At 39.5% G+C, this 104,047-nt stretch overlaps 10 protein-coding genes across 15 annotated transcripts in view; 7 read left to right on the forward strand and 3 right to left on the reverse strand.

Moving 5' to 3' along the window:
• gnb1b (guanine nucleotide binding protein (G protein), beta polypeptide 1b) overlaps positions 1 to 6,361 on the forward strand; it is a 15,549-nt gene extending 9,188 nt beyond the window's left edge. For both annotated transcript variants that reach the window (XM_083938983.1, XM_083938982.1), the window contains exons 6-11: positions 1,489 to 1,651; positions 1,751 to 1,817; positions 1,934 to 2,135; positions 2,224 to 2,440; positions 2,563 to 2,678; positions 4,709 to 6,361. In XM_083938983.1, coding sequence (XP_083795109.1) covers positions 1,489 to 1,651; positions 1,751 to 1,817; positions 1,934 to 2,135; positions 2,224 to 2,440; positions 2,563 to 2,669 — 756 coding nt within the window. In that variant the 3' untranslated portion in view covers positions 2,670 to 2,678; positions 4,709 to 6,361. The remainder of the gene's footprint in view (positions 1 to 1,488; positions 1,652 to 1,750; positions 1,818 to 1,933; positions 2,136 to 2,223; positions 2,441 to 2,562; positions 2,679 to 4,708) is intronic.
• Positions 6,362 to 9,200: 2,839 nt separating this feature from the next.
• On the forward strand, positions 9,201 to 14,324 carry tardbpb (TAR DNA binding protein b). 4 transcript variants are annotated; one of them, XM_083938393.1, is made up of 6 exons: positions 9,201 to 9,878; positions 10,639 to 10,802; positions 10,890 to 11,039; positions 11,143 to 11,313; positions 11,402 to 12,469; positions 13,119 to 14,324. In XM_083938393.1, exons 1-5 carry the CDS (start codon positions 9,638 to 9,640, stop codon positions 11,891 to 11,893), a joined length of 1,218 nt encoding a protein of 405 aa, XP_083794519.1. In that variant the 5' UTR covers positions 9,201 to 9,637; the 3' UTR covers positions 11,894 to 12,469; positions 13,119 to 14,324. The 4 variants fall into 4 exon arrangements, with proteins under 4 accessions (XP_083794519.1, XP_083794520.1, XP_083794521.1 ...); XM_083938394.1 differs by having other exon boundaries at positions 11,146 to 11,313; XM_083938395.1 differs by having other exon boundaries at positions 10,890 to 11,030.
• A 2,293-nt stretch (positions 14,325 to 16,617) lies between these two features.
• rbp7b (retinol binding protein 7b, cellular) lies at positions 16,618 to 17,860 on the reverse strand. Its single transcript, XM_083939490.1, has 4 exons — positions 17,736 to 17,860; positions 17,086 to 17,264; positions 16,838 to 16,939; positions 16,618 to 16,735 (listed from the first exon to the last, which is right to left on the reverse strand). The coding sequence occupies exons 1-4, from the start codon at positions 17,806 to 17,808 to the stop codon at positions 16,682 to 16,684; spliced, it is 408 nt and encodes a 135-aa protein (XP_083795616.1). The 5' UTR covers positions 17,809 to 17,860; the 3' UTR covers positions 16,618 to 16,681.
• Positions 17,861 to 21,496: 3,636 nt separating this feature from the next.
• On the reverse strand, positions 21,497 to 24,313 carry h6pd (hexose-6-phosphate dehydrogenase (glucose 1-dehydrogenase); the record flags this gene model as incomplete). The annotated part of the gene is made up of 4 exons (XM_083938803.1): positions 21,497 to 22,982; positions 23,092 to 23,361; positions 23,460 to 23,577; positions 23,672 to 24,313. The coding sequence occupies 4 exons, from the start codon at positions 24,311 to 24,313 to the stop codon at positions 21,637 to 21,639; spliced, it is 2,376 nt and encodes a 791-aa protein (XP_083794929.1). The 3' UTR covers positions 21,497 to 21,636.
• A 20,308-nt stretch (positions 24,314 to 44,621) lies between these two features.
• LOC310966069 (ephrin type-A receptor 2-like) lies at positions 44,622 to 58,936 on the forward strand. The gene is made up of 17 exons (XM_083939868.1): positions 44,622 to 44,747; positions 45,726 to 45,793; positions 47,262 to 47,898; positions 51,960 to 52,115; positions 52,217 to 52,549; positions 53,566 to 53,693; positions 53,779 to 53,956; positions 54,072 to 54,174; positions 54,451 to 54,503; positions 54,592 to 54,717; positions 54,827 to 55,012; positions 55,118 to 55,179; positions 56,007 to 56,216; positions 56,396 to 56,545; positions 56,804 to 56,997; positions 57,444 to 57,599; positions 58,153 to 58,936. The coding sequence occupies exons 1-17, from the start codon at positions 44,672 to 44,674 to the stop codon at positions 58,259 to 58,261; spliced, it is 2,925 nt and encodes a 974-aa protein (XP_083795994.1). The 5' UTR covers positions 44,622 to 44,671; the 3' UTR covers positions 58,262 to 58,936.
• Positions 58,937 to 60,664: 1,728 nt separating this feature from the next.
• LOC310965270 (heat shock protein beta-7-like) lies at positions 60,665 to 62,756 on the forward strand. The gene is made up of 3 exons (XM_083938773.1): positions 60,665 to 60,800; positions 60,953 to 61,086; positions 61,496 to 62,756. The coding sequence occupies exons 1-3, from the start codon at positions 60,722 to 60,724 to the stop codon at positions 61,628 to 61,630; spliced, it is 348 nt and encodes a 115-aa protein (XP_083794899.1). The 5' UTR covers positions 60,665 to 60,721; the 3' UTR covers positions 61,631 to 62,756.
• A 756-nt stretch (positions 62,757 to 63,512) lies between these two features.
• cplane2 (ciliogenesis and planar polarity effector 2) lies at positions 63,513 to 67,296 on the forward strand. Its single transcript, XM_083939232.1, has 5 exons — positions 63,513 to 63,797; positions 64,712 to 64,864; positions 66,119 to 66,243; positions 66,378 to 66,517; positions 66,625 to 67,296. Exons 1-5 carry the CDS (start codon positions 63,683 to 63,685, stop codon positions 66,845 to 66,847), a joined length of 756 nt encoding a protein of 251 aa, XP_083795358.1. The 5' UTR covers positions 63,513 to 63,682; the 3' UTR covers positions 66,848 to 67,296.
• A 5,188-nt stretch (positions 67,297 to 72,484) lies between these two features.
• Positions 72,485 to 85,991, reverse strand: LOC310965570 (protein DDI1 homolog 2-like). Of its 2 annotated transcripts, XM_083939242.1 has the most exons (11): positions 85,876 to 85,991; positions 85,543 to 85,721; positions 81,002 to 81,131; positions 80,043 to 80,333; positions 79,748 to 79,874; positions 79,526 to 79,653; positions 79,232 to 79,360; positions 78,445 to 78,548; positions 78,094 to 78,286; positions 76,210 to 76,258; positions 75,726 to 75,826 (listed from the first exon to the last, which is right to left on the reverse strand). In XM_083939242.1, exons 2-10 carry the CDS (start codon positions 85,678 to 85,680, stop codon positions 76,248 to 76,250), a joined length of 1,251 nt encoding a protein of 416 aa, XP_083795368.1. In that variant the 5' UTR covers positions 85,681 to 85,721; positions 85,876 to 85,991; the 3' UTR covers positions 75,726 to 75,826; positions 76,210 to 76,247. The 2 variants fall into 2 exon arrangements, with proteins under 2 accessions (XP_083795367.1, XP_083795368.1); XM_083939241.1 differs by lacking the exon at positions 76,210 to 76,258 and having other exon boundaries at positions 72,485 to 75,826.
• A 6,893-nt stretch (positions 85,992 to 92,884) lies between these two features.
• On the forward strand, positions 92,885 to 94,640 carry LOC310965702 (uncharacterized protein). The gene is made up of 4 exons (XM_083939437.1): positions 92,885 to 92,990; positions 93,106 to 93,198; positions 94,238 to 94,289; positions 94,455 to 94,640. The coding sequence occupies exons 1-4, from the start codon at positions 92,903 to 92,905 to the stop codon at positions 94,570 to 94,572; spliced, it is 351 nt and encodes a 116-aa protein (XP_083795563.1). The 5' UTR covers positions 92,885 to 92,902; the 3' UTR covers positions 94,573 to 94,640.
• Positions 94,641 to 100,022: 5,382 nt separating this feature from the next.
• Positions 100,023 to 102,959, forward strand: LOC310965800 (tumor necrosis factor receptor superfamily member 5-like; the record flags this gene model as incomplete). The annotated part of the gene is made up of 6 exons (XM_083939553.1): positions 100,023 to 100,146; positions 100,691 to 100,816; positions 100,964 to 101,095; positions 101,574 to 101,669; positions 101,747 to 101,884; positions 102,808 to 102,959. 6 exons carry the CDS (start codon positions 100,023 to 100,025, stop codon positions 102,957 to 102,959), a joined length of 768 nt encoding a protein of 255 aa, XP_083795679.1.
• Between the last annotated feature and the right edge of the window lie 1,088 nt (positions 102,960 to 104,047).

Genomic DNA, 104,047 nt, shown 5'->3' on the forward strand with positions numbered 1-104,047 from the left:
GAGTTTCAGGTCAGCTGAAAGAGAGAGAGAGTCATTTGTGGCGTTGGCCTTGGGGCCGGTGTGCAGTTAGTGGGATGGGTGGAGGTGGTGCACATTTTGCGTACCTAATAGGCAATTTGGCCCTCCTCACTACAGACAGAAAAATTAAAATAGAGAATTATGTTCTGTCAAGTTCTAGTATATAGAAGAATCTTTTCTGGTGACACTGAAAAAAAACATTGAGCCTGATACATTGAGTGATAAGTCCAACTGGGAATTAAAAGATTAAAGGGACGTTCTTCCAATGTATCTCTAGAACTACTGAGAAGATTGCAGGCCAGATTGAGGTCAAATTGTATATGGGATACTTCAATGCTTATAGCGGCTCGCAAATGGAAACACTACTGGTTTCAGCCTTTGTTAATTTAAGAGCCCTGATTGCGCTCTCTGTGATTGCAGCTTATTGATTGGTCTATACGATTATGTTTCCATCCACATGGAAATAGTGCATGACTATCCAGGATGCTGAACATTCTGCGCTCTTCCAGTCGCTCTTGTTACTTTGGTTGTGGGTGCTTCACTTGCTGACTTGGCATGGATGTTACTCTGACTTTGGGCTGGGTGCCAAAGAGCAGTGGGTGTTTTATAATAAAAATAACAAGTCAGACTAGTACCCACAGGTAATGACACTGGTTGTGGGTATTATACATTAATGTATTATATTTTCATCCTGACATGTTAAATAATGAAAGTTTTTTTTTTAAACGGTTGTCTCTAAAAAGTATGAAATCTGACCTTTTTAGTTGCCGACTTGTAAAACTAAAGACTTAGGGCGCACTCACACTGTCCTTCCGCACCGGACCAAAACAGGTTTTGCGGGTAAAGCCTAGTGCGTTTGACCAGTGTGAGTGCAACCGCTTCGCACCTAGCTGCGGCCAGGTGGCCGTCAACAGCCCGTTTGAGAAAGGTGGGCTTTTGTAGAGCGCATTTGCACATGTACGAGCACGAGCGTGCGCACGTGCACGAGCATGACGCCTACGGCGGCTCTCACGTCATTTATCTGCGCCTGTTCAGACAAAAGACGGACCATGCGCGGACATTTAACAACAACAACAATGGCGGTGAAAGGTTCACGTTGGTGTGATGCGGAGGTGGAGTGTTTACTGCAGATTTGGTGAGATGAAAATATTCAAAAACAGTCGGACAAGACGCACAAAAACTCCGAGGTCTATGGAAAGATTTGTAAACAAAGCGACGCATCGTGATGACGTCATCAATGCGTGTGACGTGTTATGGCGTGATGACGTATGGACAGGCAAGGAGCATTTGCGCGAGGCCCAGGCAGTGTGAGTACAGGGGAGGGAGGGGGGGACAAGTACCCTAAAGCCCGGTGCGGAAGGACAGTGTGAGTGCGCCCTTAGCTGTAAAAATACTGACTTTTCTGTAAAATGGACTTTTAAGTAAATTAACGTGGGTGTGTGTGTGTGTGTGTTGTCACTTTTGTTGTAGGTTCATGCCATCCCACTTCGATCTTCCTGGGTCATGACTTGCGCATATGCACCTTCAGGAAATTATGTGGCCTGTGGTGGCTTAGACAACATCTGCTCAATTTACAACCTGAAAACACGCGAGGGGAATGTACGTGTGAGCCGTGAGCTCGCCGGACATACAGGTATATGATCTACTCTCCTGGTTAGTTTTCTACTGCTTGTTCTGTATCTGACATGAAATTCCATATACATAACACATTGATTTTTTTGTTTTTTATCAGGATACCTGTCCTGTTGTCGCTTTCTTGATGACAACCAGATTGTTACAAGCTCGGGAGATACCACTTGGTAAGTAAAAGGATCGCCTACATTGAGTTCCTGAACGGTGTTACCCAGTCAACATTTTTGTGCAAAAACTAGGACGTCGGAGAAATGGCAAATCAATCATGTTTTTTTTGTTATAGTGCACTTTGGGACATTGAGACAGGCCAGCAGACAACCACATTTGCTGGACACACAGGTGATGTCATGAGCCTGTCATTGGCCCCTGACACACGGTTATTCGTCTCTGGTGCTTGTGATGCCTCTGCTAAACTCTGGGATGTTCGAGAGGGCATGTGCAGTCAGACGTTCACTGGCCATGAGTCTGACATCAATGCCATCTGTGTAAGTTCTTTTCTTTTCTTTAAGTTGAAATTGCACTTTGGGATGTGTTTCCTCTGTTGTGCATTAATGTTTTTTTCCTCCTTTTTAGTTCTTCCCCAATGGCAATGCCTTTGCCACAGGCTCCGATGATGCCACCTGCAGGCTCTTTGATCTGCGTGCTGATCAGGAATTAATGATCTACTCACATGACAATATCATATGTGGCATCACCTCCGTTGCATTCTCAAAGAGTGGCCGTCTTCTTCTGGCCGGATACGATGACTTCAACTGTAATGTGTGGGACACACTAAAAGCTGACCGTGCTGGTAAGTAGTTGAAGCATGAGCTCATGTTACAAAAATGGGTCAATAATCAGACAAAGTGATGAAATGTACTTGCTTCCTGTTTTAGTATTGTAGACTAAATGAGAACCGTTGTTCTTGTGTAGGTGTGTTGGCTGGACATGACAACCGCGTTAGCTGCCTGGGAGTTACTGACGATGGCATGGCAGTTGCAACGGGATCCTGGGACAGTTTTCTGAAGATCTGGAATTGAAGCATGAAGGTTCTATTTTATTTTTTTTTACTAATATTAGTGATTCACAATTTCTTACATTTGTACGTAAGGTTGTTCTATTACTCGTAAAGTGCTATACCTAAACCTATAGTATATTTGTTGAAGCCTTATCTTCTGCTTGGCTCTTGCACTACTTTTATCCCCTAACGGGTTTAAAAGTGTTGTAGGTCCAATTAAATATCTTTGTTTCTTTTGCTGGGTTTCACATTTGAGACACTGTAAGTAAATCTGTGTCATCGGGTTTTGAAATTAAAAAGCCATTGAATTTCTAGCACTGAATATGTATACATTAAAATTATGTATCTGGAGGATTTGACTGTGAATTTAACTCTTTATTTTTCAATGTTCACAAATTCAAAATTAAAGAATTCAAAGAAAAAATATTCAACGTTTAAAAATTAAACATTAAAAATTTAAATTCCAAATTTAGATGCAAAATAGAATGTATACAATTAATGTAAAAAATAAATCAAAAGGCCAAATTCAATGCATAAAATTCAGTGTTCACATCTGGGGAACCAAGGAAGACCAACTGATTCTAGATACTAGATCAGGTGTATGTGGTCAGGCAAGGAGAGCTGTGACAGTGTTATGTTGGGTTTCTCTAACAGCAGCAGCTGTGCTCAGCCTCTCTCGTCAGACTCACAAACATCTTACCGATGATTCTCATATCTACTGTGGTGGATAAGACTGTATAAGCGGAACTGCATTATGTAGTTATCAAGGGGGATTTCAAAAAGCTGCGGATATATTGACCACTGTATTACAGCTCCCTATGATTCTACACAACATGGGGCTGTAATTCAGTGGTTAATATATCCGTAGCTTTTGGGAAACCCCCTTGATAAATGCGTTCGTTTTTTTTCCAAGATGAAATCAAGGTTACCAGTTGTTTCAGATCAACCCAATACAAACTGTTACCTGGATACTGACGTATTTAATTAATACGTGACTGGCAGTGATCGCGGTGTGAGCTCAGGTGGCTCGTGATGTAGAGCAGCGGACTGAAGTTTGTGTTTTGCTCTGATAAGATCAAATCCAGCTGGACACAATCTAACAGACATCATATTTTCTGAAGTTTATTTTTCAAAGGTGGCGGTAATGTAGTGCGCACTTTTACAATAATATTGCCACAGTAGATATGAGATGCAGTTTGAAAATCATCGGTAACTTAGAGAAATACATCATAGTAGGGGTAGGGGTAACCGGACCAGAGAAGTAGATCTGCTCCAGAGCTGCTACGGGGGTAGACTTCAGTTTAAGATGGCAGTGTGTTTTCCTCCTCTGCCAGCATGAGAAGGACATTAAGGGTTACAGCGACAGTAATGTCATATAATAACAAGCCAAGTTAGCTCCCCAAGCTAATGCATGCTAACTAATGGCGATTGAAAATGCGCAACAACATTTTTTCATGACATTAGATATCGTCTGATGATTTGAATCTTTGATTTTCAAGGGGCGGCGTTCTCTTTTTAACTTGATCAACAAAGCATGATTGACCCTGATTTTTCACTGTCTCTAGCATCTTTTAAAGCTTAATTTTATTTCAATGCACGACATACTTTACAGATGAATAAACCCAACCTGTGGAGCTGCATATATTACAGTGGCCAATTAGTGCATCTCAAATACGCAATTTCAATATCAGAAGTTTTAGAAAAAGAAAGTGAAGCTTTGTTGCAGTTGTGACGTTTCTGCCATAAAAAAATGGTAGAAATAAATAATCCACAATGAAAACAGCCGGTTTGTGATTTGTAACATGACTTAAGGTCTTAATGTATTATTTTTTCATTGCACTACATTCTTTCACCAAAGAATGCATTTCTTAGACTCGGCAGGCTCCCACTTATGCCAAAAACTGTAGGCTTGTTTTCCAACTAGTTGCAGATGTACTTATATTAAACACAAGCAGCCTGCTGCATTCTCATGTTGTTAGATAGCTTTGCCCATTAGGTCTTAAAATGAATGATCAAATTGGATGAGTTAAATTCTAAATAAAATGTGTCTTTGATTCCCAGATGTTCTTTTAACTCCAAAGTTGACTGGAAGACCATTACAACTTCAGAATGTTCACAGCATCTTCTTCAACACTGTTTAAACTGACTTAGACACCACAAAAACGAAGGGAAACCAATGCCTTTCCTACACAAAGAAGAGCACAATTGTTTATCACCTAGTTAAGAAAGGATCTCCTGTGGTATCAAATCAGAAACTTGTGCATTCCTTCTTGGACCATTTTATGTTACCTTGAAAGAGAAAACAACACTATCATCCCATGCAAATGTGTGCGTCTTGAAAGCAAATGTTGGAGTGTGATTGTACAAATTATTTAACTTTTTTTTTTTTTTTAAAGAATTTTATTCTGATGGTTTGTTATTCTTGATGGCTTTCTTTTTTGTCATATTTCTTTAGTTGTTTTAGATATGTTTGAATTACAGCTTGTCTTTCTAATCCAGTTAAATCATATAAGACAGATGAGAGAAAAACATGCAGCAAGTAATGCAAGTAAAAGCTTGGATCATATTACACGAGCAGCTTTCAAAATGTCCACGATGTGTTTATATACTAGCTGTTTTCGTTTCATCACAGCCTTTTGCACATGAAGAAGCTTTGCCTCTCAACTAATACTATGTTAACTAACCAAGCACATGCTATAAGTTATGAATGCTCATTCCAGTACAAAAGGAGTTATTACGAGTAACTTATCCAGTTAACCCCCTTAATTCTTGTACATGCCTTTGACTTTGGGTGGGAAGGGGTGGGGTAGCAAGGTAGGTGCTGAGATAACTGGGGCATGGCTGGATTTTATTATATGGATGGGGGGATTGTGTTTAGTATTCACTTTGAGTGAAACACCTCACCTGACTAAATAAGACACTTCCTTTGCTTGGGACTGCAGTTGCAACTCTGTGAATGAAATGTACAAATCAATGTCTGAAAATAATGGTCTGATGTTTTAAGTTAAGACATTTAATTTTGTCTGCCATGAGTTAATTTAGATGTGCATGCTGTAGACTTGCTTTCAATGGTGCAAAATCTAGATTTCTTTTTTGTTTAGTTTCTGAAAAGGAGAGTAATCTATTGATTGAACTTAATAGAAGCCAATTTTTTTTGGCTTAAATTCTGCATACATCAATGTACTAATACTGGTAACGCTATGCACCAGAGCGAGCAAGAATGGGGAAAGACTTAATATTGACTGCGTACTTAGTGTAAATTATGCTTACCAGTTCTATTGATGCCATTTTTTTGTAATAATTATAACAATCATTGTGAGAATTCTATCCAGACAAGTTATTTTTCTCTCCTTCAAATCTTCACACTCAATGGAACAAAAATGTCCTCACATACTGTCCATACTCAAACTTTTGTATATTTTTTTTTCTTGGTCTTAAATTGAAAATCAGAGCATCTGAATGACAACATTTCACTGTATACAGAAGCACTTTTGTTAAAGTTGTGACATATTTTCACTTTTCTTTTTTTCTGCGATGATGTACAATAAATGTGATGTATTCGTGTGTGGCCACAAGTGAAAATGCAATTCAACTGAGATGGATTCCCTTTTCTCTTTCTATTAATATTATAGAGCTCTGCACCCTTATGTACCTTTTCACTTTTTGTATTTCATTTCAGTCTGTTGGTGTTACACGGTGAGCTGGATGCAAGATAGATACTGTACTAAATTGTACTGTTATTGATTGAAAAATGTAATAAAAAGCTGTTTGAGATCTCTTTTTGTTGACTTGAATTTTAAAGCTGCATTGAGTGTTTAGACATTATCATATGTATATTTGTGTGTAACGTTTCTCTCACAGTAATTGTATAGATATAGTTTTTTCCACTGTTGTTCAGGGAGGACAAGCAGCACAAGACCAAATTTAGAGTGGAAAAACGGGTAATTTTTAAGTTTGCAGTTAGTGTTGTTTATTTTAGATTATAAAAACCGCTCGTTGAGCTTCTTAGTTTTTAAGACCAAGAAATACTTTTGGTCACGTCAGTAGATTTTGTCCTTGTCCACCCACAAAAACAAACAAACATAACTACAGCTACAATTTTGTGAATTAAGGATTTATAGTTTTCTTGGTGTTGCTCATTGTCAGACAAACCAGGAGTACTAAATACTATAGTTTTAGACTATAGCATACATTTTTTGAACTCAAAATGTTTTCTTTCCGTATCAAACTAACCCACGGCGCGGATTCAACAATGCAATTCATGTTAACTTTATTGCTAGGAAGTAATCGGATTACCTACCAGGAATTTGACCTGGTGATTTGTGTTAAGCAGAGAGAAAAAGAAAACTCTAAATTTAGAGCTACACAGAAATTGGGAATGAAATCGTATAAATTTCATGTAAATCAGATGATGACTGTCACATAAGCTTTACTTGCTGTTATTATTATAGGTTATCAAACGTGTACTAAGCCCCTTTTCTGAAGAAAAAAACGGGGACACAATCCCCGTTTATACAATGATATGTGTTATTCAAGGTTACAAAGAAACACTTGATGAGAATGGATTCCCTTGTTTAACTGTACTACATGTACTAAATTTTCAATAAAAAAAGGACTGTTGGTTCTCTGCACCTACAGTCAGCACGTGGAGCCTCCTGCCGGCAGCTCTCCAACTTCCGGACGATCCTCAACGCCGTCTTCCCGTTTCCGGATCCGGCAGCGAGGGGATATTTCCTGGCCCTTTGAGCAGAAGCCTGTGTGAAAAAGTAATTCATGGCCGCTCTCCTTTCTCGTATCCACCACAGCGCGCTCTACGCGCACCCTGTAGGCGCGCGGCCGCAACGCGACGCACGCTCCCGCTGCGCTCTTCTTCGTGGGTTGCTGAGTTCTCGTGGCAGCAGCAGCTCGCTGAACTGCGCTCTGATGTTGTTCTCAATCTTTCTGTCTGGTTAAATACAGTCTATGGGTTAAATCTGAGGTTAAATCACCACCGCAATGCAACTGCTCTGAAAAAAGGAAAGGTTGTCACAGAAAACCGCCTGTTCACCAGAGAACGGACAGAGAAGTTTTTGTTTCTGTCTCTGTGAAGCCTGAGTTTACTCTGCAGCCATATCGGTGTGTAAAGAGGATAAATTGAGAAGACATTTTCAAAAAAATCATGCTACTCTGCATTTATGTTACGTTCATTTGTGTCAGTCCAGTTTTTTATTAATAAACTCATGTTTTATATGTGCTTGTCAGCCTGGTAAAGTATCTAGTTACTGAAGTAATCAGATAAATGTAGTAAAAAGAGTAGTAGTAGTAGTAGAGTAAAAAGCAGAATATTTCCACTGATTTGTAGTGAGCAGAAGTATAAAGTAACATGGAAATTAAATACTCAAGTAAAGGAGAAGAGCCTCAAACTTGTTCTTTAGTCCAATAATTGAGTGAAACCCTCTGGTTAACAGGTTTGTTCATTTAACAAGGATTGTTTTTTGACAAGCTTGTTGCACTTTGAGGTCATGACTACTGTTTACATTGATAAAATAAAGACAATATATGTACTCCTATGTCGCTGCATTGTTTTACAATGTAATGCTCATATTTTCTGGCCCCTCATTTTGGTTCATTTTCGTTAACCGGTCCCAATTCCAAATTAATTGAATAACCCTGATGTAAAGTGTCCAAAAGTATAGTTTAGTCTGTCAAAAAAAGTCTAAATTTATTATTTCCAAAAAATGCTTAACTCAGTCATAGGTCATTGTCTCTAAAACAGACATGGCATAGTTTGTTGGGAAAAGTCATATAGAGAGCCCAAGAAATAAGCCCATGAAAAGTCATCGTATAGTACATCGAAAAAGTCGAAGAATGTCACAATTTAATGTCCAAAGAAGGCTGACACAGAATCAGAAATACTTTAATAACCACAGGGGAAATAAACATTGTTACAAAACTCCAGATATACAAACAACATATATCAAAACAACAGAATATAGATATATACACACCTATATTTATGTCAGTCATAGAATCGACATAGATACAGTGCTCGGGCCCTAAAAATAGTATACAATATATTATTTTAAAATTATAAATAAAATATAAATAACATAAAAAAAGGTGATGAGATAGATATTAGAAAGTTTAGAGTTTTAGGAAAATAATTCGGATTAAAAACTTGTGATGGAGACATTAACGTGAATGTGAGTTGAATAGATCTGCGTTTCAAAGCGTGGGGCTCGCAGACCCGCCATCTTTCCATCTCTGCCAACGGAAGCCGCTGTAACCTGGCCTACCCATGGATGGATTAAGAGAACCTACCATACTCCCTCAGGGGGGGAGCACACAATACAAATGATCAACAATAGACTCATTCGGGTTTTACTACACCCTGCACAAACAACGATCACACACAATAACAGAAGTGTGTTGGTTTTACATGTTTATACTGACGAATGATTTGGTTACTGTTTATAATAAACGACACACTACATAAATCAACACCCCATAAAATGAACCCGTCCAGTCTAACGACGTAGTTCCCTTTGGTTTGGATAGAGACAGTTTGGTGGGCCGTGTGCACGGTGGTTGATCCTGCGCCTCGTGGAGAAAGAAGATATTTCCCTGCTGTGCTTTCTTATTGTACATTTGAGACAGGCGTTTAGTGGAAGTTGGATGAGTGGTCTTGGACAGCCATTTTTGTGTAACTCTATTTGTCGAAAGTATTCAGATTTGGACCGTACGCAGTTTTTTTTGTAATTACGCGGCACAGTTGAACGGTCGTCGTCCCAGTGTTGACGACGCAGATCCCCGTCACTACGAACAAAGGAACGGGCCGATTCACGCTCGTTAGCGCAACCAACGCGGTGTATTTTACATGAAATAGTTAAAACATAGTACTTTAACCAACGTCTTCATCTTAGATATAACTCACAAAGTAGCTTGATTCATTCATTCGTATTAGCAGCACCGAGCTAACTGCTAACTTCAGCATTGTTTTGAATAGCAAAAATGGCTGAAGTGTACATAAGAGTGGCGGAGGAGGAAAACGAGGAGCCCATGGAGATACCGTCCGAGGACGACGGCACCGTGTTGCTCTCGACCGTGGCGGCCCAGTTTCCAGGGGCGTGCGGCCTGCGCTTCAGGAGCCCCGTGTCCCAGTGCATGCGGGGAGTGCGTCTCGTGGAAGGGGTCCTACACGCGCCAGAAAACGGCTGGGGCAACGTCGTATATGTGGTGAACTATCCAAAAGGTAGATATGAACACTTTTTTGCATTCATTTATCAATTTAACGTTACGTAACCGCTTTATCCGAACAGGTGTGTAACTGTATTTATAATTCATGATGTAGCTTCAGCTTCACACTGAAAATAGACGACAATGACGCGACCTGTTATTTGTTCACGCCCTCAAAAGTGCGCTTGGCGACACGACCATTCACAAAATCGAGCACACCAACACAGACGCTTTGTTTTATGCATAGTTGCAAATGTATTTTATGCACATCTTATCAGCAACCCTGCAGATTTTGATCTTTCTTCTTTATGTAGGTTGCGTGTTATGTTGGACCTGAGGTGTTGATTTAACTTGTTTGGTAATTTTAGTGGCTAGTAGTGTTAATGAACGGTATTGAATTGTACATGTACAGATGTTTGTAATGTAAGTCTGCTACTGTAATAGATAGGAATGTGATGGTCAAAATATTAGAAAACACCAGAGTATAGCGCATGCCATACAAATGAAAAATACCTTAAATTTAAGCCTTTTCCCTTCAAAAAGTTAGGATTCATTTTAAAAAGTAGGGTTTGTTTGGAGGTGTATTACCATGTTATACTAGGTGTACTTAATAAACTATGTGCAGTTTGCAATTCAAATATATGAAATAATGGAAAATATTGGTCATATATTTGCTCTTGGTAATTATTTACAAAGTCTGAATAGTGTTGGATCGGGAAGTCATATGTCACGACCGTCCAGTTAAACGACAATAAATTCCTCTGTTTTCATTAAAGACAATAAAAGGAAAATGGAGGAAATTGACGCCTCCTCTGCAGTGAAAATGAAGAGAGGGGACATGAAGACATCTGACCTGATCGTACTAGGTCTTCCTTGGAAAACATCTGAGCAGGACCTGAAAGACTACTTTAGCACATTTGGAGAAGTCATCATGGTTCAGGTATAACATTTGTTACATAAATACAGGTCACTGGGTTGTTGGTGGTGACTATTGATCTTCATGGTTCAATGTTTGTTTTTCGCTCAGGTAAAACGAGATGCCAAGACTGGAAACTCTAAAGGCTTCGGCTTTGTGAGGTTCACAGAGTATGAGTCTCAAGAAAAAGTGGTCTCCCAGCGCCATATGATTGACGGAAGATGGTGTGACTGCAAGCTCCCTAACTCGAAGGTGAATCTGGTAATGTCCATGCAGATACCCACACGCTATGTCAATAAAAAAACGTAGCTCTCTCTTAACTTTATAACTTGTGGTATTTTAAATATTTCACTTTTGTTCCCAGCAGGGTCCAGATGAGCCACTGAGGAGCAGGAAAGTGTTTGTAGGTCGTTGCACTGAAGACATGACCACTGATGACCTACGGCAGTTCTTTATGCAGTATGGAGAAGTCACAGATGTCTTCATCCCCAAGCCGTTCCGTGCTTTTGCCTTTGTCACATTTGCTGATGATCAGGTATGCTGTTTGATGTGTTGAACGTACTTCCTGTTGTAATTGTACCACTGCCCAGATGACGTGATTCATGTCTTTCCCCCCCTCACAGGTTGCCCAGGGTCTCTGTGGAGAGGACCTAATAATCAAAGGCGTCAGTGTACACATCTCAAATGCTGAGCCCAAACATGGCAATAGGCAGTTTGATCGTGCGACACGGTTTGGAAATGGTTTTGGCGCTCAAGCATTTGGTAGCAGTCGTAGTGGGTTAGGGAGCAGCACTAACAGTAGTCTGGCTAATTTCGGTTCCTTCAGTCTGAACCCTGCAATGATGGCTGCTGCTCAGGCTGCTCTGCAGAGTAGTTGGGGAATGATGGGTATGTTGGCTAGCCAGCAGCAGACATCCACTTCAGGCAGCACCTCCAGCGGAACAAGCTCTAGTAGGGACCAGAGTCAGTCTTTCAGTACAGGCAACAGCAACTATGGCACCAGCTCAGCCAGTCTCGGCTGGGGAACAGGGTCAAACTCTACAACCAGTGGTAGTGGGTTTAGCTCAGGTTTTGGGTCTAGTATGGAGTCAAAGTCATCTGGGTGGGGTATGTAAGTTAAGTGTTTGTATGGTAAGTATTGTGACAGAGATGATTCTTTTCAAAATGTATTTCTGGTGTTGATGCGTATCTGAAAACTTAACACTTATGTGGAAGATGTTTTGTACATTTGGAAAAAACTGCTAAAGATTTAATTTAGAAAGTGTTGAAGTGAGTTGTTTACCAGGATGTCTGACTAAAGTGCTATTTTCGATGTCTCATTTGTTTGTATCCATTTCAACTGGATTCTCTAATGCATGTATTGTGAAATGTGTTATAACCAATTTGAAAAATGCATGAATGTTTGTGGTTCACCATTATCTGGCTTTGTCATCAACTTTTAAAAGGCAATCTTGCATTGGGAAGAATCTGGTTGAAACCTAAATGTTTTTAAGTGCAACTTTATTTGCAGTTAAGTTCTGTAGAAAAGCCTTCATTGAAATCTCTTCTGCAGTTCACCTCTCTTCCATTTTCCTGTGAGGAAGCTCCTCTTTGGCAGCATTCTTGGGGTGATATCGGTATCATTCTCCCTCTTCCACCTGTAAATGCTATGCCATCAAAGAACGGCTTCACTCCGCATGTTCTAAGAGACGGTGGGTGTTTTCACTTTTATATGGAAAGAACTGCGCAACTGACATTTTAGGAACTGATGAGTGCGATTGAGGATGGCTTGTGGCGAAGAGTGAAGCGATGAGTGAGCGAACGGAGAGACGCGTGATACGGACTGGTTGTGCAGTGAAAGAGCCCAATATGACTGCTTTTTGAATGTGTGAGTGGAAGCTACAGATGCTACGAACGCCTCCCCTAACATGGACATTCTTTAAGTAGTACTTCAAGATTTTTTTTTTTTTCTTAAATCTTTGCAAGTTTTTCCTTACTCTTAAGTATGTCTAAGTGCAGAAATATCAACCTGTAGTGGAATGTTGTGATGAATATTTGTATTGCTTATATTATCTGATTTGAATGCTGTATGGTGTGTGCTTTCCTGTTATTGAACTGATCTGTAAGTGTGTACTTGATGCGGATGACACCTGCTGAAGACTCTGGGGGACGCGAGTGATAGTGTGAGAACGTGGAGTGGTGTGTCCAATGAATCCCAGTAGCTCTTTTGTTGTTTGTGAGGTGTTTAAACATGTCAAATGAAGGGAGTTCTCTAATAAAGGTCATTTGAATAGATGCTTAGTTGATATTACTTGGGTCAATTTGTCCAATAAAAAAATCTAATCCGATTCACATATCTAGGGACCTTGGGCTCTGCTGGTCGAGGTCTCCGTTTGAACCCTGACTGAAGTCTGTTCTGAAGGACGAAGACGGAAGTTCCAACACTTTCAGTGTGTGGCCTTCTCAGACATGACATGGGGTAGTACCTGTCTTTTTGATGCTTTTAAATCGCTTGTCAGAGTGAATGATCTTTTTGATTATCCACAGCTACTTTTAAGGATGAAGGGAAGTTCTGGAGGGCCTCATTGTCTTCATTTTAACCTCAAATAGATGAGCTCAGCAATGTGGCATCACCACTCCGAATTGTACTTTCTGTCCTTAATGTTGTTTAAGTAATAAGACAACTAATGGCATGTTGCTGACCATTGGACTTTTTTTTAGATGTCCCTTGTACACACAGCGGCCATTTTATTAGGTACACCTGTGCAATTTATTGCATATCATTACAATAGATCTGCCATAAATTCTTACTTGAAGTTTAAAATGTTACATTTTTGCTGACAGTAGGAAATGTAAGTATATTTAACACTGAGGTCATGTACTGGACTACATTATATTGAGATGTTTTAATTTCCCCCCTCCCTCTTTACATACACGAGGGGGGCACAATCACCCGAATATACTGCAGACCCGTACGACACTATCACTGACTATGGAGGTCATAAATTGTGACATTACCAACAAAATTATAGTCCTAAAAGTAGACTTTATGGCAGGTGTATTGGATTGCATTGGATCATAAAAGTGTGCCTAATAAAGTGGTCACTGTACATAGTAGATGTTTGCCTGAACAGTACAAAAAACATATTTAGATAATTCGTGTTAGTTTGGAGAAACACCTATGATTTAGCCAAGTTTTTTTTATTCAGTGTCAGAAAAAAAAAAGTACTTTGAACCAGTTTACATACATGAACATCATCAAACTAACATCTCTTGCTGTAGAAAGCTTGAAAGTTGAAATGCATATTCCCCATAAAATACTGACTATGGCACCTTTAATGACACTTAGCGACATGTATTAGTCAGCCTTCATGTTTATTTGAATGTTGAGCCCAGTTCAGAAACTAGGCCCGCTTGTGTTTTGTCCATAATCTATGGTGTCCTCAATGTATTTTCTCTTCCCAGTATTCTTCTTTTTCAGTTTCCTCTGCTCCCGCTTCAGTTCTTTCCTTTTATTTTGTATGTAGATGTACTGAAATACAGTTAATAAAGGCAAATTAAACATTACGTGTGCTGTCTGCTGTAGAGTATATACCCCTACACAGTTCCAGTATACTGCATTATTAGCATGAGATGTTTGAGTGGTATAACTACCTGCTTTTGATTTTAATGTGGCTCATAAGTTACTTGATGCATGACCAAGTGCTTTATAATTCCCTTCTGAGAATACAGATGAAGTACTGCGCGGGTTAGAAGCCTGACTTCTTCTGCAGTCACGGTGCTTCTTCTAGCATGCCTGAAAAGTTGAGAATGTAAATCAGATGTATCACGAAAAAACTTACTAGCTCTACCAAAAGACATTACATGGTTAATTCAGCTTTTTAATATGGTAATAAATTAACGATTCTCACTTGGCCAAGGCCTCCAGGTCTCTGGTAAATAATGTATCTGAAAAAAAGGGTAACCACCAGCAACATTCTGTGTTAAAAGTTTTCTTTGCATACATTTAAAGAAAAGTCACCCCCTTTTCACCATATTGCTGTAAACATTTGGAACATATTTGAAAAAAATACAGACCACAGGCTGTTTTAGCCTAAGACCTATCACACAGACAAGAAGAGTGGCCAGGAGACAGAGGAGAGTGTTATGTGCGGTGACGGGGGAATGAATGCCAGCTGCCTGAACGTATCTGCAGAAGATAGCCAGGGATGGATAGGGGAATGCAAATAGATTTATGCCCTGAGGGGACGTGTGAAGTGGATAGTAAGCTGTGGTCAGATGCAGAAGACATAGTTGAGTGGCAGTGCTCTACACTAGAGATCAAGTTAGAGAACAAAGTATTAATGCTTGATTTATTCTGCAATATGGTCATTTTTTTTTGTTGTTTTTGGATCTGTAAACTGTTTAGTGAGATGTGATTGTGGCCCCTACAGGGCTCCAGTCAGAGAGCCCCGGTCAGAGAGTCATTAGTGGATTTAAGGCTTTTACTCCCAGATAATAATAATAAACACAAGCAGTACAGAGGATAAGCTTGTCAGTGCACTTATAGTTTCTGAAATAAAACACAAAAACAGATGCATGAATATGAGTTATTTCTTATATCCAGCATTATATAAGCATTTAAGGACTGTAACTTAAACCTGCACCTTCTCTTCGTCAGTATTAAACACAAAAGGTAATAATGTCCCCTCTTATAATGTTTTAAAAATCACATTGAACCACGTTACCTGAACATTAATAGATTAATACAATGGTAGGGGAAACACTGGAAATGAGGGAAGACAGGGCTGACCCTCCTGGACTACTTACAGTCCATGGTTGAACGTTACAGCACCACCGTGTGCTCCGGAGGAAGTATTACAATGTACACACGTTTACGTTTCACTTATTATTATTTAACAAGATAAACTCGCACAATTGACCCTTTCACGTGAAACATTTTGCCTAACCAAGTGCATATAATAATCATCAATGTGATTATGACCTTTTTACAAAACTTTTTAAAATATCTGCTGTGAAAAATGTCTATTACTGAAACCACGTCACTCACTCATATGTATCCAATCTGTTAACCCGGTTTGAATAACTCTGTAAAGCGCCCCTGTGCTGATGGACAGCGATGCGCTGGCTGTGATGAAAATACTCATCTGAAGCATCGTTACAGTGCAAAAAGCTTAGAGTAATCAATTAACCTATACTTTAGTGTAAATAGTTACAAGGACTTAAAGTAAATCCTACAAGTCACTTTTTTAAGTCTGTGTTGTTTACCACACTCATCAAACACTTGCACCCAGAATGAACACATGAAAACCCCTGAAACCAAATGGATCACTTAGAAATCAGATCCTAAACACCATTAATATATTAAAGTTTGATCGTTGGTGCTCAACAGAGAGACGTGAGGGAGGGCTTGTAATTGCGACATATACAGTATTTTGGTTGTGGCACAATACAGTAACTATGCTAATGTCATTTTCAGTTAAAGTATGTATATTTTTGAGAATAAACGTGTTTATTTCCCCATTGTATTTGTGCTCAGTCTATATTTACAGCGTAATCCAAATGTCAAAGGCTTTTGATCATAATATTTTATACACATTAGTGAATAGTTGGCATGTGGAAAGAGTTATGTATTTGTTTTTTTGTGTGTAAAGACATGATCCAAAAGTACAATTTTAGAATAATGTATATCCTTTTGAATGAAGTGTTTGAGATGTAAGGCATTTTGTGTATGTTTTTAGTTTTTGACAAAGAGGTTTCTAGTTTCAGGGATTGTGTTTAAGCAATATATAAAAAAAACTTAAATCACACACTTTGCACCCCAATGACATGTTTTTATTAAGCATCGAAGCTACACTGTGTGGCTCATTTCATGGAACTACTGTGAATGCAGTTCTCTGAAGTTTGACATGGTTTAAAAACGATTACAGAGTCCGTTTATATATTTGCTTGCAGACTTGATCCTCACAAGTAAGTTCCTGATGAGAGGAAACATAAATTAGTGAAAAAAATCAAACAAACAAAAAATCAGTATCACTAATTTGACTGTCGGGGGAAACCAGAATAAAACGCAGTCGTACCAGATGAAGCTCGTCTCCCTGAATCCAGTGAGTCCACCCTCGGTTCTTCTTTACTCCTTTCTGAACGCACACCAACTTATCATCTGCCCAGTTCACCACAGTCTGGTAGAGGACAAAAAAAGAATAAAAATACATATAAATATGGTTTTGTGATAAAAGTACAGTCACAGAATATTTTGCAGTAGTGATGATCACACAATTGAATAAAACTTTGTGACTACAATTTCACATTTGACTAAAGTGTGTACCTGGCATGACCTGTTGTCCATCCCTTTGGTCACTTCGTTGACTTCCTCCCCAATTTTGAATGAAGTCTCGTAGTTTCTGAAAGTCGTGAATGTCCTGATTGTGAAACAGTCTCCGTCTTGCTTAATCACTTTCTGGGGCTTCAACATCGAGGCAATCTTGCGTGTTGCAAAATCAACGCCTGCATGTCCAAATGAGAGGAAACTTTTATGAATTCATGTTACGAGTTTATTCTGCTACCACCACAACTGTCATGCTCTGAACATTAACTTTCACTCGATATATAACAATCTCTAGGTCATTGCCACGGATAAATGCAGACAGAGGGATTGATTTGTTGTCTGGCTCAATCTAATTTACATATAATTTACATAAATGATAATACAGAATACATTTTATTTGTTGGCGCCTTTCAAGATACCCAAGGACACCTTAAAATAAACATTAATAAGAACATAAATAAAAGCAACACAACAAATTATCAATAGTGAAATCAAGTATAAAGTAAAATCAAGGTGTTCAACTAGTTAAAAACATTTTAGTCAATAAAATCAAGGTAGATATGGTGAAAGTCTGGTCTCCTAATCTAAACAGGTGTGTTTATAGGCTACACATTTCAGTGTGCGGCCTATAAAGACCTGGTGATACTTACCAAGTGCGACCATGTATCCCTCAAAATTGACATTGCTGACAATGTCCCACGTCCCGCTCAAGTCAACAGGCATCTTTGGATGTTTGTGTTTGTGTGACTCTCTGGAAAACTCACCAGCACCAGTATCAGGAGCAAACAGGTGAAAAGTTAATGGGTGGGATGTTTCATTGTGAGTCAATATGGGGCAGGGGTGATGTGTTGCAGGCTGCAGCTATTTTGGACACATACAAAGGAGAAGCACAGGAGGGCGGAACAGGACTTTTTACACACAATATGAGGAAATTATTCTGTTCCTGTTGAGAGGAAAGCCTCTGCACAGGGATTACATTTTTACGAGTATGCTGTGCCGTTAATGCTGATCTCGAAACCTGCTAAAATACAACCTAATCTTTAAGCTTACGTGTATGAGCAGATGTTAGGCTTTCATGGAATACAATATGCAGCAGAAGTCTCTGTGCATGTGCAGCATGAAACACAATCCTTCCTCCTGCTCACACTGGGGAGCTGTTGGCAGTTCTTCAGCCGAACATGTCCCGTATAGTCTGCCTGAGTGTGTAACATCCAGGATGTTTCTCTACATGCTAGTATTCATGGCGTATCGCAGCAGCAGATGGATACCGAGGAATCAGAGGTTTAAATTGTAAGTGTCATGTTTCTGTGTTGATCAGATAGAAGGAAAAAAACCCTGTATGTTAATTCAAACATTCTAATTTTTTTTCTTACTACTGATGTTTTATTCCGTTGGTAGTCAAATAGTGAATGCAGTGTTTGTGGCACTTGTCCTGGTCCCTCAGTTCTACGTCATGGGAAGGTAAATATAGGGCACAGGGGACAGTTCATGGGTCAATTGTACAAGAGGAAAAGTGCCGTTTAACACAAGTTTCCTTTGTTTAAAGGCCAAAATCCTCAAGATACTGCCGGCAACCTCTTCTGAACAACCTGTCAGCATCAATCGCCTTGTCCTTCATAGCTTCAGGTAAATCCCATAATATCAGACGCATTTCAAAAACACAAGCAAAAAAATATTAAAGGTTTCATATAAGGCAAATTTTCAGGTTCATATTTGTATTTTGGGTTTCTACTAGAACATGTTTATATGCTTTAATGTTCAAAAAACACACTATTTTTCTCATACTGTCTGTCTGAATGTACCTTATTATAAATGCTCTGTTTTAGAGCCTGTCTCTTTAAGACCACTTCCTGAAAAAGCCCAGTGTGCTCTGATTGGTCAACGTTTCCGGGTCTTCCGCATTTGCACTCTCGGCGCCTCTGTATCAGCACTTTCTACACATATACTGTATAGTAGAGCAGTGAAATTACCAAAGTATGGAAGTCCTGGCGGCTCGTTTAAAATCTGTTTCTGAATACGGGCTGTGTGCATTTCTCTGTGGATTGAGCGTTTTGATAATCTCAGTATTTATATAGCACCTGCTTCAAAATAAAAAAAGACATGCTATCTCACTTTTTGATATGGGACCTCTAATAAAGACACAACTTCATCTCTTTCAATAGGTTTTTCAGTGATATTCACATTGATAGACCCAGTTCCTCAGAGCATGTGGGCCTCCTATCATGTGTTTGGGCTGCTGACATGTGGACAGGGACTATGCACCGCCATCCTGACTCTGACAGCAGCACAATGTGTAAGAAAAAGACTGTTATGATTAAGTTCCAGAGAGAAACTGCAACATCAAAAGGATTTATACATGTATATCCACAGGCCAAAACCACTCCTGAGCTGTACTACATATCCCTTATTCTAACGGTTGCTTCTATTTTCAGCACAGGTGACGTACATCTCTTATAAATTATACCGCCACCATTCATACACTGAATTTCCAGTTCAAAGGAATAACACCTGCTTGTGTCTGTTCAGGTTTCTTCATGGTGAGAGGAGGTCTCTGGTTAACTAAAAGGAAGCTTGTGACAGACCCAAGCAGAAACAATGAGCAGCCAAGCCGTCCAGCTGTCCCACGTTGACACCTGATACTCCACAAATTAAGATTTCATGTGGTTTCCATGCCACAGGCAGCTGGTAACTGTAAACCATGGGAAAGTGACTTAATCCTTCTCACGTTTTAACACTCACTAAGGGAAACATCACAAAGCAGGAGTTTGTCTCGGTTTGCTTTTTATTGGTTGATGGACATTTGTTTCCAACATGTTTCACAATCAATCATACAAGGCTTATAAAGATGTACTTTATACAAAAGATTCGGTTCTACAATGAGAACTATGGAAGCCCTGAGAGGCGAGTGACAATCCTTTTTTTTTTCTGGTGATCAATTTTCTGAGATTTATCTAAATGGTTTATTCTCCTGTGTTTATGACTTAATAATAGCTGAATTTGTTTTTTTTTATAACTTCTAAAAATGATCTTGACCAAAAACAAAACAAATCACCTGCCAAAGTTTTTTTAACCTGTTTTCACAGATGCAAAAAAAGGTATATATATATATTTTTTCACCAGTTCATTGGTTCAGACAAAACAACTTAGATTAGACTGGAAAATGGATCTCTCCTTAAAGAAAATCTCACTTGCCTCTCAGGGCCTCCGTAGAACAGTATTGAGTGATATTTATCTTTTTGGGAAAAGTAAAGCTACATTAAACAGATTATGAGAACAGAAAAATGCTTTATATTCCAATTTAAACTTTCACACTTTATGACGCAAACTGTAAAACAATTGGAAAATGATGGTAATGAAAAACTCTTAATAATTCAATATTACATCATGTGGTGCCAGTGTGATGCATCTAAGGGATCACCTTACAGTGTACGGAAATAATATTTTGTAGATGTAGTGACTATACATCACAGACACTTTTTTAGTCTCTTTTCAACTTTTCCTTCACAGATCCATTCTGTTGTTTGAGATGCAGGACACTGTCTCCTCTCTTCATTTGAAACACTAATGCTTGGATGGGTCAAACAGACACAATAACATAACTGATGAGTCTCAGTTTCACTTTAATTTAAAGAAGGTATATGAATCAACCAACTGACTGAAATGGGTAAGGAATGTGCTTTTCTTATTTGTGATCCACCAATTTGTTTGAATTACCAGAAACATTTCAATAATAAATGTTATGTTTCTAGAGAGATGGAAGGTGGATTAATGCAGGCAAGCCTGTGGGACGATCCGCTGCCGGTTTAAAGGAGAAACAACTCTGTAACCCTATTCTGTATTTGTAACTTAATACAGATGGCGAGGTGGAATAAAAGTAGCAGCATTCCTGCCATGAACAGGCTGTGAGAAAGGTGGTCACTGCCACTCAACAATAGAAAACAAGTGTAAAATCACACAATAAACAGCAAAACTGCAAATTCACAAAACCACCTGAGTTCATAAACGCACCCTGGATTATAAATTAAAAAAAACTTTGTTCTTTTTAATTGTTTTTTGGCACCATATGTAATTCACACACACACACACACACACACACACACACACACACACACACACACACACACACACACACACACACACACACACACACACACACACACACACACACACACACACACACACACACACACACACACACACACACACACACACACACACACACACACACACACACACACACACACACACACACACACACACACACACACACACACACTTGAACTTTCAATAAAAAAGGGAACCTATCAGTCGTTTTTAACCCATTAACTACAAATGGCAAATACACAACTTTCCTGCCAGAAACCTGATGGCATAGTTTTAAAACAAATGCAGCAGTGATGTTAGGTACATTGGTTTGTGGTTAATAAGGGAAAGAAATATGTAAACCCACTGGTCCTTTAACTGCTGGCTCATACTTTCTTTTCCTCAACATAGCTATCAAATTAAAGCAGCTCTAAAACATTTGGTAGATAAAGGTTAGGAATGTAATTCCTATCCTAAAAGTGCATCATAGTCAATATACCAAACAAGTCTGCCGTCAGCAGGCTTCACCCCTGTGACAGGCCACTTGTCTGGGTTGTCCTTCACTCGACTCAGCTGGGTGATCAGTTCATGCTTGCCTTTGCCCATCACTAAAAGAGCAACCGTGTGAGCTCGGTTAATAGCACTGAAAGTGAGGCTCATGCGTTGGTGAGGCTTGACGGGGCTCTCGGTGAGGGTCACCAGACTCTCCCCAAGTTCCTCTACTTTACTACCAGGGAACAGCGAAGCTGTGTGGCTGTCATAGCCGACTCCCAGCAGCACAAAGTGGAAGCTGGAGCCATTAACCAACTTTCTGACCTCTTTCTCATACAGCAGCGCTCCACCGTCCTCCTCCACACATAGACGCTGGTTGATGTGCACTGGCATGGGGTGGATGTTGTAATAGGGTATCCTCACATGTTGTAGTAGATGGTAATGCAGGCTGTAGAAGTTGGACTCCAGTTCGGTCAGCGGCACGCAGCGCTCGTCCACCATCCACACATGGGTGTTTCTCCAGGGGAAGGAGAAATGGTGCAGGACCAACCTGTGGAACAGAGCGAGGGGGGTGGATCCGCCAGAGACTGCAAGGTGGAAAACACCGCCCTCACGCACTGCTGCATCCGCTGATTCCTGAATGTCCGCAGCTAGCCTCTCCACCAGCTCCTCAGCCCAGCCCGACATCATATCAGCACTACGAAATTTGCCTTGCATCACTTGGAAACCATTTGCCGACGAGCCACTCATCGGATCAGGGCTGATTATCACCACCTCACTGATGTAGCAAATTTCTTTCCCTTTCATGCGGACGTCCAGCAGGTCTTCGTTGTCAGTGCCCCCGGGGTAGATGCGGGGAAAAGAGCTCACTAAACTACTGAGTAGTGGTGTCCATAAACCCCAGGAGGCGAGTAGGTTTTCAGTACTAATGAAACTATTCTTACGTCCAGCAAAAATGTGAGAAATAAGTTCTGAATAAGCTTCCCTCTGCTCTGTTGGAGTTTGCACATAATAATCTGAAATAGGCAAACCTAGAATATTGACATCTCTATGCTCCATCACTTCCTTCCACTGACTGTCCATTAAAACTGGCTTGAATAAATTCTTACTCACAAGAATTGCTGGATATTGAAGGCTGCCATGCCCAAAGTAGAAAATTATCTGTTTGGGCTTGCAGTGAACACTGTTGTGGTTCTGAAGACAAAAGACGTCATTCTTGAAAAGTATGCGGGCATATCCCACCCGTTCATCTAACATCTTCCCTGAGATCAAAAGAATTGGCACACCTTCATACTGGGCCTCGTCGATGTGTGCCAATACAGCTGAAAGACAAACAGCACCACTTATTAACATAACTATAATTGTTGTATAGCAAGGCTTTCACAACAGTAAAGAGTACATAAAATCCTGGTCAGAAAGAAAAGCGGTCACCTGCAAATGTTGGCGTGAGACTGGCGTGATCTTTTGTCTTATTCATCTCCCGCTGTACTTCTGTTTTGTACGCTTGGTACTGGCCGACCACAGCTTGATTCTTTCCTAAAGGCAGCAGGGAACTGAAGATCTGCAGCTTGTTTTGGAGGACTTCCTCACTGCTGCTCAGATTCACGGGAAGCCTCATGGTCAACAGGGTCATGACCTCGGTCAGGTGGTTCTGCAGCACATCTCTGATGACCCCGTATTGATCATAGAAGGGAATACGACCTTGAGGACACATTATTATAAAACGTTAAGGTTTAATTCTCACATATAACGGTTAACACAGCACTTTTAATTACAACAGTATTAATGCACCGCAACACCTTTAACATCGAGGGTCTCTTTCATTACGATCTCCACTCTCTCGATGTGGTGCCTGTTCCAGATGGGATCCAGGAACTTCTTGTTCTCTTTTCTGAATGGAAGTATCTTTGCAACCACCTTTTCACAAAAGCAGAAAAACAACACCATGAAACCAAACATCTCAATTACAGAGTCAGAGGTGAAAGGCACACACTGTGTAGGATTTTCTTACCTGCTTCCCCAGGTAATGGTCAATTCTGTACATTTCTTCATCCTTTAAGGAGCTCCCGAGCTGAGATGCAAGTACCTGAGCACTCCTGAAGTCATGTCCAAAAGGTTTCTCTAGCACCACCCTCAGCCACGCCCCGCTGGTCGGCCTGCAACTATTATGTATCTTATCAGCAATATCTGCATATGCAAAGGCTGGTACTGAGAGGTAGAATAGCCTCCCTGCCTCTGTTATTCCCTCTTGTTGAAGCTCTTGCTCGATGTGCTTGGCCAGATCCTGGTAGTCCTCTAGGGTCTTCAGCTGCCGATACTGTGCGAGCCGCAGGAACTGCTCTTTCAGCAGAGCACAGCGCTCCTGCGAGACATCCTTTGAGCAGGACACCGCCTTTAGGATCTCAAAGAGGACCGGTGTGGCTGTGTCGGCAGGGGACAGACCTCCGCCATAGAAGGAAAAGGTGTTTCCACAACTGACCTGGTTAACGTACAGCTCAAAGAAGCCCTGCCACAGGTACTTCTTTGCTAGGTCACCCGTGCCTCCTACTATTACCACAGAAACATGCCCTGGTCTCTGTGCCTCCGTTCTCTCCTCGCCATTTCCTCCCTGGGCACACAGAGTGACCAGAAGCAGGAGCACAGTCACAAACATGCTCTGGTCCTGACAGTGCACACTCCTGTAAGAACACAGCAATGAGAGATATTACATATAGACAATTGTCTAGTCCATTACCACTGAGCAGTTAAGACGTCATATCAAAGCTATATATGACTGAAACTAAGCATGAAAAATGTTTGTACTCTGTAGGTTTGCAAATAAAGATTATTTTGCAATATTGAATAATATTTTTTAATACTTTATTACTTGTTTACACATTTATTTAATTATCATTTCCCAGAGCCCAATGTGCTGTTTTCAAATTACTATCGCATATGAAGACTGAAAGCTGCGAACCATCACAATTAAAAAGAGAGAAATAGAACAATGACCGAAACAATCCATTACAATATTGTTTCTGTTCAATATTCTGTGTTTTTCAGCTTTAAATGTTTGCGATAAAAAGCAAGTTAAACATGAAAGTTAATGTGTCCCCAAAACTGAATGAAAGTAAACAAAAAGTATTTGAACTTTGCCTTTCAGTATAAATGCCACATGGCGAAAAAAAACAACTAAAACTGAAAAATAAAGTCCCTTTCACAGTTTTATCAATGCACACATGCAACAGATATTGCTGTTTTTCTTTTGCAATGTCAAACATCCATAAACATAACAACTCAACTTAAAAGTCACATTTAAACATCTATGAGCGAAAAGAGATAAATAACTGGAACTTACACAAAACTCCAAAGACAAAATAGATAAGCAGCAAATTACTTAGCAGTCGTGTTTCTCCAGCTGCTTTTAAAGTCTCTTGAGAGCTGGTGATGTGGTGATGAGTGTAATGAGTAGCGGATACTGGTGGAGCAGGGCGTGTAGACTTTGCACTTTGCTCAGGGGCATTGAGTTACAGCTGTTGACAGAGTGCTGGGAAAGTACAAACTTATTTAAAAAATAAATAAATTGTAACAACCTAATATAATTGATTTAGCGAGATAGGACAGGCTGAAGGCAAAGCAAAATCTTCATTCAGATACTGTGGGGTGGGGAGGGGGGGGGGGGGGGACTTGGTTAGGGAGGGGAATAAGTGGAAAAAAGTCTGTTCAATAAAACACAGAACACACTCACTACACACAGTTGACTGTGCGCCAAAGACTATGTGTGCTCCGTACAGAACTGCCAAATGCAAGCATGTGAGGGATTTGACTATCAATGCAATGGTTTATCTCTAAACTGTCTCTGTGAACTGAACACTTTATCAACTATACAGTTTTTAAAAGACAAGTGAAAAGAGTGAAATGCAGATCATCCTTAAGCCTGTTCCACTGAAAAACAACTGACCAGACGTGACCATCAACAGCAGCAACACTGCTTGATGTTTAACGTGTGTAGGAGGGATGCTGCAACTTACACATTACTTTTTTCAAATAATTTGGATCGACATGTCGCCCAGCCTAACCTTGAAGCAGTAAAATATCTAAAACTTTTAATGTCTAGTAAATTACTAAAAGACGGTGGTTCTTTCAGATCCATCCATTATGTCACGTTTGCATTCTTCCTGTATGTTGACTTATTATTTTTCTTTGCTCTTTTGTAAACTTTATTGAAACACTTTCACCTCTCAACTTCCAGTCCGTCCTCTATATGTTACCCTCTTAAATCCGCATGTTAACATCTAGCCCGGGAATACCTCCACAGACACGCATATTGTAATACCTAGCAAAAAGGCTAGTAGTGGTGCTTTCATTAGTGGGTCATATGATCAATCACCATGTTTTAACTCAATCTTTGAGAGTACAACTTTATGCAGATGAGAGAACAGAATAATGCTTTATATTTCCATCTGTAACTTTCACACACACCAAAACAACTGCTAAATTATTTATTAATCAAAATAATTCATTTTAGACTATTAAATAGATGAAATCTTAATTTAAAGAATCTTTAAAAAAAAAAATCAACACTGTTTTAAGCAAGCAACTAGTACAGAGAGGCCGGTTTTAAAGCAACATCAAGTCAGTGTTCAGAAAGTAAAAGGCACTCGTTCTGATCTTTTATTGTAGGCATCAGGGTGCCAGTTTCAAAGATTTGCAGCCTAAACTATCTGGACCTACTCTCCAAAAACAAAAAACATTGGATGTATGTGCACAAAATGTCTTCTTGCCCTTAACTAGCAAAGCACCAGGCTATTAGGTGTAAACTGGCTTTGAACCACAACTTTTCATGTATTTTTTCCACTGGTTTCCATATTCAATTCAATGGATATCTGGTTTATATATTCTGATGAGGACATGAGAACCATCCACACACTGCTAAGTAACAGAAAGACTAACAGGAGTCAGAGGAAAAACCTCATCAGGGCAGTTACTGAACCCTGTTCTACTCACCACAAAAGACAAAAAAAGACACATTTCAAATCATCAGTGTCTTGATGTAGATGATACGTCTTCATTACTGCCTTCACTGACATTTGTTATATGAAAAGGGTTAGGTTTGTGTTAGCAAAAACAGGCAGCTGAGAGGCATTATAGAGCTTAAAGCCGAGGCCTATATGTTATAAACCTGATTAATGACAGAACATTTCATCACCCCCCCTTATCTCTAGGGAGACTGAAAACTGTACACATTAAACAGAACACCCACAGTATGAGGCTCATTTTAAGACCGAGTGCAACATCTGGAAGCCCTGCGTTCCACAATCATGTTTACACAGTAGCAACGCAAACAGCAAAGGCCACCTCAGACTGGTTCAACAACAGCTGAATTTCAGGTCTGATTTACTTTTCATGGATTACTGCAGTCACAATATTTCTTCTTTCTTAAAATTTGCCAAATCCTATATAAAGGTTAACAACATCCTAAAACATACAAATGGGGCCAGCTGGATGATTATATATCTGAAAAACGTTCTCTCTCTTTTTCTCTATAGACTTCTAGGCAATTACTTTTGATGCTTATTTCCCTGCTGGAATCAATAAAGGGGCATATCATCTGAAAAGACACTTAACTCATTCAGCTTCTGATTTCATCCCTCTTCCCCAGAGGTTTGTAACATTTAAATCCAACTCATGACTCCTACATTCTGCTTTCATTTGACATATGCATAGAGTCTTCCCACACACCGCATATGTACATGCCCCAAATTGAGTTATCTATCCCTCACGCACTCTTGTATTCACTGGCTTTCATTCTCATATTCTCATTATATATGCTGCCTTTGGGGTCCATTTTTTAAGATACATAGATTTTTATCTTTCTCTTCTTATTAGAATCATCACACATCTTTTACTGAAGATCAAAAACAATATTAATATCAACATCGAGTTTAAATGAAAATAAGACTGAGTGTGAATTTAAAACACTTTTTAAAGGATTCAAAAACTACTCTGCTATGATTGATATTTTGTTTAACATGCTTTTCCCACATAGAAAGTAAAAAAAAAGGCACTAGAAGCACATCTACTCTTTCTCCCTCAATGAGGGATTTTGCATCTTGCCTCGCCGCGTCCAACGCTGCTCATGCTCTTACGCCGACCACACTCGCAGTATGTTGAGACACTTCAGTAACTATGTTCTAACTTCTACTCCAGGTAGATGAGCCGGCCACAGGTGAAAGAGTAGCGCACAATGGTTCATCATCACTCATCGGCCTAAACGTTTGAGCCGGCTTCAGACAGGAGGCGGAGCTGGAGGTTTCAAGTTTCTTTGCCGATCTTGTTGGCGAATAGTTTTTTAAACATTAGACACAATTAATTTATATATTATCGCAGAAATATTCAATTCAATTCTATTTTTAGTGCCAAATCATAACAAAAGTTATCTCAAGACACTTCACAAACTGAGTAGTTCGAGACCAAATTCAGACTTAATTATGATTTACAGAGATCCAACAATTCCTCTATGAGCAGCAGCAAGTTGCAATATCTTACAATATAGCAATAATAGTCTCTTGGAAACTGTGTGGGAAACTACAGAACTACTGTCAAAACTACATTTACAGAAAAGGAATGGGCCAACAGGCTACGTAATATAAAGTGCATGTATCATAGTGTTCGCACTAGGTTAATTTAATTTAAGATTATTAACGGAATATTAACTTTAAAATGATCTATCAAATATTGGATAACGCGATAATATAATAAACCAATAAATAAATAGACGGCTGGTACCTTGATTAAATCCGATTAAATGCCCGACAGCGCAATGTGCAAGTGCATGGCGCAGCGTATCACGTTTTAAGTAGGATATCTTGCTTGTTTTGTTTAAAAGTAACTGTCATAAATAAATATGGCATGTTTTACATAATGTAAATGTATTTTATTTCTTATTTTGAACAAGGAATGCATATTTCGTAATTTTAAGTTTTAACTTTATGTTTGCATTTACCGTTGGGCCAACACGATAAGAATAATATGCATTATAAAATGTTAATTACACAACAGAAGACACTTCATGATCCCTGCATTAGATGGGGGAAAGAAATAAAAAGAGTATAAATCAGTATCGATAACGGTAATCGGCTAAATGAGATATAAAACATCGGCATACTGGATATCTGCAAAAAATCCAATATTGTGCCTCCGTAATTGGATGCCCTCTAGACTGTGTAAGGTTAAGCTTAAAAGTGATCCTGCGTGCTGGAAGTGTCCTGACGACGGCATGTTAACTCATGTCTTATGGTACTGTCCCAAGGTACAGGACTTTAGGCCATCAGTTCATGACTGTATCCAGAAGATTGTTGGTCAGGAAGTTCCCTTTTCCCATTTGTTTATTCCTGTTGGGGAATCTGTCCACCCTGAATGACACAATTTCCTCTTCACATACTGAATGGATCAATCGTGCTATGAAGGAGGCCGTTTGGTCGTCAGTCACGGACTGGCATAATCTGCTTGCTAGCGTGGCAGCGTATGATTGAGTATCCTTCTCATTGCTGGGCAGGAAATATGACTTTACTACATTAATGGCCCTTGAAAAAAACAGGGCTTAATTCCCTTACATGTAAACTCTGGTCCCAATAATGACGTAGCCTCTTATTTATTTTTGTCATTTATATAGTCTTTACTTGTATTGTAAATGTTCCTTTTTTGTCTGTTTGTATGCCTATGTCCATTTAATCCCCAAATTCTTATTGTTGGTTAATCATCAATGTTATGGTGGAGAAGCATGTGAATGCCAGTGTGAACTTGCATGTCCCAGAACTCTGAAGCCGCCAACTCCACCGAGTTAGGATGGTTCTTGATGGGAAAAATCGATTAAAAATTGTAAATTGGGCGTGATGTGAAAAAAATCAGAGATTTATATTTAGGCCATATCACCCATACAGTCCCACCCATGTACCATGTACAATGAGGACTTGTTTAATGACTGAGCAGGTTTGTTCATGGCTGAAAGACGCCCTGCAGGGATATGGCTGCACGTTGTTAGAAACTTTGTGGCCACATTTGTCACGGCAGTCAATAACATCAGTCTTCTACCAGGGATGTTCAAACTATTCACCCACCATCATAAGAAACTGGTGAGCCTATGCAACTGTCTTGCTTTAGTCGTTGGCCTTCGGTTTACCTATTACTTATGACTGTGAACTTGTGACTCTGGGATAATGCAGCTGGGGATATCTATCAACTGGGGGGGGGGGGGGTTTATTATCTACTTATATCCAGTCGGTGTTAGAGTACATTTTTAGTTCACAAGTTGTGACTCTATTCCATCCACCAAACAAAAACGGCAACTTCAGATTTTTCTCACAAAAAAAAGCAAGGAAGTCCTCCATTTCATTCAACTATGAAAAACTCTTTCCACCAAATTACAAAAAAAAACTATCCGATCTGCAAAAAGATGTATGTGAAGGCTTGATTACAGATGGTGAGCTTTTTTCTGCAGTAACGTCCTTTAACCCTGGGAAAACACCTGGGATGGATGGAATACCCACTGAGGTGTATCAAATCTGTTTTGATTTGCTTAAAAAAACATTACTTTCTTGTTTTAATGTTTCATATAATGTTGGGTATCTATCAGATTCTCAGAAAGAAGGTTTTCTGTTACTCAAACAGGAACCCAGTGGATAGTTTAAGGATCCTGTGAACCTTGAGAATTGGAGACCAATCACATTACAGTGTTATGATACTAAGATACTTGAAAAATGTATCGCTCATAGAATGAAGAGTGTACAATATTATTCAAAGAGATCAGACAGAATTTATGCAAGGTCGTCACATTGGTAATAACCTTAGACAGCTGCTGGAGATTATTGAAAATTATGAGTTGAATAATACAAATGGGCTGATTTTCATTGCTGATTTGAAAAAAGCCTTTGATATACTCTGGTTAGATTTAATTTTTCAAAACATGGGTTTTTTTTTCACTTTTGGTGAATCCTTAACTAATTGGTTTAAAGTCTTATATAATGAAACCAGTTGTAGAATTGTGAATATTAGTTATATTTCTAAATCTGTGCCCTTATCAAGAGGAGTTATGACACTAGTTTTCTACTAAATCCAAAAACCTTCCTGTTTTCACATTTTTCACATTATTCTGGTTTGAAGCCAAATTATGACAAATGTAAAATTCTTAGGATTGGGGGTCTAAAAGGGACAAATTACAAAATACCATGTAAGTTACCTATTATCTGGACTCATGGACCAGTCGATGTTTAAGGTATTGTGATTGCAAACAACTTAGAAGACCTCTGCACAGTAAATTACAATAATAAGTTGATAAAGATGGATATGATTTTACAAACAAGGCGGGGGAAAACATGGGAGAATTTCACTAATTTATTCTCTGGTTGTACCACAATCTATTTAGCTTTTTATGTCCCTTCCAACTCCTGTACACTCATTCTTTAAGACATATGAAAAACATTTTTGGATTTTATTTGGAACAATAAACCAGAAAAAAAATAAAAGAGGAGTTCTTTATAATAACCATGAAGAAGGTGGTTTAAAGCTTTTAAACCTGGAGGCTTTATGTTTCTCTTTGAAAGCTTCCTTTGTTCAAAAAATGTATTTAAATCAGGACTGGTTTTCAAGTAAAATATTAGAAAGCCGCCACCCAATACTCCAAAAAAGACTATACCCTTTTTTACAGAGTCAACCTTTAAAGCATATAAAATGGTTTAATAATCTCACTGAAAATGTTTCCATGTTTCTAAAGGAAGAAATTCAGTTTCATCCTCCAGGGATGAAATCTTGCAGCAAATAATATGGTTAAATTCTAATATCGTAATTGAAGGAAAACCCATATTTTGGAAGAATATATTTGATCATGGGGTTTGGTTTCTAAATGTTATGAAGGGACACATATGAATCATAAATATTTTACTGAAATGTACGGTGAAATTTGTCCCCCTCACTCATATAATCAACTGGAAAAACAGTATCAACTGTGGAAGGTCTAAGTTGTTCTAAACACAAGGTGGTCAAAGGGCATGACGTTAAATAAAAGAATTACAAACTTGTATTTAAGTTTAACATCTGTTCAAATTATCCCATATGGTACCTTTAAAATGGGAGGATACTTTTGACTGCCATGGATACACATTTTTAAATTAGTATATAAAACAACTATTGACACTTTTTAAGGTCCTTCCAATTAAAAATACTTTATATTTTTTTATATAAAAAACGTGAAAAATGTTAAAGATTTGAGGAACCACTGATTCTGATGACTGTCGTTTTTGTTCGGCTGAATCTGAGTCAACTGTGTAAGATGTGTAATTCATTGAGAATAACTGGATTTAATTTCTGTAATACTTGGTGATGTTACAGAGACAAATAATTTCATTATTCTGTTATGAAAAATATTTATTTTTAAAGCTGATGGTGTGGATTCATTAAATATCAACAAATTCAAAAGATTTATTAAACATTACTTTGTTTTATAAGGATTTATTGTAAATACAACTGAAGATATTAAAAAACATTCAGAGAGGTGGAAAGGGTTTGTTGAGGTTGGGGGTTTGTGAGGCGTCGTGAAGAAGGATCAGTGGGAAGTTGTCTTATAGTTTTAGATGGAGATTGTTGTTTTGTTTGTGTCCCTTCTTTTGTCCCCATCGTTTGTTTTTGGAGAGCATTCAGTTTGTCATTATGATCTTTATTGCTAGTTTTTATTCATTTTTTATTGTCTTAATTATGCATTCTTTTTTTTCTCCTTTTGTCCAAGAAGTGGACGTTTCTTTGGTAGTATTATTTGTAGATCTGAACAAACCTCATTGTTCTTTGCACGAAGAAACTTGAATTTGGCCAGTATCGAGGTAGTCACCAGCATCGCAGCAGTAACTGAAGGTTTTTCTGATCCTGACGTCAGGGCAGTCCAAGATCAGACCCCTTGCTACATGCAGTTTAAAATATTCGGGTTAAGGGCATACTCCGGTCTCTTAAATGTCATGTAAACACCGTACTCCGGGTAAAATCTGAGTTTTCATACCCTGCTTCACAGACCTAGATAACTCCTTCAGTACCCTGAGAATTCCTGCATGTAAACAGCGTTCCTGGATAAAGATAGGATTACTCATCTGCGCATGCTCCGTCTGTTATAACGCCCCCTCCCCACTCCGTGGTTTCTGAACTGGAAATAGAATAAATCAGGAAGCAGAAGAGCAGAAACTACATAAAAAAACAACAACAACACAAGCTTTACCTTCGCCATGGCAAATTATATCACTACCAAGAAGGCCCATTTCTGTCCTAATTCTGTCCAAAAGTCGACGTTTTCTCCCCGCTTTCCAAGTTGTTGTGATTGTGACAAAGGTGAATCAGAAAAAAGGCGTATTCTGACCAGTTGTATGTTTGTGGAGCGCCCCCTACTGTTACTCCTTCATTTCCCCCCGCTGATGTAAATGGGGGGAACTTCAATAATCTGATCATTCCCTTAACCTGGAAGGACCATTTTTGCAGTTGCTGTTGCAGTTGAAGCACTTTTCCCTAAATGATGACACTCACCGTCACTCAATTACAGTCATGCTTATGCATTTTAGCCAATGAGATGAAAGCACATGTCATTTCTGTCTCGATCCGCCTTCCTTGTATAAGAATCTGATCTTTGCTGTTTCAGCCTCAGAATTTACTTCACGCACTACTGTGTGTTGACGACTCTTCTTTCTAACGAGTAATCAAACTCTTTCATTATCAGACTAAGGGCGCACTCACACTGTCCATCCGTACCATGCCCAAACAGGTTCCAAGGGTAAAGTCTAGTTCGTTTGACCAGTGTGAGTCAACCGTATCGCGCCTATTTGCGGCACGCTCGCCGGCAACGGCCCGTTTGGGAGAGGTGGGCTTTTGTAAAGCACGTTTGCTTGCATGCGCACGTGTACGAGCGCGAGGCCTACGGTGGTTCTGACGTCATTTTATGTGTGCCTGTTGAACTGAAGATATCTGTAATTCAATTATTTCTAGTCAAAAAGAACACACTGTGACATTCCTACAAATCACGTTACTTTTTCCATTCATGTGTATTTGGCTTTCAATTCTAGATATTCTCCACAATTTCATTTTAGATATCTAGAATGAACACTCTGGATATCTGTAATGCAATTCTTACTAGGAAAAACTCTCATTTCAGATATTTGAATCCAATTGTTACTGATCATGATTTTCATTTCAGATATCCCAAATGAAAAGAAAAATTCCAGATATCCATGATGTCATTTTGACTATCCTAAATACATTTTGACTAGTAAAAATATAATTACGGGTATGTACAACTGCAATTTTCAAGTAAGAATTGCATTACAGATATCCAGCATGTTCATTCTACATTTCTAAAATGTAATTGTGGAGAGTATCTAGACTTAAAAGTCATCTGTACTAGTATAAGAATGCGGTTGTGGATATCTGATATAACAGTTGTAGATAGGAAGAATGTCATAGTTCATTCATCATTAATTATCATTCAGATAAGTAAGATTTCCATGTTGACTAGGAGAAATTATATAAAACGTAATTACAGAAAGGAATGTGATTTGATTGAATGTTAAAACCAATTGCCATATAGTGACTGGAGTAAACATTAACCAGGAAACAAAGATACACTTGAAGGGCTTCTCAAAACAACATTAGCGACAGGAATGGACGTAGTGTAGTGACGTCACAAACTTGACCAACCGCTCTCGGCTCGTGAGCGTACGTTAGAACACTGTAGTTAGCGCACGTGACGTAAGTAACGTTAATGCTTTAATCTCACCGAATCGACAGACTGTACGTTCACGTTATATGGTGGGCTCGTTGTTGTTTACTATTCATGTCCCCGTAACGTCGGCCGCTTACTTAAACTCCGACAGATGGACGTGTCCACCTGCTAACTGTTAAACTTCACTTCCGCTAAACACACAATGCTTCAATCCTTGACCTCGTGGCAGCGGATGCAATATCGCCAAAACTGTTCAAGAGGCTGCAAATTAGGAAAGGCAGCTGACAGACTACGTTAAAAAAGTTAATTGGATACCAACCTGCCCCGTGGTGGCATAAACGACTCGGTACACCGTCGGTAAACGCTTCCTGCATCAGTCACGTGACACGGTCCTGCTGCTGATGGAGGCTATGGATTTACATTTTCTAAGAGTAAGATCTGCAATATGCACCAGTCTTAGCAAATACCGTATTCATAATAAGGTAAAATAAGTGTTCTTTAAGACATTACATCGAGTTTTCACCAGCAAAGAAGGGTTGCAAAGTTTCAAACATTTCACTTTTGCAAAGTTTCAAACTTTTTTCTTTTTCTACATCAGCTGCAGAAACTTGACTCCCACCCACAAGAATGCATTAGCCTACCTACCAGTGTGGGTCTGAGCTTTGACTGGACCGTGTACAAGGTTATCAGAGGAGGGAATTCCTCTATTATAAATTGTGCAATAATCAGTTTAGTTAAATTAAAGGTTGAATAAGGAGAACACCGCCATCTAGTGTCTCAAGATCGTAGTCGCAACAACAAAATATAATCCCAGCAGTCGGGTTGCCAGGTTGGTCAGACCCAGCCCAATAGCCTGCAGGAGACCGGAGTCTGTTTGAGTCTGTTTGAACCCATAACTTCTGGAAAATCACACCATAAAAACAAGTATCAGAGGAGTTTTAATGACAGTTACTGTTACAGATCAAGGAGAAATTTAGCCATAATCTCGTTGACCTCCTTTCTCTCAGTCCATTGAGTGAATGCTCGGCCTATATTGACTCTGGTTTTTGCCCGTCTCCGGTCACTCAGCTGCAGGATTTGCAAACTCCATTTCACCAGCCTACAGTAGCTGCACCAAACAACCGACAACCCTGGAAACCTGCAATGCTCAACGCTATTGGCTGCTACAATGTAAACAGAACGTGACAGAAAGTCTGTGTCAAACCAGTGAAAACAAATTTAAATATTAATTCAGGCTAAATGTTTTATGGAAAAGCAATACTTTCATCCTGTACCCCTCAAAACACCCTGTGGGTGTATTACTTTTTTTTTTTTAATATAGCTTTTAATGAAGATTTTACATATTCAACCTTTAATGATTGTACAAGGTGAAATATATTGGCTAAGTAAAGACATGGGGATAATTATCTGTGTTTCTGGCCTATGGTTGCTATGGAGATCAAGCCAATTTGACTATTACCTTATATGACACAGGTGAAAGCCCCGACTACAGATCAGAACCAGCACAACTTGCATCAATTGTTACGCTATCTATTAAATCTGTTACCTATTAAATGATTTCAGGTGTCGGAGGTTGGTCCTTCAACTCACTGGTTCCCAACCTGTGGGTCCCAACTCCCACTAGGGGTCACCAAAGCTTCACCGGGGGTCACAAAGTCTTCTCAGTTTTAAGGGGTGCAAGACAACTTTTAAAAGACAATAAACCAAATATAACTTTCTTAAACTCAAGAGTATAAGATTATTAAACATTTCTGTAATTGTTTGCTAAGTGCAATATTTCACAGGTCACCTCTAGCACATTTAAATTTACTCATGATGAATAACTTATCAGCTTCTACAAAGTTCTTACGGCAGCTGCAGTCGTGTCCCTGGCTGTTCTCTGTCACTTGGGGGCAGCTGTAGACTGCAGTGTTTTGTCCACACAAGAGGGACCTCTGCCAGTGTCTGTGTGGTATTGCTGCTTTCTACTTTTCAGTCTTAAGCTCATCAATTAAAAGCCATCGGCTCTAAATGCTCCATCTCACACCAAAAAATAACAGCTGGCCTACAGGACGTCAACAAGCCAGATACAGACTGCCTCCAATTTTAAAAACAGGAATAAAAATATCAGAATACAAACTGCTGAGTTTGAGTGGATAAACATCAGCTCCTGTTTGCTCTACATTGTCCAGTTGCCTCGTGTCACCAGCCTCTGAAGCCAGACCTACCTCAAACAAAGCAGGTGCCCTTTTGGCCAAATAGTGATCCGATTGTTGTTGACCACACTGCTAGTCGCCCTGTCCGGTCCTCCCTTTGCCGGCTCGGAACAGTTGTGGTCGGTACAGCACAGGCCTTGACTCCGCAGCTCCATGGCCCCATCTAAAACACACAAAGGAAGTTAGCAGCTGAAAGTAGACAGTTTAACCTTTTAGAAACATTCTTAAAACGTACTCTCTTGTTCTTTCCCAGCTGGTTTTGTATTGTTTGGAAGTTTACATTTTATAAGAGAAGTGTGAGCATTTAGCGACACAGTTTGTTATGAAACAGGTGAAACAACCATTTAGTATTTGTCTTCCTCAGCTGCTGTTTCCATGTCAAGAATTAACTTTCAATCTCAATTTTTAAGCCAAGAAGTCCGTTAAGGGCTCAGAAAACCACTACAATTCTAATAACAGGTGGTCAAATTTGGAATTGGAAGATGGTGTGAAACAATGGAAAGCCACAAAATGCTACTTGATGGACCTGGGAGTCGTTTTTGTCAACTGCTGTTTCCAATCTTAGAAATTAACTTTTCATCTCAACAACGTGTTTTAGTTTCTAACGTGGGCTACACACACACACACACACACGCACACACACACACACACACACACACACACACACACACACACACACACACACACACACACACACAAACACAAAACACACCACTACCTTACAAACAGCTGTAATGCCCTAATGTAATGTAGAGCCCTCCCAAGTTGGTCGGCCACTGTGAAATGTAAACAGTAAACAGGATGGAGCATCCTGTGTGTGTGTGTGTGTGTGTGGGGTTGTGTGTGTGCGTGCATGTGTATCAGACTGTATGTGTGTATGTGGCAGGGAGGGGAGGGGTTGGCTGCTGAAGAGAGAATGAGCCCATGCAGAGCGTGCTAGCCCAGCTGTCACTGCTATAACTTCAGACTTGAGAGACCACAGGACGCAAGCTGGAGGGCCACGGTGTGTGTTTAAGTGTGGTGTGTGTGTGTGTGTATGTGTGTGTGTGTGAGTGTGTGTGTGTGTGTGTGTTGTCGTCCCACACACCCCCCAGGCATTCCCCACAGCCCCTGGCTTCCTTCCTCCCCTTTGTTAAGGCCTGCGAGGCAGACTTTGTCAAGCTGAGCACACAAACGAATGCATATGAATGTGTGCTGTCATCTTTATTAGGCCCCTTTGCCAACACCCAATACATTTAACACGGGTCTTTACTGAAGGAGATTTCACTTTCAGTCTTGTCCTTGCCCCCCCTACTCTTTTACTTGCCAGACGAGAAGGATTATAGTGACCTCAGTCTGGGATAAATCTGAATACACAACCTGTTACACAATGAGAATATAATGAGCAATGAACAAAGGCTGTTTTTTATGGTTGTTTATGGGTGGTTGTTTGATATGTGACTGGTAATTAGTGGTGGTTTTATTTGATCAAAGGTGAGACAGTTGGATTCCAACTAAAATATCTGTCTATACCCGCAGCGTTCATTGCTCTTTGATGAGGTCGGTGCCAATGCGATGACTGATCAGGGCGAAGCCCCAAATAGACTTATCCCATGCATGTATGACTAATGCTCCTTTTTTTTAAACTGCGTTCTCACATTTCTTCTCTTCATAAGACAAAAACATGTTGAAGCGTGTTCTCTCTTTTGTTTCTGAACACTACACTGCACACGCACAACACAGCCTGCATAGACAACAGACGCCCACCCCAAATTCCAGTGAAGAGAGGTGGTGTTTTTCAGAGGTGGCATGTGGAGCTTTTAAAATGAGATGACTGGGGACATGCAGGGGAAAAAAACAATGCTCAGGCTTTTCAGTCCAGACAACACAGCACAGAATGAAGAAGCTTCCACAACATCCATCCTGTTTGTTAGGAACAATGAAAGGATGGTAGTTTGGGATTGGTGTAATTATAAGAGTGCACATTTGTTGGCAGATACTTCACAATACGTGGTTGTGTGGTTTCATTTGGTTTCGACAAATAATTTTATGTACCTGTGTTGAACTTGCAGAGATTAGTGACTTCAAATCCTTCTTTCTGTTGTAGTTTATTTGTGTAAAGCTTATCAGTACATGGTTTCAAAACAAGTACAGTAGTGAATTGAACAATGTTGGGGTTGTTGAGCTGAGATATCTTGTGTTTTTGTCGTCACGTCTGATTGCTTTTGTCTTGTGTGATTTTACGTTATCTGAAGGATTACACACTCCTTTGTGGGGTGAGAAGTTCTACCTCATAGGCTCGTAGAAAAAAACCCAACTTTAAACTCCCCCAGGATTATCTACAGAATGCAATGTGTTATTTAGTCTTGTTCCAGGCGTGTGAATCAGGACCCACATGTTCGTGTGGTTCAAACACGGCCTGATTATCAGGCTGAAGTCACTAGCACTGCTTTCCTTAACAAGGATATATGTTTGTCACGGAAAAGCAGAAAGCTTTCCTTAACAAAATGAGTATGCCAGAGGAAACAACTTTTTACAACTTTGGCTGTATTGAAAATGCATCAAATGATCATACATGTATTGTATACTGAGACAAATGAATACCTAATTTCAACAATAAAATCAAATATAGATAAGAATTAACCAGCACACAATGTACACAGGCACTGTTAGCAGTGGTGAAACATAACTGTACATTTACACAAATACTAAAGGTACTTTTAAATATCGCTTGTATTATACTTTTATTTAACAGATACATGCACTAGTTACTTTTTAAACTAAAATTGTTCAAAACATGTGAAAGAGTTAAAATGAGCTCCACTACAACATTAAAATACTGCCTACATGTTAAAGCATCAATAATAATGAGCCCATAATAAAGGAATGAAACCCGACGGTCTATTAAATGAGTACTTTTACTTACTTTTAAGTTTTTTTGAAAATACCTCTGGACTTTTAGGCTACTTGAGTGAAATTTTAAATGTGCATTCACTTGTAATGGGGTGTTTCTAGTGGTTCTTGTGTGGGATTGATATTTAACTTAAGTAAATAAGCTGAGTAATTCTTCCCCTGGTTAGGCAGTCATCAAAATGTAGTGACAATGGCGTGAATCAATCATTTCTTAACAAGGGTTTTGGGGGGCTCTCACAGAGATGGTGGAATGGACGAAAACAGTAGGTGCATTTCATGTTGGCAGTACACAAAAACTCCCCGGTGCTTTCAATAGTGTTCCACCTCTATGTTTGCTGATACCATGAGGAGTGTGAGGAAAGCCGGGGGTGTGAGGGGAGCAGAGTCTGAATGACATGGCGTTGCTGCTTTGGCTTGCTATTCACTGACCCGCAAAATGCAGACCCAGCCCCCAGTGTGAAGTACTTTTGTGTTGTCATCACCCTCAGAAGCTCGGGACAAGGGGAGGGGGGGACTCAGCGCTGATGTGAGGCCGCAGCCTGCTCTTCAGCAGCACGCATGCACTGTTAGGTGAATAAAAAGAAGCCTGTATTGTAATGAAAGCATTTGCATACTTGTGTGTGTTAGAGAGGGTGTTAACCTTTGACACTTTCGAGAACTGGTTGACAACAGAAACCACTTCTCAGAGTCGAAGCATTAACACACTCGAAAATAACACCTCAGCGTACCTCACTGTGTATCAAAACCAATGAAGAGAGGAGAGAAAGGACCGGTTTAGTGCTTGAGATGGAAGTTTTCTTCAAGTGGCAGTTCACACTCAAAACAAAGTGTGTTGTAGCATTTGGATGTGACGGATATCTGGATCTCAATGGTGTCAAGGCTTTGTGGGATTGCAAAGCAGATCACATTTTTTTTCTCCACAGAAGGGACTGGATTTTGGTTGCTGAAAATAACTTATATTTGAGCAATAAAAAACAAGTATTGGTGGAAGCTTGAGTTGACAAACAGTAGAGGAAAACAGAATTCAAACTGCTTGAGTTATTGTTCAAATGTAACCAATCTTATCATTTAGAGAAAAAGGTTCATCCTAAAAATCTAAACACACAAATGTCACTATGAGAACAGATCTTTAATTGTCATGCACAATTGAATAAGAAGGCGTCTTCTTCTAGGTTCTTCTTTTCCCCTTCTGCTGGAATTATACTTATCATGTTAAACCACAATTTATGTTTGTACGCAATTTAAGTAATTGTCATTAGAAGGTCAGAGAGCCATAATTCAGCCCACACGTAACTTGTTAATCTATTATTTCACCAACATCTTTCACTCTGTCTGTTGTCTGATTAATGTCCGTGTATGGTAACGTTGGACAAGACAATGTTCGCCTCTTCAGTTGATTTTTTGGGGGGGTCTGTGTTTGGCTCTGAAATCGAGGGGCTCTTCTTTCCAAGTACACGTTCTACAGAGAAGACTTGACTCTGAAATTCCTCCAGATAAGAGTTGCTAGGTGATGCTATTGTCAGATTTTCTTTGTGGTCACATATTTATACCCAAATTGTAAAGTTCTTTATGAGGAGCGTCTCATTAGTAGTCATATATTCATACCAGACCACCCCCTCCCACTTGACCCCTCCTTTACCAGTCGTGGGAAAGACAAGTTCTGGACGAGATGTGGCACATTCAGGCAATTACTTGGAAGACGGTGAAAAAAGGTCGTCCAGCTTAAACACGCTTTCATTTTGAAAGGCTAGTAAAGCCCAAACATATTTGTGCTGTATCACTGGCACTTATTGTTTGAAACATTTGCGACCAGAACTGAAGATTCAAGAAAAACATCCAAGAAAGTTTCTTAATGTATATTTAAAATGCAAATGTACACCTCCATGCTATGGTTCAGCTCGGTGCTTGATCTTTAATCAAATTTGCATGCCCGTGTGCAAAGAAACTATACTTAAATTTAAACTGAAACACATTTAGACTATTTTGGTCAAAAATGATTAGAGCTCATTTTTAAGAATGAACCGGTGTTCAGTGTATTCACCCATATGCGCCTTACAGCCAAGTCCATGAGAACACAGAATACTAATACACGGACGTACAAGTACAACAAAAGCACAATACCCAAGACATCAGATATTAACATCTGAATTCACCTTGAGAAAAGTACCACGTTTAGAACTATTGCTCTAGTAAATACATACATATATACTCAAGTACTGTAGCCTATTGAAGCACAGTTGAACCTAGATTTTACTTCACTATATTATTAATTATATAATAAGAAAACAGCTACTCAGCAGAGTAAATTATGTAGAAAACAGATGATCAACTAAAAAATGATGAATTTATTTAGATCAAACTACCCAATTCAATGTAAAATACTTTAAATGAGCTCAACCTCGGCAGCTGCAACAATGTATATGTAGCCTAATAAAAAGCCATATATGGACTATAAAAGAGAGAAATTATAACTTTTAATAAATAAAGCACTGGCTGGTAACCCTTAAGTACATTTGGATTTGAGTAGCCTATTTGTGGTTGTACAAGGTGGTAAGGAGAATTACATTTTTCCCTAGACAGTTTGGGTTAATGTCCAATCCTCGTTAGTAAAGTGGGCTTCTGTTCTGATTATTTCTGTGTCAGTCAGGCTGCCCTGAAAACTCCCTGGAGCCACAATTCCCTTGACTTCAGTCTGACTCTGCAGACTTAAATGATGACACTCACCGTCACTCAATTACAGTCATGTTTATGCATTTTAGCCAATGAGATGAAAGCACATGTCATTTCTGTCTCGATCCACCTTCCTAGTATAAGTACTTAGTCTTTGCTGTTTCAGCCTCAGAATTGACTCCACGCACTACTATGTGTTGACAACTCTTCTGTTTCTCCTCGGTCCAGTAATTAAACTCATTCAGTCTCAGACATACAGGACTCTGGCACTTTGTTTTCTTTTCTGGCATCATAATAAATTCCTCCCTAACACAAGGGATCTAAGTACTCCTCCTATCACTGATTATCATAACAAAACTTTACTTTATCTAAGTACATGGTGTTGATACTACTGTACATGTACTGTGATAGCCTACTTAAACACTGGTTTACATTGGGGTATTTTGTTACTTTAATCAAAGTAATTAGGCTAATAGCGGTGTATACTTTTTCCATCACTGCTTGACACAATTGTTTACACAATTCATAGGCCTTTATATTTTGTATTTCTTTCTTTTTTTGTTAACAAACCTGAGCTGGATTTTAAAATAGGCTACACTATACAATACATGATAGTATAGTGTTGTTTTTATATGGATTTATTAATAAAACAAACATTGATTTATAAAGTAAACATTTTAATATCAATCAATACCAGTTTAGGAAAGACTACATTTACTCAAGTACTGTACTTAAGTACAATTTTGAGTTACTTGTACTTTACTTGAGTAATTACCTTTTAATCTGCTTTTCACTTCTACTCGACACCATTTCAGAGGAAATATTACACTTTTCACTTCACTATATTATTTGGTAACTTCAGTTATTAGTTACTTTACAGATTAAGATTAGTAATACAAAATATTATCAACAAATGGGATAAGATATATTGTTATAGCTCGAGCTACACAGCTGTATTTAAAATTAATAAAATTAGCCCCACTTTTATCAGCTGCAACATTACAGTGATATTAACATTAATCCAATAATTATAAACTCATATTCTAATATTCTTAAATGCGGCATTCTGCATAATGAGTACACTTTTTTACTTAAAGCACATTTTAATGTTAATACTTTTGTATTTTTACTTAAGAAACATTTTGAATGCAGGACTTTTACTTGTTAACGGAGTACAGTGAGGTATTCCTACTTTTACTTAAAGGTTGAATATGGAGAATAAGCAGAACACCGCCATCTAGTGTCTCAAGATCGTAGTCGCAACAACAAAATATAATCTCAGCAGTCGGGTTGCCAGGTTGGTCAGACCGGCCCAGTAGCCTACAGGAGACCGGAGTCTGTTTGAGCCTGTCTGAACCCGTCCCCTCTGGAAAATCACACCATAAAAACAAGTATTGCAGAGGAGTTTGACTGACAGTCACCGTTAGCCGTTACAGCTAAGTAAATATGAAAGTTAGCTTAATAATCAAGAAGAAACGCAGCCATTTCAGCGTTCGTTTTAATGCCGTTGCACTCCTTTATCTCAGTCCATGGAGTGAATGCTCGGCCTATATTGACTCTGGTTTTTCCCATCTCCGGTCACTCAGCTGCTGGATTAGCAAACTCCATTTCACCAGTGCCAGCCTACAGAAGCTGCACCAAACAACAAACAACCCTGGAAACCTGCAATGCTCAACACTATTGGTTGCTACATTGTAAACAGAACTTCATTGTCAAATCTGTTAACAATTTTTTCAAATATTAATTCAGACTGAATATATTTTTAAAAAAGCAATACTTTCATTCTGTACTCCTCAAAATGCCCCATGGGTGGTGTTTATTATTATTATTATTATTATTAATATTATTATTATTATTAAATATAGCTTTTAATGAACACTCTACATATTCAACCTTTAATACTTTTGTACTTTTACTTACGTAAGATAAGATAAGATATTTCTTTAGTAGTCCCACAAAGGGGAAATTTCTTGTTCACAGCAGCAAAGTGGATAGCACACATAGAGGAAGCATCGATCAGAAACAATAAATTGTAGAAAAAATATAGAAAGAAAATAAAACATTTTGAATACAGGACTTTTACTTAGTATTTCCAGAGTGTGGTATTACAACTTTTACTCAAGTACAAGCTCTGAGTACTTCTTCCATCACTGATCAATACAGTGCGTTTACATGCACATGATTAACCTGAAAATGCCCTAAACCCGTTTATACGCAGGTTATTAAACTGCATGTGAACGCACTGAATGACAGTGCAGTTTATGAAGCCTTCATCCTTTTCATCAATGAAACAGGTGCGGTCCAACAGTTATGGCCCCGCCCCCTTCATACCATATTTGGAAGACTTCAACATTCCAGAGCGTGCGGGGCGGGGCTATGACGCCACCTGTTTCTCAATGGGCCTGCGGGCTCGTGCTCACTCAGCCGGTGAGAGTGAAGTATTTGGAGAAGTGGAGTCAGTGGGACAGACGGAGGAACAGAGAGCAGCGAGGCTTTGGGATTTAAAACCACGAAGTCGTGTGTAGTAATGGAGCTCCGTCGGGTGAACTTGTTCTGGTTTTTATCCATTGGTCATGTTTTCTCCAGCCTCCAGTCGAAAGAACGTAAGTGTTACATGCCTACTTTACAAGCGTTGTGTTAAAAGAAATAAGTGTAGCCGATCTGAACCGCAAAGTGAGTCAGGAGGCTGGAATTTCATAGTCTGCTGTTACTTTTTGTTTTAAAAGTTAAAATAGGTAACTTTTTGTTCGGTTAAATCGCAACATATTCACATTCTAGTGTGGTCAATGCTTCTTTTGAAAATACCCCTTTACTATTTAAGCCGTGTCTTAACTATTTAGATTAATTTAAATGATTTAATACTATGAAAAATATCGTTATTTATCATTAAATATAAGAGTATTTTAAAGTGAAGTAGCCTGCTTAATTATGTTTGTGATTATTTTATGTTGATTTCATTTTATATCGAAATGTCATTTTATGTGTTTCTTTCTAATGTTTCTTTCTAATGTTCTACGTAAAGCACTGTGAATTACCTTGTTGTTGAAAGGTGCTATGTAGAAATAAACTCGCCTTATTTGTTTTTACTGGTCTTTGTCAGTTTAAGGTTAAAGGGCACCTGTTAGATGCCTTAACATGTCAGCCTTTTTGTTTCACTTGTGGCGCATATTCATGTCGACTTCTCTCGTCATGGCGATTTAGTTGCCCACGCCTTTCTCAGACATTATTAGTCCTGTATCCTGGACCTGGAGGACACGGTCAATGAAGTTCTGAATCAGACCGACATGCTTGATTAGCCCGTCAAAGCATGGCATGTGCCCCCCATAAAGCTGTTGGCCCCAGAGATCAAGGCAGAGAATTTAACTGTACAGTCAAAGTCATTGTGATGATTTAACAGCCTTATAAACAAATAAAATACCTAGGCTATACTGTTTTTCGCTAGAGGTTTTATAGGGCTGTAAAACATTTAGCATTTATCTTCTTTAAAAGCTAAACGTTTTAGGATATATTGATGCATGGCTGTCATCTGTTGCCTCTGCGCCTGTTGTAACTGTGGTGTTTTCTTCTGTTTGTCTCTGCAGAAGTGTTGCTGGATATGAGAGCTTCAGGATCAGAGCTGGGGTGGTTGACGTTGCCATTTGAGAACGGGGTGAGTATTTATACCCCAACAGGCCTTTAAGACTTCAGTTTCGAGACTTGTAACTATCTTTCTCTGAGTAGGACAACAAATTAAAACCATTCAGCTGAAGATTAGTCGATGTGAGAGTCTGTTTCAGCTCATTGGTCCACTAAAAAAGCTCTGAGCGGCAGCTCGATGAGGTTTGGCAGAGCCCAGCTAGTGTTGTCTTAACGTTACCCTTTCATAAAGAACTTGTGAATGCCTTTAAAATGTCAAGCCGTAACCTGCATTTAAATCTACAGTACAGATGTGCATTTTACACAGTCACAGGATATTGTTTCCATCATCACAAAACAACATTTTAAGATGTCCATGTGATTCCTCTCTGAACTGAGAGATAACAGCAGCGAGAAGATCTGTACGGTTGTGGGAAGACATAAGTAAAAGAGAGAGAAAGGCTGGTCCGTGTGTGGAGAATCATCTCTCTATGTATAGTTCAGTGGCTTTCCATCTAAAAAAAGCTACAGGACATGGCCACTTCCACTGTGTGGGCTGCATGTCTTCTTGCGCTCTCAAAGATCTAAGGGCTGTTGCTTTATCAGATGGGATTTCCCTTATCCATTAAATTTGCTTTGTTCTAAACCAACTTTATCTCACTTGTATTTAAGTGTAAGTTTATTTAAATGTGTACTGACTATTTTCAATGTGTGGTCTTGGTTTCAGCAAAGCTATTTTCTAAATGCAGTGTAACCTGCCTGAATAAACAATCGGAGTCGAATAGTAATTACAAGTATTTGAATTGCAGTATTTAATGTGGCAAAAATATAGAGGAGCTAATATGCGTAACAAGAAAATCACAGATTTACGATTCCTCATAGAGTGCTGCTCCAATCTAATGATACCAATGTAACCTTTTCGCAATGCTGGAAACATGTAATTTCTGTGCCTCTCTGTTCTAACAACAGGTAAAGTTATAGTCACTGGTTTATTCCCTGGAAAACACCAGTACTGCTAACGTATGAGGTGATACATTTTAATGTTGAATGGAGGCTTTTAATCAATCTGCCCGTCATTGCTTCCCTCTCTTAAAAAGTCTTAATTGCTGCCACTTTTTCTACCACTGTGCTTGTAAAGCTCATTAACTGCCATAAATGTTAGTTGGTAGCCTACAGTAGTATTTGCTGGTGCGTCTCACACACATGCACCCTCGTGTGTTAGTGGAAAACCACACACGTTGTGAGCGCGTCACATGTCCAGGCCAATAATCTTAATGTGTGGAAAAAAAGCTGCAGCTCACTTCTGCACTTTATGAGCTTCTCAGTCAGCATGAAAGACGAGGTGTCTCATCAGTAAAACTGGTTCTTAGCAAGAACAAAGCCTCTGAACCCTGCACTTATTCCCTGAAAATGTTTTTTTCTCCTTTCATTATTGTAGCTTGGTAAAGGTGACTTTTGCTCCTTAAACTAATCCCTCTCCTCTCTCTTTATCTATTCTACAGTGGGAGATAGTCCAGACGGTGGTGAATGGCTCACTTTTCTATACATACAGTGTTTGTAGCATAGACTCTACTGAACAAGACAACTGGTTACGCACAACCTTCATCCAGCGGCGCCCGGGAACCACACGGGTCTCTGTGGAGCTCCGTTTTATTGTGCGAGACTGCAACACTTTTGATGGCGCTTCTGTGGCATGCAAAGAAACCTTCAACCTTTTCATCTCAGAGGCTGACGCCGACGTAGGAACCAACTTCCGTAAAGGCCAGTTCCGCAAAGTGGCCACCATAGCTCCTGACGAGGTCACACGGGGCCGCGTACTGAAGGTCAACACAGAGACGAGGACCATGGGGCCTCTGTCTAGAAAGGGCTTCTACCTGGCTTTTCAGGACATGGGTGCATGTGTGGCGCTGCTGTCTGTCAGAGTTTACTACAAGACATGCCCATCCACAGTGCAGAGCTTGGCAGCCTTCCCGGAGACGGTGGCGGACGCTCTGAAGGAGGTGGAGGGAGCCTGTGTGGAGAACGCTGTCAGTCAGGCCACCCCTCGCATCTACTGCACAGCTGAGGGCGAATGGGTGGTTCCTGTGGGTCAGTGCCAGTGTCTCGCCGGCTACGAAACCACCGGGGACTCCTGCCAAGGTAAGCACTACAAAAATATGCCACGCACTCAACTGAGACATGTTTTTGTTGCCTTAGGAGTTGTTGTAAATGAAACTCCAACAACTTTGGCAAGGTGAGAGGAATGAGCGCATGAGGAATGTTAATTGTGTCTGGTTTGTTTGGAAATCTATCCCAGAAGCACTCTGTCTCTGTCATATCTGCGTTGAAGTGATGGTAGGATAGAACGGGGGAAAGGGAGGAAACAGGGAAGATGTCTCAACTTGTTTGTTTTGTTTTGTTTTTACGGCAACCACAGATTGCTTCATGTGATCTAGATAATATCCAGTGAGGTCATTTCAACAGTCTCCCGACGGTGCCTCATCTCTCTACCTGTTGGCCAATAGTGTATTGTTCCCACTACCTTTTTCTCAGGACTCAGGAATGGGGCTGGGCTGAGGTTTTATGGATCAGTCCATGAATGGAGGTGATAATATACAGTACAAGAAGCTGTGTCCCAATTCCATACTACATACTTATTTTAGGTGGAATTGATAGAAAACACATATACTATACTAAAGATTTGTATCAGTTTGTGTACTAATTGATTGATGATTGATTCATTTGTGAATGTGATGTTGAAGGACACAATTCACTGCTCAGTAGAAGTTGATGAGCTAATTAAAGCTGGAAAAGATTGAAAACTAAACATATTACATCATTGGAAAAACATTTTGCGTTGAGATTTCAAGCTGGCGCACCCTTTCAAAATAGAAAAGTACATTTATGTCTTGTATACAAAAGGCACAAGCCATGTATTACACATACATACTGTAAAGTATTGGTATGTAGTATGACATAGGTAAACAGTTCCTCTTTAAAAGGACATGAAGGTAAACTTTTTACCCATTCAAATATTTATAAACAGGTAGTTTAAAAAACCCACATATTTTATTATGATTTTAAACTAATAGTGATTTGAGAACATATTTTTGAATGTTTGTACTTTGTCTATTCATAAGAGTGACACCGGGGGTAAGTTTAAGTAGGCAAAAACTTTGTAGTATGTACTTCCCTGTGAGTTAATGTATGAAAAAAAAAAAAAGTAAAAGACATAACTGTGGTGTTCATACTGTATGTGCTCCTACTGTTTGTGTGGAATTTGTCTTTTGGCTCTCGGGTGTGGTGTGTTGAGCTGTCTGGAGGAAACGTGGGAGGAGAGAGGGCACAGAAAGAGGAGGAAGGAGGGAGGAAGGGCACAGTACGCTGCAGGGATCTCTGAAAGGAATTCTTTTACCCTCACGTCACCTACACAGCACTGATTGACTAAAGGAAGAGGCCGTGTGAATGTGTCAGAATAACTACCTGAGTGGTGCGTCTTCTGCTCACAAGTATTTGTTTTTTTCCAGTTGCCAGGGTGACAGAAGCCACAGATTACAGGGATGGGGCCCGGCACGCCTATCAGAGGCTAGACTGAGTCAGGCTGCGGTTTATGACTCCTGATGGTCCGAGTCACCTTGGCTGGCAGAGCTTGGTTTCTTTGTGGAGTCATTTCCTATAAGACAGCAGGTCCTTCTTACCACAATTACTTGATCGACAGGAAATGAATAAATAACTACTTTGAGAGCTGATCAATCGTATAAGTCACTATTTCTACCAAAAATTTAAAAAATGAATTGGTTCTAGCTTTTTAATTGTTGTACTTTTCAGTTTTCACTCTAGACTCTAGATTGTTGTCTGTCAGACTGTAACAAAAATAATTAATTTAAAGATTAAAGGACTTTGGGCTTCAGGAAATTGTGACATTATATATATATATATATATATATATATATATATATATATATATATATATATATATATATATACATATATATATATATCAAACGACTAATCAACTATTTGCCAGAAGTAATGGAAGTTATTGTTAGTTGCAGCCCTACACACCATTGGTAGATAAGTACTGTGCTTGAAACGGTGAATCTTGTACTAGGGTTGTAAAAAATTAAGACAGAATAAAGGGAGGAAGGCGTGGAGGAAGTCACGACAGAGGAATGTTTCAGTCTTGGAGGTTTCTGACCACAGGTGGAGTCTGAGCCGAGCACCTGAAATGGAAGTTGGCAGACATAGAGAGGAAAGTCTGGAGGATGACCGGTGTATAAGGAAGCAGGAAACATGTTTTATTGCATAAGTTAAAACACAATTATAATGATGTAGTTTGTTCCAACTCCCCATTTTCCAATTTGACGAGAGAAAGTGATGTCCTCTGAGGCTCATGGTCTGCATGTGCATTCCACTAAAGAGCACAACTGTTGTGGGAAAAGGAAGTAAAGCGCCATAAGGAGGAATGCTGACTGACACACATAAGAAGGTTGTCCTTGGTGTGCGTCGGAGGGTGGGGAGTCAGTCGACAGTTGGTGCATGAGAGTGGTTAGTTAGGTGTGGAGTGTAATTTAGTCAAGAGGATTAGTAGAGCAACAGGACAGCTGTTAGCCAATGACATGCCCCGCTTTGCCTCCCTTTGCTCTTTCATCCGGTTGTTAACACACGCAACGAGCTCCCTAATCCGTGTTCCCACTCATTAGAACAATGCCTCGACACAAAGAGCATAAAACAGATTCAATTAACAGATGCACCGGTGCGGAACATAAGTCCTTTTCACATGTGCGGTGTAGTCAAAAAGGAGTGCGGGACAATTACAAGCACAGTTTCCATCAAGAAGGGGGAAAAAGTTAATTTGGATGAGATGAAAATATTTCAACCCTTCTTTGCAGATTAACAAAATGATGCTAAAACTTTAATTCAAAGTAATTATGTGAGAATCCATCACTGCCAAAGTTCGTATTCACAATGTTTGTATTGAAACATCGCACACATGCCGCCATTTGCGAGCTGTATAATGAGTAAAGCAACATATTTATGGCCCCACTCTGTCCAATCTCAGAGACAATAGATGAATGGGGCTGGACTTTCTCTGGTACGTGACAGAGGTCCTGCTGCGGCAGCTCAAGATGAAATAAGCTGGCCCCCTTTTCTTATGCCAAAAGACCTCAGCTACACCCCCACTGCCGCCGAGTGACTCCCCAGAGAGAACTTCTGTTGGTGCTCCAGACCTTTACCCCCTTCCCCCATCCATCCATCCATCTATTCATCTTTTATCCCTCCTCCTCAACCTGCTCCTTCTCCTCCACTATGGCGATACTTGGAGTGCAAAGGTCCTTCTGCCTGAATGGTGAAGTAACACGACCACGTCTTCAATTCAGGGTTCACTCGACCTCTTCTCACGGCCACCGGCACAGGGGCCAGATGAAAGGCCCCTCCCTAGACAGACGGCAGAAAGAAAGCAGAAGAGAGGAGATCTTGCACAAGATCCGTTCTTTTACTGTGCTGGAGCCCTTTTTTAAAAAGTATGTGGGTCTGTTTCCATAAACACGCTGAAACTCACACTTTGTCTCCAGCAGCTTTTCCTCTTTCCTGATTCTCTCGTCCTCTAACTATTCAACCTTGGATGCTGTGATTTGCGTCTGGTGTCCGGGGGGGTTTGCTTAAGGAAGGAAGGAAGAATGAGAGGAAACATCGGCCTCAGACTGAATTGCAGCTCTTGCGCTCTAGTTTCTGTCCACTCTGCACGTTCATTAACCTCCTGTCCCCTGGAAGGCTGATTATCCTCTGTAATGTCCATCACAACTCCCCACTAGTGTCCAAGGCACCATTTCCTTTGGCAAAAACAGGAATATTATGTGCCAGAGAATATGAGCTGAGAGTTCACAGGGGAAAGGCAGATCAGATCACCTGATGGATTTAATGCTCGGCTGTCATCCGGTTGACACTGGCAGCGTGACCTGAGATTAGGCCTTCAGGCGAAAAAGGCGAGTGGAGGCAGGCCGTCAGGGAAATCCCTTTTCATTCCTCTGGATACAAAGCCTCGGTGATTACAGGTTACTCACAACAAAAGCTTCCTGTCGGGGTAGAACAGGCTGGTATTACAGGGACAGCTTCATTGTTTGCGTTTAGATCAGTCATTCCTTCCTGTGTTTGTCTGTTTCACAGTTACTTCAAATGTCAACCTTAAACTAACACACACCTTCTTTCTCTTACAACAGCTTGCAAACCAGGCTACTTCAAGCCATCTGTATCCAGCGAGTTATGTCAGGTTTGTCCTGATAACACCAAGCCCTCAACAGCTGGAGCCACTGAATGTCAATGTGAAGAAGGTTTCTTCCGCTCTACTTCAGACCCTCCTAAGTCCCCCTGCTCCGGTAAAACCACACTCACTGTTGTATTACTGATAAAGACTGTTCGTCACAGGTACATCAGAATATCAGGCTAACCATTCTGTGTCATGTACTTCCTCCCAAAGCTCCACCCAGTGCCCCTCAAGACCTGACCTCCATCACACTCTCAGCAGAGGGCAGGCTGCAGCTGTCCTGGAGCACACCGCTGGTGACCGGAGGTCGCAGTGACCTCACCTACAGTGTGGTGTGCGAGCACTGCGATGGGGCCTTGTGTGTCCCTTGTGGTGAGAAGATCCATTTCGAGCCAGGTCCTACAGACCTGCAGGACACCACGGTCATCGCTAGTGACCTGGACTCTCATCTGAACTACACGTTCACTGTGGAGGCTCACAGTGGCGTGTCCCAGTTTGGTACAGACAGGCCCATCGCAAGCATCACCACTGCTCTGGACTATACAGGTTAGCGTGATCCCATGGAAAGCTTTTTGTTTTGGCTTTAAACTAAATTGATCTTGTGTTCTGCTCAAAGTGGCTTCACTTTCTCATGTTTCGGGTCCCACTGACCCCACTTACCCCATAATAATCGTAATTGTGCACCTCAAGCACAAAAAGTGTTGAAGTGGTAATCCTTCATTAAGCCTCAAATTGAATGGGTTTATTTGGTAAAATAGAGACCATAAAACTTTGTCATGGACCTTTTTAATGGAATTCCATTGCTAGGCAACAGCCTTGGTCCTTAACTTAACCTTAACTTAACTTCCTGTCAGTTGATGTCATTCACATTCACTGCAACAGGAAATAAACTGGGACACATGAACAGTTTATAGAATGTTTATGTTTACAACTGTGAAATGCTCTTTTACGGCACCATCACTTTAATATAATCTGGTATTTTATTTTTTATTTTTTTTAGTACATGGCTTTGTTGAGTACTTGATTCTGATTGGTCAGTTACAGCATTTTGTGTTCTCTAATTTTTTAATAACAGACTGTTGGATGCAGTTCTGATCTCAGACTCTGGAGGGTCATTTTTAAATCAATATTTTGTGTGAAAGTATTTATTTCCTTAGTAAGTAGCTGTGTGATAAGCGGGATAATGTAGAGCAAATGGGCCATTACTGCGAGATAAAACCTGCATCTCCCTGTCAGGGTTAATTTAGCAGTAATGACCCCTTACATTATCCCTTACCAGTTTTTCTGCAGTGCGCTTCTGAAACCTCTCACGATGTAAACATTATGTTTATAAGCAGTTCTCATGAAACTCTGTTTTCTCCAGGACCCCAAAGAGACATTTTTCATGTTATATGGTATTTTTCTGTAAAAAAAACTTTGCACAAAAATAAGGGTTTACTATACAAAGAAGAATCCAGTCTGACCCACTGAATCCCAAAGGCTTTCATTTCCAAATAGCCTATCCAAAGACTATGATTAGTCACTAACCATTATTTTGCTTTCTGTCTCTCACCGACCGTTAGATCCCCCCAAGGTGACGCTGATCCATCTGGATGATCGCGGCCCCACCAGTCTGTCTCTGTCCTGGACTCTGTCTCGCAGGCCCCCAGCCCACATCAATCACCGTTATGAGCTTATGTACCGCAGAAAAGTAAGACGCTTTGTTCTCTTTTGTCTCCCTCATTCAAAGTTGAGGCTGTAAATGTATTCTAACACGGCCACTTTCCTCTTCGAAGGATGATGAGGGTGAGCGTGATGTGACCACCTACACAGTCCTGATTCTGGAGAAAAGCTCAGTTCAGATCAATGACCTCACCCCAGACACTACGTACATGTTCAGGGTCCAGGCGCTGAGTCCTGAGGGGAATCCCGGCAGCTACAGTGTGGAGCACGAGTTCCTTACTTCACCATTAGGTACTGCTCAGCAGTCTTAAAATCTACAGAAGATGAAGCTAGTTTCTCAAACGTCACTCAGTATGAACTTTTATTGCGCACACAGTTGATAAATGTCTCTCTGTAATTTACACAGCTGAGTCTCAGATCCAGAACAACTCCACCATGGTGATGGGAGCTGTAGTCGGGGTAGCGGTTATTCTGCTCGTTGTGGTGGCCGTCCTGCTGCTGCGTAAACGGTTGGTAACAACATGCTTCATATCCACATCCAACGCCTGTGTCATTCAGATAAATGTTATCTACAGACAAACTGCAAACTGTGTGATTATGTGCCACAAGCTTGAGTAAATTAAAGATATTCTGGTATGACAGCTCAGGGAGGGTTTATTGGTAATAGCTGGTGCTGCTATTGAATACAGCCTTGGTCTTTTTCAGCAGAGACTGACCTGCAATTACTAAAAAGCCAGTCTGTGTTTTGTTTAGTCTTGTAGTGACTCTTCATGTTTTCCTCTCAGGAGAATGAACTCCCGGGGCAGAGGAGGACCTGAAGATCCCTACTTCTCCACAGGTTAGAAACCCTGTAGTAAAGATAGTAATCATCGCTCATCAAGTTAATATTTAGCCTAATAAACTTAGTCATTCTTTCCTCTCCTTAGATCAGCTCAAGCCTCTGAAGACTTACGTTGATCCACACATGTATGAAGACCCTAACATCGCCATCCAGAAGTTTGTCACAGAAATTGACTCCAGTAGCATTAGCAAACAAAAAGTAATCGGTGTTGGTAAGTGTTTAATTTTTTATATATAAATATATGTACATGTGTCTATCTTCAAATCTCAAATCCAAATCTCCGAGTGCAGCTTCTAACGTTTCCTTTTGCTACCGATCAGGAGAGTTCGGGGAAGTGTTTTGGGGCATGATGAAGACTCCTGGGCGAGGTGAGGTGGCTGTCGCAATCAAGACCCTCAAGCCAGGTTACTCAGAGAAACAGAGACTGGACTTCTTGAGCGAGGCCAGCATCATGGGTCAGTTCTCGCACCCGAATATCATCCGTCTGGAGGGAGTTGTCACGAAATGTGAGTTGATAACCTCAGAAGCCAAACAATCGTTCCCAACTCATTTGTATCAACTGTTTGTACACTTTTCTTTCACTAAACGAACAAATAACTTTTCATTTTCAGTCAAGCATGTCATGATAGTGACAGAATACATGGAGAACGGAGCTCTGGACACATATCTGAAGGTAGGTGTATGCATTACAGTTAATATTTCATTCTTTAATATTTTTTTATATTCAGCCAGCTATTTTGAGTTTTACTATCTTGTTCTTTTTGCGTCATATTGCAAAGGGACTTATTATGTTTCTATATATATTTCTTTATATCGGATTATATTAAAATGCTGGTATTCACTCTAACTCACGGCAAGCACGTTTTCCTTTAATCAGGGTTCATATAGGTCATGGAAATCCTTGCAAACACTTGAATTTTAGTTTGGTGTTTTCAGGGTGTGAAAAGTGCTTGGATTTTGATGAAATGCTTAAAATGTTATGTTATATGAGATGGCTTATATGATATAACACAGAGAAAAGAAGATCTCCATATTTTAGAGACTGAAAACATTTTCTGACATTTTTGCATGAAAAATTAATTTTGATCATTAACAGAATATCAAAATAGTTGGTGATTATAGTTGTTGATCCATTTGTTTTCATGTGTGGTCCTTCTTTAAAAAGCTGTCTCAAACCATCATGTTGGTTGTTTATAGGACAATAACATCTAATTTAATGCCATCAACAAGTGCAATAATAAGTATACTGAATACTGAGTATTGTACTGTATTCAAATATGTAGTTTACCACAGCTGTGAGGTGCTGGAAAACGATCAAAATGCACCTTGAAATGCTTGAAAAGTGCTTGAATTTGACTTTGGAAAAGGAGTGGGAACCCACCCTGTTAATATAGTACATACAGTTGAAAGAAAAAGAAAACAAAGAAAAGTTTGACTGAAACTTATGACACGATAAAAATATTTTAAGTAAAGTTATTTGATGTATTATTTTCCCATTAGGACCGTGATGGAGAGATTCCATCGTATCAGCTCGGGGAGATGCTTCGTGGAATAGCTGCTGGCATGAAATACCTCTCTGACATGAACTACGTCCACCGTGACCTAGCAGCAAGAAATGTTCTGGTTAACAGCCACCTGGAGTGTAAAGTGTCTGATTTTGGGTTGTCACGAGTGCTGGAGGATGATGCAGAGGGCACCTACACAACAAGAGTGAGTCTAAAAGCTACATTTTACAGCCTAAAAGCATAGCATGTTTTTTTTTTCCATTAACAACTGCCAGACTGTTTTTACTCTCAAGTGTCCAATTCAAAGTGTTGGTCTTTCAGCGCCTCGTGTTTCCACTGCCTTCACCCATTAAATATGATTTGTTAATGTTTCTCTTCTGTCAGGGAGGTAAAATCCCAATCCGCTGGACGGCCCCGGAGGCCATCGCTTACAGGAAATTCACTTCAGCCAGCGACGTGTGGAGCTTCGGCATTGTCATGTGGGAAGTCATGGCATTTGGAGAACGACCCTACTGGGACATGAGCAACCATGAGGTATGTTTCATCGTCTTTCCAACTCTTACAGTTGAGATGAAGGATTGTTTTGGCCTGTGTGTAGGTCAAACTTTAATGTGAATAACCACTGAGAGTCTACGCTGCATAGGTGGTGATAGAAAGCTGAGTAGTTTCCCACCATTCTTTCAAATGAACTGTTAATGTCAACATACGAACACAGCACTTCTGTTTGACTGACTGTCACTACGCTCGTGAATATTTACTTCAGATCTAAGCGCCGCCTTCACTCTTCCTCAGGTCATGAAGGCCATCAACGAGGCCTTCAGGCTTCCCGCTCCGATGGACTGCCCATCCGCTATCTACCAACTCATGCTCCAGTGTTGGCAGCATGAACGCTCAAAACGACCTCGCTTCTCAGATATCGTTAACATTTTGGACAAACTGCTCCGAAGCCCAGAGTCGTTGAAACCCATTGCTGACTTTGATCCACGGTATGAACATTATTTTTTTTAAGTAATCCTCTCAGCAGGGTACAATGAAATCTGTGGAGAATTACACAACTTAAACTTTGTATTTATAAACGCTTGTTGCTTGTTAAAGGCCCCATATTGTAGAAAGTGAGATTGCCATGTCTTTTTTATTATAAAGCAGCTCAGTGTGCTATTATAAATATTGTGAAAGTATCAAAAAGCATGTAAACGTGTTCTAAAAGAAACACAAAAGTATTAACCTTGAAAATTAGAATAATATGGGACCTTTTAATAAGCAGGCGAGAATTATATTAATTCCAAGTTCTGTCTCACACTTTTTCTTTTTACTAGAATAACAAATTATCGAAACATTCTTGAAACTGTCTGCAATTTGTTGACAGTAAAACTGGTTCCTTGTTGTTGAAACATCATCACGTGATGCACTCATTAAACGTTGTCCCTCGCAGAGTGTCCATCCGCTTGCCCAGCACCAGCGGCTGTGACGGCACCATGTTCAGGTCGGTGCCTGAGTGGCTGGAGTCCATCAAAATGAACCAGTACAACGACAGCTTCTCTCGCGCTGGGATCACAACCATGGAGCAGGTGCTCGCCTTGAGGCATGAGTAAGTGCACACATGGCACGGGTGCAGCTCCGGTTAATCTGGCACCAGGCCACATTTTTTTAAGCAACACAGAGAAAGTATTGAGCTCTCAGCTTGAACATTTGTTAGCCAGTTTGCAAATGCAGAAATACTTCGCCTCTGCCCATGTCATTCCTCTCATTCCTGACTGCCGTGACTTTCACAGCAGTGGCCGTTTTTTTTCTGATGAACCCCCACAGCCCTGTCTGATGAACAAGCTATCTCAAGTGAATCCACTACTGTTAGCACACTATTTAGATTTTTTATTCATTACTTTAAGTGGAACAGTAATTTAACTTCAAAGAACATGGGATTCATTAGTCTACCACTGCCTCCATTGGTTATCTATCTATATATCTCTATCTCTATCTCTATCTCTATCCTTTTGAGCAGTCTATTTCAACCATTTATGCATTGCTTTAAGGTCCAATATATAGATATTATTTTCCAATCAAAATATACTTTCTATTTTTTCTAAGTCCATCTTGTTTTTAGCACGCACTCAAAAGCGGTCTCATGTATCTTGTCCTTGCAGAGACATCAGGAATATTGGAGTGCGGTTGCCCGGTCACATGAAGAGGATAGCATACAGCATCCTGGGTCTGAAAGATGAGACCAGCTCCCTCAGCGTGTTTTCAGTGTGATCTAAGCATTCCTCTAAATCAAAGTGCACTGACCGACCATACCATTTCACTCGCGGACGAGGAGGACTGAAGTGGGGGTGTCAAACTGAGCTACACTGCAGGGGGCTTTTTTTTGGTGGCCCGACTGAAGAGGACCCTCCAAGCCACTCAGAAAGGACTGAGATCAAAAACACTTATGTACTTTATATTAACAGAAGACGAATAATTTATCCGTATGTAAAAATGTTTTATATGTTGAACATAAACAAGTTATAAAAGTAAGTACAAAATGTGAGACAATGTGAGTGTGCTTGGTTTGTATTTACTGAATGACTGAAATATTTAATGCTCTTCATGTTTAAGGTTGTTTTCTTCCAAGAACTCCCTTTATCCTTTCTGGATCCTTAAAACTTGTTTTTCTACATTTGTTATGATCAATGAGACTTTCTTTTAAATTTGGAATGATTATTCCTCTCAGGGCAAAGAATCACACATTCTTATGTTTTGTAGTTGGTCTCTGTATCACATGATGCTTTTTCCTCGTGTCTTTTGTTTGTTTACATCATCACTTAATGCAACTGTCTATTTTTATTTAATATTTATTTTATTTTGTATTTATGTAATTTGTTACAAGATAAATTACTCTGATCTGGCTTATATTTGTCAGGCAGTGTATTTTTGTTTAAATAAAATCAGTGTTTACTTGTGACACTTGTACTTTCTTTTACTCAGTAGTCAACGTGGATTAGTTTTAATTGGTCCAAACTGATATATGTCGACAGCTGTGAGATTGTCGTGAATTTTGGAACAGACATTTAAGGTCCACAAAGGATGAACCAAACTTTTTCTCTAGTAGTATAATGTATTGCAAACTATTCTATGGATTGAAATTTGGTACAAACACTGGTGATCCACTGACTCTTCATCTAGCAACATCAATAGATTAAAAAGAACAATTCATGGACAAATACCTTAAAGGTCCCACATTGTAGAAAGTGAGATTTCCATGTGTTTTAGCATAAATCAGGTTGAGCTACTATATAAATACTGTAAAAGTATCAAAATGCTCAGTCCACAGAGAAATACACACAGACGTATTCAGAAACTGCCTTTAAACGAGCCGCCAGGACTTCTGCACAGTTGTGATGTCACAACTATACTATATACAGGTACAAAGTGCTGCCACAGTGCCGTTACAGTCATTCCCCGTCTGCAATGATGGTGCAGAAAGTGCAGATGCAGAAGATCTTGAAACTCTGACCAATCAGAGCAGACTGGGCTTTCCACTGGAGGGGGTCTCAGACAGGTTTAAATTCAGACAATACGAGAAAAACAAAAGTGTCATTTGAACAGCAAACCTGTTCTAGTAGAAACGAGAGCTATAAAAATGACTCACTCAGCTGTACTTTTTACTGATAAGCAACTATTAGCATGCCATCAAACTAGGATGGTAACAATGAAAAAAACATAGCTGATGTTCAAGCTGCACAGAAATGACAGCCAGGGCAATACATCTAACAAATACTTCCTGGCTTTCTAACTCTTCTAACTCACTTTATTTGCTCACTCAAGTGACCCAATATGAGGGTATTTCTGCTCACACCATCCTCACACAAATAAACTACGCAATACTGCCACTTATAGCTCTTAACAAGACTTTGCTAACATACTTATACGTGACTTACTCTTTTAACTCTTCTCATAAAGCTAAAGGCCTTTCTTCCAACACAGCACCCTCTGGTCAGTCAGTGCGTTTAGTTGACCGCCAGATTTGGGACCTCAACTTTTATCTGTTGAGGTTTTGGTTTTCTTTACGATAAAACACTCCAGCCTCACAGAACTAGTTTTGGTAGCGCGTGTCATCCAGACGGGAGTTGATCAACCTCGATGACTCTGCCAAGGTGGAGCAGAATGTCACACTTACACGCAACTGGGCTCCATCATAACGTCGTCACTCACTCAGACATGTTGAGTTCTCACCTCTGTAAGGTCTTCACCGGACATTCATTAGTACAATATCATTTTTTTGTGACAAATCCTACTGATACAGCCTTAAAAATGACATTATAAACTTTATCAAAAAGCTAGTTTATTTCATCATACTTTAATTATAAGGTGTGAATGACATTCATTCAACATCGCACCTGATAATTATAGCTTATTCCATCACACTGAAACAGCTCCACGCCCTTTCTCACACAGACACAAAGACTCAAATGCTCCGGGGCGCGGCTAGAAGTTTGGGCCCTTCGACAACAGTCATGTCACATTGAATATCTCCAATCTGTGTCATGATCCAGTACACACACGCACGCACGCACGCACACACGCACGCATGCACGCACGCACGCACGCACGCACACACACACACACACCTATAAAAGACTTGTATATATAGTGACACTTTGATCGGACACAGGGCAGATTATAATGACCTCTCTTGGATCCATGCAGTAGAAACAATCCACTTCCACAGCCTGTATGGAGAAAGGTCGAGGTATTTTCTCTGAAGATTCAGGAGCAGTACATCCGCATACCTGGAGAGACAGAAAATTTACAGGTTAGATATAGATATTTGTTTTCCCCTTCTTATGTAGCATCTTTATACGTTTTTTTTCTCTTAAATCGGTGAATGTTAGAAACCTGATGACTGGTATTTCAGCTTGTGTCAGAGTCACCAAGATTTACAAGCTGAAAAAATGACTTTTTCAGGCCACTCACATCCTACGGGGAAGATCCAGGTCATTGGAGACATTTTCCAGTTCACAGTCGATGTGAGTGAATTTTCTCCAGAGGATGTTATCATCACATCTTCCAACAACCTGATAGAGGTTCATGCGGAGAAGGTGAGCCATGCATTCAGACAGCCTGCTTTAGTAAATGGTACAGTATCTATGTAATAGTAACCACACGAAAAAGTATAGAGAGGCTTGTGGTTTATTTGCTAAACACGGGTTCAGAGGAATACAGTATTAGGTCATTTGATATAAGTGTTATTATTATTAATATCAACAGAGTACTCTAATGATAGTAATGGTTTGAATCTGAGAGATTACTGGAGCTGGATTACAGAACATCTCAACGAGTCTTATAGTAAGGACCTAAAATGTGTGTTATTATACTGTAATTTAGTTGGTTCAACTCATACTTGTGAGATCTCTTTACATAGTTTGATCCCCACCCTGCTTAAAATGTAAAGAAAGAAATGTGTAAAATATATTTTGTATTCTCACACTTTCTGTTTTTGTCCTGCAGCTGGGAGACGATGGCACAGTCACAAACACTTTTTCCCATCAATGTAAACTGCCATCGTGTGTTGACCCCATATCTGTGACCATGACGATGGAGAGCAGCGGGGCCCTGACTGTCAGGGCTCACAGGGTGTTATAACGGCTCACATCTCCCCCTGCTTTAACGTTTCTACGCTGGAGGTTAGCGACCTCTGGTGGTAAAAAGGCCCTCCCAGTGTACTTTGGAAAAGAGTTCTTAAGATGAGGCGAAACATGAACCTGTAAATGATCCTTTATGTAAATGTACACAACTTTTGTTAACAGATTAACTGAAATGTTGTCAGCACTCTTCTTCAACTCTACGAGTCCTAATATCTAAACGGCTTTGTTAAATGCAGGCTGTTTTTCTCCCAAAACAACAGTTTAGTGCTAGAAATCAAGTAGATTCAAATATTTGTATTAACATTTGAACATATGAAAACATAATGTTTGGTTTCCAACTGGAGGACAAAAAAACTTAAATTTAGGAATAATACTTTAATTATTTTAAATTGCCCTTTGGGGACGAATAAAGTGCTTTGAATTGGATTGCACTGAATTTATGGCTAAATATTTGATACAGATTTAAAAAAAAAAAAAGATGATCAAATGTGTAAAATTAGAACAGCCGTGTACGTTGTGACTGTTTGTTTGTCTTTGAAGACTAGCTACTACTACTAGCTGTTGTTAATTCCTGATTGAGCACTTGTGTTTTTTATTTCATTATCCATTTTTGTCTTATAATAGGCTTTTTGTTTGTTATTGATATCGCATGCCAAGTTGTTTATGTTGTTAAAACTAATTAAAAAATTTGCCAGAAAGAGATGTAATGTAAGACCTTTTGGAGCACATGAAGGCAAAAATAAGATTTCCATATTTGCAAGACTGTAAACAATGTTTTCTGACATTTTTGCATGCAAACTACTTTTGACGATTAACAGATTATCATAATAATGGTGATTATATTTCTGTTGGTCGGCTAATAATTGCAGCCCTAATGGCAAGTCAATTTACAAACATGAAATGATGGCTTCCTGTAATTTGTCAGCCATCTGTAGAAAGCTTTATCAAAACATAATTTTGGTTGTTTATAGCACAATAACATCTAATTTAATGTGAGCAGTTGCAACAATAGATATATGTATGTATGTTTACCACAGCTGTGAGGTGCTGGATAAGCATGAAAATGCATCTTGAATATTATGTATTCTCAACATCTTCACCTTAATCACATTTTCATTTGTAAAACCTGCTACAAAACAATTAAAATGAACCTTAAACCTATTTCATGCATGGATATTTGTGTGTCTGAATCAAGTGATTAATTCTAAGACCATAAATACGAGTGCAGCATGTGTCATCTGTCTCTTTTATCTCCCTTTGGACCTTAACTTTCTAGCTTTACATGTGATGGTGATCTAATCATTTAATTAGACATGGTTAAAACATATAGCTGCCTGATCAGCTTAGTCCCCAGGCAGCCCTGTCTTTCTGGAGCTGCTTTTATAAGTTCAATAAATGTTCCTTTTTTTAAAAAAACATTTGTTATCACCATTGTGTCATTTTTATGATGTAAATTGAAGGAGCAAAAGTAGTATCAGCTCTAAATATCAGCAGAGGAAAATTGGCAGTTGGTATCGGTCATCGACTAAATCTGATGAAAAAAAATCAGTATCGGCATCGGCCATAAAAAAATCCATATCGGTCGATCCTTACTTTTGTACCATTTATGCAATGTGTGAACATAATTGTCGCCATGTGTATTTTTGTACACTTTCATAAAGTTTTTAAAAAGTATGTACTTTTTTTTATAATGTAGTTAAGTTAAAGTTTAAATAGATATAAAAACCTAAGTTTTCACTTGTACTTCGTTACTTTACACCACTGATGAAAAAACGTGTAAATTACGTCAGAAGTTCCCACCCATGGAGACGTGACGTCAGGGAGCGGTTGTCAAGGGGCGTTTAGTTGACGGAAGTCTTTTTTATCGAGTGGCTGCACTTTGAGACTGAAAACGGCTCTTTCCCGACTACATTTCTTATTAGTAAAGCTCCTTATTGTGAGAAATGACTACCTACAGTATTTTTGATACCAACACTCGGTTCTACAGTCTGAGTTTTTGACGAGAAACCGACATTAGCAGTGTGATGCTAACTTTAGCTGCGATAGCAACATGGCACGGGTTCCTCCTTCCTCTGGATCAGTCGTAGCAGCTGACTGGCATCGATGTAAAGACAGCAAAGACTATTTCAGCAAGATCCTGCACAAGAAGAGACGAAAACACTTCGGTAAGACAAGTAAACATTAACATTTTGGTTGAATCCCAATGGTTTTCCTGTTAGAAGCAGCGTGTAATGCATCATGTGTAACCGGACTTTGATTAGTTATACAACAAAAGTGTTTCAGGAGGTCTTAAGAAAGTCTTCACTCTCACTTCACGTTTATTCTCAACCATCGTGTGAGCTGTCAGTGGGAAACATGGTCTCACAAAGTGTCTGATAGATACACGTGTATTTATCTTTATCTTTATTATTTGACAGGGACAGTGCATATTAATAAATATTTCTGTAAATATGGCAGATTTACCCCGAAGGCTAGTTTTCATCTGAAGTCCCTGACCAGATGCTCCCTAAGGAGCAAATACGAGAGAAATGCACTCTAATATTTACTATAATAAACATACATTATCACTACCAAAAATATAATAATACATATATTGTGTATATATAATAAATATCCATTATCACTACCAAAAAGGTGTCCATAAAGTAAACATCCCTGGTTATTGTTTGTGGAGCAGCTGCACTGTTTTCAATATTTAAAAGCAAATATTGTGTCATAAGTTATGTTTGAGTTGGTTAATTTGTGTGTAAATAATAATTTGCGATGATCTAGAGTGTTTCAGCTCTGGGTGAGCAGATGTGGGACATTACTATGAATACAATAATATAGACTTGAAATCATTCAGGGTTTCTTAAATAATTGCTTGGAAGCTTCTTCTTGCTGTTATGTAGAATATAAAGAACCCCAATTCAGAATATTAAGACCTATATGTGACCCAGTTATCTTTGACCAGTGCACCATTTTCACAACTAGGTCAGTGTAATAACAATGTTGCTGTAAAATAGTACAATTGTGGAAAGTATGAATATCAAACGGGACACAAAAGTAAACACTGAGATGATTGAAACTTGTGTTACAGGCCTTTTGGAGTCTCCAGTGATGCCCCCAAACGTAGCTGTGGACACAGTTCACTATAAGATCTTCATCTCTGGAAAGAGCGGAGTCGGGAAAACTGCTCTTGCTGCTCGTCTTGCAGGCCTGAATATTCCTAACATGCACTATGAGACAACAGGTAGGTCCACAGTCAGTGTGAGTCAGTTCCTCACAGGGGTGGAAAGTAACTAAGTACACTAACCTAAGTACTGTTACTGAAATACAATTAGAAAGTACTTCATTTTATGCTACTTTAAACTTTCCACTACATCTCAGAGGGAATATTGTGCTTTTTACTCCACTAAATGTATTTGATATATTCAGTTACTTATCTATTCAGATTATTAATAAATCAAATACATCAACTCATACATTATACAATATAGATTAAACTACCCAGCAGTATATAAAGTTAATAAAATGAACTCCACTTTTGCCAGCTGCAACATCAAAGAGATAGTGTGGCTATTTTGAAGTAAGGTTTAACAAGGTCAGTATTGACCTTTTCAACTGAATTCCATTGCTAGGCAACAGCCTTGGTCCTTGTGTCCTTCCTGTCAGCTGATGCCATCCACATTCACTGCAACAGGATTTTAACTGGGACAGATTTAGAAAATTTATGTTTACATTTTTTTGGTCCGTATTACCTGCAGTAGATGACGGTTAGCACGGCGCCAGCTTGGAAAAGCAGACAGGAGTACTGACACAGAAGCTAAGCTGTATTGCTACACATACAGTATTTTAGTCACCTAAAAAGGCACTCCTAAAAAATCTAGTATTTCAGATTAAATGAACGTTATATTTAGAATATTTTCACCACTTTACCTTACTGTCAGATGGCTCTCTCCTCCAGTTTCCACAGAAGTTTCCCTTCTCTCTCTTTTGGCTGTTCAGTCTCCTTCTGCAAAAGTTATTCTTCCGTATACACTGGCTAATGAAGGAATTGGCTTTTCTCCACAATAAATGGCATTTTGTCGTTGCTATCATAATAATTTTTATTTTATTGTATTTGTTTATTCCACTTATGAGTAGGAATAGTGCCAAATGAAAGGGCTGTCTGAAAGCAAACTGATATTTTCAGGTGTGCCCTTTCTAAGGTGACTAAAGTACATTTTGCTTTCTGTCGGTATAAACTAAATCAATGTAAAATCCAATTATAAATTTAATTAAGAAATGGGCCATTCTGTATACAGAGTGCTTTGAGTTTTGGTACTTTAAGTTCATTTTTATACTAATACTTTTGCACATATACTTAACTGTAACTGTGTTTATTCACTGTGGTATTTTTATTTAAGTAAAGATCTGAGTAATTCTTCCACTACTGGTTATTTATACAATTAAGGGTTAATCAGGTCACACAATTATTCATTCAGTTTATCGTCTGTTGTTCAAGGTATCGAGACGACGGTGGTGTATTGGCCGGTGAAACTGAGAGAAAGTGGCAGAGTGCTTTTCTTCCGTCTGCAGCTGTGGGACTGTGGAGAGAACGCCTTGCGCAGATTTGACCATTTGCTGCCAGTATGTTTATAAAACATAAAGTGTTTTTACACAACACATTGTGTTGAATTATGAACTAATTTGAAACAGAAAAACTACGCTCACATTATTCTAGATCAAAAACAAGTAAGAGATCACTGTTCCCTGTCTCTCAGGCCTGTAAGGAGCAGGTGGACGCCGTCCTTTTCCTCTTCTCCTTCACTGATAGGACATCTTTTGATGATCTGTCAAATCAAATTGCTAAATGGACTGGGACACCTGTGGATCGTGTTGTGAAATTGGTGGTTGGCACCAAGTATCCTTTTGTATTCTTTTTTTAAAACCTGAATGTCAATTTTATAAAACCATTTCAAGGGCTTAACTGTGTCAGAGATGGGCATTTGTCCTTGATGTTCCCTTCAGATTTGACCTTTTCATGCATTGTGACGTGGCGGAGAGAGACGTGAGGGACTTCCAGGAGACGTGGAGCTTACCAGTGCTGCCTGTGGGCGGGGAGGTCGGTGACGGGCTGGACGACGTAGCACCCCTCCTTAACTGTCTGGCAGAGAACCTGTGGCATCAGGACTGTGTGACGGCTGGATCAGCCAGCCACCATTCACAGCAGGGGGCAGTGAATCTTCTTTAATTCTGAACAGGATTTTTAAGGAGGCAGTTGAGGTGGAAGGGGAGGTCCAGGTTAGGTCAACCCTGGGTGTCTGCCTTTGAGGGATCCGGGAGTGCTTCAGATCTACGGGGTGAGATGGAAGAAGCTGCTGTTGAGATGAATGCTATAATCACTGCTGTCAAGATGGATTTTTTTATTCTTATATCAGCAGGGTGTTGTATTAATATGAGACCAGATATTGTATTAACCTTCAGAAGTTTGTCACAGAGATCTCTCTTATGTATTAAACAACTCCGCTCCTCGTTTTTTTCCCCCATTATCACTGTGGGACACATTTTTCTACCGTTTTTCACAGATTCCTGTAAAATTGTTCACTTTTGTGTTAAATATTTTGTGAGAAGATCAGAGGCTGTTTTATAAAGTTCTCTTTATTCAATTGAGGCATTTTAAAAAATTGTATTAAGCTTATCGGAAACCAAGTAAATGTTATTAAAATAAATTTTAAAAAAAAGAGGCCAGCATTTTAATACAAGTGAAAAAACAACAATTCGCTATAATAAAGAAAAAATATCCCCTTACATGCGGTGTGTCTGCTCAGTATGACAAATTCAGTGCATGTTTGAATCATTCATGTTCTGTTGTATGATGCTCTAAGTGCAGTCAAGTAAAGATCAATCTAAGTTCAACAAGTCCAATTCTTTCAATAATCTAAATATGAGTTAAAAACAACCTCAGTTTGATGTCTTAAATCAAAATAGCAGAATCATGTGTCCGTCACTTTTTCGATGACAGAGCCTTCATCCACGCCTCTTGATCTGACCTGCAGTTACGAAAAAACAGACAGGAATGACTGAGGACACCAGAAGAGATTCATCAGCCATAAAAACAAAAACATAGATGTCCACTTGTACCTTGTGTGTGCAACAAGTATCATGGCGGTTGGTTGTCCGGTGTGACTTTGAGAAAGATGCAACAGGAAGGCTTCTGGGGGTAGACCCAGGACCTCAGTCTTTAGACACTCAACGTGCACATGTGTGGGGAATTCAGCGTGATCCTCAACTGTGAACCCCTGGTCCCTGACATGATGTGGAGAGAGGACACAGTCTGGTTTAAAAAAGGCAAACAACAATATGAAGACATGTCCATGTAATACCAAATAAGACACTAGGACACTTGTGCGTCGGCCCGTGATTCAGATCCTCTGAGATGTGATGGGCTCTTTCCCTACCACCAGGTTTCATGAAAACCAGCCCAGTAGTTTTCTGTAATCCTGCTGACAAACCAAAAACATAGCCTCCTTGGTGGAGATGTGTGGTGTTAAAAAAAGTGTCATGGTTAAATACTTTTCCGAGGAGATGATCAAAAGGTCATTGAAGAGGTGGAGGTAGACGCTGATGAATGACACCCTTGAGTTGGAATCGGCCACAGTCAGCTGTCTCATGGGACCCTGGTGCACGAGAAAACGCCCGCTTACGACCAGAGGGACCGACTGGATGGAGGAAGAAGCAGCCAAACACAATTTCTAACAAGACTTGATTCTGTTTTTTATACCTGTAGATGGCAATACATACTGTGTGAGAAAAAATAAAAGAAACGTCACCTTAGCTTTGCCAAAATCCAGCAGCATTTCCAGGCGGACCAGCTCCTCAATTCTTTTCATTTTTTGGACCCCTTTGTCACACTCAGTCACTATCTGATCAAAGCAGATAAGAAAAGCTAAAAGCTATTTACAGTAAATGGCAATTCCTATTCATCTGCTCAGCTCCCTCCTGATAACCATCCCACTCCCCTGTTGAGTTCTGTCTCAGCATGAATGTGAAGATCTGAACACTTGAACGTAAGAAGCGGCCGTTCCGCCGAATCACTGCCATTCTAAATACTCAAAATGTATAATGGTCAATTTCAGGCTATTTGTTTTTTTTTTGTTACATTGGTTTCATAATGACAAATATTTAAATTGAGTAAATACTGAGTTTTTGGCACAGTTAATATGAAATGTAGCCACATAGCATCAATGCTAATGAAAACACAAAACTATCTAAAAAAAAGATTTTAAGGGACGTATAATTTAACCAATATATGAGGAATTTTAGATGAGAAAAATATATTTTGATTGGAAATAGATTTCTGAGGGATTCTAATTTTATATTTCATGGAAAAGTGTAATGTTAAGGGTGGGGATGGGACAAAATCCTTTTTTTTAGCCTTCTAGGTATTTTTTAGTCAAAGTTTACATAAATGATCTTCTAATTGAAATGAGGATGATGTGCAGGGCGCTTTGCTTGATAATATCATGCATACTATGGATAATATTCGAGGGACGGACAAGGCACCAATTTGGTGGAATGGCCCAAAACGGTTTTACCTCATGAATGGCTTCTATTGCCTTTTTGAGATTAGAAATTGAGTCAGAGCCTGGTTCAGTCAGTTTCAGGATGCTCTGAAATCAAAGAAAACCTAATAGAAGCCACTTCTCAAACATGTCACACAGGTTAAACATATAAATTTGGATGCTTTCAATTCAAATACCATCAGATGCCTACCTCCAAGATGAGTTTAATACGAGTTATTCTCTGGAAGGGAAGGACAAGGAATGATTTCAGGCGCTGTCTTTGACACAGCGGGTCTTTCTCGAGCTTCTTGATTGAATACAGAAATCTTCTGTTCTGCTGCCTTGAAAAAAAGAAGAGATGTGCTTGAATGTGTCTCATGAAAAGTGGGTGTTGTGGAGTGATAGCAGTGGTATGAAGTGCAGAATGGAGACTTACAGCAGCTGGTTGACGAGAGTCTCTTGGTACATCATGTTAGTCACATATGGCACATAGAAGCTGTGAAACACAGGACAGTGCTGCAGCACAATGTCTCCGACCTGAGACATCAACACACTCTCTCCCACTCGAATTTCTAGATCCATAAGAAACCTAGAAGAGACAGGACACCGGCTCAGCAGGGACTCTAACACAACCACTTGTACTTACTGGTACGTGGAGCTCTCACTTCTCACTGGCTGCCATCACACGACTAATGTTGGAAAATAAAATGTGATGCTCCATTTGATTCAGGGTCTGTTTCAGTTCCTTTGACGCACAGAAATGATTGACAGCAACTCCAAGGCTTCTTAGGTACGATGCTTCAGAGCCGATCAACTCGAACATCGACTTCAGAGGAAGAAAAAGAAGAATTAGGGAAACTTTCTCTGTCACACTAAACCTTAAAGAGCATTACATACACCAGATAAAGCAGGAATCTAAATATTAAAGTTAAAATCCGTAAGAAAATGTGTAAACACCAGGATTGTCCTTTAATAAGTCTACGGTCTATAAACTGATCTTAATGTAAACATTTCACACCAGCATGGTAAATGTTAATACGACACCTTTCAAGTAACATGCTAAATTTTGGTATATACAATGCACTAACATGAAATATAGAGCTTTCCACACCTCCTGAAGGCGAATCTCTCTGGTTGTCAGGTCGCTGAGCAGCCCAGACGCCTTCACCTCTTCTAGATCTTGCCAGAGGGTGCATGGAGTCACCCTGATTGGGTGAGGTAGAGGTGAGGATGGAGATGCTTCAAGAGGGTTAAAGTGAGATGATGTAGCCTCAGAGCTGCAGTGAACGTTATGCAGACCCTGCAGATATTGGGGGGTTATCAGCTCAGACACAAAACCGTTGCTCAGTCTGTGCAGATCATCTTTCATCACTTGCAGACAGTAGTCTTGATACAGAGGGACTGCAAAGCAGAGAAAGAAAGTCAGACTTTACATTGCTCAAAAGGAAAAAAACACCATTCAATCACTGACAAGACCTATTGAGAAAAGGTAAACTTACAAAAATGAATGTACTTTGACTGGAATGATACACTCAGCACTTCCTCCTCAGGTGAATCTGCTGCCCTGTGTTTATAAAGTGCCACAGTTAGTTAAATATACAAAAGATTGTAAACAGTATACAGATTTGCAGCCTCTCTTACGCTTCTGTACTTGTATCCTGATCCTCTAATGGAGACAAAGTTGGATTGTCCTCCTCAAGTCCAGGTACTGAGAACAACTTGCACATTTTATTAAAATCCAATGTGGCAGTTAAAGCCACTGACCTGAGAGCTGAAGATATGTCTGTGGGAGGACTAAAAGAGGACCAATGTAAATCATCATAATCCTACGTGTAAAGTTTTCTGCAGGCACCATGTGGTCCTTACCTGCCATCCTCAAACTGGTTCAGGGAGTCACTGATCTCATCAAGGTCCTGCACACTGTTGGTTTCCAGAGAAAACTCAGAAGGAAGGCCCGGTCTTGTCTTCATGGTTTGTGTTTTTGAAATCAAATTATTCACAGGATGACTTTCTCCAAAGTAGGAGCGTAGATTAGCGATAATGCTGCTGCTGCTCAAACAGCGGCTGTTTTCATCTGTGCTGTCAAATTGAGCCATAACTCCTCAGTCGGGACCTGTTCTCTCACACAAGACTCTTTATTTTAAAACTCTGAACAAAGTTTAAATGAATAAACCAATTGTGGATGTTGTTCTACTGAGGCATCCTTAATCTCCCCCAGAGCCACTTCAATCAGATGCAGTCTGAGCTTTGCTAAGATGCAATCACCAAAACTGGAACCAGGTGTGGCTCTTTTTTTTCAATCCTCTGGTGACATCTAACTGTGTCCCAGTTCACTACATAATAACTCAGGGTGTCCATTGTTTTCTACAGATCATTTTCCAGGACTCTTTCAGTGTCGATCTAGCTGCAATGACAGACACTAATATGTTTCTCTCTGTCTGATGTATTAGACACACAGTCTATGGCTTCAACTTATTCATGAAATAATCTCTCACATGCATAGAAATTGACACATTTCGCTCACTCTTACACAACTCTCCCCTCAGCTATCTTCTTTCTTGCTTTTTCCTCCCATGAGGCTAAGTGTAAAAAAAAAATACATTTGTAACTTTAGGATGATCCTGAACATAAGCCCTTTCAGATGGAGCTCAGATAGACGTTCATTAACAGCTAAGGGAAAAAAAGAAAATCAGAAAATGTTGAAATTCTTTTCCAGGACATTTAATTTTTGGTAAGCTGTTGTCCAGGACGTTTGGACATTTGGGGGTTTGATTGTTGGCTGAACTAAAGCCATTTTCAACATCACCTTGGGCTCTGGGAAATTCCGATTTTTCATTTCACATTTTATAGACCACATATATATCTAAACTTAATCAATTAGCTAGCCACAGCCAGAATTTTTATCAGGTTTTGAGCAAGTAGTGTCCCTTGGAAAAATGTCAAAATAAAGTTTAATACAAAAAAAGTGAAAATGCATTCCTAAGAAACACTATCACCACAATGCATTGAGCGAAGGGCATGGAAGAGCTTACAGTTGGGGAAGAATGACATTTGTGAGCTTCAGAGAGAGAGAGAGAGAGAGAGAGAGAGAGAGAGAGAGAGAGAGAGAGAGAGAGAGAGAGAGAGAGAGAGAGAGAGAGAGAGAGAGAGAGAGAGAGAGAGAGAGAGGATCTTATGACTTTATTATTATTAAAATGCACCTCTAATCACACTGCATTTACTTACAATTAAATAAAAATCCACACAGTGTACAAATACTTGTTCCATTTTATTTTCAATTTAAAACTTCATACAAGAAAAAAGTAGATAATTCAATTTGCCTGAACATTTGTATATGCCTCAAATAAAGCCATTAAATCATTGATATATGATGTACTGACATGGCAATATTCTAACAGATTAACAAAATGAAAATGGGTGTTTTTAAGGTATGAACACACACTAGGATGATTTGACACAAAATAAGGACTTTCTGAACAGGAGCTACAGATAGTTCTGTTATCTACACATTGCAAACCTACAGAAGCCGTAAAGGGTCATATTTCCCGTGATAACGAGATGATTTTCCTCTGTTTTATCGTGATAATTAATTTGAGAGCTAATGAATGAAATGCCAGAGATTTCCATCACACCTGACATGTCATGCCTTGTAAAGTCGTCTCATATCTTGAAAAACACTTTAGACAACACTGACGGATGATTTCAGTTGGTTATTTACTGTTATGAAATTAAACTGTAGTCTGTATATTTATATATACATGTATATTATTTGTTGTAATATAATATTGTTGACAAAGTTTGTTAAAAAACAAAACAACTGTAGTTAATGAGGACATCAGGCTCACTCATGCCTCTGATAAAGCTGAAGCCATACTAACTTTTTAGATGATGCACACTAATGTGAACATCTCATCTCATCTTCAACCGCTTATACGGGGTCGGGTCCTGGGGGCAGCAGCTTCAGCAAGGGACCCCAAACTTCCCTTTCCCGGGCCACATTTACCAGCTCAGACTGGGGGATCCCGAGGCGTTCCCAGGCCAGTGTGGAGATATAATCTCTCCAGCTGGTCCTGGGTCTTCCCTGAGGTCTCCTCCCAGCTGGGCGTGCCTGGAACACCTCCCTAGGGAGGCGCCCAGGGGGCATCCTTACTAGATGCCCGAACCACCTCAACTGGCTCCTTTCAACGCAGAGGAGCAGCAAATGTGAACATTACTTGTAATAAAAAGACATAAAGCTGTTGCCTGTGTCAGGCCTCGATTGAAGAGATCTGTGATGGTGATCGATATTCTCCTGCTCCTCTGACATTGATACACTTCTCCAGATCTCAAATTATCTCCTTATCACAAGAAAAAGGAGAATCATTTTGTTATCAAGGGAAAACGGATCAAAATTATCTTATCACAGGAAAACAGAGGAAATAAAATGTATGTAATGTATGACTTTTTAGGGCTTCCGTACAAAGCTTTCAAAGTGTGCAAAACAATAGATACAGTAAGAGTACTGAATTAAAAAAAATGCTGTCTATGATCATACATAAAAAAAAAACGCACTTGTGGCACACTTGATATTTCAGTGTGATCCCGGCCGTGGATAAAGCTGGGCTTCCACTTATCTATTTTGTAAACTGGATCAAAAATGATCAACCCTTCCAAACTGCAGCAGTTCCCACAAACTTTTCCGTCATTGGGTCACAGGGTGTTCTTATTCACCAGAAAATTACTTTAAATCTCTGTGTTTGTGCTGAATAATCTAAAACTCATCAGACAAGAGTTATTCTGAAACGGGAAACAGATTAATTTATTTTTATTGATGCTTCACAACTTAAACGACAAATTATAATAACCTTTAATGGACATTGGGCATTTAATAATGTGTCAATGTTGTACAACAAAAAGAAAAGAAAAATCAATCTACCATACAAAATCTCTATAAACCAATGAAATGGGTGGCCACCCAAAACATCTGCATGCAAACACACCTCACATATCTGCAATATCCAGAAAAGTGTTACCAGTTGTCCGGTTTGTTCTTAAATATTCTGTACGACAAAACCAAGAGACATTTCCCTGTGTTTATACGTGCTTCCTGCTGAAGAGGGACTGAGACATCTAGATCGGTAACAAGATATAAATAAGACAGATGCTGAGTTGGGAGTCTGGGGACTCGTATGACCTGTAATGAGTTTAGGTGGGCACAGTGATACTACGGGCTAGTAGTGCCAGCAGAGCTAGCTCCACAACCCCGTGGGCTTGTTCCAGTGCCTCTGTAGCCTCCCTGGCAGAAAACCCTGCTGCCTGGATTCTCTGGATGTGCTCAGCTGGAAATTGTTCTATAAAGGGATGCGGAGAAAGGAGAAGGGGGGCTGGAGATGTAAGCTGGGGAGCCTGAACAAGAGGAGGGGAAGAGGGGGGTGAGGTGCTAGAGTCTTCCTCAGGTGAGCCCACTGCCATTGACAGAGGGCTGAGAAAAGTATGCTCAGTCTGGAGGCCAAGAGTGTCTGGGGTGTTGGTGCCAGAGGCTCGTCCATCGGCGACCCCTCTCCCTTGCTGTCCCTCGGGAGGTTCCCTGAACTCCAGGTCCCCTGCAGGATCAGGAGGAACTTCTGGCTCAGGCTGAAAAGTGCTGATGTTAGTCGCTTCATTTTGCCAACATCTATGCTCCCCCCTCTCCACTGAGCCGTCTGAACACTGTGGTGGTGCCTCCACAGTCTCTGCTGTATTCCCGCCCGGATGCTCATCCTGGCCAGAGAGGTCAGGCACAAGACACTTAGATGGTCCCTCATCAGACACAGCAGCAGCATGGTTGGCTTTGGCATCGCTTGGTTCTGCACTTGCTGTAATGGCAGTGGAGGGGGTATGCTGGGTGGTTTCGGACATCGGGGTGCGTGGCTCTGGAGCCACTTCGTCGGTTTCCTGTGTGAATGGATGTGAGGGGGAGCAGGAGGTGCTGCGGTTTTGGGACTGAGCACGGTTGTTGGACACCAGCAGGTCATGAAGCTCCATCAGAGCGGCTGCCAGTGACGGGATGCTGTCGGTGCTGGAGCAGTGCTCTCCTTCAGGCTGGTCCCTGTCAGAGGACACCATGCCCTGGGAAACAGTGGGGGACTCCATTTCAACCGAGTCTGGTTGGCTAGGAGCACTCGGACAGGCTTCTGTGGCATCGGCGGAGTCAGACTCGGTCACCTCCTGCTCCATGGGTTGAATGGGGGAAGGTTCCTCTGGATGGAGCAGCATAGGGCTGTTCATTACCTCATCTGAATCAGTATCCCCCTCTGTGTGGCCAGGCTGTAACTGACCCCCTGGATGCTGGGATTCTGTCGTCATCTCCGCAGGAGGGCTACATGTACGGAGGACGTCTGTTGAGGGACTGGGTACAGGGAGAACTTTGGAGTTGCTATGCAGAGGGTGGACCTGATGAGTTGTTAAACCACTATCCTCCGCTGACGATGAAGGTTGAGGAAGCTCCTGGAGTTCAGGTTGGTCCGGGCATAGCCCTGTTGCTGAGGCCTGCTCAATAGCGGCCGGGGCAGACTGAGAGCGATCCAGAATTTGGGGCTGGCCAGAGGAAGAGTTTTGGGAAGGGGAGGTGGACGAGGACATTTGGTCTAAGGTTCTGGGAAATGTAAATGGTGGGGGTTGTGGTGAGGTAGTTTGTCCATCTGCAGTGTCTATTGTAAGAGAAAATATAACTGGGAATGAAACAGTGTGTAAACCATGTGGACGCATTACTTTAGATAATATGTGTTTTAAGGAACCTTAAAACACACATTGCATTACAGAAACTCTTGTAAAACTCTTGACTACCTCCTTCATATATATATATATATATATATATATATATATATATATATATATATATATATATATACATACATATATTCTGTGACCTGTGCTGCTTTTTATTGTTAAATGTATTCAGAATAAATACATGAATACATAGAAACAAAAGTACAACATCAATTAACCAACCCAAGAGCAAAATAACAGCAAAATAAAATACATAAATAGCAATGGACTTAGCACTGGCAATGGACTTATGAATTTGCAGTACCTGGTTGGTAGGGCCCTCTCCAGATGTCTCCAAATGCATCAGTGCTGTCCTGCTCAGGGGTTAGGGCGCACACCACACACATCATGCAAAGGGACGGAGAAAGTTAGCAGTCACACACAGAGCATGCACCAACCTATAACCCTTTTCACACACACAGATGTGAAAAGTGTCATCCAAAAACAAGTTGAGCTCATGTCCTAACAGATAGGTCACCGTGTATTCACATAACCCGTCACTGAAACTCAGATAACTTAATTGAGGTCACGTCAGTAGGACATTTGATAAAAATAAAAAAAATCCCTAAACCATGATAATCAAGACCAAAATTTATTCAACAGCTGATTGATGCATTTTCTCTCATGGAGGATTCCATGACATGGCGCCTCCAAATCAAAGTTTAACTGCTGCTGCTTTTTGTTTGAATTCCAATGCATTGTGGAGCAGTCATTGGATGGATTTAATAACAAAGTGTATTAATGCACAATAGAATAAATGTTAATGTAAGCTTTGAAAAGCATTAAAAGGGAAACACTTTTCTGATTATGTTTTGACAATCTCAAATGTTACAACACACCTCCAAGTGGTGGAGAAAGCACCACTATCTGCACAGTCAACTTCAGACAGTTACCTTTATACCAAACTAGGACTGGGGGATATGGATTAACTCCTCTATCACATAATATGTTACTTCCAACTGCAGTGTTATTTATTGTGACATAGCACATTTTAACTGCCAGTAACTGTTTATTGCTCAACAGGGTTTTCCCTACCATCATTTCACCAACTATTGCCTGTGGCGCCCTGCAGCTTCGATGTAGTGACAGTTTATTTTTTGGTGAATAAATGCTGCAGCTCCAAAATACCAAAGCTAAGTTACTGTGTCGTGCTTGCTAACATTACATGCTGAAGCTATTGGCAACTTCATCACAGGCGGAATTTAAGGCAGTTCAGCTATTATTATTTTAATGTCAAGCCACTCTTTCAAGTTTTGATGACAGTTTAGATGACATCATGTAGTCACCAATTTGTATTTTAATAATGACAAAACTCTTACTCATAATCATTAGAAAGCTGTCTCACAAAACTGAGATTTTTTTTGATTAACAGCTAATGCTACCTGATTGAACATGCATGGTGTCTAGTCTGCAGTCTCATTTTGATATATTCAACTGTCAAAAAAAACCTGTAACTTACACTGTACATTTACTGACAATATCACTGTCTGCCCTGCTGCTGGACACTTTTAAATCTGCGGACATAATGTAACCAGTACAGACAGTATTGTTGATTAGCACAGCTGAAGTGTTTTCTCCAAAGTCCCTCTCAATATAAGTTTAAAAACACAGTAAATGACAACAACATCACACCCAGAGGGCAGCAAAAAATTAAGCCAGGCATACAGACGACTGCCATGTGTTATGGCTGCTAATAAAGTAGTACCAATTAAATATCACATAGAGACAAAGGTTGCTACTGCAGTGTTAGCTCAGTAGCCACCATATAGAAATACCTTCAAATCATAATAATACATTTGGTTTTAAGTGCCTTTCACATAACCTAGGGTCATTCTACATACAGAAAGCCATCTTGTATAGTATACCTAATCATAAATGTTTCCCTTTAAGCTTAAAAACCTCGATCATAGCCAGGAACTAATTTATCTTCTTTTCTTATATACACGTATAACTGACCTCATCTTATTCTAAATCATATTTCTTTTGTTGAGTTGATGACATGACGTGTTCATGACTGATTCAGATGACTGCATAAATGGGGTTGAGAGTAAGAAGCTTTAGGTGGCACATGCAAATGTGGTTCTAACTAAGCTGGAACAAGCCCAATGAAAAACAGGCTGAAGTGCAAAGATGGGACACTATTTCTTACCGCTTTCCTGTACGGACTTCCAAAGTGCCTCTGCCAGTTCTCTGTCAGCTGTCTCATCTGAACAGGTGTCTTCACGCCCCTCAGCTCCGTATGCCAGTCGGGCACACTCTGGCAGATCTGCCTCGTTTAGAAAGCGAGTCTCGGTGCCTGTAGTGCCTATTAGAAGCACGCTCTTCTTCAGGTCGATTGAACACTACAAGAAAAACAGGAAAAATAATGCTTCCAGATAATCTTCAATTTTCCTTTACATTAAGTATACAGAGATCAGAAAATGGAGTCCCTTGTATTATGTAATTAATTGCAATCCAACCCTGTATTGCATAGTATGATGAGATAAATAGGGGCTCACACCTGATGTCTCTTCAGCATATCCAGGCCAAGCAGCATGTCCATTGGCTGGTCCTCCAAGATGGAGAATGAACATGGAAGGAAGTCCCCTTCTATCTGGACCTGAGCTACATGAGCGCAACGAGACAACAATATTAAAATAAACTACACTTAAATTTCATGTAGAAGCTTGAATGTGGATGCAGTCAAATTAATACATAAAGCTATGTTGAATTGTAAGCGTAGCTAGTTTGTCTACATCTGCAGGAAGTTACTTTGGCTGTACTTGGAACGGCCTACTATACTAGCAGTGCATACAGATTTTTTTGGGCAGTTTTCAAAGCTTTTATTAGATAGGGCAGACAGGAAATGGAGTGAGAGAGAGTAAAACCACTTCATACCCGCACATTGTACAATATCACAACAGTTAAATAATCGCGTGCAACTATTTATTTCAAAACACAACTATCTCTCTATCCCTCTAACCATTCAGCACATTTTCAGCACTTTTTTACCGTAAGTAGGGAAAAAAGTCTAAACTTGTGTGATGTTATAATACACTTTATTTATAGCCGCCTCCCTAAGCACTCAAGCACACCGTACATTTGTTAAAAACAGTGCAACACACACAATAAAAATGGGGAGTAAACAAAAATTTCAAATTAGGTTAAAATAACAATAACACAGTGCGAATAAGGTCAAGGGAAAAGGCAGTTTTGAAAAGATGGGTTTTCAGTTTGGATTTGAAGTGAGGGAGTGAGGTAGTGTTCCTGAATTATATAACACTCAAAGAAAAACATTTTACACTCACCCAAATGGACTCTGCCAATGATCTTCTGGGTGCCCACTCCCTTGGCAATCCCTGCCCAGCGACGGTCCACCAGCCGCATGATATTACAGCGCTCAGCACATGCTTGGCTCATTATGGTCATCTGGGCTCCTAAAAACAAAGAATATCAGAACTCTACAAAATGTTTAACCAAAAATGGCGGTGAATAAAATGCTGTGTAGATCCAAATGGTACAGTAAGTATCATATTATATATAAAATATAGATATATTTATACTTGTTACTACAAATGGGATCAGGATTAATGGCTCATTACCTGAGTCAACAAAAGCTTTCACAGGGTGCCCATTGACTCTACAGTTAATGTAGAGCATAACCACCTGTCCAAAGCTTTCTGGGGCCTCCTCCATTGCAATGGTCATGTTTTCATCCACATTATGCTGTCTGGAATATGCACAAATCCTAGGGTTAGAGACTTTTTAGAGATTTTAAGAATGTGTCCAAGTGGTCCACAAAATGTATGGTTTCTGCACCATACCTGATGTCCTCCTCAATCTTTGCTTGTGCATCCAAATCAAAAGGATCAGCAGTCAGAAGTCTGATCCTCTCTTGCTCTTTCTTGGCTCGATCCTGCTGTTGCTCCACCAGCACTTTGGTAAAACGCTCTGTGGAAATAGACAGTTACACTAGCATGACATATTTTCTAACTAGAGACCATCTTGCCATCACACAATGGACCACACAATACCAGTGTCGCTGTTGTGGCTGGTATCAAAATTAAAAGACCATAAACAGAAATAATGGCGTGTGACGTCAATGGCTTTTTTGTTTACCCAAGTCTCTGCTCAGCAGGGCCTCAGCAAGTGGCGGGTTTCGCTCCTTGAGGAGTGAAAGCTCATGTGGATTAGATAGTAGCATCTGCTGGAGTAAGGCAGGGTCGTCCAGTTCCTGAGGAGACGAGCCATGGAAGGCCATTGGCGTGCAAGACTGTGTGGCGGGCTGCGGTGGAGGCTGTGGCGGCTGCTGTGAAGCCTGTTGCTGCGGCCTTATGACACTATGTTGACTAGTTGAAGAAGAAGAGGTGCCGGGGATTGTGATGGAACTAAAGTCAATATGTGGCAGACCTAAGGAGCACAAAGGATAACTGGTGAGCGACTAGCATCTAGCATATACAAAAACTCCCTAAATAGATGATGCAGAAATCTTTTATTTCTTGTTAATAGCGTTGTTGTATCTCTAGAAGTAACTTTCATTGTAAATATCAGCATTTCTGTCTTGGTTTTGCCTATTTCAATTTAGGCAAGTCTCAAAGTCAAGTAAAGCTGGAAAGTTAGTTGCCAACTTAAAGGCCAACTGTTCTGATAATCAATTAATCGGTTTAAGTAATTTTTAAAATCAAAATTCTCTGATTCCAGCTTCTCAAATGTTAAATTTTAATGGTTACTTTAATCCTCTGTGTCAGTGAAGAGAATATCTTTGAGTTTTGTACAAAACAAGACATCTGAGGACATCATCTTGGGCTTTGGGAAACACTGATCAACATTTTTAACCGTTTTATAGACAAAACAACTAAACGAGAAAATAATCGACAGATTAATCAACTATGAAAATAATCGTTGGTTGCAGCCCTAAAGTCAAGTCCCAACTTCATCTGTCTTCTTGTTTGAAAAAACATCAAACCATGGAGCAGTTTCATAGGACCTTAATGTACAGTAATTGGCATCTTAACTGGAACTTGGCAACAGATCTAAATCAATAGCTTTCATGTAATTTCAACAAACGCGTGCATTACCCGGAAAGGCTGGCTGGGTTGGTGGTGCCCTTCTGTCAGCTTGCCTGAGAACCACCACATCTCCATCCTTAACACCATAGGTCCCCAAGGCACGAGTGGGGTCTTTTAGGGGCTGTTCCACATATATGATCTGTTCAAGGGAAAATACAGAATTAAATTTCATTTATCATACAAAAGATTTACAGATTGTTGCTCCCACTGTATTTTAGGTTGATACTAGATTATAAAATCCACAACTGAACAAGCTAAGGATGCTTGTCACGGATAGACAGATATTGTATTCACTCAAATTGCACAGAATTTACAATTTTTTGGTTGTAATTTTTGGTACTTGCTTTTGCAAACTCTACTTTTCAGTAAGTTAACCAAATGTAATATTATAGTTTCACTGGTAGCCAATTTAGTGGTCGACCTGACTGAAACAACTATAGCACAACCCAGAGCTACAAGGTTATATATATATATATATATATATATATATATATATATATATATATATATATATATACACACACACACACACACATATTCAATAGCAGACTAAGCTGGAAAGGGAGGTGAGATATTTTGGAAGCCTGTTTCTAAGACAGTACAGAAATTAGAAATTAAAGAAATTAGAAATAATCTATCAATCAAAATCAATTAAAATATATCAACTAGTAATCAGACTAGTCACTTCAGCTATACAGCGACATACTATTTCGCCCCAATCAAACATAAATGTTACTGCTTTAAACACTAAAGAAATAGTACAATGTAAACATGTTTGATAGCCTCAATTAGGCTTGGACGGTAATAAGGCAATACAGTATACCACGGGTCTTAAATATAGCAACGGTATCAGTTTCAATACCGCCATTAAAAACATGCAATGCGCTTATATATTAGACAAGGATTAAATATTAAATCTAATTTATTTAATGCCTAAAAATGCATTCGTGGTTGTCATCACGTGACAGTGTGGAGGAGAAAGAGAGAGGGGGAAAGATGGCAAGTCACGCACCAAGTGACCTGGTCTGAAAGAAGAACACGACTAAATACTCATGAGGCAACTTGTAAATTGTGCAATAAAATGGTGACCGCGAGAGATGGAAACACCTCTAACCTAAGGACGCATCTCCGAAACAACCACCCACTCACTGCTGCAAGGATGCATTTGGCCCCGAGTTCCCTCAGTATAACCGTTTCAACGCCTCCCACTGATACCGATACAGGACCAACAACAACTAGCGCCAGTTATATGCAGCCGACGATAATGGGGGCCTTCGGGAAAACAACAAAGTACAAAAGGGGCAATGTCCGTTGGAAAACCTGTACTGATGCAGTGACAAAATACTTGGCGGAGGAAATGGTCTCCTTCCACACAGTGGAAAAAAAGACCTTTCTGGACATGGTAAAGGTTCTAGATGTCCAGTACGAGCTGCCTAGGGCTGCCTCGAGCTGTCCCACATTTATATAATATTTATATAATAAAGTTAGAGACAAGGTTCAAGTGCTGCTGCCAGAGGCAGACAGTTATTCCTTAACAACCGACATGTGGTCTTCAGTTAACATGACATATGTCCCTGACTGTCCACACCATTACACCTGAGTGGAAACTTGAATCCAAATGCCTCCAAAAAACGTATTTTCCTCAGAGTCATATGGCGGACAATCTTGGTGCTGCGTTTAGAGGTGAACTTCAGGACTGGCAACTTGACGAGAAAAAACGTTCAGCCATAACCACTGACAACGATACCAATGATTCTGCTGAATTCAGGTTCCTGCATTAGCCGTGGCTTAACCGCTTCGGTCACAATCTAAACGTGGCTGTCACAAATGCATTGCATGACCAGAGGCAAAAATCCAAGCGCGCCCTCGGACTATGACGTAATATTGTCGAGGCCTTTTCACACAGCTGGCAACGTAAGCGTGCACTCCACATGAAGCAAGTGGAGTTGGGACTCCCAGAACATAAGACTCATAATGGTAAGCATAAATTTGTGTCTGAATAGGCCTATCTGAATCTGTTACGGTTAGATGACGTAGGACCAACTAATAATAGAATGGAATAATATATACTAATTAGCTTATTTGTTTATTCATTCATCTGGGCCCATTCATTCATTCATTCATCAGCAGGACTGCGCAACTTGCTGGGGCTCCAAACTGGCAACTCCTCGAGCAGGCCCAAGCGTTCAGAAACATCCTCTCTGATGACAGAAGGAGCAGCCTGTCCCTGACCTGGCAGGACATGGATGTCTGGAAAGCTGTTCACGACGCACTGAAACCAGTCGGTGATTTCACTGATATTTTGTCAGGAGAAAATTATGTGACCAGTTCCTCTATCCTCCCTATAGTCCAGCTCTGCAGGGACAATGTGTTGGCTGTGTCAGAAAACGACCTCCAGCTAACAAAGTCAATAAAAACTGGAATTCTAACAAAGTTGGAGGTCAAGTATGAATCCGATTCAGTGTGCAAATTAATGCGAAAATGCACTTTCTTCGACCCGCGTTACCGTGGACGATATGAGACCGATGACAGCGCATTGGCTGAGAACAAGGCTGAATTACATGATAAGATTGTGAGCTTAGCGAGGGAGCACCAGGAGGTCCAGTGGCCATCAGAGTGGAAGAGGGAGAGACGCAACCCGAACCCCCACCAAAAGAAAGATGACTCTGGGAAGTCTCCTGCAACAAACAAGCCGATGCAGAGGCAGGTCCCGTCGGCAACGCAGAGGACCGAGTCGGAGCTGAAATAACAGACTACTGTTTGGAGACCTGTTATTCAAGGAGACGAGGACCCACTTCTATAGCGAAAATATGCTGCCGGGAATTTTCCCCAGATGTCGCGAGTGGCCCGAATGTACCTGTGCATCTGTGCCACAAGCTCACCATCAGAGCGGGTTTTCAGCACCGCAGGTAAAGTTGTCAGTCCACAACGTGGCCTGTTAAAGCCGGACAAAGTAAACATGCTGGTTTTTCTGGCGAAAAAAATCTTGACTAGATTTGTTGCCACTTGCCACTCAGTTCTGCACTGTGTGTAATTTTTATTGATTTGATTCAGTTATTTTTATCTGTTTTTTGTTAAAAACAATATTGGAAAGATGACTGGACTGTGTTTTAATTTAGGTCTATTGATTTGCAACAGTTGTTATAATATGGATGTTTACGTTAATTTAACGTAACTGTTTGACTGTTGTATTTGCACTTTGCACTTAGAAGCTGCTATTTGTTGCTAATAAAAGTTGTTAATATTGCGCATGTCATGTTGTGTGTATTCAGTTTCTGAAAGGTGTAGGCACAAGCGAACAGTTTGGTGACGTCGTCTGAGCCTTATGTCATCACTTTAACTACTCACGGTAATGCTGTAAAATAGGGAGGAGGTTTGACGGTATCAAAATTTGGATACCGCCCAACTCTAGCCTCAATACAACCCCAAATGAGGCGATCCCTGTGTTCCCATAGCCCTATGTTCCCTCATTTCTATTAAAAAAATGTCCTTGCATCAAAAAAAAGCCCTATGTTCCCCCAACATTGTGTTTATTGGTAAAGCAGAGTTATGGCTAAATTATGCCCAACGCTAAATACGATAGATACATACAGAGCCTATTGAACACTCACACTCATTTTGTCCATATTTGTGCACTTTTGCTGGATGCTGCTGAATACAAACCAAACGGAGTAGTAGGCCTACCCCACACTCATAATTTTCCTCATGACTTGAGAGTTCAAGTGAGGGAAAATACGTTTAAGTCTGAGCTAAATTGTTTTCTCTCCTGTGTTGGGGAAAAAGTCCAGAATAATCTTTCTTAATATTTCTTCCTTAGGTTTTTTTTCCTCCATCTGTGGAACACAGGGTGGAGGAAACATGGACACAATCCCCCACAATTGGGGACTTTGTCATGGCAGCTTTTATTGCATTGCCATATTGAATAGGTTTAGATTATTGTGTAACCATTTTGGACTAGAAATCTGGTCCACTTCCCCAGTAAACGTCAAAACTATCTTTATCTATCATTAAAGTTTCAATCGACGTTATACCCAACACTGTTCAATGTGAAAAGTGTTGGGGTTATCTTGAGTTGACGTTAAAAGCCGTTAACTGACGTCACTGTGGCATTGGTTCGTGCAAAATGTGTCTCGATAAAGCCAACGATAAGATTGGTTGGATAGATTGGTTTGGTTAAATTCGTGTTTTAGCCTAACCAGCTCTGACAACAGTTAGCTTCATTTAGTTTTACTTTCGGTTAAGGCCAACCACTAAAGCCATGGACTGTAACAGTTTATATGACTAAAGTCGACTGTTTTTGGCCGTTGGTGGCACATGTCGACAAAGACCGACTGTTTGTAGCCGTTAATGACCGTTGGTGGCACACATTGACAAATTACTGACCGTTTGTAGCCGTTATTGACATTTGGTGGCTGCTGTTGATAAACTTAAGTTTCGCAACAACCCGACCATCAAAACAGCAAAAGTCCGATTCATGCTAGCAAGTCAGCTAGCTAGTTAGCTATTAGCTACGTTAGCTCTGTGGCTACAGCTAGCCGGGGTCTTCTTACTTGAATTTCCCCGGCTGGGATCCCTGATTCCAGTTCACAAAGTGCCATAAAGTCTCTCAGTTCCAGCTCCGGGGACACATCGAGGGCGAAGGTGGTCTCTGGGCGATCCCTCGGCGCGCAGAAAACGGTGACCAGCATCGCTTCTCCTTTTTGGGGCAGGTTCACTAAAGACAACCCCGCTGCAACAGAATGCGGTTAGTGTAGTTCCTTGTTGAACAGAGGAAAGATCCAATTATTTTGGATTTTCACAGTTTTAAGATGTGTTTCAGGACAAAACGCGTCAACGACGGAAAGTAACGTTACACCGAAAGACAGTGACTGCTTTGCACTTACTAGGTAAAAAGCCTGTTGTGTCAGTTTCTCTTTTAACAACTCAACAACATCAAATATTGCTCAGGCGTGCCGCATTTCACCCAGCTTGGTTTTCGACATGTCGCATTACAGATTTTATAGTCGTGACCTGTAGTTTCTTCTTCTCATCTGGGAAACAATGTAAGCCAGAGTCACATTACCACCATCTAGTGGAACCTCTGAAGACTACACACACCCAAGAGAAGGCTTAATAACACGTAACAAACCACACATGATCATATACTATATACGGGATTTGTCACTGCACACAAGTACAACAAATGTTAGTTTTTGAGCAAACTTGGGCTGTCATATTAAAACAGAAAGAGAGGCACACAAACGTATCTACAGTAGATAAAAATAAAAAGTGCATTACATAGAGCATGTGACAGAGGAAAAGGGATTAATTACACCGATAACTAGGCTATTATAAAGGCCATAGTTTTTACTCGATGTAAATGAAACTATTTGCAGTTATGTTTTGCGTTTTGTTTGGCAAAGCCTACTTATGAAACAACATAGTCCAGAACATAAACAGATATTCAGTGTAAAGCAGCATTTTACAAGTTTATATTTTAAAACAGTTGGGGTGGAAACTTGGGGTTTGCATCTTATCTCGCTCAAAAACAAAACAAACAATCAAGCCAGCACACCAAACCAAACCAAAGTTTATTTACGTAGCACATTTCATTCACATATAGGCCTGATGCATTTAACAGGAAGCACACGATGGGAAACCCGGTTCATGTTTTTCTTCAATGAGAGGTCCTTGGTTTAGAGCTGTATATTGTTTTTATTGGTTGTGAAATTAATATAAAAAGGTTGAATCTGATATTGCCTAAGTAATAAACAGTGGTTGCCATGTCTTATTATTTACATAAAATCCACAGGGTACTTTTAAAAAAAAAATCATATTTAATGTAAGTGAGTTCAGTAATTTAGTATAATTGACCACAGAGGTGTTATGTCTTACAGGTGCTCTTATCTCACAGCCGTTGGTAAAGATTTCAGAAATATGCAATAAAAAAAGACCTAATATTAATTCCACAGTCACCAAAGGTTTCTGTTCAGGTAATCATGAGACCAAAATGAAAGATATTATGTCATATTCAGACTTCACATCAAGGTTGCTCAACCACTGGTCAGACTTTGTTTCCCTCCTCATACAGAAAGTTTGCAGTTTTGCGATCACAACAGTTTTGCCAAATTTAGTTAAATAGTTAATTACTACAATGGAAAATTGTAATTTTCGTTGAAGCTATTCTTGAATAATAACTAAACAAACTGAGATTTAAATACATTTTTGATCCTTACTCTCTAGTTTTGCAGTCATTGGTGTGCAGTTCAAATATATTTCACTTGATGAGAAGTGAGCGCCAGAATTAAATGAAAACTGTTTTTAGAATTCAAAATCATTGTCTTGCAGCAACAGATCCATTTATTTGGGCATATTCAAGCCAAGTCAGGACACCAAACCTGAACAATAACTCTTTTAACTAGACACCAATTACTGTATATGCGCTTAAAAGAAAGAAAAAGCTTCGAATCTACAATTTACTCACAATGCTGAAACAGAAAATGTCTAGTTTTCATTTCTGTTCTTCTTTCAACCTGGGTGCAGTCCCGTTAGTTTTCTGTGCATTGGTAACAAGAGTGAAAAGATTTAGTTTCGTCTCAGTCTCATGTCATTAAACGTCAGTTTAATTCTGTAAAACCTTTCTAAATTCATGGGCACAAGATTAAAACGTATATATTTACGTGCCCATAGAAACAACATGTGCTTCTTACTGCAGAATTGTTGTGAGTATGCAAAAGTCTTTGTCTTTGAGAAAGCATATAGAGGCGAATGCATGTAAGTCCACCGACACCAACACAGTATGTTGCCTGATTAGCTGTCTGTTTAAAGGGGACATATGCTAATTTTCAGGTTCATAGTTTTGTTAGTTAGTGTTTCTACTGGAACATGTTTATGTGGTTTAATGCTCAAAAACACATTATTTTTCTCATACCTGTCTGTCTGAAACACACTGTTTTAGTGCCTGTTTTTAAGCCGCCCTCCTGAAGAAGCCCAGTATGCTCAGATTGGGATTTCTGTGTCTTCCGCATCTGTATTCTCAGCGTCTCTGCACCGTCATTGCAGCTATTTACACACCATTGTATAGAAAGAAGGGCCAAAGGAAATTATTTTTAGCTTAAGGTGCTTGCAAAGAATGATAAAAAGACGATAAAGGCAATAAAAAGACGACATCACAAGAACAAATTATTTATGAGAGGTGTTTTAAAAGAGCATACTGATTCAGTGAGCCATATCTCTGTGGGCAGGTCGTTCCAAAGCTGAGGCGCTCTGACAGAGCAGACACGGTCACCTGTGTTTTTTTTAGCCTGGACCTTGGAACAGTTAAGAGAGACCCGTCTGTGGATCTAGGACAGTGTGAGTGCGCCCTTAGGCTGCGAACCGGCTCGTATGGGGCCAGCATGTCTGTGATGTATTCTGGGGCTAGACCTTGACGAGATTAAAAGTAAAATCTTAAAATAATTTCAAACAGAGACAAAGGCAATAACGCTGATCTGTAAAAAAAGAGTAATTGATAGAAAACTTATTTTGCTCATGATAACAGGTCTCGGCTAATTGTGGTGGTGCCTGCTGCCGTGGTCCTGCATGACACTTCCTGCTGCTATTATCACTGTTACTCATAAATACTATCATTAGTCTTATAAATTATAAAAATGTGCAGCCATAAAAACACCAACAGTTGTATGTCTCACTTTATCGCAGCTGTTATTGCCACTACTCATCATTGATCATGTTTGCCACCATCATTTTTATCATTTTCATATTCTATCACCTTGGCTGTGCTTGTTTCTACTATTCTGCTGTATTAACTGCCATAACATATAAGTCATATTCACATTACTAAAGATATTATTATAGTTACTGTTACTTTTGTGGTCCGTCTGTCTTTTCTCTCTTCTTTTCTTCTTCCTTAACCGGTGCAGACGGATATCTGACCTCCATAGAGCTGGGTCTGTCCGACGTTCCTGTCTGTTAAAGGGAAAGTTTCCATTATGGCTAGTTTGTACTCTAACTGTTATAATTTGGTACTGTAAATAAATTGAATTGAACAGTCTTTCCCAAAACAAGGGCCCAGAACCATTTTTACGGTCAAATATGGGTCTGGGTCAAATGCATAACAATGCTATGACATGTGAATATATAGCTTTATTTTCATTTGTTTTGCTTCGCTGGTTCAGGAACCCCTGTCATCAGAGTCTTTACTTTAATACTTTTAGATGGGTTGTCCAAACAACAAAGGAAGGAAGACTGCAACTGTATGTTGTGACAATAACAGTGACAAATCCTGTCTTGGGAGTTGCTTTTGAAATTTTGTCTCGGGTGCAACATTTCTTTACAAAGGAAGAGGTGTGCACTGTTTCTAGTGACACTAACTCTCCTGCAGCTATACACATATAGTGTTATGATTAACACCTTCTGTGATGTCAGAAAGAGACAAACAATGGGCTTTACTCATGATAAACATCTTGGCAAATATAGAAATTCACTTCAGGAATGACAGCTCAGCCTGACTCATCATATCATGTAAGTTACTTTTCATTTTTTCAGCTTGTTACAGTGGTTTATGTTAATATTGTTACAAGATTACAACAAGTCATTCGAACATAGACCTATTAAGAATTTTGTGATGCCATGATTAAAAATGTTTTTCTTAATTTTTCTGAGTAACAGACAGCTAAAATTGAGCGGAGGTGTATTTTCAACATCCGTTTTCAAGAGGCGAGCTAGCATTTGTGTGGTTGTATCTTGCAGAGATCACGAATATGTGGTATTTTCCATCTGCTCTTTGAGTTCATATGCAAATGTTCTATGTCATCTTACTGGCAAAAAAACAAAGCTTCATAATTTCCGACTAAAGAGTTCTTACTTATTTTCCTAGTAGTCCTGAAAAAAAAAGCCCAGATAAAGGTTAATAAACAAGCCAAAATAGTTCTAAGGCTGTATTTCTTATAGATTATAACATTCTGTTTCCCAAAAACATCTATAATGGAGCAAGCTGCTGCACGGATGGAAAATAATCACTTTTATCAGTTCTGATGTCAGTTGTTATAATAAATAAAGTGCATCTTAACATATAGATAAAACAACGACTGTTTGAACAACTGAAATTACAGAATAATTAATTAGTGGAGTGTCTAACCACATCCTCCTTCATCACGACACAATACAATATCTTAAAACCCACAATAAGCTCAACATGGAGAGGTTTTCTATGTGACAGGATGTGACCGTAATTATTATACTATTTTCTTAAAAGATAATTTTTCTGGCAGCTTTCCAAGCCTTTTTATCGTACAGGACGGACAGGAAATGGGGTGAGAGAGAGAGAGAGGGGGGGGGGGGGGGGGGAGACATGCAGCAAAGGGCCGCAGGTCGGTGTCGAGGACCTTCAGCCTCTTTACATGGGGCGACTGCTCTAAACACTCTGCCACCGGCCGCCCCAGCATTAATTATTTTGTTTCTAAAACGTCAAATGTCTCTAATATATAAAGTTTTTCCTATAAGGAAGCCAAAAAACGACCAAGAATGCTGTTTGCTATCTTGTTGTCTTGTCTTTGTTAACTTGAGATAACCAGATAATGAAGTTATCGTAAGAAAACAAAATAGTATGTCTTAATATTATTTCTAATTTATCAGAGATCAGAAGTTTAAACGGAACAGATCGAGCTGACGGTGATGTTGAAGTTAGCTGAAGGATACAAGTGTTAACAAAGGTTATATACAAAATATGTAGGCTATATGAAAATACGATTAATTGGATTAAATTCACAAGAGATAAAAAAAAAAATGTTACTTGTGTCCCTTAAAAATGAAAAAGAACCCCATTTTGGGTTGCTGGAAAAAAGTTAAATAAATAATACCTGACAATGACTGCTAGCCTATGAGGACATTTCTGATTACAGACACAACATCATGCATTTTTACCATATCACTTTATTCCAAAGTCACCGTCAGCTCCATGTTTACTATAAATGTCAACATTGGTGCACTACAAGTGTAGCGTCAGCTGATTTGACCATGGAGATGCGAGTCAAGGCTGGCGGGACCGTAGTGCATGAAGGCATGGTATGACTGAATCTCGATAAACATAATTAGCATGAGTAAACAATCTTTTCTTAATTATCTTACTATCTTGAGGTAACAAAGCTTATTTTCCTGACATAACAAGATAATTAACTTGTGATCTCAAGATAACGGCATTAAGAAAATAATCACAAGCACGGATTTTCTCGGCTTCCGTACAAACAGAATAATGCAATGAGTGTTAAAGGCACTGTACTCGACACTCAGAAGATTAATATAGCAGCAAATAAATATTTGATATAGAAAGATATAGTGGCGTATGGCGTCCTGAGCAGCGAATGTATGTGTCTCTGCATGCTATATTAGAGATTTTCTGTTTTCTGTCTGCATGCATGTTAGTGCATGTGGCCATGAAAAAAACTTTTTTCACGTATTGGGGTGAGATCTGAGACAATCCCAACTGCATACAGTTCCTTTCCTTAACTTTCAAACTGTAACCTATTATTATCCTTAAATATTATCCTTATATTAATGTTTTTTATTCTCATTACTATCAAGTATTAAGAGTAAAACATTATAATAAATTTTAAGTTTGGGCTTATCAGTGTCCTCACTTCTATTTATTACATCACAATTTTAATGTTCAACTTAAAAATTTTACTCTTTTGGGATTTAATTTGTGATCTTTATATGATGATGTATAAAGAATAGAAATAATAACCACCTACATGCTATTCAAATCACCTTTCGTGGGATTTTCCTTGGCTTTATAAGGTGGGGACTGGGGTACTTCTGTTTCACTCTCTGTGGTGTTTCACACAGGAAACGCTCAGAGGCATTTCTCAGCACTGAGGTATTGAACATGGTTCAGCTCAAACTGCTTGTATTCACTTTAACTTTTTCTAAACTCATTGTTGATTTGGATGCTAAGACTTGCCTTAAAGGTAAAGTATGATTTTCTTATACTAAACTCTAATTTGCGTCCTCATTCTGCATAATGCCATAGAATACAACATCCTCTTATGCTTTATGTGCTTTTCCCCTGAATGGTAAATAAAGGTCAAAGAGTAACTCGTGATGGAAGAGATGGTTGTGAAGTCTGCCCAGATAACAACTACCAGCCTGAAGAGAATAATACCAAATACTGTAAAGCATGTACAAAGTGTGATAACAGTAAGTGTTTAAGCTTTGGTATGACGTATTTTACAAAAAGGAACAATAAAACAATACTGTGAACAATAGTTGAGAGACTTGCATGATATTTCACAAAATCTGGCTACAGAATTACTAATGTTTCTGTTAATAGAGCCTAATCTTATTGGTTGGTAAGAAATGTGGTTGTGCTGAAAAAGAGAGCTTTTTTTTCCTTTTGCCAAATTAAGTGGTTTGAAGTCTGCTGTGATTTTCTTTTGTTGTAGAAAGAGGAAGCCGCGTTAAAGAAAATTGCACCAAAGAGACAAACACAAAATGTCAGTGCAATACAGGATTTGAACCCACGGAAAGTGACTCTTCCACTTGCAAATGTAAAATTGGATTTGGAGTTAACCTTGACCACACCGAATGCTCAGAATGTGAAGAAGGATATTTCAGCGCACGTATCAACTCCCCCTGTCAAAAGTGGAAGGAGTATGTCTGCTGTATTATATTGTTTTATAAACTTTATACACACATTATATTAAAACAATCTATTCTCAACCATGTTGAAACCTGTTGTTTACAGCTGTATCCTTTACCCCTCATTCTAGATGCAAATCAGGAGTAAATATTACTGGAACCAAGACCTCAGATGCCATCTGCAATCCAGAGCAGAAAGATACACACATCACTCCACTCCCCACTACAAAGAAAATTGTTTCTCTAATCACACGCGCGACATCCCACCGTCCACATGGGGGGGCTCAAACTCAGGGGATGCATACCACCACCACCATGACTGCTCCAAGACACACAACCACATGGCAGCCTTTCCACCCAAACACTGCTAACTACGTTGGTACAGGTAAAACAATTGCACCGGTTTTTTATGACGCAACCTCATAATAACCAATAAGTAACTGTAGCTTGTAACTTGCATTATGTATTATTATAACTTGTAGATTGCTTTTTTTGTTCAGGTATGGCCCTTATCATATTTGGAATTATTGGACTGCTAATACTGACCATCTTGACCTGCAAGCTGCACATTACTCCTCGACCAGCAGCACCAAGTATGTGACAGGACTGAAAGTATACCAATTCTGCACTTATACTAGTATTTGGTATTTGGTTTCTTGCTGAGAGTTATATGAGAAGATTGTTACCATTCTCTTGTTTGTACGCCAATTGCGAAGTTACAGCCAGCCGCAGGTTAGCTTAGCTTAGCACAAAGATTGGAAGCGGGAGGAAACGCCTGGGTCTGTCCAAAGTTAACAGCATCCACCTACACCAGCACTAGTAAAGCTCACTAATTCACGTGTTATATCTTGGTTGTTTAAAGAGACTGTACTCAACATTCAGAGCATTAATGTAGCAACAAATAGTTATTTTCCATGTAAAGATGTAGTGGAGTAATGGTTCCCTGAGCAGAGAACTAAGTCACTTTCTCTGTGTGTTAGGTTCTCTCGTTTGTTTTAGAAAGACGGTCCGGCCATATGTGCTTGTTAATGCTAGGGCCCATGAAAAAAAACATAGTTATTTAACATTTTGGGGAGGCAATCCCAGCCTTTTTTTTTTTTTCAGTATTTCAATAAGATCACCTATAATTCATAAAAAAAAATAAACGTGTAAAAATGACACATTGCTTTGTTATGGAGGGTTGGATGGCACAGCCATTTCACTGCACAATAATTTCCCTGGAGTTACCGTGAAATTACCAAAAGCAGCAGGGACTCCAAGACTCACATTTCCCACCTTTTTGATAAGCTAACGTACTGTTAGCTGTAGTTTTATATTTTCAGTTTAGACATGAAAGAGGGTTTGATCGTCCACCAAACACTCAGCAAGAAAGCAAATAAGCAACTTTCTTTCGATATTTTCCTTTGAACATTAAACTTCTTGCATCCTAATGTGAATGCCATTGTTAAACATATATTTTTGTTCTATTTTATTGATTCACATGATATGGCCCACCTTTGCGCCTTCATTTTGAACGTTTTTCCATTTACCAAATGTGCCTAATAACTTTTGAAAAGACAAAGAATATGGATATTAATTGTGGCTACAAAGATTCCTTTAAAAAATGAATTATGCTATAATATTTGTTTTCAGAAAATGACTCATTGTGTCGGAGGCCAGTTGAAGAAAGCGGCGATGGTAAATGGTAAATGGACTCGTACTTATATAGCGCCCGTCTAGTCTTCTGACTACTTAAGGCGCTTTCACACTACTTGTCACATTCACCCATTCACACAGACATTCACACTGATGGTGGTGGACATCTTCATACCATCTAATCTAACCATTCACATCACATTTACACACCCAGCACAGGGAGCAATTCGGGGTTCAGTGTCTTGCCCAAGGACACTTCGACATGTGGACCAAGGGAGCTGGGGATCAAACCGCTGATATCTCAAATGGAGGATGACCCACTCTTCCATTGAGCCACAGCCACCCCAATAGCAGTCTGTCCTCTCTCAAATTGAATCCAGAGGAGCTTTGAGGTGAAACTTCCTTCAACATGTCAAACAAGAATTTCAGAGTGATTAATTTTATTGTTGGTTTTACATTAGAAGATACATGAGAGAAAGTTTTTACTATATCTGTATTGTAACAGGTGTATTCACAATCTGCAGTCCTGTCAACATTCGACTACTCTTTGTTGTGCTGTAACAGAATATCGGGTGAAATATGTGAAATATCTGTAAAAATCATACCTGACTTTTTGTCATTTAACTGCAGATCAGTTTAAAGTTAAATACTTAAAGGTAGCTTTTACTGTTTAAGGTGTTATGCTTTCTTTAGTAAGATTTTTTTACTAAATTACAATAGCCTCAGAGATCATGCCACTAAATACCTATCTAATACCTAATCCTTGTTAGTCTTGCTAAAATGTATGCATATACATGTGTCATCTGATGTCTTTTTAAGCCTTAATTACATTACACAATTGTATATTCTTCAATGGGGAAAGTGACACGTTTCTGAGAAATATACAGTATGAACAGTAAAGTTAGAAACAATCAATACTATTGATATAAAATATTATGCTTGGAGAACCTAGGAAAGATATTTAACTTATTTTTTATCTGTATCTATTTTTGTCACGTTTTGTTCATTCAGTTCTTTTCCACAGGTAGCAGATCTGTAAAGCTGAGAACAGTAAAACAAAAAAAATGCTTTCAGTTGTGTGTGGGGTTTGGGGAGTTTCCCTTGTGGAGTTATATGTGCCTCTTTTTCCCACTGAGAGATCTAATTTTTTTCATTTCAGCCGTTGGAAAGATTATTGTTATAAATGTGAAGACTTTCATGTTGTTTATACCTCACTGGAGACTTTCCCCAGATCAGTGTCAGATGACTTATGAAAGCATGCCCTCATTATTTTTATCCACTCATGTTTTGCTAAGAAATCAGATACACAAGCCTTCAAATCACATACCTGGTTGACTCTATGACTAGTTGGATGCTGTTGGTTAAAGGCTCAGTTTAGTAACAAATCAGTGATTCCTTTGACAGCTCCCTCTGTTGGAATAATTCAGTGGCAAAAAGAGTGGTGGGCCAAGTATTTAGAAGTATCAATACAACAATGTAAAAATACTCTATAGTTCTATAAATCCTAAGTAAAAGTAAAGAAGTCTTTGCAGTAAAATGTGAAAGTTTGAAAAGTAAAAATGCTGCAGGAAGAATATATTATCATATAAACTATTACAGTGAAGCACCAATGCGTAAGCAATGAAATCTTGAATTCTCTATGAAATATTGGAGGATTTGAAGAGTAATTTAAATTAAATCTGAGAGATTTAGAGGGGAAATGACCCTTTGTTGAAGCTGCTAACAACTCATAGACATCTGAAATGACACTGCTTTTATAGGTCACAAGACAAAAAGGTATAGTGAAAATGTAGGGAAGTAGAAGTATACAGTATCAAGTAAAATAAATGTACTTAGGTACAGCATGTGAGTACATGTACTTAGTTACTTCATTGCTATCTGACTCTTTCTGTAATATTTTTCTCTTAAATGTGTTCCATGTTTTCAAAATACATGCTGTGATTCCCAGAGTGTGTGAATAGTAAAATAAATCAATAAAAAGTTTTCTTTTTGTACAACTAATCTCAGCATTTGTTACAGAGAATATGCACATACACACTGGAAACAGTCACTGCAGAAACTTTCAGTAAATGTCAGTGATCCAGGAAGTCGGCATGTGGTTTCAAAGAAATATCCAACACACGCTACCCAAACCCTTTACAACTCCAACTCAACTCATTAAACAACACACCCTTTGAACTTATACATATATGTATATTTTAAACCAGGTTTTTACATCCAGCTCTCTCTAGATCCACAAAAGAACAACTTTTCTCACCATCTACAGTAGCAAGCTATACTGCACAACAACTGTAAACAGACCTTGATCTGTTAAATCAGTGGAGTTCCCCTTTAAGGTTAAAGTTTAAATAAAACTTCCAAGGGTGGTGAATACTTCACTGTATTTTCCTCTGTTCTTCAGTGATCTTTAATGTTGTGCTATGCCTTCGCTTCTGTACTTTTGTATTCAGTGCCATCAAATGCCATACAATAACCTTTAGTGAGTTTTTATATCATGGCTCAGCTAAATCAGCACGTCTTCCACCCACCCTCACCACAATGTCCACAGACGGGTGCATGTGCATTGCATTGTGAAGGGAAATCCAACTATCCACCCTTTGTGGTTACGCAATGACGATTCACACTTGAGAACTACGTATAAGTACGTCTAGTGTTATTTCACATCCTGACGGAGGTTTGAAACATGCGACCATGTGGTTCTGAGTGAGTGTGAGTGACAGAGAGAGAGGTAAATGTCTTTGAGACTTTGGGTAGTACAGCGCACGTGTGATGAGGTTTTGATAGGTGTGAAATCAGCTGTGGGATGTCAAAAACATACCAAAACACACTATATAGTGCTACAAATCTAAAATGACCGTACCCATCAGAATTCATGCAAATGAAATCACAGCAAACATTAGGCTCTCAATTTACAGGACCACAAGTCATACATCAGTATTAATCACAAGCTTTCAGAATGAGAGTGTGGAGTCAGTGTGGACATGTCCGAAGTTATCAGATGTTCTTTTTTTAATCCATGTTCCTCTGGAGCCTACAACACCTTGACGAAGGCTCAACAACACCAGAATGACTGCAACCAATCATTGTTTTTTATTATAGATTAATCAGTTTAATATTTGATGATTACTTGATTAATAGTGTGGCGTATAAAAACATTCCATTACAGGAGCCCAAAGTAATGTCTAAGGTTGCTTGTTTTGTGCAGTCAACGGTACAAAAACCAAAGATTTTCCATTTACAATGATATTATAGAGAAAAAACAACCAATCCTTAAATTTGGACCAGCAAATGTTTGGCATGTTTGCTTGATAACAGGCTTAAAGGTCCCATATTATGTTCATTTTCAGGTTCCTATATGTTTGGATTTTTCTTAGAGAATGTTTACATGCTTTAATGTACAAAGAAAACCCCACATTATTGTGACATCGCAACCATACGAAAGTCCAGACGACTTATTTAAAGGGACAGTTTTGTGGATTGAGCATTAGGTATTTCACAGTATTTATATAGCACTTAAATGAGTTAATCATTCATTCATTCATCTTCAACCGCTTTTTAAATGGTCGATGATTCAATTTCTGTCAAATTTATGTATTAATCATTTCAGCACAACTCAACATGTGATGCATTTGCCAGGAAACTACCCCGTCCAGCACCAAATGTCAAAAAACTATTACTGGAGTGCAAAACACTGCAAAATGTACTGAAAACCAACAAAAACTGTGCAAGCTTAACCACACTTCACACTTTGTAGGTTAAAATACTGCATCTTTTAGAAGTCTGGGGTAAAAATTCACACTTAAAAAACTGAAGTCAAGGGTTAAAATCTTTGAAATAATAATGGCACACAACTCTCTAAGATTGGATTGGACTATGAGTATTTCATCTATATTCTCCCCTTATTCACAAAAATGATTCAAACGAGGTTTTTGGCAATGCTCCTGAAAAGTCTGGGGAAACCCTCCATTCAGTGGGGTTTAATGTGGGATTTATTTAAGATTAAATTATATTATACAGGTGGTGCTTCTAAATGCCATGTTCACTTTCTGACTTACGAATCATGTCTGTTCATTACGTCATTTGGCTGAAAAACAGGATCACTGCTAATCTCATGTCTTAGAAACCGAAGGTGTTCTAGGATCAGACCTTTGGGGGTTTCAGCCCCTAATGAGAATTGTATGTTTTCCATGTCAATAAACAGCTAAGGTGCAGCGTCTAAGTATTTTTACCTACCACATAAACGTATGAAGGTAAAAACATTGTGAAAAGCATCTGGACAAACCAACACACAGGATGGGCGTCCACTCTTACAGACAGTGTAACAGACTGCAGACATACACACATCTCTCGCTTTTTTTGAGATTTTCCAAAGTGAAAGTGTTGATTCTTTTAGCGTCCATGCTGTGATTTGGTATTAAAAACTTTTGACATTTGGAGTTTTCCAGGATTCGATGGTGAGCACTTATGCTGTGCAAGCTGCTTTGCCAATACACCTAGGAAATCCTCTCGATGCCCTAGGTCTCTAGTTTGTGGTTGTAAAGTTTTATGAGGCTGTGATGATCCTAGAGGTCACAACAGGTGATTGTATGGGTGTGAGGTCAAGTTTAAAAAAAATGGTGTCACCACAATGAAATACAGAAACCCTGAAAGGCAAGGTGAGAAAATTTTGTTGGCCAGTTTATCTATCTATTTCTCGTACGTATGAGATACCAACTTCAAGATAGTATCTCGGAGATAGTATTCTTTAATGAAATGAGCTCACTGAATCCACAAGAGTCTCTGTTTTCCAATTTATGCAATTCCAAGATTGTTTAGAGACTCCAGTATGCAGAAATGTTCAAAGAATATTTTGCATAAATGTGGAATGTTATTTAGCTCCCTTCCTGACAAGCTAGCATGACATAATGTTCCCTCTTAACATTTAGCCCCACCTCCATTTTTACCAACTTAGAAACGGATTAAAATGAAACATGCCCCAGCCATAGTGTTTCTTCAGCATAGCACTTTAAATCTGACCTCCTGTCTTATAATAATGTTATGCCATTACTTTTGTTGGCTATTTAGGAAATGATCAAGACAAAAACTAGCCAATAAACAAAGATGATGATCAAGTTATGTGACCAAACCTGAAACGGTGGCCCTGGAAATTTCAAAAAGGAGGATATCTGTATCCAGTGGTACAATCTAACTTAGTACATTTACTCAAGTACAATTTTTCAGTCCTTGTATATTTTACTATAGCTTTTAAGTATGAATGTTACTTTATACTTCTACACCACTGCATTTCAGTGGGATATATCATTTTCTCTTTACCTTGAGTGTATAGATGGATGTTGAGCTGCTTCATCCACAGTTTTTGCAAAAGTGTTTCATATGACACAACCTGAGATAACACCTCCAGCAGCAGCAGCACATGCTTTAAAGGAAAGCCTATGAAAGACAGATCAAGTGAAGACATGCTGATGTCTTCTGTTTTGTCTTCATAAATCTGCCCCATATACATCATCTGTGTAAAGGCGGTGTAAATAGCACCACATATACAATATGAAATTTCATGACAAAAAATCACTAGTAAATACAGTTAAAAAAACAACAACTAAAATACAATATTTTGTTATTCAGTTCCTACTGTTGTTGAAATTGTGCAAGTACAAGGGTCTTTCACTTCCTGAACTACTGCAGATGTCTCACAATGTCTCTCGGCCAGATAACCACACTCACATCTGACGTCAGCAAACAGCCAGGATAAAACCCTGAAGGCACAAGCAGAGCAGTGGTCACAATGATTCCTCTGAGCCTTACCCTGGCAGCGTTATCTGTGCTGAGTATTTGGACTGTGTATGCTACAGGCTGCGATGACGGACAGGAGGAGGTAGATGGGCAATGCTGCAACCAGTGTCCTCCAGGTAAAACCCATAATTTATCTTTGTTTTGTATAAATCAGTTAAATTGTGTCATCTAATTGTGTGAGTGTTATCTATATTTGATGTAGAAAAACTTTCTTCACTTAGATGGATTGAATATTGTCCCAACGAGCCTCAGTTGTCCTTATTTAAGTATTTAAGCTTAATACAACACAGATCTGATATCATAGAAGGTCTTGTTACAACATGTGAGGTCATATAAAAAGCCTAAAGTACAATAATCTCAGCTTTTTACAGTGTGTCCCACGTCGTACAGAATCACATGCAATCACACATCACAATGTTGTGTGTAACCATTGGTTCAGACTGTTGAAGTCAGAAATATACAAGGTCCTGATCTTAGCTTTAGGCTCAAGAGACATTGAGCTTTACTTACATGCATACATCCAGACAGCTCAGGACTTTGAGGCCTCTGTACATTATACAGTGGTCATGATGACATTTACACAACTTTATCATGAATATTTATCTCCCAAAATATTCTTGAGAGTGACTGATTTTTATTTTTTTGTTTTTTATTTTGAAGGTACATATATGAAAGTTTACTGCTCAGAGCACCAGCAGACTGTATGTAGCCCCTGTGCAGAGGGCTACTTCTCAGACCATTACAGCATGTTTGACAGATGTGAAAAATGCCTGTCATGCCAACAAGGTAAGATTGAAATTAATGATAAAAGGTTTGATTTATAAAAAAGAAAAATGTAGCTCTGCTCTCTGTGGATCTGTAGTGAAACAGTTGACTCAGACAAAACACTGGTATTACCTACAAGATGTGGTTTGAATGATTGCCTTTCTACAGACTATGCTAAGAAATGTACGCTGACCACAAATGCAAACTGTTCCTGCGGCTCTGGTTTCCTGTGCTCCAACAACATATGTTCAAAGTGTGAGGACAATAAATGCAACATGGGGCAAAAACTGAAGAAAACAGGTGAGAGATTTTTTTTAGATCAACGATATAGGTTGTGGTCTTAAAATGAATTGAGGTTGGCACAAATGTAGTTTGAATGTGCCAGTTTCCGTTTTATGTGTTTATTTGTGGGTGTCAGGGGTTGTCAAGGTGCGTAAATGGAAATAAAAAGGTGTAAGCCATAAAGCTACTAAAAATGTAGGTTTTTAGTGGCACCCAACACGCTTTTTTGATAAGTCTTATTAAAATATATAGGCCTACATTAAACTAAAATCATTTTAAATTTCTCTGTATCCCTATCTCTCTCTCTCTCTCACACACACATACACAGTTAGTGAAGGTTTTCCAAGCATCTGTCCACACATCTGTCATTGAAACATGATCCTTTATGAGGAGAGCTGCTCATTACAATGTCACAGCAGCAAAATATTACACTTAAAAGAAGAATTAGGTGTTGATTGAACAAATGGTGGACTCAACTGTTTGTCTGTCATTGCAGCCAATCCCTCTGGTGTCGGGTTGATCGAGTATTCATATCAGTGTGAGCCTTCATGCCCTGATAACACGTATTTTGACGAGAAAGAGGATATCTGCAGTAAGTAAATGGAGATGTTTTTGCTTGATGATCGATATCGGTGAGCTGAATTAACTTGAGATTTGATCTTTCACCAGAGTTGCACAGAGAGTCGCAAAGAGATGCTAGAGACTCTATTCATGTGATCCTTGGGATTGGCTTTGTTTTGCTTGCTCTCTCCCTCCTTGTGTGTCTATCGTATGCCTGTATAAAGACGCTAAGGAAGCACAAAGCATGTAAGTGGGCCTTAATAAAAAAATATATACAGTATCTAATGATTGATTTTACACAAACATACAAAGAATCGGATCTGGGAATAAAGAGTACACAGAAAATTCTGCAGAGCCTTTAAAATGTATTCATCATCCTTGGAATTGTTCATTGTTTTACAACATTTAAAATCCAAGTTAATGTTGCCTTTTTCCTAACACTGATCAAAAGAAAAAGAGGACTAGTGTGTAGGATTTATTGGCCTCTAGTGGTGAGGTAGCAGATTGCAACCAACTGAGTTCCCCTTTCCTCAAACGTGTAGTGGAATCTACGGTGGTCTTCAGGAAACGTAAAAAAAATGCATAAGGCCCTCTGTGTAGCCAGTGTTTGGTTCGTCCATTATGGGCTACTGTAGAAACATGGTAAGCTCTGTGTAAGAGGACCTGCTTCCTATGTGGATAAGGGCTCATTCCAGGCTAACAAAAACTCTTTCCTGTCAGGAGATTATACACGCATGAAAACACAATTATAATAATAAAGGAATATTAAAATCATTTTTTGCCAATAGGTCCCCTTAGATCCTACACACTGCTCCTTTAATGTTTGAGTGAAAGTAGACCTCTGCAAAGTAATCCAAAAGACTCACAAATACAAAATACTTATTGCCGCAGTAGTTGGTTTTAGAAGTTACATAAAAGGAGATCACCTGTGTCGTCAATGGGTTTCAACTGATTGAACGAAAAAAAAAGGAACACACCAAGTAACTCAATGAAAAAGTGACTGAAAAGCACAAGTCAGGGGATAGAAGAAGTCTCTGAACATATATTGGTGTGCAGTTGAATAAGAGGTAGTAGGTAGCAGGTATATGAATATGACATGACTGCAGTGTGCATTTGACTATGCTACTGATTTCAAAGTATTTTGTTTGTATTGTTTATCTCTCCTCCAGATAATAATCCCATCGAAGTCTTAGCAGTCTCCACCAACACCAGTGACTATCACCTGTCGAAGGAGGAGAGTGGACGTGAGCTCAGCGTGCAGGATGAATCCAAGAACAGCAGTTTTAGCCTCCTGCACCTGGAAAAAGTCGCCACTTGTTAACACTTCTGAGTGAAAGGTTCCTGGTTCACCCTTGTCTGACCGACATATGAAGATAAAATGAGAAAGGTTAGAAACTATGACTAAATATGTCATTTTTAAATGAAGTTCATGAGTCTTACATTCAGCTTTTTGTGTGAGAATTGCTCTCTTTTTTTTCTTTTTTCGCCTGATTGGGTTAAAAAAGTACTTACTCAAAAGTTTACGGTTAATGTATAACGATCCCGTTCAGTCATGTATGAAATATAACAATAATCTGTGTGGGCTGCTGGACAAAAGATGTCTCCTACTTCACTGCAAGCTTCATTCTCAGTGTTTAAACACTGGTGGCTTCAAGTTTCCACGTCACACATGTATGAGTTGAATATTGGATCAGAATTGACTTCCAAACTAGTTGTGATGATAACAACAGCTCACATATTATTCCAATTTTATCCTCCCTGCACTGGCTTATAATCAAATAATGCATTTGTTTTAAAATACTAGAGTCAACGTTTATAGCTTTGCATGGTCAAATCCTCCTCTGTAGTGCTGCCCTTCTCCTCTCTCTCACACCGAATTGGGCTCTTAAATCATCCGATCAAAAATAACTGACTGTCTCTCAAAACCCGCTATAAAACCTGAGGTGACCATGCCTTTCAAAGCATTGCACCTGTTTTATGGAGCACCATCCCTTTATCCCTGCCATCCACGGACTCCTGTAACACTTTTATGAAGCAGCTGAAAACTATTTCTATTCAGACAGGCTTTTGGCTGACCTGTCGGAGTAGCTGCTCTACTTTTTTTTAGATTGTAATGTATTATATATTGTTTCCTCTTTTTACCAGTTCATGTGTCCCAGTCCACATCATCTGTTCTAGTTGTAACTTGTCACTTCTGTACTGTACTGTATATTATTTTTATTTTCATTTCTGTCTCATTTCTGTCTATTTGAATCTGTGAAAGGTGCTATATGAATACATTTTACCTACTTATCTGTGATGTCACAAATCATTTTCGTAGTCCCATCCTTTAAAATATGTTTTTCAATGAGCACGAAGAAACCTTCCACTTTATGCTGATTAATGTAAAAACAGCCTTTCAGTGTCTGC

Source organism: Echiichthys vipera (genome assembly GCF_963691815.1).
Source record: "Echiichthys vipera genome assembly, chromosome: X".
NCBI lineage: Eukaryota > Metazoa > Chordata > Actinopteri > Perciformes > Trachinidae > Echiichthys > Echiichthys vipera.

What these genes read in the sequence shown, in the direction of transcription:
- tardbpb (XM_083938393.1), top strand. Translation starts at nt 9,638, where the DNA reads ATGGCTGAAGTGTACATAAGAGTGGCGGAGGAGGAAAACGAGGAGCCC. An exon ending in TGTGGTGAACTATCCAAAAG is followed by an intron (nt 9,879 to 10,638) that starts GTAGATATGAAC and finishes TTTTCATTAAAG; the next exon opens with ACAATAAAAGGAAAATGGAG. An exon ending in CTAACTCGAAGGTGAATCTG is followed by an intron (nt 11,040 to 11,142) that starts GTAATGTCCATG and finishes TTTTGTTCCCAG; the next exon opens with CAGGGTCCAGATGAGCCACT.
- rbp7b (XM_083939490.1), bottom strand. Translation starts at nt 17,808, where the DNA reads ATGCCTGTTGACTTGAGCGGGACGTGGGACATTGTCAGCAATGTCAAT. An exon ending in GGGATACATGGTCGCACTTG is followed by an intron (nt 17,265 to 17,735) that starts GTAAGTATCACC and finishes TTGGACATGCAG; the next exon opens with GCGTTGATTTTGCAACACGC. An exon ending in TGGACAACAGGTCATGCCAG is followed by an intron (nt 16,940 to 17,085) that starts GTACACACTTTA and finishes GTCCTCTACCAG; the next exon opens with ACTGTGGTGAACTGGGCAGA.
- LOC310966069 (XM_083939868.1), top strand. Translation starts at nt 44,672, where the DNA reads ATGGAGCTCCGTCGGGTGAACTTGTTCTGGTTTTTATCCATTGGTCAT. An exon ending in CTCTGGACACATATCTGAAG is followed by an intron (nt 55,180 to 56,006) that starts GTAGGTGTATGC and finishes TTTTCCCATTAG; the next exon opens with GACCGTGATGGAGAGATTCC. An exon ending in ATTGCTGACTTTGATCCACG is followed by an intron (nt 56,998 to 57,443) that starts GTATGAACATTA and finishes TGTCCCTCGCAG; the next exon opens with AGTGTCCATCCGCTTGCCCA.
- LOC310965270 (XM_083938773.1), top strand. Translation starts at nt 60,722, where the DNA reads ATGGAGAAAGGTCGAGGTATTTTCTCTGAAGATTCAGGAGCAGTACAT. An exon ending in GAGAGACAGAAAATTTACAG is followed by an intron (nt 60,801 to 60,952) that starts GTTAGATATAGA and finishes TGACTTTTTCAG; the next exon opens with GCCACTCACATCCTACGGGG. An exon ending in TAGAGGTTCATGCGGAGAAG is followed by an intron (nt 61,087 to 61,495) that starts GTGAGCCATGCA and finishes TTTGTCCTGCAG; the next exon opens with CTGGGAGACGATGGCACAGT.
- cplane2 (XM_083939232.1), top strand. Translation starts at nt 63,683, where the DNA reads ATGGCACGGGTTCCTCCTTCCTCTGGATCAGTCGTAGCAGCTGACTGG. An exon ending in GATTTGACCATTTGCTGCCA is followed by an intron (nt 66,244 to 66,377) that starts GTATGTTTATAA and finishes CCTGTCTCTCAG; the next exon opens with GCCTGTAAGGAGCAGGTGGA. An exon ending in AAATTGGTGGTTGGCACCAA is followed by an intron (nt 66,518 to 66,624) that starts GTATCCTTTTGT and finishes TGTTCCCTTCAG; the next exon opens with ATTTGACCTTTTCATGCATT.
- LOC310965570 (XM_083939241.1), bottom strand. Translation starts at nt 85,680, where the DNA reads ATGCTGGTCACCGTTTTCTGCGCGCCGAGGGATCGCCCAGAGACCACC. An exon ending in AACCCAGCCAGCCTTTCCGG is followed by an intron (nt 80,334 to 81,001) that starts GTAATGCACGCG and finishes TGTGCTCCTTAG; the next exon opens with GTCTGCCACATATTGACTTT. An exon ending in CATTGGCAGAGTCCATTTGG is followed by an intron (nt 78,549 to 79,231) that starts GTGAGTGTAAAA and finishes GCGCTCATGTAG; the next exon opens with CTCAGGTCCAGATAGAAGGG.
- LOC310965702 (XM_083939437.1), top strand. Translation starts at nt 92,903, where the DNA reads ATGCATACCACCACCACCATGACTGCTCCAAGACACACAACCACATGG. An exon ending in TCCTCGACCAGCAGCACCAA is followed by an intron (nt 93,199 to 94,237) that starts GTATGTGACAGG and finishes ATTTGTTTTCAG; the next exon opens with AAAATGACTCATTGTGTCGG. An exon ending in GAAAGCGGCGATGGTAAATG is followed by an intron (nt 94,290 to 94,454) that starts GTAAATGGACTC and finishes TTACACACCCAG; the next exon opens with CACAGGGAGCAATTCGGGGT.